A 144,179-nucleotide genomic window follows, 5' to 3' on the forward strand; every position below is an offset into this window, starting at 1 on the left:
GATTATTGACCCCTGAACGTCACGACCAAGCATTGGACACTTTGCGGGAGCAATTCCGTGGGTTGTCTTCTAGGCAGCCTACCATGATGGTAACCTCCCAGCCCCTTAGTAACCCGGCTGGTAGCAGCCCCGTCACATCGGTTTCCCGGGAACCCCGCTTACCTCCCCCGGAGCGCTTCGATGGAGAGTCGGGCACATGTCAGGCGTTTCTCGCTCAGTGTTCCCTCTTCATGGAGCTGCGGCCTTCCACCTTTCCCTCGTACCGCTCTAAGATAGCATACCTCATCACACTGATGTCCGGGAGGGCCCTCGCCTGGGCTACGGCTGTTTGGAAACAACAGTCGGCCGTATGCTTCAGTCTGGAGGGATTCGTGGCGGAGGTGACAAAAGTTTTTGAGGCTCCGGTGTCCGGGAGAGAGGCTGCCCAGAAGTTACTCCAGCTTCGGCAGGACTCCCTCAGTGTAGCGGACTATGAGCCCAGAAGTTACTCCAGCTTTGGCAGGACTCCCTTGGTGTAATGGACTATGCGGTGGATTTCTGCACGCTAGCAGTGGATGTTGCCTGGAACCCAGAAGTTCTGTTCGACTCGTTCCTGCACGGATTATTGGAGGACGTAAAGGACGAGCTTGCAGCCCGGGAACTACCGACGGATTTCGACTCACTTATCTCTTTAACTATCCAGATCAATGGTCAGCTATGGGAACGTAAGAGGGAGAAGAGGTCTGATTGCGGTCCCAATCGCTCACTCAAGGATCCCACCTTGCATCTGATGAACTCCAGAAGTCCCCGGCATCTACGTCCCTGAGAGGATTCGAGCTTACCCAAGTTCCTCCAAGAGCCTTCGAAGATTGCCGATTCACCTCTTCCCGAGCCGATGCAGCTTGGCAGGGCTAGGCTGTTTCCAGCCGAATGTGTACGCAGACTTGACACCCAGAATTGTCTGTATTGCGGTACTGCCGGTCATTTTGTGTCTACCTGTCCCTTCAAGAGACCTAGCTCATTCGTTGGAGTGAGTACTCTGGTGGTTCTTAAAGATAATTGTTCTTCTCCCCTTACTCGCCCCCCTCTCCATGCTATCCTGTTGTGGGGCGACCAGTCCAAGTCTCTCCAGGTACTCATCGACTTGCGGGCTGATGTGAGTCTTATGGACGTTACCCTGGTATCCGAGCTGGGCATCCCCACTCAATCCCTCCCCATTCCCATGGATGTTAGAGCGCTGGACAGGCACTCTATAGGCCGGGTCACTCCAACTAAATCAGTGATCAGTGGAGTGAGGTTGGCCACCTCTGGTATTGCCTTTTTTTGTGTTCACCTATAATAATGCTTTAGTAATAATAGCCTAGCCACTTGTTACTAAAATGTCAAAAATGTACATATGAGTTACCATACACTTTGAAATTATATGAAATAAAGTGTTGATTCTTCGAAGTGAAGTGTTTAAACTTGGACAAAGTAGTAGAAGTAGAAACTGATGCTGCTGCAGCATTGTTCATCTTCACAGTGGGAATCCAGTCAACATGGGTGTCTTGATAGAGGTCAGCTGGTGAATGAACATACAGTACATAAACAAGTGAAAATCACACCTAATGTTAAAATATCACTCCTTCAGGACACCTATACCATCAGGGCTCTTGAATGTTTGGTTGTGTTTAATTCATTCAGGTGTTTTAGTGTCATATAAAGACTATATCTATTGTTGGGCTGGAACAACCAATAGTCAACACTGCTGGTGTTCTATCCCATTGAGGCCTTTGTCCTATGCTGTAATGTCCATAAATGTTCCCCCCTTTTATGAATAAAGTTCTCAACAAATTATCATTGGGTCAGTGCCACTGGAGAGTTTTTTTGGACAATAATGTCCTCCACCAAGGACATTATTGTGTCTCCCCTTTCGTGGAGCTAAAGTAGATGGTTGGATTCAAGATGAGGTTGTTTTTATTGAACTGTTTGTCAGTGACAACAGAGTAGACCTAGGCTACCCTGTGATTTGTTGCATAAAAAAAATATTCTGGTATTGTCTCCTGTCATATAAAGTGTAGTAGAATTGCATGACGTGTTTATCAAAAGCCACATTTTCTCCCGTGCAAAGGAAAGAGAAGGAACATCTCTGATGTGGCCTATAGGCCTATGCCACTACACGCTCAGCCATGCACAATGATTATATTGAGCTATATTAATAGCCTAAATTATGATTATCCATTCTACTCATCACATTAGGTATGGTAGGCTTACATTAGTCTGCAAATGCCATGATCCATGCATTCAATGCTTTATTTTAAAAGTGCATTTTTTATGGTGAAAAAAAGAGCTTTCCCAAAATGTGAAACTTGTGTGTGCGTGTGTGTGCCTGTTAAACTGTGTTGGCTAATGTTTCTTTGGCCTTTTCACACTCATTTTGGAGACACACAGATGGCATTGTTGATGCTGTCATGTTATTACCATGGTTTCAACTTCAACTGCAGTTTTTATGTGGCTACTCTTGCTTGGAATAAGATGAAATCGACTGTGCAAAACATTAGATAACTTGACTGTACAAATGGACGTTATAGTTTATTATTGTATTGTGCATACTTTTCTTTGCAATTCTACGCACCATTTGCTGTCGGGTGTGAAGACCTTTAAAGTGTTTCCCTTCTCGATGTAAAATCACATCTCCTGTGACATCAACACCTAACATTTCTTTCCTTTTCCTGAGTTCGGAAACGTCATAGCTGTCACCATGACGGCAATGATTCATCACCTAGAGTGCATCTATGATGTGAGTGTGTGTGTGTGTGTGTGTGTGTGTGAGTGTGAGTGTGTGTGTGTGTGTGTGTGTGTGTGTGTGTGCGTGTGCGTGTGTGTGTGTGTGTGTGTGTTTAAGAGTTTAAGGGTTTCAATTGTGTCGTGGCCTTTTCTCATACTAGTCCATCAAATTGGTTTCCATGATGAACAGTGAACTATGTCACACCTGAATAAACTGCATTCAGACAAGAGCCCTTGCTCCCAACCATGCCTTTCTGTTATGAATCATCCCTATGGTTACCATAATGATTCAGGGAATTGGCAGGGGGTGTGGTTTAAAGGTGAGTGCTTCGTGAAAAGGAAATGGGTCAGAGTCAGTCAGAGACCAATAATGGAAGGCTCTCCTGCATTCCATTCACAGCCATTAAAGATGTTGGCTATTCAGCCATTAACTCTGGGACACAGCAACAATCCGCCTGGATAGCAGTAATGAGGTCAACAAAGGGTCAAAGGTCAAAAGTAATGTGCTGAAAATATAAGACAATAAGAACAATTGAATGACAACCGGAGGCTACTTGGCCATATAGGCTCTCCATTTGCCTGGAGCAATGGAACAGTGCATTCAATGGGGAATAAATCAATATTATAGTGATAAGATAGGCATTTCATAAAATCATTATGTACATTTCAGCCGTATTAACAGTACATCGATCAGAAAAGCTATGAGGGGCTATTTCAAACTGGACTCGGTCTTAGTGCTTTGGCTGTTTGAGGTAATCATGCTCTGTTGTAATCTGTCCTCTCCCTCTCCTGAAGAGCAGTGTGTGTGACAGGTGAGGAGAAATGACCGCACCTGTCTGTCAATAAGGAGTGTGGTTCAGGAGCGGCGGTGTCCTTTCAAGGTGATACACACATCACACACAGTCCGTTCAGAATATGGATCACTTGGTTGTTGTTTGTCGGACTCCTTCCTCCCCCAAAGCCCATTCGTTTGCTCTGTAGTTATGCGTGTGAAAGGGCAAAAAGGATGGAACTTTGTGAGGTCAATTTCTCACACCCACGGCAGCCATGTTGTTGTTCTGGTAGCTTCTGGTCATTTGCAGCGCAGTTCCCTCTACTTAACACCATCACAAGTGCGAGCAAAGCGCCTATGTCATTATGGCATCCATACAAAACAAAATATAAGACTTGCAGAGACCATTCTCTAACCATAGACACTCACTGATTCTGAACACATGTTTTTTATGTATATGGATTCATACGTTTTTTTCTGATCCTCTTAGTTTGGGGATGTCTACAGCCCATGTTCAGTAGTGGGAAGGGGGGTATTGCGTAAAAGCCACAATATAATCGTGACAGGCTCCAGATAGATCTTGCGTTTCCAGAGTCTTTGACCTCCGTCTGAAGCAGGTTGTGTAACAAGCATCAGTTGGACGGGCTTTAGGAAAAAATAGTTGAACTGGTAGATAGAAAAACAACTGACGTTTTTCACTTTCAGAGATTTGATACACAAATTCATGTAATGCTGTTGTCGTGAAACGTACATATTGTGATTATATACTGTAGATACCGCAATTATCTCTGACAAAAACTGCAACAGAATATATTCAGAGCCATAGATAAAGCCAACTGAATAGAACAATAAGAGAAACACCAATAAACTGTCTGTCTCTGCACTCTGTCATAAATGCAGTGTGTTAAAATATGATGTGTGTGTATCTGAGCCTCACAAAGTTCTCGCCTCAGCGAGGCCAGGTGTCTGTGACCCTGAGAAGGTAAAGAAAGCAGGAGGAAGATTGCCATGAAAATACCTATTGTATCTACAGTTCACAGTCTATTCACATAAAGGAAACAGACATCATATAATACATTCCTGGCAGTCTGAAGAACTGCTCATCCCAGTAGTTGACCTTTACTATACAGTACCACTATCACCATGGTTACGTACCCTGAGAAAACTATTGCCTACATGAAAGAAAGTATGTCAGCAACTGAAATCATATTTTCAGGACAACACCAAAATATGTTGAAACCTTTGTGTAAGGATTGTGTATAAATTAATGTGTTTGGCAATATCCGATAGTATATTTACATTGACAACTAATATTTCTGCACTCATATGTTACAGTAACAATGGTATTATTTAGATATCATTGGCAGCTGGTTAGCCAGGCAGGTTAAATGTGAATTGACCTCAGGCTCTTGGTACAATTTCCGCGTGACACTTCAGTCTAGATCTGTACTACAGTGATCACCCGAGCCTGACGTTTCACACCCCCACAATCCCATTTCGTGTCACAATGGACCTGCCATGACCCCAAGTTAATATGGTCTGAGCTACTCAAATAAATAGCCATGGCTGTGTGGTCAGGGAATCCTCAGGGAATGTATTTTCCAAATGAATAAACAAGACCACTGATTGTTTGGTTATTAAAGACAAAACCACACAATAATAGAGTTTTAAGCAAGGTTAACTTTAGTAGGAATCAGACCTAACTAGCACTTCACCTTGGGCAATGCAAGTCAATCTCTTCCCAATCAGACCTATGGAGGATGGGTTTCTTTGGAGTCAGACTAGTCTCTCCTCTAATGTTAACCAGTGCTTCAGCAATCAGAACAGAGGTAGTGTCACGACTTCTACCGAAGTCAATGCCTCTCCTTGTTCGGGCGGTGCTCGGCGGTCGACGTCACCGGTCTTCTAGCCATCATTGATCCATGTTTCATTTTCCATTGGTTTTGTCTCGTCTTCCTACACACCTGGTTCCAATCCCATTCATTTATTGTTGTGTATTTAACCCTCTGTTTCCCCTCATGTCCTTGTCAGAGATTGTTTATTCTTATGCTCGTGTTTTATTTTATTATTTGGTTTTGGTTTTGGAGTTTTGTTTTACGTTATTAAACTACTCCATTATAACAAGTTTGATTTTCCTGCGCCTGACTTCCCTGCCACCTACACACACGTCATGACAGGAAGCTAGACATGAGGTACCTACTGCAGAGCTGAGAGAACAGGCAAAGAGCTGACAGAGACATGCTGAGCAATGTCAGAGTGCAGTTTTCTCTGGGCTATTCAAAATCAACTCAAATCAAATTGTATTTGTCACTTGCGCCGAATACAACAGTAATATGCTTACTTACAAACCCTTAACCAACAATGCAAAAAAAGAGAAGACAATAGAAGAGCATCAATAAAATAACAGTATCAAACCTATATACAGGGGGGACCGGTACAGAGTAAATGTGCGGGGGCAGAGGTTAGTCAAGGCAATTGAGGTAATATGTGAGTAGAGTTAAAGTGACTATGCATAGATAATAAACAGAGAGTAGCAGCAGCGTAAAAATGTGGAGGGGACAACAATACAAATAGTCAGGTTAGCCATTTGATTAGCTGTTCAGGAGTCTTTTGGCTTGAGGGTAAAATAATTTAAGAAGCCTTTTGGACCTAGACTTGGCGCTCCGGTATCGCTTGCTGTGCAGTATTAGAGAGAACAGTCTATGATTAGGGTGGCTGGAGTCTTTGGCAATTTGTAGGGCCTTCCTCTAACACCGCCTGTTATAGAAGTCCTGGATGGCAGGAAGCTTGGCCCCAGTGATGTACTGGGCCGTATGCACTACCCTCTCTAGGCTGAGCAGTTGCCATACCAGGCGGGGATGGTGCTCTTGGTGGTGCAGCTGTATAACTTTTTGAGGATCTGAGGACCCATGCCAAATCTTTCAGTCTCCTGAGGGGGAATAGGCTTTAGAGTGTGTTGTGTGTGTGTTTGTTTGTGTGTGGATTTGTGTGTGTATGTGCACATGTTTTTCTACATTATCAGGACCCCAATGTCCTAACATTTCCCCTTAATGTCCTGGAAAGGTAAGAAAACAATAACTTTCTTGAAAAGTCAAGTCCTGAATTTGTTCAAATGCAATTTTAAGCTTAAGGTTTAGGGTTTTGGGGTTAGGGTTAGGTTTAGGGTTATGTTTAGGGTTTTTGGGGTTAGGGATAGGTTAACGGTTAGGGTTAGAGTTAGGGTTAGGTGTAGGGTTAGGGGTTAGGGAATATAGGATTTGTAATGGGGGAAAAAATACTCTCCAAAAAGTCCTGACATTTCACGAAAACACAGCTGTGTATGTGTGAGAGAGAGAAAGAGAGAGAGAGAGAGTGAGTGAGAGAGATAAATAGAGTTGAAATGGGATGCTCATCACCAGGTTTTTCTTCAGGTTCGAGATGCTGTTCAAGTCAAGATGCAGTGCACTGAGAAGCTAAACGATCAGAATATTTCAAAGACTCCACCAGGCAGTCCTTCTCACATGAAGCACCAATACATTGACATCTCACTTACTTTTTTCTAAAGAGTGATAATTATCCATGAATATGCATGATAGCATTGACACTTTCCCCAATCATTAGTTGGCAGATTCCCTAGCGTGTGGACTCTCCCATCCCGCTGAATCTAAACCGTCCCCTCATACGTGACATGAGTCTGAATGTCAAGAGATAGGGCTGTTAGACATGACTGTCTCATTGCGAGTGGAGCGGGGAAGGCTATGGTAGCTTCGGTTTTACCCTTTATCCTTGCCATAGCTCCTCTTCAAATCGATTTACAGATTACCGGGGAGACAGGAGAGCAGAAAGAAATAGTTCATAATTTCCATCCATTTAGCCGTGGGGATGTGGCATGTTTCCATCAGAAATCGGCCCTGTCACTCCAGTGGTATTTTGGCTCCTTTTTGGCAATGGTGGTTTTGCAGCACTCTGTACATGTATTGGCTCAGTGTAGGCCTAGTGTTTGTCATGACAACCAATTATCCACTGCAAGAGCAGTAAGGCTAAGTAAGGCAATTAAGTGGTGAAACAAAAGTGTATGTGAAAGGAAGGTAGACTAGCAGTTAAGAGCATTGTGCCAGTAACCAAAAGGTCGCTGGATCAAAACCCTGAGCTGACTAGGTGAAAGATCTGTTGATATGCCCTTGAGCAAGGCACTTAACCCTAATTGCTCCTGCAAGTCGCTCTGGATAAAACATAAATATATAGTGGGTGTGTAGCTGTGACTGATATTTAATTTACCAGCCTACTTGTAGAGGCAGTGATACAGAGTGAATGATCCAGTGGAACGGATGAGAGAGCCAAGCCAGTGTACTGTAACCCCTACTGGGAGACAGAACCGGGTGTCAGTGTATCATAATGTAGCCTGCATGGTCAGTATTGTGCACCCTAATTTACCTACATATTACATAATGCACTTTATCGTTCATTACCACTGTTGTGCTTTGTTGCAATGGATATTTCAATTGTAAAAATTTACATGTATATGGAAAAAGTCAAAACTGAGTTCATTGTCATTTAAACATTGTTGCATCCTTCATGTTTTTCTCTATACAATCCATAATTAGATTAGCTGGGACATAATTCCTACTCCTCTGAATCATGGAAAATGATGTATAGGTGTTCAAAAACTATTAAGATATCTTTACAGAGGCCAGAATTGTTCAATTTAAGTCAAAACCATGAATAAGTTCCATTAGCTCCATATCCTTGTCCAGCAGTGAGATTGTTGCCAGGCTCCCACTCAGAGGTGTCATGCACCAATTATTTATCAGGAGGCACAAAGTATGTGAGGATGGAGGTGGGGTGGTGGGGAATATAGTACTTTTCAAACCCCTGAAACATATTTTGCCTGCAGTCTACAGCCATGATCATTATGCCTAATTCTATGTAAAAATATGTATATTTTTCTGCATAAATTATCTAGGCATACCTCTTTACCTGTTCAATTGTCATTTTTATGAGTCATTCTGACTGTTGTAAATCACATATCTCAATTTACTGCACTAACATGCCACGGATATTACATCTACATTACAACACAGTACATGGGATCACACCACACGTTATCAACACAGGCACATATCATGGCATCATAATTAACCCATTACAGTCACCAGCAAAGCACTCCCACACCATCACACCTCCTCCTCCATGCTTCACGGTGGGAACCACACATGGGGAGATCATCCGTTCACCTACTCTGTGTTTCACAAAAACACAGCGATTGGAACCAAACATCTCAAATTTGGACTCATCAGACCAAAGGATCGATTTCCACCGGTGCAATGTCCATTGCTCGTGTTTCTTGGCCCAAGCAAGTCTCTTCTTATTATTGGTGTCCTTTAGTAGTGGTTTCTTTGCAGCAATTCGACCATGAAGGCCTGATTCACAGTCTCCTCTGAACAGTTGATGTTGAGATGTGTCTGTTACTTGAACTCAGTGAAGAATTTATTTTGGCTGCCATTTCTGAGGCTGGTAGCTCTAATGAACGTATCCTCTGCAGCAGAGGTAACTCTGGGTCTTCCTTTCCTGTGGCCGTCCTCATGAGAGCCAGTTTCATCATTGCACTTGATGTTTTTTTTGCGACTGCACTTGAAGAAAGTTTCAAAGTTCTTGAAATGTTTTCTATTGACTGCCAATGTCTTAAAGTAATGATGGACTGTCGTTTCCCTTTGCTTATGTAACAATTGCTTAACACTATGGGCTACTGTATGTTTAAGTTTAAACTCTATGAACCAGTTAGGTTTGCTACTGGAGCAGTAGGGAGAAATGAAAACCACAGAACTGAATAATTTAGGAAAAGAATGCCGGCTTGTATTTTGTAAATAAAAAAACGTACAAAAAATGTATCACCTTGAGTAAATATTGATATGTGAAATGTGTACAATGAGCTCAATATGAATGAAATACATCAATAGTACAATAGACTTAGATATTGGCCATATACCCTGCCTATAGTTTACTAGGGTGCACCCAACTTTATATTAATCTGAGGGTCTCTCAGATTTCAATGTTCAAAGTTCAATAACAATACAAAACATGAATCCACAGAAAAACACAAACCAATTGTTGTTGTGTGTAGATTGATAAGAATTTATTTTTTAAATAACAAAATGGGGAAAAAGTCAACAGGTCCGAATGCACTGTATATCTAGCTTAAACCGTCAGATTTTAATGGGGATTTTTGTATTATGCTAATTTGATGTATGCGGGGGCGCAGACATGGACCAAACATGCTGACCAGACCGGACACGTCGTGTGTGCGAGCATCGCAAAATAAATTTAGAGATCCATGTTATTCAATTATTGCACCCATACTGCTCGCACGTGCTAACGAGCGTCTGCGTTGCCAAGGGTTAAAATAGAAGTCATTCCTATTTCTGGCGCAGATCGCGCTGCAAGTCCTGCCTCTCCCATCTCCCCATTTTATAGAAGTAGCTTTAGAGAAGCAGGTACCCACGTGCCATCTCCTCATTGGTTACACCCACGTGGGTAAGTGAAAGATTAAATGTTTTGCCGGTTGTCGTGGTAATACTATGAAAGTGTAGATGCCAATCAACATATACGTTCCAAGATGAAAAAGCCTGGAAGGAGGAGAGATGACTAGAAATGATTCGGTTGGCCGTTTTATGTGTGGATAAATTATCGGAGTAGAGGATCTTGTGCATTTCAGGTAAAATAACAACTCAATGTTTATATCCCAGGACAAATTAGCTAGCAACAGCAAGCTAGCTAAGTGGGACAAATGAGCTAGCAAGTGCAAGCTAACTAGCTAAATTGCCATACATGTTTAATGCTTTTCAACCTGTCCCCAAATTAATGTCATTGGTTCAGAGTATGTTTTGATATTTTAACCTGCGTGTCGTGATCGCGTTTGATGTAGGGGGACAAAATTCATTTGTCCCAAATGGGACAAATGGGATGTATCAATCATTGCCCCCTAGCAACAGATGTGGGATGGACACACACACACACACACACACACACACACACACACACACACACACACACACATACAACCCCTTTTACCCACAAACAACCATAAGCTCAGATGCTCAACAGTTGTTTTGTCCCTGAGGCCAACTCAAGAAAGCACTTTGTTACAAACGCATATACTGTACAGTTGCAGCTGTTTGAGAAGGCATGCAAAATGGGGAGATTTGATTAACCATTGTCAAGTCCTAGGTGAGATCAGATACACCCATATCCCCTGAAACACACACACGCTGGTCCCACCTTGTGACCATTTCCCAAAGCATCTGTGTGCAGTCAGACCTTTGATTATTTTGTGAAACCAGGGCCACAATAATATGCTCCCTCTCTAATTGTCCAATTGTGACCCCCTCCCCATGGGTCACTGCAGCTAGTGTTGCCAGCACTAGCTGCAGCAATACCATCACCAAACCCCTAATGTTCCAACTGTATGAGTAACCCAGGATCCTACCTGTGTGTCCCTGGGTATTCTGTTGCTCATTTACAGTCTTCTGCATGGCAGTTTATGGATGAGCTGGGTTTAAGCCTAATGGTCCTTGTATTGATTGGTTTGTGTATCCTTCCCCATCGCAGCCAGGGATTGAGCAATGGGATTCTTATTCAACATATCCAGACACAATCCAGACTCTAGTTTTATTGGCCTCCTCGTAATGGATAATGTAGGGTTTGTTTGGAGTGCCATTATATCCCTCTGTGTTTGTGTGTCCGTTTAACAAGGGGACGATGAATCTTAAATGGTCTATTGGATAGATTATCTCCATGCTCTAACAAATATTAGACAGAATATACCAAATAGAATTTTCCAAATAGAGTTCATTGTTGGTTTATTTTCTCTGTTGCTTGTTTTTCTGAACATTGCAGAGTCTATTATATTAAATGAACATTACAAAAGGCTTATAAATTGCAGCCTGGGAGATTGGTATTACATTCTCCACACAGAAATGTAAGACTATAAGTAATTTGAAAACCATGGCCAAAATACCTATAGTCGATAGGTTAAACCTTTACAGTGATATCAGTTCAATAGCACTAAATAAAGTGCATTCGGAAATTTTCAGACCCGTTGACTTTTTTCAAATTTTTCCTCATCAATCTACACACAATACCCCATAATGGCAAGGCAAAAACAGGTTTTTAGAAAATGTTGCTAATTTATATATGTTTTTAATATCACATTTACATTCAGACCCTTTACTCAGCACTTTGTTAATGCACCTTTGGCAGCAAACACAGCCTCGAGTCTTGGGTATGACGCTACAAGCTTGGCACACCTGTAATTAGGGAGTTTCTCCCATTGTTCTCTGCAGATCCTCTCAAGCTCTGTCAGGTTAGATGGGGAGCGTCGCTGCACAACTATTTTCAGGTCTCTCCAGAGGGGTTCGATCGGGTCCAGATTCTGTCCAGATTCTGTCTGGGCCACTCAAGGACATTCAGAGACTTGTCCCAAAGCCACTCCTGCATTGCTCTTGGCTGTGTGCTTAGGGTCGTTGTCCGGTTGGAAAGTGAACCTTCGCCCTAGTCTGAGGTCCTGAGCCCTCTGGAGCACGTTTTCATCAAGGAAAACGTTTTTGCTCCGTTCATCTTGCCCTCGATCCTGACTAGTCTCCCAGTCCCTGCCACTGAAAAACATCCCCACAACATGATGCTGCCACCACCATGCTTCACCGTAGGGATGGTGCCAGGTTTCTTCCAGATGTGACGCTTGGCATTCAGGCCAAGAAGTTCAATTTAGCAGACCAGAAAATCTTGTTTCTAATGGTTTGAAAGTCCTTTCGGTGCCTTTTTCTTTCACTGAGGAGTGGCTTATGTCTGACCTCTCTACCGTAAAGGCCTGATTGGTGGAATGGTGCAGAGATGGTTGTCCTTCTGGAAGGTTCTACCATCTCCACAGAGGAACTCTGGAGCGCTGTCAGTAACCATCGGGTTTTTGGTCACCTCCCTGACCAAGGCCCTTCTCCCCAAATTGCTCAGTTTGGCCAGGTGGCTAGCGCTAGGAAGAGTCTTGGTGGCTCCAAACTTCTTCCATTTAAGAAATATGGAAGAAGCGATCTTCAATTCTGCAGAAATGTTTTGGTACCCTTCCCCAGATCTGTGCCTGGGCACAATCCTGTCTCGGAGCTCTACGGACAATTCCTTCGACCTCATGGCTTGGTTTTTGCTCTGACATGCACTGTCATATGTGGGACTTTATATAGACAGGTGTGTGCCTTTCCAAATCATGTCCAATCAATTTAATTTACCACAGATGGACTCCAATCAAGTTGTAGAAACATCTCAAGGATGATCAATTGAAAGAGGATGCAACTGAGCTCAATTTCGAATCTCATAGAAAAGGGTCTGAATACTTATGTAAATAAGTTATTTCTGTTTATTTTCAAAAAATGTTTTGTCATTATAGGTTATTGTGTGTAGATTGATGAGGAAAAAAATGTAATGTAATCATTTTTAGAATAAGACTAATGTAAACAAATATGGAAAAGGTGAATGTGTCTGAATACTTCCCGAAGGCACTGTATATGACTGAAATTAAGAGAAAAGGTCATATATAAAGCCACTATATACGTTGGAGAGCTTCTTGTGTTTTCCACCATCCAATGCAGGCAGGCCCTGAGTCACAGAGAGACAGTGACCAGCAGTAATCCAGAGGGGATCAGTGTGTATGTTCTCACCTCTCTGCTAAGAGCCTCTCCTGTTAGTGCACCTTCTGTCTCTCATTTCCATCAGACCCATGGACAGATGGACAGAGGGTGGTGACTGGAGGCTAAACCCACAATGGGACCATGAGGAATCAGAGAAAGCCAGGGGACACCATGCCATGGAAAAACACACAGTTGCACACACACACACACTTACACACACAAACACACACACTCACACACCTACAGCAACGCAAGATCTTTCAAGGCGTGTATAAAATCAAACTGGTGACAGCTCCTCAGATGTCGCTACGTGAGGCACAATGTTTGACTGGTGGCACATACATTATCACATTGTATTATAATTTTTCTCACAGCTGAAATGCAAACCGGATGTTATTTACCTTGCTCACATCTTTGTTGCCTTTGTCCTCTGTCCACTTTCTAACTTTCCATTTCCATTTTCTATTCCTTCCATCCACATGTTTATCAGTGGTGTTAAAAGCCTGTCTTATCATCATACTTACAGCACCATCACAGACTGTATCCCAGGAGTCTGGTTTAGCCATGTTGACCCTCGATTCTTACCTATGAAAAATACCTGCTGTTTACTTTCCTAATGGACTGTGCTCTGTGGCTGCCTGGCTACAATTGATGTGGCGGTACTGGAGAGAAGATGGAAAGCTTGGAGATACCATTACCGTTAGGTCTAATGTCTTTTTAAAAGGGAAAGACCATCAGGGCCCACACACACATGCTGCTCTGCGTGCTGCTTTGTGGCGATTGCGTGATGCGGTACTATCGTCATCTCCTTTTGTACAAGGTCAGCTGTCCTCCCGGTTCCTACCTTCGTCAGAGCTCTCTCACATGAGCAATTAGCCACTTGGCAGAATGTACATTGTGCACTGTATATAAGCTTATGATGAGGCGTTGGGTAATGTAAATAGAACATTCCAGACCAAGTGTTTATTTGCCCTTTTTTAGCTGTGTAATCATTCTATTAGCCCACTGAATAATTTGTCTTTGTGGACTAAGTAAAAGCAGGTGTCGCTTGCTTTGTGGCTTAGGCTGAAAAGCATACATACACACACACATATAAATATATATATATATATATATATATGCACACAAACACCCCTAACTGTCAGGTCTTGACAGGCGGTCTTCAGCTGGTCTTGTGGCATGAGTGGAAAAGCTCACCCCCATCTGGGAGAGACAGACAGATGTAGCAGTAGACTCCCCAATCTGCCATTGAAATACAGATATAGTGGGTATCATAAGTATTCACCACCTTGGATTTTTTTGAAATTCTGTTGAAATAGATTCAATTGTGATTTTTTTGTTGTTGTTGTCTTTGTCCTACACAAAATACGAATAAAATTGAGTAACTAAAATACAGTTCTTGCATAAAATATTCAATCACCCCCTTTGTTTAGGAAAGCATAAATTAGTTCAGGAGTAAAATGTGGCTTAACAAATGGCATAAATGACATATGGATTCCCTCTATGTTAAATAATAGGGGTTGACATGATTTTTTAAATGACTACCCCTTCCTCTGTCCCTTATATATAAAACATCTGAAAGGTCAAGTGGTGAGTTTCACGCACAGATTCAACTACAAAGACCAGGACGCCTAATAAAGAAGAGCAGTGATTGGTAGATGGGTAACAATAACAAATCAGACAATGAATATCTCTTTAAACATGGTCAAGTTAATAATTATGCGGTGGATGATCTATTAAACCACCCAGACACATCAAAGATACAGTCGTCCTTCTTAACTGAGCTGCAGGACAGGAAGGAAGCTGCTCAGGGATGTCACCATGAGGCCATTGGTGATTTTCAACAGCTACAGAGTTCAATGGCTGTGATGGGAGAGAACAGAGGATGGATCAACAACTATGTAGTGACCTAAAAACAAAGCACTAAAGTAATACTGGGGGAAAAAAACACAGCAAAAGAATACACTTTTTTGGCCTAAATGCAAAATGTTATGTTGGCACCAATCTCTGCCTCCTTATTGTCAAGGATGGTGGTGGCTTCATCATGCTATGGGTATGCTTGACATCGGCAAAAACTGGGGAGTTTTTATAAGGATAAAAGGAAATGGGATGGGAAATTCCTAGAGGAAACCTGTTTCAGTCTATTTTACACCAGACACTGGGAGAGGAATTCACCTTTCAGTAGAATAATAACAAACAACACAAGGCCAGATCTACACTGGAGTTACTTACCAAGAAGCCAGTGGATGTTCCTGAGTGGCCAAGTTCATCCCCAACACTTTGAGAGCTTGAAGAATTTAAAACATAATAATTGACAAATATGACATAATCCAGGTTTGCAAAGCCCTTACAGTAAGGTTCACATTGACAGTTTGAAGTGACTCAAATCCTATTTGTTTGCATATCTGATTCAAATTGTTTTCCTGCATTCTGAACAGCCAATAAACACATATAATCAGATACTTCCAGCCTCATTTCATACAAATCTGATTTATTTGTCTTCAAGTGGTTTTTAGATTGTTATTAGGCATATCTTGTTGCTTCCAATCTGCTGTGTTGACAGTTTGACATTCACACGTGGTTAGTAACTATTTTGTTAAATGTTTACAAACAAATTCATGAATGTGCTAGAAAGCTAACAGCTAGCTAGTTGACTGCTGTGGCTAGCCATTAAGGTCTCGTTTTGAAAGTTGGGTCATCTTACCCTTTGAGGCTTTAAAGGTGTTCTATGATTTTTAATATTCAAACAACTAGGAAACATCCGGAGCAGGCATTGTTGTCCCTTTAGCTTGCTACTTAACTTCTGAGTGCTAGGAAGCACGATCACCACCACCAATCAGCCTACACCACTGCGCACGCACCCGACATTACTACGACAACTAGCATAGCCATGTCAGAAAATGACTGCTGTTTGAACACACACATTTGATTTGGTCACATTTTATTTGCTGTTTTGACAGTCAGTATTCAAAAACTGATTTAAAGCAACAAAACTGATCTGAGCATTACGGCCTGCAGTGTGAACAACGCTTTATAGACTTACGCAAGCAAACTCACAGCTGTAATCACTGTCAAAGGTGTTTCTAACACATATTGACTCAGGGGGGTGAGTAGATTTATCTAATCAAGGTATGGTAGTGTTTTATTTTCATGAATCTTTTTACATTTATAATTGTTCTTTGACTTTGACATTACAGAGTATTCACTGTAGATCGATGGCAAAAAAAGGACAAATAAATCCATTTTAATCGCACTTTGTAACAATAAAATGTGAAGATATCCAAGCGGGGTGAATACTTATGATAGGCACTGTCGAAGAAAATGTAACATACCTCTCTAACTGACAGTAAATGCTGATTTTAAACAAATATATATATTTTATATATGTATACATTATTTTTATATTTTGACAGGTAAATGAAAGTAATATCTACATTTACTGTCATAATCATGATTCTACATTTTGTGCATGGCTCACACCAGAGACCCTACAGTCATAGGTCAAGTGCACTCTTTCCTGTGCCTGTCAAGACATCCCTCACGTACCATTAAAGCCACATACATACAGGAAGGCTACACATTATGACACCTTTCAGCTCGTCTGGTAATTGGCCAGAAGGGCTAGGATAGGTATGGTTGACCTATGCGTTAACTAGGCAGGTGCTGGAATGGGTGCGTTGGCATGAGAGTGCCTATTTCAGTATCAGAGGACCTCATCTAGCTCATAGAGTAAATCAGAAAAATATTTGCCTAATTAGAGCTGGGCCTGGTACTCAGACTCTGAGGAGCTTGGCAAGCAGGGGCACTCAGTATTCTCCACCGGTAATGGCAATTAAAACAGACCAGTAATAACCCAGACGAACTCCCTGTCTGATGACAATGGGTAGCAACACCTTCCACGGTCATTTTACAATGCTTAAATAGTGATTGAATAATATGATAGACATTGATTATACATCAATTCCAAGGATATAGAGCATTACTGCCCAAACAAGGTTGGTGACAAGGGATGCCCTGTCAAACATTGTAGGCTATATGGATGCCTCTCCACACAGGTTCAATACATCATCTGTCTGGCAATATGAGGTTACATGAGGCTTCCTCTTGAAGGTACACTCAAGTCACAGTGAATCAGCCAAAGTTAATCAAATCTGACGATGAACTGTCTTTAATTGTGAAGCTATAGTAATTTAATTTTATCTTTACTGTCATTCTTCCCATTTCTCTCTCTTCTTTATCGCTGCCTTCTCTGCCTCTCTGTTTCTCTTCTTTATCTCTGCCTACTGTCTTTCTCCCACGGTCTCTTCTTTATCGCTCTGTGTCTAATCTCTCTCTCTCTCCAGATCCCACTGGGCACAGACGTCAATTCAATGTCTATTCCACGTCATTTCACTGACGTGGAAACAACTTTGATTCAACCAGTGTGTGTGCCCAGTGGGATGACTGATTCATTCCCTCTCTTGATTTGCATGTCAAGGTTTTTTCAGAGGAAGTTAATTCATTAAGGGACACAACGTATTCACCTCTCCCGCATGTTTCCCCCTTTCCAATTATCCTCCATTCGCACTGAGAATGTGTGTGGAATAACAATGGCAGGATTATATCTCTGTCTCTGTCTTTTTTTGCCACCACCTGTCTTCTTCCTAACTTCCTCTATGTATCTTTTCTCTCCCTCCTCCACACTCTCTCCTGTGTCTATCTCCTTTCTTCCTACTCAAACCTCTCCATTTCACCCTCTCCTTCTCTCTCACTTGTATTTCTTTGTCTACCTCTCTATATCTCTTACTCTCTCTCTCTCTTTCTCTCTCTCTCTCTTTGCCTCTATCTCTCTGGAACTCTCTCAGTCTTTGTCTCCCCCCGACAGAGATAGAGGTTAGGTGAGAACAGCACTGCTGCTGGGATGCGTTGGCGGTTGTTTGCTGGAGATCATTAATAATGGAAATTGTTTGTGAGACTGAGGTTTTTGTTCCAGACGTAGGGCTATATTGATGCTAAGCCTTGGCATGGCAAGAGCCAGTTTACGTTTCATTTACACTGATTTATAGGAAGGAAGGATAGAATGAAGAAACCAATGCGGTGGAGTTTTTTCACTCCCAGAAAGGAAAACAGAAGTCATAGAGTTGACCTTAGGAACATTAGGAACACATCCCAAATATTGAGTTCTACCCCCTCGTTTGCCCTTAAAATAGTCTCAATTTGTCAGGGCATGGACTCTACAAGGTGTCAAAAGCATTCCACAGGGATACTTGCCCATGTTGACTCCATTGCTTCCCACAGTTGTGTAAAATGGATGGATGTCCTATGGGTGGTGGACCATTCTTGATACACACGGGAAAATGTTACGCATGAAAATTCCAGTACCGTTGCAGTTCTTTACACACTCAAACCATTGCGCGTTGCACCTTCCACCATACCCCATTCAAAGGCACTTAAATATTTTGTTTCACACATACACAATCCATGTCTCAATTGTCTCAAGGCTTAAAAATCCTTAGTTAACCTGTCTCCTCCCCTTAATATACACTGTTTGAAGTGGATTTAACAGGTGACATCAATGAGGGATCATAGCTTTCAGCTGGATTCACCTGGTCAGTCAATGTCATGGAAAGAGCAATTATTCTTAATGTTTTGTACACTCAGTGTATATAAAGCCCATTTACACAGTATTGTACTCCTTTGGTATCACAATTACATTCAACACCCATTATTAATATAACTGTAAAAACAGCCAAATATTAGTATTTTTGTTGCAAAAATATACTTGTTTAGAAGTTTATGGGAAATAGTACATGCTATATTGAACAAATAATTCACAAACAGATTTGGTGACAAAGGGTTTTAGACCGACATGGACTAGATTGCTGCTTTATGGTAAGAGTCATTGGTCTTCAGCAGAATGATCTTCATTGTGAATACAGTAACAAGACATGTCTGTTCAATCCTCACACGAAGGCAATGAAAACATCACAGCAGAGGTGAACATCACAAATTAAGTCCCAGCGGGCTATGACAACAAACCAGCGAATCACCCGCTGGACAAAGGAATCTCCCGGCCCTCAGTCTGTCTCTGACCTGCAGTGAGGAATATGAATAGCACTTACATGATAGCACAACAATTACGTTTTCGAATAAGGGAGAGAGAGAGGTGGAAAGAGAGAATAAGAAGAATTAAGATAAAAAGAGAGAGTGGGAAAAAGAAGAGGGGAAGAACAAAGAGAGAAACAGTCAAAGTGATGGGTTCAACGTATTCTTGTTCAGTGCCTAACTGGGTTCCATTTTAAAGCACAGCAAAGTTAAAATGGTAGTACAATGTCATATATTGTTTTTATTTATAAAACAGTCTAATGTGTTTTCAATGGGTGGTGCTGAGGAGTATTTCTGTCTGTAGTAAAGCCCTTTTGTGGAGAAAAACTAATTCTGATTGGTCGGGACTTGCTTCCAAGTGGATGGGCCTAGTCATGGCTGCACACCTGCCCAGTCATGTGAAATCCATAGATTAGGAGCTAATTAAGTTATTTTAATTGACTGATTTCCTAATATGAACTGTAACTCAGTAAAATATTTGAAATTGTTGCATGGTGCGTTTCCATTTTTGTTCAGTATACTGTACATGGTCTAATTGATCAATGCTGTTCGAGATTCTGCACAGATTATTACAACAGTTGTGACCTGTGATGACCTATGCATGCTATCTTGAACATGCATGCTTTATATGAGTACATAATAACAAATGTATAGTTACAGTAACTTAAAAATATGGCCATGAATGTGTTGATCATTGATCAAACATTAGTTTGTAAGATAGGCTTAACTTCAGGTTATTTACTGTATTAAAAAAGTAATATTGAATTGTGTTTGGTTGACAACACAGCCAAATATCAAAATTTTAAAGGTTAGGTCGCAACAAAGTATCCTTCACTCATGCTGCCAAACATACCCTCGTAAAACTGACCTTCCTACCGATCCTCGACTTTGGCGATGTCATTCACAAAATAGCCTTCTACTCAACAAATTGGATGCAGTCTATCACAGTGCCATCCGTTTTGTCACCAAAGCCCCATATACTACCCACCACTGCGACCTGTACGCTCTCGTTGGCTGGCTCTCGCTTCATACTCACCACCAAACCCACTGGCTCCAGGTCATCTACAGGTCTCTGCCAGGTAAAGCCCCGCCTTATCTCAGCTCCCTGGTCACCATAGCAGTACCCACCCGTAGCACGCGCTCCAACAGGTATATCTCACTGGTCAACCCCAAAGCCAATCTTCCTTTGGCCGCCTTTCCTTCCAGTTCTCTGCTGGCAATAACTGGAACGAACTGCAAAAATCACTGAAGCTGGAGACTTATATCTCCTTCACCAGCTGTCAGAGCAGCTCACAGATCACTGAACCTGTACATAGCCCATCTGTAAATAGCTCATCCAACTACCTCATCCCCATACTGTATTTATTCCTTCGTACCCCAGTATGTCTACTTGCACATTCATCTTCTGCATGTCTACCATTCCAGTGTGACATTGCTATTTTGTAATTACTTCGACACCATGGCCTATTTATTGCCTTACCTCCCTTATCCTTCCTCATTTGCACACACCGTATACAGACTTCTTCTACTGTATTATTGACTGTATGTTTGTTTATTCCATGTGTAACTCTGTGTTGTTGTATGTGTCAAACTGCTTTGCTTTATCTTGGCCAGGTCACAGTTGTAAATGAGAACTTGTTCTGAACTAGCCTACCTGGTTAAATAAAGGTGAAAAACATATACAGTATACACTTCAAATATATATATATGTATAAATGGTATCTACTGCTTATCTACTGCTTAGATAGTTCTGTCTGAGCCAATGGTTTTATCCCATTATTTAACTTTTATTTTTGATTGAGTTGGAGACGTGACAAGTTAATATGCTATATATTGTATTTCAACAGTGATATTGAATTGTGTTTGGTTTTCAATATCAATCAACAATAACAATCCAAGCAGAAGATACTCCTTCAAGTGTTGATATTAACATTTAAATCAATCAGAGGTTGAAACACTAGGCCTATCTTTGCCTATTTTTAGTTGAATTCAGGGTTGAAGTGAAACAATAGCTGTTGATGACTTTGCAAATGCTATGTAGGCCTAAATAACCATCATTGATTATATATGAGTGACAAAGTATGGTCACATTTCTTTATTTTTGATAAGATGATTATTATTTGTTTTTTTACAACACATAACATACAAACGACAACATCACACAAACATTAACATCACACCTGCCCAGACCCACATACTCACATCTCTAGTTCCCGCATTACTCTCTGCCACATGGCCTCAAACTGCTCCATGTTGTTTCTCTCCGTCGCCCGTGCACTTTCAACTCATTGACCTTTCCATTGTGTTAACGACAGAGGATTGGTTGATTTCCCGTTTTTAAGTATACCTTTTTTCAAGATGATTGACGAGAAGAGCATCGTCCAACCCATCAGATATCTCACTTCACCCTTATATGCCATGTCTTGAAATATACAGACAGATGGGATTAAAATAAAATTTACATTGTAATACTTTTTAACTCCGCCCATAACTTTTGGACTTTATATAATTCCCAGAAGGCATGGATTATTGAGTCATTGTTCGTTTTACACTTAAGACATGACTCTGGCGTTGTGCTGTAGAATTTGTGAATTGTGTCTCTTGTATTATACATTATATCCGTTATATTATTTAAGCATACATTTTAGTTAACTGTCATTGTATTATTTATGTTCCAACATTCCCTCCATCTTGTGTCAAAATCAGTTATTTTGAATTCTTGGTTCCAAAAGTTTGAAACAAATGTTTCTAAGAGATAGTCAGTTGAATATGCTCTCTGCAAGATGTTGTATAGCTTACCTATCATATTAATATCCCTTTCTGACTCAAATAGGATTCCTTGAAGATTGCTCTGATGTCCGAAAGATTTCAAATCGACATTATATCGACATCGATATAGCATTTTTATGTTTTATGTTTAACCCTATGGTTGCTGACTAAATACTTTTTTTGCCCCACTGTATTATACAAGGTTTGTCGATGTTGAAATTTGGTTACCATGATGGCATAATTCTGTGGTTGAAATGTCACCCTCTCAACAAACGTTTTTTCAAATAAAATGTATTTTCCATTTAGATCCATTTAGATCCATTTAGATTAAAATGTTGACAAATTACATTCAAACAACGTTTATTCAAGTGGGAATAAATTCTCTGTGATTAGCCAACCCACTGTTTTTAGAGGCAGATAACCCTGACAACAACACAGGTATTCTTGGAATGACAAAATATGTGCTTTAAAAAAAAAACGTTGTTGTGATGCTATCAAACAGTGATGTGTGCACAAAGCACTAAACAGAGGAGAATGTGAACTTTGCCACTGTTGGTGTTCATTGTTGATCATAGAAGGAAATAAACAGTATTTGTCCCCTCATTCAGATTACATCCTCTGACTTTCGGGTTATCTGAAAATGAAATCATCTCCAAAATATTGCTACTTTTAAAACAAGCAATAGAAAGCTGGTTTAGTTTAATCCACCAGAAAAAAATCTGAACAAATATGAGAACAAATATGATGGTTAAACTCAAATATACTAATTGATAACAAAATTGAAAAAAAAAAAGTTGTATAATCTTTCTAAATTATATCATAAATAGGACTGGTGGAGTTATGTCATAAATGCAGTAAAGGACTAAGGACTAAGGACCCAAAAATGGACAGCTCCACCATACAGCCGGAAAAATAGCTGGGATGAGATTTTTGATGTACCGATTTCATGGCACATGGGTTAAGTATGAACTGATACACAAAATGACGCCGGATTCAAAACATAGAGTTTTTTTCAATTTCAGTTATTATACAAAATTCTTGCAACCAATATATATGTACTATGGACTATACAACCATCCCAGCTCAGATTTTGCTGCGAAGAGACAGAATCATTAGACCACTTGTTTTGGTACTGCCCATATGTAGCTTGTTTTTGGTCGCAGGTTCAGAAATGGCTATTAAAATGCAACATTTACTTGGAGCTAACTCTGCAATAGCACTGCTGCGTGATTTGATAAGTCACTGTCAATCGATCAATATTATAATAATACTCTTAGCAACGTTTTTTAATCTTTAATTTACAATCTGTAGAAACTATGAGAATAGAAAGGTTCTGAACTTTTGTGAAACATCACAGCACAGAGGAACAATATATGACAGCTAGACTGTATGGTCTTCAGAGATAGATGGGAGGGATTGAGGGTAGCTGAAGGCTGGGACTAAAAACAAACAAAAGGTAACTAACATAAAATACACTGTCAGTGTGTGTAGTATGTATAAGCTGGAAGTCTAAACCTAAGGGTTGATGTCCGTTTGTTTATTCCAATTAAGGGAGGGGTGGTAGGGTTAGGAGAAAATAATAAAGAAGGAAAATATATAACAAAAATATACGTTAAATAATATATTGACAAAAAAATATAAACAGGGGACTGAAAATTATGCAGACGATTACATCGACAGAAGCCACAATCTATCTATAATATCCACCCATAAAAAAGAAATAAACTAAATAATAAAGAACAGTCTTGGAGAGCTGCAGGCTAGGCAATCAGTTAATCGAGGTCTTTTTGATTTAGTTGAATGAGGTAACCACTGATCTAAAGGCTCCTGTTCTGTTGTTGCTCCAGGATACTGTAGTAGTTAATGACTATGTCATTGTCAGATGCAATCTGAGCGGCTTACCGTCCCACCCTCAAGACGTGTATTGAAATCTCTGACTTTTCCCTATGTCCCAAACCACCACAAACATCAGATATCTAATCTCACAGAGTCTGAGGCAGTGGTTTCCGAGGGAGAGAAAGAGAGAGAGAGACAGAGCGAGAGAGAGTGAGAGAGAGCAAAACACCATCGGAATGTGCAATTCCTGTGGCACTTGTGGCCTAGTAATCAATGCAGGTGTGATACCCATGATCATCCCCTCTACCCTAACGCCCCCTCGTCTGCCTCACTACCCAACAGACACAAAGAGCAGTTCACACAGTGAAAGCTTAGCAACTAGTAGCAACTGAACTCCCATCGTTTTTGTTCATCTTTGCTTATGCCTCCTCTCTAGCTGACAGTCATAATGCACTTTCATCTGGGTACTTTATTTTTGGAGGGTTATTCATGGTTTCTCAGGCAACAGAAATGAAATAGTTTGATTATTTTGACGTCTCTTTGGTGTGTTAGGTTCTTTTCACTATGAGTTCAAACAGCAGTCAGTCATGTCTGTATGAAAAGCAGAGAAGCAGAAAACTCATAATATGGGGTGCAGAAGCTATTGGTAAACTTCCATTTAAAATATATATCCTTTGGTGAAGTCTTAGCGACACCTTGTAGATAGACAGGTAACATTTGAGAGTTATTTGTGATATTGAAACAATATTTTAAGTGTTTGATGGAGTACTGTCTGCTTTTTAAATCACCCATTCAAACTTAATTCTCGATAATCGAGAATTTCAATAAGCATTTCTCTACGGCTGGCCATGCTTTCCACCTGGCTACCCCAACCCCGGCGAAACAGCTCTGCACCCCCTGCAGCAACTGGCCCAAGCACCCCCCGCTTCTCCTTCACCCAAATCCAGACAGCTGGTGTTCTGAAAGAGATGCAAAATCTGGATCCCTACAAATCAGCTGGACTAGACAATCTGGACCCTCTCTTCCTAAAATTATCCGCCGCATTGTTGCAACCCCTATTACTAGTCTGTTCAACCTCTCTTTCATATCGTCTGAGATTCCTAAAGTCTGGAAAGCGGCCACGGTCATACCCCTCTTCAAAGGGGGAAACACTCTAGACTCAAACTGTTACAGACCTATATCCATCCTGCCCTGCCTTTCTCAAGTCTTCGAAAGCCAAGTGAACAAACAGATCACCGACCATTTAGAATCCCACTGTACCTTCTCCGCTATACAATCTGGTTTCCGAGCTGGTCACGGGTGCACCTCAGCCACACTCAAGGTCCTAAACGATATCATAACAGCTATCGACAAAAGACAGTACTGTACAGCCGTCTTCATCGACCTGACCAAGGCTTCAACTCTGTCAATTACCGTATTCTTATCGGCAGACTCAACAGCCTTGGTTTCTCTAATGACTGCCTCGCCTGGTTCACTAACTACTTATCAGATAGAGTTCAGTCTGTCAAATCGGAGGGCCTGTTGTCCGGACCTCTGGCAGTCTCTATGGGGGTGCCACGGGGTTCAATCCTCGGGGGCGACTCGTTTCTCTGTATATATCAATGATCTCATTCTTGCTGTGGGTGATTCTTTGATCCAACTCTACGCAAACAACACCATTCTGTATACATCTGGCCCATCTTTGGACACTGTGTTAACAAACCTCCAAACAAGCTTCAGCGCCATACAACACTCCTTCCCTGGCCTTCAACTGGTCTTAAATCCTCGTAAAACGAAATGCATGCTCTTCAACCGATCGCTGAGATTTGACAAATCAAGCCTGGGAGTTGTTTGGAAGTTCTGACTTAGAATATGTGGACAACTATACATACCCAGGTGTCTGGGCTGGCTACATTGTAAATTTCCTTCCAGACTCACATTAAGCATCTCCAATTTAGAATTGGCTTCCTATTTCGCAACAAAGCCTCCTTCACTCATGCTGCCAAACAGACCCTTGTAAAACTGACTATCCTACCGATGTCATTTACAAAATAGCCTCCAACACTCTACTCAGCAAATTGGATGCAGTCTATCACAGTGCCATCAACTACCCACCACTGCGACCTGTATGCTCTCGTTGGCTGGTCCTCGCTACATATTCGTCGCCAAACCCACTGGCTCCAGGTCATCTATAAGTCTTTGCTAGGTATAGCTCCGCCTTATCTCAGCTCACTGGTCACCATAGGAAAACCCCCGTAGCACGTGCTCCAGCAGGTATATTTCACTCGTCATCCCCAAAGCCAACACCTCCTTTGGATGCCTTTCCTTCCAGTTCTCTGCTGCCAATGACAGGAACGAATTGCAAAATTCACTGAAGTTGGAGACTTATATCTCCCTCACTAATTTTAAGCTGTAAATAGCCCAACCAACCAACTAACTGCTTCATCCCCATATTTTGTTTTAGTTTTTCTGCTCTTTTGCACACCAGTATTTCTACTTGCACATCCTCATCTGCACATATATCACTCCAGTGTAAATTGCTAAATTGTAATTACTTCGCCACTATTGGCCTATTTATTGCCTTACCTCCTTACTTCATTTGCACACACTGTATACAGATTTACCTATTGTGTTTTTGACTGTAGATTTGTTTATCTCATGTGTAACTGTGTTGTTGTTTTTGTCGCACTGCTTTGCTTTATCTTGGCCAGGTCGCAGCTGTAAATGAGAACTTGTTCTGAACTGGCCTACCTGGTTAAATAAAAGTTAAATAAATATATATAAATATAAATAAAAAATGTTTTAAATATATATATATATATTCATTCTATATATATTCATTCTATATATATTCATTCAGTATATATATATATATTTAAAACATTTTTTAAAGTGGCAGTCTGCAGTTTAAACAATTGGCCAACTCACTAGTATATTGCTTAAACACTGAGAGATGGAACTGGAGAAATGTCAAATTCATAGACAAAGATAAATATTTGAGGACTGACCATCCATGAAATAAAAAATATAGTTTCAACTGTGTTTTGAGGCTATATATGGTTTGTTTACAATTGCATTGTTAACAAACAATGGAGTAAAGCTCATATTTTGTGTGCTGATGGGTTACGGCAGTTGAATGGAGGCATTTTTAAGTTATATTCTTCACGAGTCAGTGGGTATATATTGTTATGGTTTTACTAGAGCGTTATGTCATCTAGAGATAGCATCCCATTTAGATGACAACTAATACTCACAGGAGGCGCAATATCACACGACAATGTAGTATACTAACACAAATCTATGTTTTTTTATATACCCTCACTTCTACAGGCAGGTGCTGTAACTCTAGCACAAAGGGACATTATCCACCATCATGCACTGCCATGCGAGCATAATTTCACCTTCATTCAGTCGGATAACAACTCTCCCAGATAGGATACAGTACACAGATAGCAGACATGAACACATGTGACCTATGACTGTAACAATATAATTAATTTAAAAGTAAAAATATGTGTGTACCAATTGTAGATTGCTCCTTTAAAAAAATGACTGTGTGTACCAATTACAGATCGACCCTTTTAAAATTATCTATAGTCTGTCTGAAAGGTCAAAGCTGGAGGGTTCCAGTCTTGAAAACAACAGCAGGGGTTTTGGTGTGTGTGTAGTGTGTTTACTGTGTGTGTGTGTGTGTATGTGTGTGTGTGTGTGTGTGTTTGTGTGTGTGTGTGTGTAGTACAGGTCTGGGGCAGTGCTCTTCCTTACGATCGAAGGCCAGGATTGCCAGGGTGAGACTTCCCCCCCACACACACCACAGACGCACGTACAAACACACACACGCGCGCGCACACACACACACATGCACACATACAGCTCCACCAAATACAGCCATGCCCCAGAGCTAGCATCTGAAGTGTTGTTCTGAGGGATGCCATGCATTTCAATGACCTCATACAAGTTGTATGATCTTTTTGGAATGACTTGGGCCGTGTTGAGGCTACACCCAGTTAATAGGCTAGGGTTATAACCCTGCAATGTTCATACAATGCTCTCTAATGGAACAGTAAAAAGGTGATGACTCAGTCATTAGATAGCATTATATGTTCTGCATTATCTTCTCTATGACGACATCGTTGGTATGTTTTATGCATGCTTCAGTATGCATAAACTGTCTCTTTGAGGTGGTGAGTTTATTCACAGGACTGAGTTCTCTGGGGAAGGCTGCATTAGCCCCCCAGCTCAGCTGGTCTCTGAAAACCTATAGCCTTTTGAGACTTAGGGCCCGATTCAATCCGTAGAGCTGAAGTTCAGTATTATAGTGCGATTGAAATGTAACGGTTGAGCCAAAATATCCAACGTTTACCGCGAACGCATTCTCCGCTGACATGGGAAGCCAGGAACATTGCCTTTCCATTTCTATCGCGCTGTAGTTCAGCGCTTTTTATCGCAATGGATTGAATCAAGCCATTGTAGTATATGTAACCATCACACACAGTAAGAGAAAGCCATTTGTCCTACCTAGAGAAGAGGTCATGGTATACTGACGTCATCCTCAGAAACAAATGTATTTCTAGAGATGGCATGAGAGAGGATTTGAGAAAGATGAGAGAACTAGGCTGTCATGTGTTATGTGACTGAGGCTTTGCATCCATGGGGATGACGTCTTATCTTCACCTTGATTAGACATGAATGAACACCCCCACGCAATGTTAATTGAACACTGTATTGTTGTCATTATAATCAAATAGCTTTTTTAATGAAAGGATTAAGGGATTTCATTCATCGATTCAGTCTTTTAATGAGAAATAGACTGACATTTTGTGAGACAAAAGAGTCAAAGAGTTGCTATTTCAGACCTACAAAACAGAATGTACTGTACTCTCCCTGGCAGGTTTGTCAACACTGTCTTGCAGCTGCCTGGTGTGCCTAGTGTGTGACCAAAAGTACCAGAGGATGTGCCAATCAAAATGGAAGTGAGCATCAATCAATGAGGAAACCAAGCAGGGGGGTTTTGCCGCAGGAAGAAGTAAGGAGGTGTAACGGAGTGCGTACTGGCCGCAGAGAAGTCAGGCGCAGGAGAGCAAAAAATGATTTACAACGGTGTCGTGTAATTAACATAAAAACCACCGTTAACAGAACAATCAATGAATGGGTCAAATAAAACCCGGTATCTACCAGCATAACGTACACAAGCACTACAAGAAACAATTCCGGACAAGGACATGGGGGGAACAGAGGGTTAAATACACAACATGTAATTGATGGGATTGACACCAGGTGTGAGGGAAGACAAGACAAAACCAATGGAAAATGAAAGGTGGATCAGCTGATGGCTAGAAGGCCGGTGACGACGAACGCCTCCCAAACTAGGAGAGGGACCGACTTCGGTGGAAGTCGTGACAGGAGGCTTATCTTGTCTGGCTAAATAAATCATTGTCTCACCAATGTAAAAAGGCAGGGGTGTGGGAGGGAGTCTGTAGGGATGATGGAAACATTGATTAATGGAGAAGATCCTATACTGTATATATATATATGTCTATATATATATGTAGTGCTTGTGTAAAAAAATATATATATATAAAAAATAGTAGGATGTAGTTCTTTCCCTATGATGATATCAGGCCAGTCCCTGTCTAGGACAATACTGCATAGGTATTCCTTTTCATGATCCATCATGCCAACCTTTATGTGATATGTTGCTTTTTAATGGTATCTACTGTAATTGCCACAGCTTTACTTTAGGTGATCGATAGAACACCTGTGTGATGATGTAATAGAAAGTCAAAGAAATAAGATTATAGCAGTCCAAGATGACACATGTCTGGTTTCCTCTGTATTGATTCTCAGATAGCCTACACCTTTGGGATGAGGTCACTGTACCTGAGAGAAATACTGCTACAGATATCACGGAATCATTCAATTGAGAATCATGACACACATTTCGGCTTGTCCTTATTTAAGATTGTGTCTGCGAATTGTAATGAGAGAAGTAATCATCGAGTAAGCTTGCAGAGCATGAAAACCAATCGCCATTCGGCGTGCGCTCAACTCCAAATATCCCCAAACATGCTCAGCAGATAATGCTCTCTCTTTGAGAAAATCGACTTTTCCATGGGCAGTCACATTGTAAGATGTGGCCAATTATAAAGCAGTGTGGGATGTCGCTGATCTACGGCATGTCGTGTACAACACAGCTCTGGAATAATGTGCAAGATATGGTGAAAAGATTGCTTTGTCTGTTTGTTGTGATGTTGCAAGCTCCTTACATTGTCTCCATTCTCTTGTTGATTCCAATGCAAGGCCAAAGGAGCACCATTTTGTCTGCTCTGGGCTATAAAGAGTCAAAGACCTGATATGCTCTATCGACCGACAAGCCTCCTTTCAATGACATGTAATGAAAACAACCACATTTTCATGGCTGGTTTTATATGATTCACATCATCTTGTCATTGCAATGTATTGTCTACATGATATTGTGTTATGGACTCAAAGACCTGTACCCTGGTTTGTTTTGGGTCCAGACCTAGAATCAATGCCCACTTTAGAGAGCTGAATGACCAGTTGTGGTTCATATCACACAGCAGAAGATATAGCCTGGGACCCATCACACAGCAAGCAGAGAGAAAGGGAAATATCATCAGTCTGTATCTGGGAGCCCAATCCCAAACACACATTCCCAAATCTCCTCCACAAGTACTTGCACTGATATCTACAAAGAACTTTGATACCAGATGGGCTATGTATTTCATAAAAACAAATTTGATCATATTTTTTGTTGTTGTATCCTTTTGCCTCTCATTACAGTCTTCTCTTCTCTGTTCCACCATTTTCATTCCTCCTTCTCTGGTGCTCAGCTGCAGGAGAAGCTGCCATGTTCCCTGTTTCTAAGAACCAGCTGCTCACATAGAGACCACAGCCCTTCACCATATTGCAGTAAAATATGTTGTCCATTCAAGTATAGGCTACAGAGTGTTGGGATAGTAGCCTAGCAGTTAAGAGTGTTGGGATAGTAGCCTAGCAGTTAAGAGTGTTGGGATAGCAGCCTAGCAGTTAAGAGTGTTGGGATTGTAACCGAAATGTCACTGATTCAAATCCCAGTGCCAACTAGGAGAAACATTGTCGATGTGCCCTTGAGCAAGGCACTTAACTGTAATTGCAGCTGTAAGTCGCTCTGGATAAGAGCGTCTGCTAAATGACTAAGATGCAGCAAATGTTTATGCCTGGCACTGTACTTGGACACTGGTATAATTTTCTGCACACCAGGGGTCTAATAAAGCAAGGAATAATTCACAAAGTTATTTAAGGAGGACCATGTAGAACTAGTTGCTGTAGGTGTTTCTATTCGGGGATTTCCTACCAGACTTTTCCTACTTAGGTATTCACCACCAAATCTGACCAGAGAAGGAATTCTCCGGTGTCCGGGAAGTGTCCTACTCCTCTCCACTAAGACTCGCTAGAGCTGAGAGAGAGGAAGAGAATAGGGAGACACACCCGCCGGCGCCGATTGGTGGAACGTCACGCGGAGAGGACCTGAACGGAGGAGCTGATAAATGATAGATGAAGAAGGAGAGAGAGCTGAGGATGCAGGTTTGGTCTGAAACACAACCACCCGTCGACTGGTCTCGTAGCATCGCCCACACAGCAAAGAGACGCTAAAACCCGAAGGACGGTCCAACTTCCACTAGCCCTCAGCAGCCGAGGAGATGTATCCCCAAAAGGTCTGATTCAGACATCTCTTCAGAGGAGCATCCCGCCCGAAGAATTCACTCCGACAGGCACCCTGATACATGCCAGACATGATGCTCGGATCTCTCAGATATGGGACAGCAGTTGGATTGATATTACTAAACTCGCTGGTTCTTGCAACACAAGCCACGGAGGAAGGGATATTTACAAATCATCTCTTGGTTCAATTGCATGAAGGCGCACACGATGAAGCGCACCAACTTGCAACGGAGCACGGGTTTCAAAGCTCCCGGAAGGTAAATCGTAACGTTAGGCTATTATGTGCAGAAAATTAGGATTAGGTAGGCTAATTCGATTTTCATTGATGAACATGCCCAGTTTTTGTCGCTAAACTCCACTTGAAAAAAATAATATTCTTATTGTTATTTTTCTTTTCTAAATGGCCTAGAATATTATACATATTATTTGGGCTATTATTTTAGAAACATAAATATTTGTTTTGACTTCAGTTACATGTTTTTAATTTATAGCATATTATTTGAATTATGCCTAGGCCTATTTGTTTTGTTTTTCAGACGACCGTCAATTAAGTTGATCTCGATCATTTATTTGGTTACATAATATATCGGTTTATGTCGCCTAATCTTCATATTCGATACATAAATATGTCTTGAGCCTAAATTGCTGCTGTAATCTAACATTTTCTTCGAATGATATCACTGAAACTGTCAATCAGTTACATTTGTTCCAAAACTGGCACCATATTGCCAGTACATTTCTTGGTCCCCAGTAATTTTGGAAATTATAAATGTGGCCTGAATAGATTATGTGAATTAGGGCAGGCTAATAGCAGCCTAACATCAGTTCCACTGGGATCATCCTTGAGGACTCTGCCCACTCAAGACATCATTGAAAACTAATTTAGTTAGTTGATGACCTGTAGCCTCAGCCTAAAAATATAGTTGTTGTCAGTTCATAAATATAGGTCTCTGTCAAACACTGTAATCAATCGATCAATCAATCAAATGTATTTATAAAGCCATTTTTACATCAGCTGATGTCACAAAGTGCTATACAGAAACCCAGCCTAAAACCCCAAACAGCAAGCAATGCAGATGTAGAAGCACAGTGGCTAGGACAAAACCCATAGAAAGGCAGGAACCTAGGGAGAAACCTAGAGAGGAACCGGGCTCTGAGGGGTGACCAGTCCACTTCTGGCTGTGCCGGGTGGAGATTATAACAGTACATGGCCAAGATGTTCAAACGTTCATAGATGAACAACAGGGTCAAATAATAATCACAGTGGTTGTAGAGGGTGCTACAGGTCAGTTGCATAACTGAATTCATTTAACTGAAATCAAATCAACATCAAATCAAATGTATTTATATAGCCCTTCGTACATCAGCTGATATCTCAAAGTGCTGTACAGAAACCCAGCCTAAAACCCCAAACAGCAAGCAATGTAGGTGTAGAAGCACGGTGGCTATGAAAAACTCCCTAGAAAGGCCAAAACCTAGGAAGAAACCTAGAGAGGAACCAGGCTATGAGGGGTGGCCAGTCCTCTTCTGTCTGTGCCGGGTGGAGATTATAACAGAACATGGCCAAGATGTTCAAATGTTCATAAATGACCAGCATGGTCAAATAATAATAATCACAGTAGTTGTCGAGGGTGCAGCAAGTCAGCACCTCAGGAGTAAATGTCAGTTGGCTTTTCATAGCCGATCATTAAGAGTATCTCTACCACTCCTGCTGTCTCTAGAGAGTTGAAAACAGCAGGTCTGGGACAGGTAGCACGTCCGGTGAACAGGTCAGGATTCCATAGCCGCAGGCAGAACAGTTGAAACTGGAGCAGCAGCACGGCCAGGTGGACTGGGGACAGCAAGGAGTCATCATGCCAGGTAGTCCTGAGGCATGGTCCTAGGGCTCAGATCCTCCGAGAGAAAGAGATAATTAGAGAGAGCATACTTAAATTTACACAAGACACCGAATAAGACAGGAGAAGTACTCCAGATATAACAAACTGACCCTAGCCCCCCGACACATAAACTACTGCAGCATAAATACTGGAGGCTGAGACAGGAGGGGTCAGGAGACACTGTGGCCCCATCCGATGATACCCCCAGACAGAGCCAAACAGGAAGGATATAACCCCACCCACTTTGCCAAAGCACAGCCCCCACACCACTAGAGGGATATCTTCAACCACCAACCATCCTGAGACAAGGCCGAGTATAGGGGGGGGGGGCGCAATCCCAGACAGGAAGATCACGTCAGTGACTCAACCCATTCAAGTGACGCATCCCTCCCAGGGACGGCATGTGTGTCTTCCGCATTTAGACCACCCCAATCTGAATCAGAGAGGTGCGGGGTGCTGCCTTAATTGACGTCATCGGCACCCAGGGAGCAGTTGTTGGAGGTTAACTGCCTTGTTCAAGGTCAGAAAGTCAGATTTATCCACCTTTTTGGCTCCGGGATTCTAACCAGCAACCTTTTGGCCCAACACTCTAGGCTTCTTGAGCTGACACACACCCAAAAGATTTTGTAGAGTTACTGACTAACGGAGGGTAACTATAAAAAGAAAGGAAGAAAGTTTCACGCTCTGAATATGCTCTCAACAATTTAATGGGTACACCTAACCAACGTATCGGCACAGAGTGCCTTCTTCAGGGTTGAATAAACATATGGATATTATCCAAGGAATAAACATAAGGATTCTGATGAGGTCACTATGTTTTCACACATGCACACCTGCTAACAGAATATGTAACACTTTTTGGGGATAGTCCATCTGTAGATGCTCTACAGACCATCAGTAACATTTCAACTAACTATCTACTAACCCTAACCGTAACCCTCATCCTAACCCTAAACTTAACCCTTACCCTAACCCGAACCTTAGCCTTTAACCTTATTCTAAACCTAACCCTAACCGTATCATTTGTTGACCGTATCACCATCTGTAGAGCATCTACGTATGGAAAGACTATCCAAATAACATGTGACCACAGAAGATCCTTTCACTTGCTATGTGAAAGCCTGAGTATGTTCTTATCCTTGAGCCCATTCATTGAGTGTATATTGTATATTGAATTCTCAATGTAGAAAACAATTTGATCAGAAACCAGCAGAAAACTTTGTCTTCAGACATGGCAGTTTATACTTATCATTTTAGTAATTTAGCAGACACTCTTATCCAGAGCGACTTACAGGAGCAATTAGGGTCTTGCACAAGGGCACATTTTACACCTAGTTGGCTCAGGGATTCAAACCAGCGACCTTTCGGTTACTGGCCCAATGCTCTTAAACAGCCCAGTGAATGCAGGCCCTGTCATCACACATCAAACACCTTAAGCAGCCATTGATGTCTCAACAGGAAAAATGATCCCCCTGACTGAACTGCCTTGTCAGATGTCAGAATAAGAGCGTGGGTGCAATTGGCTGGGGAGCAAGGCATTGAGGCGAAGCATAAAAATCGAGGTTACTGTGGTTTTGTGAATTACAATTCTCACTTCGGCATTCAAAATAATGCCATTTCCCTCTTGGCTACTGAAGATTTGATGTGTAGTTTGACAGGGATGATTAGATACTGAATGTGTGTTGTTTTGACTGAGGTTTAATGGCAGAATCTCTAACTGGTTTCTGAAAGTGTCTGCTTGCTAGTCTTTCTCCTTGTAGACACTTCCAGACACTTCCAGGCTATCCCCCTCCATCCACTCTTTCACTGCTTCACACATACACCTTCTCTAGATTATGTAACATCCAGCTATGTTTGTCTCCATAGCACACACACCATTAAACAATATCTGTGCAGTGACACACACACATTAAGCCAATTCCCTAATGTTTACTTTGAATCACCAGCATTTACTGTACATAACATCCTGTGAAAAGGGAAGCCAGGATTTACTCTTGAACATCCTCTCACATCGGCTATTTACTGCAAGTCTTACTGTATTGTACGATGGTGCAGTGGACCCTGGTAATCATACATTACCATAGCTGCATAAACATACTGATTCACATAGATCAGACAGGCACATTAGACTGTGTTTCATTGAAAACTGTGACCTGGCATCCCAGCCTTTATTACAGCGTATGGAGGTCTTTAATCTTACTAGGGAGCCTTAGGCACTGCTCGTACCATGCATCTCATTTCTTCCCTCTGTGATTTATGGTAGTTCATTCCAGCAGTGCACACTTTCTTAAAATAGACCCTGTGATTCCACAGAATGGAGTGATGCTCTCTCTCTCTCTCTCTCTCTCTCTCTCTCTCCCCCTCTTTCCATTCTGCCATTCTGCCATTCACTCCATTACTTTCTATATATATATTTCGGTCCATTGCTTAATCTTTCCTCTCTCACCTGTCTCCTTCCTCCATCATTCTCTGTGCCTCCATCAACCGCTCTCTCTCATTCCCCCATTTTTCTTTCCATAACTTCATCTCTTTCTTATCCCACTCTCTACCTTCCTTCTCTCTCCAACACTTTCTCACTCAATCCTTCCCTCTCTCTTTCTTTCCTTGTCTCACGCAATTATTCTCTCTCTTTTCCAGCTTCCCTTTGGAGAGGGCCTTTTTCACTTCTACCCCCAGGACACCCCTCAGAGGAGGAGCAAACGCAGCCTTCGGCACAGACAGCGTCTGGAGAAAGACCACAGGGTAAGTAAAACACACACACACGCACGCACACACACGCACCCATGCACACACACACACACACACAGACACCCAGGTTGCCATGGAAACGGGCCTAGTTCCAACGCCACCCCGAAAAAATGATTACAATTTGAGGCTGGCTCCTCAAGGGACATACTAGCCCCTAACACGTTTATCTATCAAAGTTATTATCTTGTCTTTGCATACAGTGTTATTTTTTTTAAATCACTCATTCTTTTGCAGTATGCATATGATGATCAGGAGAGGCTTGAGCTGTAACAAGCTATGATTAAAACTGATGTTAGTCATGCCACTTGTATGTTTAGTGCTGAAGTCCATGTGATTTCTTATAGTAGCCTACATAATCACTTCAGAAAGCTACACAGCATTATTCCATCCAGTGCGTACCACGAGGAAAGTATTAATTCAGTTCTTAAATGAAATATAACACTTAAACATAAATCACTTCTTTTTAATCTCATGTTTCATGTCAAACTGAGAAATTGGTTTTGCACCTTTCTTTCAATCTAGCCACATTTATTCACATAGATATAAAGGTGAAAAAGGCATAGACAGCCCCTGGTTACTGACTTGGATATACTGTATAATGCCTACAGAAAATAGGCACCAAAAGTAGGTTATACCAAGCATATGGTAATGATCTCAAAACTACTGCAGATTTCATTCAGAAATGTAAAAGAAGAGCAGAATATCAATACTTCTTCATGAATGGGATGCTTTTATCAGGAAGATAGAATGACAATTTTCCATCTTTATATCGCATGAAATTTCTATGTTTATGGGTGAAAGCAATTTTGTTGAAGATGACCCAAATCTAACCACAGAGTTTCTAAACCCAGAGGCGCAACCTCGCAAGACTTCCGGGATTGCTTGAGAAACAAACCAAGCAGCTTCGGACACTTGTGGGGGTCGTAGATAGTCTCATCTTTCCATAATAGTTGTGGGGATGTCTTATGGTCTGACAAACACCACTCTAGCTCTGTCATCTTTCACCCCAGATGCGGAAGTGCAACCTCACAAGGATCCCCCCATTTCCCCCCCTATTTTTTTCCCACCTAAAATGACAACCAAATCTAACTGCCTGTAGCTCAGGACCTGAAGCAAGTATATGCATATTATTGACACCATTTGAAAGGAAACACTTTGAAGTTTGTGGAAATGTGACATTAATGTAGGAGAATATAACACATTGAATCTGGTAAAAGATGATACAAAGAAAAAAACATGCGTTTTTGTTGTTGTACCATCATCTTTGAAATGCAAGAGAAAGGCCATATTGTATTATTTTGTCCACTAGATGGCAGCAGTATATGTGCAAAGTTTTAGACTGATCCAATGAACCATTGCATATCTTTTCAAAATGTTGTATCAAGATTGCTCAAATGTACATAATTGGTTTATTAATACATTTTCAAGTTCATAATTGTGCACTCTACTCAAACAATTGTATGGTATTATTTCACTGTAATAGCTACTGTAAATTGGACAGTGCAGTTAAATTAAGAATTTAATCTTTCTGCCCATATCAGATATGGCTATGTCCTGGGAAATGTTCATGATACTTACAACCTCATGCTAATCACATTAGCCTACGTTAGCTTAACCGTTCCATGGGGGACACACCGATCCTATAGAGGTTAAACTGACAGATGTATATGGGATTTTTTTTATTATGTTAATTAGATTCCCGCAGGGCGGAAATATAGTGTAAACCCCGTAAGCTCTACAGCTGGGATGCTCTCTGCTCAACATGCTCATATTTTCAGCTTTCTGTGGTTCTGAAATAGTGGGAGAGGTTAGCTGCACATTGTTGCTGCCTCTGTCTCTTTTAAAGTATTACTAGCTTGTTCTCCTGTTGTGCTTTGAGTGTTTCTCCTAGAACAATGGGTTGTATTGTGGAGGATGACCCAGATAGAATCCCCTTCGATTACTTTGAAAGCAATTTTCTATAACTTTCCTTTTTGCCACTCTTGTGCTAGGGAAGCCCACATAAAATTCTTCTAGGTTCTAGTTATTATTCTGAATTATAAAAAATGGATAGCTAAGAAGGTGCAATTTTGTTTAATTTATGGAGCCTTTTCAAATACATTTACGACGACATAAGGAGTAATCATGATCTTACAGGTTCCTTAGAAAACCAACAGATTGTCTAGTGGCCCTATTGACTGAAGTAGAGTATTGATTCGATTCTGTTTATGTCCTCGGGTAAAAAGTGGAGGTTGGTTTATACACACAGCTCTGTTATCTCTGAGTTTTCCCTAACCACTGACACAGGATCAGATATCTTTCATCCCTCTAATAGAAACGATTAGCATTGGGGGTAGGACGATGTTAACCTAGATCTGTGGTTAAGGGCTACTCCTTCCTCAAGCCAACTACAGATAGATCTGTGACACATGTCTGCTTGTGTCTTCATTTTGACATTATCCCTGTTCCCTATTCATTTATGTCTTGGTATAAACCTCACATTTGTTCCACCTGGGGAACATGACCTTTGAGTTATAATCCATAGGGCTACATTTCTGACCATGAATATAAAATGTGCTCTATCTTTGTAGTTTATCCTCTTAAATGTAAAGGACCCTATTTGATTAAAAAAAATTAAATTCAGTCTGGTATGAGAACGATCTGCAACAGCAGGGTGTCTGCGGAAAGCGGAGTATCTTGGCTATTGATTTGTGCCTTAAAATCTTTGGTATGACTTACTATACTGTATATGAATGTATAAGAGCAGGCCGAGCCGATGACCTCATTTCAAAATGGCTGCTACCTACATTCCGGTTTGCATGGTGAAGCATACATCAAATCAAATCAAATTGTATTGGTCACATACATATATTTAGTAGATGTGTAGCAAAATGCTTGTTTTCCTAGCTCCAACAGTGCAGTAGTATTTAACAGTAAAGTAGTATCTAAAAATGATTCACAACAATACACACAAACCTAAAAGTAAAATAATGGAATTAAGAAAGATATAAACATTAGATCGAGCAATGTCGATGTACAGTAGATTAGAATACAGTATATACATACAGTACCATTCAAAAGTTTGGACACGCACTCATTCAAGGATTTAAAAAAAATGTTTTATTTTTTATTTTTTAAACTATTTTCTACATTGTAGAATAATAGTGAAGACATCAAAACTATGAAATAACACATATGGAATCAGGTAGTAGCCAAAAAAATGTTGAACAAATCAAAATATATTTTATATTTGAGATTTTTAAAAGTATCCACCCTTTGCCTTGATGACAGCTTTGAACACTCTTGGCATTCTCTCAACCAGCTTCACCTGGAATTCTTTTCCAACAGTCTTGAAGCAGTTCCCAATTATGCTGAGTAGTTGTTGGCTGCTTTTCCTTCACTCTTTTTATTTTATTTATTTCACCTTTATTTAACCAGGTAGGCTAGTTGAGAACAAGTTAACATTTGTAACTGCGACCTGGCCAAGATAAAGCATAGCAGTGTGAACAGACAACACAGAGTTACACATGGAGAAAACAATTAACAAGTCAATAACACAGTAGGAAAAAAAGAGAGTCTATATACATTGTGTGCAAAAGGCATGAGGAGGTAGGCGAATAATTACAATTTTGCAGATTAACACTGGAGTGATAAATGATCAGATGGTCATGTACAGGTAGAGATACTGGTGTGCAAAAGAGCAGAAAAGTAAATAAATATAAACAGTATGGGGATGAGGTAGGTAAAATTGGGTGGGCTATTTACCGGTAGACTATGTACAGCTGCAGCGATCGGTTAGCTGCTCAGATAGCAGATGTCTGCGGTCGAACTCATCCCAAACCATCTCATTTGAGTTGAGGTCGGGTGATTGTGGAGGCCAGGTCATCTGATGCAGCACTCCATCCCTCTCCTTCTTGGCCAAATTGCCCTTACACAGCCTGGAAGTGTGTTGGGTCATTGTCCTGTTGAAAACAAATGATAGTCCCACTAAGCGCAAACCAGATGGGATGGCGTATTGCTGCAGAATTCTGTGGTAGCCATGCTGGTGAATTGTGCCATGAATTCTAAATAAATCACTGACAGTATCACCAGAAAAGCATCCCCACACCATCACACCTCATCCCCCATGCTTCACGGTGGGAACCACACATGCAGAGATCATCTGTTCACCTACTCTGCGTCTCACAAAGACACAGCGATTGGAACCAAAAATCTCAAATTTGGACTTATCAGAACAAAGGACAGATTTCCACCGGTCTAATGTCCATTGCTTGTGTTTCTTGGCCCAAGCAAGTCTCTTCTTCTTATTGGTGTCCTTTAGTAGTGGTTTATTAGCAATAATTCACACAGTCTCCTCTGAACAGTTGATGCTGAGATGTTTCTGTTACCTGAACTCTTTGAAGCATCATGAGAGCCATTTTCATCATAGCGCTTGATTGTTTTGGCGATGTCACACAAGTTCTTCAAATTTTCTGTATTGACTGACCTTCATGTCTTAAATTAATGATGGACTGTCATTTCTCTTTGCTTATTTGAGCTGTTCTTGCCATAATATGGACATGGTCTTTAGGGATATCTTCTGTATACCATCCCTACCTTGTCACAACACAACTGATTGGCTCAAATGCATTAAGAAGAAAAGACATTCCACAAATGTACTTTTAACAAGGCTGTTAATTGAAATGCAATTCCAGGTGACTACCTCATGGAGCTAGTTGAGAAAAGGCCAAGATTGTGCAAAGCTGTCATCAAGGCAAAGGGTGGCTACTTTTAAGAATCTCAAATATTAATTTGTTTAACACGTATTTGGTTACTACATGATTCTATATGTGTTATTTCATAGTTTTGATGTCTTTACTATTATTCTACAACATAGAAAATAGTAAAAGTAAAGAAAAACCGTGGAATGACTTGGTGTGTCCAAAATCTGGACTGGTATTCTATATACATATAAGATGAATAAAGCATTATGTAAACATTATAAAAACATTAAACTAAATAAACACGGAATAAGTTGATTCACACCGAAAGCCTGGACTCCACAGATCATGTGGATGTCTTCTTTGTCTGCCTGTGACCTACCGTTATTCATCACCAGCCCAGAGAGTCAAAATGTTTATTTTACACAACGTTTTCACCAAACAGCATACATCTTACAAGATAATTTTTGATTTGGTCTGTGTTTGAGCTATAGCTATATGGGGGGTATGAAATTAATCCTTAGGTTGGCAATGGCAACATTGAATGTCCACCGAGTGACTATATCTTTGCGCATGAAAAATATGATGAAAACACTTGGATATCCCCTGTATGTCCTCCGACACCACCACAGTGTTTGAGAGAGGTTGGTGTTGTGGGAATTTAGTTTTTATAGTTAACAATAACTTTTTGGCACATCCAGTGTGCAAAACAGTGTAATTACCACATTCGGACACTTTGGAGAGGTTGTGTCATGTCGTGTATGTAGGTGGCAGTGAAGTCAGGAGCAGGAGATTTGGTATAATGGAGTAGTTTAATAACGTAAAACAAAACTCCAAAACCAAAATAAACATGGGTACAAGATCCCGTCGCGCACCAATCCATAAAACACGAGCATAACAATAAACAATATCTGACAAGGGCATGAGGGGAAACAGAGGGTTAAATACACAACAATAAATGAATGGGATTGGAACCAGTTGTGTAGGAAGACAAGACAAAACCAATGGAAAATGAAACATGGATCAATGATGGCTAGAAGACCGGTGACGTCGACCGCCGAACAAGGAGAGGCAGTGACTTCGGTAGAAGTCGTGACAGGTTGAAAGGACACTTGAATGTACCCTGGATACCCCATAACACCACCACTATTTGAGTGAGGTTGATATGGTAGAAATTGTGTTTTTATACTTAACAAATAGCATTTAGGGATTACAAATATGTAATAGCACTGGAATTATCTAATTTAATATGCCACTTTGGAGAGGTTTAGGGATACCTGGAATAGTCCCGTGACCACACCTGACACCACTTACTAAAACATCTTCCCATTTCTAGTTGTTAGGTCTATCAATCCCATTTTTTCTGATGTTATTCACATGTTGTTCATGCAGTTCTGGAGATCAGTAATTCACTTACAGCTTGTCAATGAAAGATTACTTTCAAAATAAAAATATAAAAACACAGTTATTTTGTGTGTGCTTGATCTTGTGTATTCTGAACTATGTAACGCCTACCTATCGTCTGATAATTTCCTCATAATCTCCCAGATGTGTTCTTTCCAGATATACCATGTTTTGGCATGTCGGAATCATGTAATTACATATGAATAGCAGTTACTTTTGGGTATATCTATTTAGGTGGAAATCAAAATTTTGCCATTACATCTAAAAATCCACTTTGTTGTTAAGACAGTACCATGTTGGAAGGGAATTAATCCATCTAAATGTTCTGTATCTTGGTGCTCTGAAATAGAGATGATTTAGAGAGGGAGGGAGAGAAAGATAGAGAAAGATGGAGGACAGCTCAGCCCTTTGAAATGAGGTGGCGTTTGAAGCCTTGCTTGGTGGTGCTTCTAGTTGGCAGGCAGGAACAGGGAACAGGCAGAGAGCAGGTGGGGAGCAGAGCGCGGGGAGGGTGATTGTGCACGGGCTCCTTCTGATGATGTGAGTGGGCGACATGAGACACTGGGTCGAGGGCTGTCTCGAGGGGAAACACCAGTGCTAGTCATATAATGGAGGGTACGGATGGAGGGGTATGGAGGGAGGAAAGAGGAAGGAAGAGGGAGGGAGGGAGATAGGCGATGGAAGGAGAGAGGGAGAGAGATGAAGGAAGATGGATGGTTATTTTACGTTCCCTTTTACGTCACCAGGTTGAGATGTGCAATGTGGCTCCATTAAATGGCTATATAGTGCACATTAGTCCATTTTCCATCTATGTTGGACAGTTTAGCAAAATGAAAAGGTATACAGGATAGAAAACACAATGCTCTGAGTCTGAAAATTGTTTTGTGACAAAATGCAAAACGCTTTGCTCGCATCTATCTGTAACATAGGATCGTCAGGGGTCCACACTGACTGCTATATCTGTCGCAGGTACTTAGGCAGTGAAAGAAGAGATGTGTTTTATGGGCTTGGTCTCTTTTAAAGCCAACAATAAGTGTCCTCTAGCCTTGTAAAGAGCATGCTTAACGGTGGATCCCTTATCTACGGTGGTAAAACACATCGGACAATGCCTAGTCCGCTCTCCATCATGTGTGTTTACACATGTAAGCTCAGGAAGGACTTTCTTTCATTGCATATCTGACTCTATTCAACAAGCATGCAGTTGAAAATAAAATATTGACTCAATATTAGGAACTTAACATCAATGTGATAAGTAACCTAGCTGTGGTTGAATTGCTATTTGGCCAAATTGAGCCACTAGCTGCAAGTTGTTATATTTTTAAGTCTGTAAAGGGAGTTGAAAGATTTTGGAATTCAATAGTAGTGCCTTGATGGAAACTTACCTTGACATTATGCAAAATAATGTAAATTCCATCTGAGGATGAGCTATTAGCTGGAGAGAGGTACATTTATAGAGCTCATCTTAAGACAGCACCGTGTACTTTACCAGTCATACTGAGCAAGGAGTTCCAACTAAATTAGTGTCCTTGAGCAGCTAGTGACAAGTAGAGCAAGGTCCTTTACTCTTCCTAATAACTTCCAGATAGAGAGACCTACTCCAGTCTGAAAATGAGGCTGTAGCCCAGGCTGTAGAGAGAATATAAAGCATTACTGTACAGGCACTTGATTTGGCTCTGGTCACTGTCTGAGTCATCTTTCATTGATATATACCTTTATCTTAGTTTAACTGCCTCAGAGTCGCTGAGAATGACAGGGAGAGTGAGAGGATTCAAGGCTTTGATCCGTTAGATGATGTCTAATATAATATTCAGCCAGGTCACAATTTCATGTAGCAATATTGGTTATGATATTTTCAGACTCGATTTTATTAACTTGAGCTTTATATTATATTGTGCATTTTGCTGTACAGTAAATGATAGACAAAGCATGTAGATTTTAATACATTTGCCAATGTGGAGATACCTGCTTTTTATGCTTGACTGTTCAATTATTTCCTAATGGGATTTTTGGACTTAAAGCTAGAATCCTTAGTTGCTACATCAAGTTTTGGATGTATAAATTTATTTAGTATACCATTGGTTCTTGAAGAATATAACTTCTAAATGCCTCATGAGCTTAGTTCAACTGTCATACCCATCAGAACGCAACGCTTGCTTTAATGCAATATTTGTAAACAATGTAAATCTGAACAAAGTCTGTATAGCCTCAAAACATGGTTAAAACTATAATTTTGATACCATGGATGGTCGGTCATTGAATCCATTGCTCTGTCTATGAACTTGAGTGGTTACACTTCTCCAGGCCCATCCCTCAGCTTCTTACCAAAACAGGCGAGATGGCCTTTTGTTACTGTTTCAATTCTACTTGAATTCAACTCCAGCTTTTCTACTAAATAGGCTTAAGTTACATTGCCTCTAGCGAAGCACACTGCCCCCTCACTAGACCATTAATGTCTCCCTTTCATCTTGAATACCGTTTGTGTCCACAGTTAGTTTATCTTGATTAGATCAGACCATATAACCCAGATATTAACAAACCACTCCTTTAGAAACACCATTGTAAATCTTTATGAAATCATGAGAAAAAAACAGGATCAACAGGATCAACCTGTTGTTGATCCTGTTTTTGCAAAAGTGTCCCTGTTGCAGCAGTAAATAAGCTCTTTAGTCAAAGTGTCTTTGATGATGGGAACAAACACAAGGACTTTGTCAGGCTAATTGGGGAGTTCTTTTGTCTGCCAGGGCACCCTCTGAAACAGTCTCTTTCAAATTCCCCTGTGTGTGTGTGTGTGTGTGTGTGTGTGGTACTGTAGGGACCCAGCTGCATGGCATGTATGATTCAGATGATTCAGACTGAGACAAATAGAATTAGCCTGTTGATTTATGTGACACCCCCCTCCATCCCTACACTAGAGACACAGGTGGACGGGGTAGGGCATTATGAATGTACAGTGCCTTCAGAAAGTATTCACACCCCTTGACTTATTCCACACTTAGTTCTGTTACAGCCTGAAATCAAAATGGATTAAACAAAAATATATCCCATACTGACAAAGTGAAAACATGTTTTTAGAAAATGTTGCTAATCTATTGAAAATGAAACACTGAAATATCTAATTTAAGTAAGTATTCACATCAATACATGTCAGATCACCTTTAGTAGTGGTTACAGCTGTGAGTCTTTATGGGTAAGCCTCTAAGAGCTTTTCAGACCTGGATTGTACAATATTTGTACATTATTCTTTTAACAATTCCAATTCTTCAAGCTCTGTGAAGTTGGTTATTGATCATTGCTAGACGGCCATTTTCAAGTCTTGCCATAGATTTTCAAGACGATTTAAGTCAAAACTCTAACTAGGCCACTCAGGAACATTCAATGTCGTCTTGGTAAGCAACTCCAGTGTATATTTGGCCTTGTGTTTTAGGGTATTGTCCTGCTGAAAGGTGGACTTGTCTCCCAGTGTCTGTTGGAAAGCAGACTGAACCAGGTTTTACTCCAAGGATTTTGCCTGTGCTTAGATATATTCCGTTTCTTTTTATCTTAAAAACCTCCCTAGTCCTTGCCGAAGATAAGCATACCCATAACATGATAAAACCACCACTATGCTTGAAAATATGAAGAGTGGTACTCAGTGATGTGTTGTGTTGGATTTGCACCAAACACAACGCTTTGTATTCAGGACATGCTGTAACATTCATTTCGTTACCACATTCTTTGCAGTTATACTTTCTATCTATTCTCAGTTTTCTCCTATCACAGCCATTAAACTCTGTAGCTGTTTTACAGTTACCATTGGCCTCATTGTGAAATCCCTGAGTGGTTTCCTCCTCTCCGGCAACTGAATTAGGAAGGACACCTGCATCTTTGTAGAAACGGGTGTGAACTGATACAGCATTCCAACGTCTATTTATTAACTTTGTCTTGCTCAAAGGGATATTCAATGTCAGGTTATTATTATTATTATACATTTTTTTATACATATTTTTTTGTCTCCCAATAGGTGCCCTTCTTTGCCAGGCAATGGAAAACCTCCCTGGTCTTTGTGGTTTACAGATAATTGTATGTGTGGGGTACAGAGATGAGGTAGTCATTCAAAAATCATGTTAACCCCCGAGAGTCGATTGCTGCACCGGTGTGTCAATCTTTGTTACATAATTAAAAAATCAAGCTTGTTTTGTACCTACCCCAAAAAAGGGGTTCATTAAATATGTGTAAAAAAATATGCTGTATATCTCTTGGATTTAGGACAGGCACTTCAAAACCTTGTTCCTTATGATGTATTTTTTGACTGTCCTTTTTGCCATTTATGAATGTATTATTCAATGCGTTTCTATGGGCTTTAGTAGTAAAGGCCAAAATCTATATTTGATCCCCAAAAAATTATATACAGTACCAGTCAAAGGTTTGGACCCACCTACTCATTCCAGGTTTTAATTAAATTTTTTACAACTATTTTTTGCATTGTAGAATAATAGTGAAGACATTAAAACTATGAAATAACATATATGGAATCATGTAGCAACCAGAAAAGTGTAAAACAAATTAATATTTGAGATTCTTCAAAGTATCCACCCTTTGCCTTGATGACAGCTTTACACACTCTTGGCATTCTCTCAACCAGCTTCATGAGGTAGTCACCTGGAATGCATTTCAATTAACAGATGGCCTTGATAAAAGTTCATTTGTGGAATTTCTTTCCTTCTTAATGCATTTGAGCAAATCAGATAGCCCTATTTGGTAAAAGACCAAGTCCATATTATGGCAAGAACAGCTCAAATAATCAAAGAGAAACGACAGTCCATCATTACTTTAAGACATGAACGTCAGTCAATCTGGAGCATTTCAAGAACTTTTATAGTTTCTTCAAGTGCAGTTGCAAAAACCATCAATGCTATGATGAAACTGGCTCTCATGAGGACCACAACAAGAAAGGAAGATCCAGAGATACCTCTGCTGCAGAGGATAGGTTCATTAGAGTTACCTGCCTCAGAAATTGAGCCCAAATAAATGCTTAACAGAGTTCAAGTAACAGACACATCTCAACATCAACTGTTCAGAGGAGACTGCATGAATCAGGCCTTCATGATCGAATTGCTGCAAAGAAACCACTACTAAAGGACACCAAAAAGAAGGAGAGACTTGCTTGCAACAAGAACCATGAGCAATGAACATGACCAATCTGTCATTTGGTCTGATGAGTACAAATTTGAGATGTTTGGTTCCAATTGCTTTGTCTTTGTGAGACGCAGAGTAGGTGAACGGATGATTTCCAGATGTCAGGTTCCCACCGTGAAGCATGGAGGAGGAGGTGTGATGGTGTGGGGTTGCTTTGCTGGTGACACTGTCATTCATTTACTTAGAATTCAAGGCACACTTAACCAGCATGGCTACCACAGTATTCTGCAGCGATACGCCATCCCATCTGGTTTGCGCTTAGTCGGACTATCATTTGTTTTTCAACAGGACAATGAACCAACACTTCTCCAGGCTGTGTAAGGGCTATTTGTTCAAGAAGGAGAGTGATGGATTGCTGCATCAGATGACCTGGCCTCCACAATCACCCGACCTCAACCCAATTGAGATGGTTTATGATTAGTTGGACTGCAGAGTGAAGGAAAAGCAGCCAACAACTGCTCAGCATATGTGGGATCTCCTTCAAGACTGTTGGAAAAGCATTCCAGGTGAAGCTGGTTGAGATAATGCCAAGAGTGTGCAAAGCTGTCATCAAGGCAAAGGGTGGATACTTTAAAGAATCTAAAATCTAAAACATATTTTGATTTGTTTAACAATGATTTGTTTCCTCAATGATTCCATATGATTCCATATGTGTTCTTTCATCGTTGTGATGTCTTCAATATTATTTTAGAATGTAGAAATTTGTAAAAAAAATAAAGCAAAGCCCTTGAATGAGTATGTGTGTCCAAACTTTTGATACCTAAAGGGGTCCTAAAATTCAAAATCATATAGCTAAATAATCTATAGTATTACCATCTCAAACAATTTCATATGTCAGCTAATATTCCCTTTGAATGGATGTTCAGTTCAAACAAATTAAAAGTAGTTCCCTCCAATGTACACTTTGCACAGTTATGCAAATTACTTATAGGTAAAGTGTTTATGAGTGGGTTTCTTGTATAGTCACCATATACACCTGAAGTACATTGTAATGATACATTTTGACTATATTGATTCAGATTACTCTGAATATAAAGGGCTCATGGTGTAATATTTGCATTTCCTTTCTCAGGTAAAGAATGTGTTGGACCAGGAGGGCTTCGGCCGACAGAAGCGAGGCTACAGAAGCATCAATGAAATTGACGTCAAAATTACCGACCCCCTATTCAGCAAACAGTGGTATCTGGTGAGTTGTCATCAACGTCCGTTATACTTGTTTACTCACTGACCACTGATCACAGACATATTCACTGCTGCTCCTCCTATGGAGATGAAGTCTTCTCATTAGGCCAGTCAATATTGCCCACACCATCTCATCTCCCTATTTATGTCAGCCTCCTCCCCCAGTGTTTACCCTAGACTGGCAAGCGTGACTTTCCTTTCCACCAGGGCCAACGTGCCTTCCTTTGTTCCACTTGTCAGATTAAACGCTCCGCAGTAGGATCCCAGCTAAGTGCCATATCTGTGACATTTACCCCCCCCTCCCATCCTCCACACCTCATCTCTTCCTCCCCCCTTCCTTACCCCTATCTTCCTCCATGTTGACTAATTATCTAATGGCCGCTCGGCTGGGTGTCCTGCGTCACGGCCTGTCTCCATATTGTTTGCGTGACTGATTAGATCAACACGGGCCAGGCTGATGGGACCCCTGGACTGGACCTCAATGTGGCTGAGGCTTGGGGACTGGGCTACACCGGGAGAGGCATCACCATAGCCATCATGGACGATGGTAGGTACCAGTATAGACCTTACGGTTGAAGTTGTATCACTATCTTTTTATTTTTTATTTGATTTATTTCACCTTTATTTAACCAGGTAGACCATTTGAGAACAAGTTCTCATTAACAACTGCGACCTGGCCAAGATAAAGCAAAGCAGTGCGACAAAAACAACAACACAGAGTTACACATGGAATAAACAAACGTACAGTCAATAAAACAATAGAAAAAGCTGTATACTGTGTGTGCAAATGAAGTAAGGAGGTAAGGCAATAAATAGGCCAATAGTGGAGGAGTAATTACAATTTAGCAATTAACACTGGAGGGATAGATGTGCAGATGAGGATGTGTAAGTAGAAATACTGGTGTGCAAAATAGCAGAAAAACAAAAACAAATATGGGGATAAGGTAGGTAGTTGGATGGGTTATTTAACAATGGGCTGTGTACAGCTGCAGAGATTGGTAAATTGCTCTGACAGCTGATGCTTCAAGTTAGTGAGGGAGATATAAGTCTCCAACTCCAGTGATTTTTGCAATTCGTTCCAGCAGGAGAGAACTGGAAGGAAAGGCGGCCAAAGGAGGTGCTGGCTTTGGGGATGACCAGTGAAATATACCTGCTGGAGACTGCATCCAATTGGTTGAGTAGAGTGTTGGAGGCTATTTTGTAAATGACATCGCCGAAGTCAAGGATCGGTAGGATAGTCAGTTTTACGAGGGTATGTTTGGCAGGAGGATTTGTTGTGAAATAGGAAGCCGATTCTAGACTTAATTTTGGATTGAGATGCTTAATATGAGTCTGGAAGGAGAGTTTACAGTCGAGCCAGAGACCTAGGTATTTATAGTTGTTCACATATTCTAAGTCAGAACCGTCCAGAATAGTGAGTATTCCAGAGTAGTATCTTAATAGAGGTCATCACTGGGATTGTAGTTCTGGGCTAAAGCCCTATACATTCGGCCTCCACCGAGGTCCAGATGTTCACTCTGAAAATGTGTTATATTTCCTCACCGTCAAAATTTGCAATAAACATAAGGTCAGCTATCCATGTTTTTGTGGGGATTTTTTGATTCTCTCTGACTGTTTAGCTTTTAATCAGGTGACTGTTAGTGAGCTGGACAGAGTGAAGAGACTGTATAATGTAATTTATACACAGTTTTGATTTGGTTTTAATAATTTAAATGCCCAGTAGATTGAGGGCTTTTTTTTGTCATACCACCCACAGGGGCTGTGTGTTTGATAACCCTACTTTATACACTGTAGCCAGTGGTGTTAAGGAACTAAGTAAAAAAAAACTTTAAGTACTACTTGAGTAATTTCTTTCTATCTGTAGTTTATTTGACTATTTATATATTTTTTTAACTTTTACTTTTACTTCACTACGTTCCAAAATAAATTCTGTACTTTTACTACATACAGTGCCTTGCGAAAGTATTCGGCCCCCTTGAACTTTGCGACCTTTTGCCACATTTCAGGCTTCAAACATAAACATATAAAACAGTATTTTTTTGTGAAGAATCAACAACAAGTGGGACACAATCATGAATTGGAACGACATTTATTGGATATTTCAAACTTTTTTAACAAATCAAAAACTGAAAAATTGGGCGTGCAAAATTATTCAGCCCCTTTACTTTCAGTGCAGCAAACTCTCTCCAGAAGTTCAGTGGGGATCTCTGAATGATCCAATGTTGACCTAAATGACTAATGATGATAAATACAATCCACCTGTGTGTAATCAAGTCTCCGTATAAATGCACCTGCACTGTGATAGTCTCAGAGGTCCGTTGAAAGCGCAGAGAGCATCATGAAGAACAAGGAACACACCAGGCAGGTCCGAGATACTGTTGTGAAGAAGTTTAAAGACGGATTTGGATACAAAAAGATTTCCCAAGCTTTAAATATCCCAAGGAGCACTGTGCAAGCGATAATATTGAAATGGAAGGAGTATCAGACCACTGCAAATCTACCAAGACCTGGCCGTCCCTCTAAACTTTCAGCTCATACAAGGAGAAGACTGATCAGAGATGCAGCCAAGAGGCCCATGATCACTCTGGATGAACTGCAGAGATCTACAGCTGAGGTGGGAGACTCTGTCCATAGGACAACAATCAGTCGTATATTGCACAAATCTGGCCTTTATGGAAGAGTGGCAAGAAGAAAGCCATTTCTTAAAGATATCCATAAAAAGTGTCGTTTAAAGTTTGCCACAAGCCACCTGGGAGACACACCAAACATGTGGAAGAAGGTGCTCTGGTCAGATGAAACCAAAATTGAACTTTTTGGCAACAATGCAAAACGTTATGTTTGGCGTAAAAGCAACACAGCTCATCACCCTGAACACACCATCCCCACTGTCAAACATGGTGGTGGCAGCATCATGGTTTGGGCCTGCTTTTCTTCAGCAGGGACAGGGAAGATGGTTAAAATTGATGGGAAGATGGATGGAGCCAAATACAGGACCATTCTGGAAGAAAACCTGATGGAGTCTGCAAAAGACCTGAGACTGGGACGGAGATTTGTCTTCCAACAAGACAATGATCCAAAACATAAAGCAAAATCTACAATGGAATGGTTCAAAAATAAACATATCCAGGTGTTAGAATGGCCAATTCAAAGTCCAGACCTGAATCCAATCGAGAATCTGTGGAAAGAACTGAAAACTGCTGTTCACAAATGCTCTCCATCCAACCTCACTGAGCTCGAGCTGTTTTGCAAGGAGGAATGGGAAAAAATGTCAGTCTCTCGATGTGCAAAACTGATAGAGACATACCCCAAGCGACTTACAGCTGTAATCGCAGCAAAAGGTGGTGCTACAAAGTATTAACTTAAGAGGGCTGAATATTTTGCACGCCCAATTTTTCAGTTTTTTATTTGTTAAAAAAGTTTGAAATATCCAATAAATGTCATTCCACTTCATGATTGTGTCCCACTTGTTGTTGATTCTTCACAAAAAAATACAGTTTTACATCTTTATGTTTGAAGCCTGAAATGTGGCAAAAGGTCGCAAAGTTCAAGGGGGCCGAATACTTTCGCAAGGCACTGTAAATCTCCCTGCCAACAAAAACTACTTCTTACATTTTGCATGCTCAGACAGGACAGCAATATGGTCCAATTCACGCACCTATCAATATAACGAGTTGTCATCCCTACTGCCTCTGATCTGGCGGACTCACTAAACACAAATACTGTGTTTGTAAAGTATGATTATTGGGTACTTTTTCCACCACTACCTGTAGCTATTCAGGACCAGAGTTGGTAGCCATTCATAACAATTGGTGGCCACTACACAGTATGTGTCAATTATAAATACAGATTTAAAGGTATTAGTCATCCACTTATTAATGTGGTTATTTATAGTTCATGACGACAAGGTATCTACACATGGTTAATGAACTAAATACCATTTGAATAAATGACATGTACAAGTACCGACCAGCTCCACATTAGAATGTAATAAGTATAACGTAAAATAAGTGACAATTTATTGGTTGACATCTTCTTATAAAGTTCAAAACCTCCCCTCAAGACCTAAATTAATTTAAGGAAAAATGTATAGCATTATCTCACTAATTTATGTTGAAATTATGTTTCAGGGATCGACTATCTCCACCCAGATCTTGCATCAAACTACGTAAGTGCTTAATCTTTGTTCTCATTTCACAATCCTCTCCGTTAATTCCCTGTGTTGCTGTTTTGACATAAATCAGGCCTTGAAATGGCACTTGTCACAGGTCTGTTGTTGAGTGCCAGTGGCGGTGCCAGTGGCAGGTGTATTCCAAGTTTCCTTCATGGTTGGCAAGTCTCCTTGAATCCTTGGAGGACGGGGAGACAGGCATCCGGCCAGCCAAGCTGTTTAATGTTAATGCGTACAGCACTGTGGCAGGCGGGATGGCAGGCCGATCTGTCACTGGTACAGATAATGCCAGGGTAGCTAGCACCGCATATTGTGATATTCCAACTCCAGAATACTGATAATAACACCTCAAAAGACTGCCAGTGTTGCTGGCCAGAAACAGGAAAAAGACTAAGGAGTAAAAGTAAGGAACTCACATTACAAAATATATTATTTAACTAATAACACTGCAGTACTAGTGTACATATATGGGCTATGTACTCAATAAGCTCAGTGTTCAGTGGTAAACAGAACTGGCCAACTGCTGAAATTCTGAAATGGCTGTTGTTGAAATGGCTGTTGTTTTGACTGATAGTGAGAGTTGTGAATGTTATCGGATCTGACAGAATCGTTTACAGCAGGGTGCCCAATACTGATACAGGAAACCAGTCATGTCTTTTGTAACACAGCACCATCCAGTAATATGTTCTCTCATAGAGACACAGTAATGAACAGTACTGAAAGGCTATGCTGCATCTCTGCTGTGGGATGCAATTAGACACACACAAACACACACACACATACACACAGTGCTGTTCCTCCATCCCTTCATCTCTGCTTCCCCTCCCTTCTCTTTCCTCTCATCTTGGAAAGATTTCAGAGCTTCAGAGAAGGTGAAAGATGAGACGGCAGAAGAGGGAGAGAGTGAGAGTGAGAGTGAGAGTGAGAGTGAGAGTGAGAGTGAGGGAGAGAGTGAGAGTGAGAGTGAGAGTGAGAGTGAGAGTGAGGGAGAGAGAGAGATGATTAAATGTAAACTATTTCCTTTCAGTCTGAGGATATTGGAAAAAGGGGAATTATTTTAAGATAGGCAAGGAAACTTGATACTGTGTGCAGTTCTGTTCAGCTTTTCAGCTTTTTGACATAAGCTCTGTGGTTCCTGTGTGATGCCTGTGTGATGCCTGTGTGTGTGTGTATGTTTCTTGCCTGTTAACTGGGATGAGTCTTACCCCAAAAATAGCCTGTCGTGAACGTGGCAGTCAGGATGATGCAGGACATGCATGCTCTACTGGGCTGATGGATCACGCTGTGTAACGATCTAAAACTGACTTAGTGCTATACACTTCCTGTGGGTTTGTGTGTGTGTGTCTTTATGTGTGTGTGTGTGTGTGTGTGTGTGTGTGTAGGAGGCTGATCATCTCATTTAGTGCATCTTCACTCTCTTCCAGGGCCGAAGCTGTTGTTGGTTTATGTATTCCTATTTTTTAGAAGACTACAAACACTGCAATCAGCCACTATTGATTGGTCTGCATTAGTATGTGCAAGAGCGCACGATTACACAGTGCATTTGGAAAGTATTCAGACCAATTCCCTTTTTCACATTTTGTTATGTTACAGCCTTATTCTAAAATGTATCAAATATTGTTTCACCCTCATCAATCTACACACTGCCCCATAATGATGAAGCACAAACAGTTTTTTATTTTTTTTTGCACATTTATCAAAATTTAAAACAGAAATAAGAAATTACGTTGCCGTAGTCATCATTATAATATGATGCCATTATCAAAGGGCAGCAGATGTCAGGTAAAGCCGGGACAATCTTGTTTAGCGCCTCTTACGCATCGTTCCGACAGACATCCTACTCTTGATAATGTAACTAACTTAAAGCAGTTATCAATGTTATCATCTGAAGGACTTTTGACAATGTGATTTTTTTTCTCCTATCTGGTCTTTGGGATGTCTCTAGCAAGCTGGAGGTTTGTCAGTGCCCATATCTGCACTGGGATGTTGCATTGGGATGTTGTTACTGCAGTATTATTGGATGTTGTGTCTTTATATTGTTCAAGGATTACTTTCTTTCCTCCAAGGGAAATTACCATGCCAACGCCCGGTGATGTCACATAATCACAAGGGTTCATCTCGTACAGTGTGTGTTTTAGTGTGCGTGTGCCTGTATTTTATTAGGTTGTTAAGGGATTCTGAGTCTCTTGTATTGGCAAGTACTGCATGACGAAGATGGTGTGGTAAAGATAATCATGAGGTATGAGTTTAATAAGGAACCAGAGAGAACTCTTTTTTATTCACACTTAGAATATCAATTAGTAGGCTATTGATGTAAATTAGTCTACAACAAATTTCACAGTATGTGTTTCCAAACTGGTATATGGAGGACACTCGATATTCAAAAGCTTTGGGCCAAGCTTTGGAATATTTATACTTTTTTAATATCAAACGACCTTCCTTTGTTCATAATGAGAATATCATAAGTGGTACTCTGAGAGAGGCATGAGAGCATTTCTAGTGCATAGTTAATTTGAGGATGTGGTAATATTCAATACAGCAGGGGATTGAAAATCTAAGCAGGGCTTTGACCTTATATAATATAAGGGGTCTATAGCAACGAACATTAGCCAGTGTACTAACACAAGGTAATCTCTCGCTAAACCATCAATACGTGGAAAAATCACCCACACAGCTGATCTCAGTTGCACTACTTTTTGGCGTTGCCTATTCTTATTATAATTTTATGTAATCCATTAATTACATATTGTTTTAAAAATTAAGTTATTGTTGAATAGTATGGTCGTTACTTATCAAGCTTGGGGAAAACTATCCCGGACCGTCCATATTTGAAATGTGTATTGAATCAAGTCAATCATGATGAGTTAGGTCTATATTATCTATTTTATTCCAAATAAAAGGCTGTCTAATAAAGTTATTTCAAACAGCACACATATTATTTTGTCATTTAAGGTGAAACATTTAAATGAAATATAGGCCTACTCCTTCTATATTCTTATACTCAAATAAGTATACTTTTTTTTACAGTTTAAAATACTCCTGATAGGTTGATATTTCATTGTGGGTGGGAGTAGAGAACCTAGACGCAGCTGTCTAGTATCATAATCACTTGACACGGTAACAGCGAGAGATCAACTTTATTATTGTGGGTGGTTGCAATCAAGTTTTGGTTGCAATCAAGTTTTAATAACACACACATGTAATCTCCCGTGTGTCACGTTTTAAGTAATCCAGCGGAAGCCTGCACGAGCACATTAAGTTCTGCCTGTCCTAAGTTGGACTTTTTGTGAGTGGTTTGAATACAACCACCAAGTATTTGTATTATGTTGAATGATCTGTACATTTTGTGCTGACGTATACTCAAAAGGAACACCTATGTGAGAATGATGTTCATTGACTACATCTCAGCATTCAACACCATAGTGCCCACGAAGCTCATCACTAAGCTAAGGACTGGGACTAAACACCTCCCTCTGCAACTGGACTTCCTGGCGGGCCGCCCCCAGATGGTAAGAGTTGGCAACAACTTTTCTGTCATGCTGATCCTTAACACTGGGGCCCCTCAGGGGTGTGTACTTAGTCCCCTCCTGTACTCCCTGTTCACCCATGACTGTGTGGCCAAGCATGACTCCAACACCATCATTAAGTTTGCTGACGACACAACAGTGGTAGTGTCACGGCGTCCTCCTCTTCATCTGAAGAGGAGAGGAGAGAAGGATCGGAGGACCAAAATGCGGCGTGATATGTGTTCATCATGAATTTTAATAAAGAAAACACTGAACACTGAAACCCTATACAAAAACAGTAACCAAAATAACAACAGTGAAGCTAATGCGAGCTGTGCTGAAACAAGCCATCAACATAGACAATCACCCACAAACAAACAGTGCAACCCAGGCTACCTAATTATGATTCTCAATCAGAGACAACTAATGACACCTGCCTCTGATTGAGAACCATACTAGGCCGAAACATAGAAATAACCAAATCATAGAAAAACAAACATAGACTGCCCACCCCAACTCACGCCCTGACCATACTAAATAATGACAAAACAAAGGAAATAAAGGTCAGAACGTGACAGGTAGGCCTGATCACCGACAACGATGAGACGGACTATAGGGAGGAGGTCAGAGAACTCAGTGTGGTGCCAGGACAACAACCTCTCCCTCAATGTGAGCAAGACAAAGGAGAAGATCGTGGACAACAGGAAAAGGCGAGCCGAACAGGCCCCCATTAACATTGACTGGGCTGTAGTGGGGCAGGTCGAGAGTTTCAAGTTCTATGGTGTCCACATCACCAATGAACTAACATGATCCAAACATACCAAGACAGTCATGAAGAGGGCACGGCAAAACCTTTTCCCCCTAAGGAGACTGAAATTTGTTCCCAGATCCTCAAAAGGTTCTACAGCTGCACCATCGAGAGCATCCTGACCGGTTGCATCACCGCCTGGTATGGCAACTGCTTGGCATCTGACTGTAAGGCGCTACAGAGGGTAGTGTGAATGGCCCTGTACATCAATGAGGCCAAGCTTCCTGCCATCCAGGACCTATATAATAGGCGGTGTCAGAGGAAAGCCCATACAATTGACAGAGACTCCAGTCACAGTATAGACTGTTTTCTCTGCTACCGCATGGCAATCGGTACTGGAGCACCAAGTCTAGGACCAAAAGGCTCCTCAACAGCTTCTACCCCCAAGCCATAAGACTGCTGAACAATTAATAAAATCGACCACCACCCCTCCCTTTTGTACACTGCTGCTACTTGCTGTTTATTATCTATGCATAGTCACTTCACCCCTACCTACATGTACAAATTACCTCAACTAACCTGTACCCCCGCACACTGACTCTGTACCGGTGCCCCCTGTATATAGCCTCGTTATTGTTATTCTTATTGTGTTACTTTTAATTATTATTTTTTACTTGAGTCTACTTGGTAAATATTTTCTTAACTCTTCTTGAACTGCACTGTTGGTTAATTAAGAGCTTGTAAGTAAGCATTTCACGGTAAGGTCTACACTTGTTGTATTCGGCGCATGTGACAAATAAATTAACACCAGTAACTTTTTGTCCTAACACCAACCTTCAGCCTCAACCCTCTCTGTATACAGAGCAGAGGAGGCTGATTACAGGAAGCTATAGGAGGACAGGCTCATTGTAATGGCTGGGATGGAATAAATGGAACGGTATCAAACACATCAAACATATGGAAACCAAACGTTTCCATTTATTCCATTCCAGCTATTACAATGAGACCTTCCTCCTATAGCGCCTCCCACCAGCCTCCACTGATACAGAGGTATCAACCCCTCCAGACAATCTTACTCACACTACAGCCACGGTGCTGGAAGTCATTCTCTTCACCTTGTTAATACCTGGTTTCCTGCTCCACTCGGCTGATACAGCAGAGCAGCAAAGCAGAGCAGCAGAGCAGCAGGGTGCAGTGTTTTGGCATCTCATTGTCCCTCACTGAGTCATCCCTATATCCTCTCTGGGAAACTTCAGCTGGTATCTTGCTAAGGTCTGACCTGGCCAGTCCACCTGGTAAAATTTGATGGGTTTAGCTCTATACTTCTAATGATCACCACCACACTTTCACCGCCATCTCCCTCTTGTCTCTGGTGTCTGGGCACACTGCTCTGTAAAAACTCCACGAGTCATAAATGCCATTCAGACAGACAAGCTACAAATAGAGAAATGACGGGGAATTGTGATTAGAACAACAGGGGATTTTGAATGTGACTGAGCTGAAGGAGAGAGGAAGATGAGAGAGACAGCAGTGGAGAGTTAGAGAGAGAGAGACTGTCTAACATAAAAACAGGGGAAACACAGTGACAACCCACTGGGCACAGACATAATTTCAACATTTAGTTTTGATTTGATTGAGTTGTCACCTAATGTGAATTCAATGGGAAATCAACCAAATCTGTCACCATGGATTTAGGTTAAAAGTCGGATGAAAAATAGATGAAATTCCCTAACATTGATGACCTAGTTTTCCATGTTGATTCAACATAATCAATCTCTCCTTGTCCCAGTCTGTAATCCCAACATGTTTCAAGCTGACCACAATTGTCCCTGTTCCCAAGAACTCCAAGGTAAGGTAACCTGCCTAAATTACTATAGCCCTGTAGCACGCACATCTGTAATTAAGAAGTGCTTTAAAAAGCTGGTCAAGAAACATATCAACACCATCCTCCTAGACACCCTGGACTCACTCCAATTTGCATACCGTCCCCACAGATCCACAGATGACACAGGCAACTGCGCATCACACTGCCCTCTCCCACCTGGACAAGAGGGGAAATAACTATGTGAGAATGGTGTTCATAGACCACAGCTCAGCGTTCAACACCGTAGTCCCCTCTAAGCTCACCACCAAGCTAGATACCCTGGGACTGAACACCTCTCTCTGCAACTGGATCCTGGACTTCCTGACGGGCGGGCCCCAGGTGGGGAGGGGAGGCCACTTTCAGGGGTGCGGTGGGGCCTTTCGATTGGTCGAGTTAAGTGGAGCCTTTCGAGCTGTTTTGGTTCCTGACTCAAAGGGAATAATACCCTGCCATCTCTCTCAGAACATTGAAACGTATTGTATCCTTCACCAGCTCATATCTGTGTGAAGCTGGAATCAGCACTGCTCTTGTCTGCATTAAAACCAAATATCAAACCAGGTTGGATGTGACAGCAGAGATGAGATGCACACTGTTGATCACAGCCCCTGACTTTGAGAAGCTCTGACGTGACATGCATCAAGCATACCCATCTCATTAGTGGTGGTGAGATAATGATGCTTTCAAGACAACTGGAAACTCAGAAAAACACTAGGTCAAATCATGACATCAGTGATCTTCAGGTCGGAAAGTCTGAGCTTTAGAAAGAGGCCCGATTTCCCGACTTGGAGTTGGATGACTGTTCAAAGCAACAACAAAAAATTCTCCCAAGTTCCAGTTGTCTTGAACGCACTGAAGTCGGAAGTTAGAGATTTATGAGTTCCCAGTTTCCATTTGTTTTGAACGCGAAAGAGACATTATGTCAGACACATTTGAAATTGACCATCATAGCCCCACATTAAAGAAGTAAACATTGGTTGTTAATTACATAATGGTTTTCACATGGTTGGGGTCGCTAGAATTTTGAGATATCAAAATGAGGTCGTGGACAAAAAAATGTTGGGAACCCCTTGCCTACAGGGTGGATGTCAAAGACTTGGCAATGTGGTGCCATGACAACAACCTCAACGTCAGTAAGACCAAGGAGCTAATCGTGGACTACAGGAGAAAGAGGGGCGAGAACGCCCCCATCCACATCGATGGGGCTGTAGTCGAACAGGCCAAGAGCTTCAAGTTCCTTGGCGTCCACATCACTACGGACTTAACATGGTCCACACACACCCGCACAGTTGTAAAGAGCAACACCTCTTCCCACCCAGGAGGCTGAAATTGGCCCTTGGATCCTCAGAAGGTTCTACAGCTGCACCATGATAAGAATCTTGACTGGATGCATCACTGATTGGTATGGCAAATGCACCGCCTTCGACCTCAAAGCGTTACCCAGGGCATCACTGGGGCCAAGCTCCCTGCCATCCAGGACCTCTATCACGCGGTGTCAGAGGAAGAATTGCCAAAGAATTCAGCCACCCAAGCCTAGACAGTTGAATCTGCTGCCGTCCGCCAAAGCATCAGATCTCAGACTAACAGGCTTCCGAAACAGCTTCTACCCCAAGCCATAAGACTGCTAAATAGTTCATTAAATGGTTACACGGACTATCTGCATTGACAATATCTTGCACTGACTCTATATACACTCACACGACTATAAGCTCATAAGCAAGCATTTCATGGTAAAGTCGACACCAGTTGTATTCGGGGCACGTGACACATTTGTCTATTTGATTTTGATCAGCTTACATTTTGTTGTTGAAGAAAATGATGTGAAAACAACATTGATTCAACCAGTTGTTGCCCAGTGGGAAGAGACTTGAAGGTGACTAGTTGACTGTTTTGGGTTGAGAAAAGTGGAAAAATAGGAAGAGGAAAATGAAAAACAGAGTGGCTTCCAGACAACAAAGTTTGAGAGAGACGTCCTTTCAAGATGGCTTCTGAAATGACAATCTCAAAGGGAAGCAAGTGTTACAGAAAAGAGGGAGGGGTGTACAGAGAGAGAGAGAGAGAGAGAGAGAGAGAGAGAGAGAGAGATTAAATCAGGGATTGAGATTCCTGTAATGGTTGGTGGATTTGTAGATTTGTTTGTGTGTGCGTGCCTATGTGAGTGAGTGTGGCTGCAGGGCAGGCCATTTGCTGATTACGCAGCATGGATTGATGACTCTCCGACAGATGTGCTTCTAATGCATCTGTTTTCTCCTGCTTTTCCGCTGTTAATTCCGCTTCTATTACTTTTGGCCACGTGGAATTAAATGTCGGGAATAATTGGTGTGTCAGTGTCTCAGCCGCTGTTCCCTGCTGTGACCATGCATTACCATCATATTAGTACTGTGTGTGTGTATGTTTGTGCGAGTGAGCGTTTTGGATATTTTCTTCATATTAATCTGTTCCACGTGACATGCTTCCATCAGACTGAAAGGTCTTCATTATAGCATGTTTTTGCACGAGGACATTCTACAAGAAAATTCTCGATGCAATCAACCTTTTAATTATTCTGCCAGGTTAAGAACAATTGGACTCAGTGTTGTCCAGAAAAGTGTTTTACTCACACATGTTGCGTAACTGAGAGGAAAATGAATAGAAGAATCTGAAACGTCACAACACAGTGAACCACACCCAATATACAGAGGCTGCAACAACAAGAACATCAGTTGAGTCGTTTAGTAAAGCGACACATGACAGCGGTCTAGGTTGGGTCTGGACAAGACAAGACTAGAGAAGGTCACTGCACCTCTATTGGATGCTCTGTAGTTTTGTGTTACCGTTACCTTCTTGTCTCTCACTCTCTCTTCTTCCTGTTTTGTCTTGTAGCCTGTCTGATTAAACTGTTTGTGTTCGGTCTTTTCAGAACGCCGAGGCCAGCTATGACTTCAGCAGCAATGACCCATACCCATACCCCCGCTACACTGACGACTGGTTTAACAGGTAAAAACCAGCTGCCCCTCACCCCTCTAAAGTAATCTGCCTCATAAGAATTAATCACACAGTTATAGTTTTATTTCTGTTTTTCCATTTCAGTATGTGTTTGTGTGTGTGTGTGTGTGTGTGTGTGTGTGTGTGTGTGTGTGTGTGTGTGTGTGTGTGTGTGTGTGTGCGCGCGCTACATGTTAGTGTACTCAATTATATGTGTGTTAATGTGTATACTTGTGTGGGCATGTGTGTGCTACCTGTCAGTGTATTCAAACATGTGTGTGTGTGTGTGTGTGTGTGCGCGCGCTACATGTTAGTGTATTCAATTATATATGTGTCAATGTGTATACTTGTGTGGGCATGTGTGTGCAACCTGTCAGTGTATTCAATTGTGTGTGTGTGTGTGTGTGTGTGTGTGTGTATACGTGTGTGGGCATGCATGAATGTGAGGCAGAGGAGTGAGTTTGAGCTTTGTGTCTGATAAACTCTGTTCTCCTTGGCTTGGCCAGGGTGTAGCAAGTCCCCTTGTCTGTATTGATTTTGTGCTGCCTTTAACCAGCACAAAAACACCCTGTGGCGAACTGCACTAGCATCGAATGGTCCCCGCAATATGCAACTTTTCAGGGAAGTCAGGAACCAATACACACAGTCAGTTAGGAAAGCAAAGGCTAGCTTTTTCAAACAGAAATTTGCATCCTGCAGCACTAATTCCAAAAGGTTTTGGGACACTGTAAAGTCCATGGAGAATAAGAGTACCTCCTCCCAGCTGCCCACTGCACTGAGACTAGGAAGCACTGTCACCACTGATAAATCCATGATAATCAAGAACTAGCATCACTACTCTGGACGGTTCTGACTTAGAATATGTGGACAACTACAAATATCTAGGTGTCTGGTTAGACTGTAAACTCTCCTTCCAGACTCACATTTAAGCATCTCCAATCCAAAATTACATCTGGAATCGGCTAACCTATTTCGCAACAAAGCCTCCTTTACTCATGCTGCCAAACTTATCCTCGTAAAACTGTCTATCCTACTGATCCTTGACTTCAGCGATGTCATTTACAAAATAGCCTCCAACACTCTACTCAGCAAATTGGATGCAGTCTATCACAGTGCCATCCGTTTTGTCACCAAAGCCCTATATACTACCCACCACTGCGACCTGTATGCTCTCGTTGGCTGGTCCTCACTACATATTCATCGCCAAACCCACTGGCTCCAGGTCATCTATAAGTCTTTGCTAGGTATAGCTCCGCCTTATCTCAGCTCACTGGTCACCATAGCAACACCCACCCGTAGCACGCGCTCCAGCAGGTATATTCCACTCATCATCCTTAAAGCCAACACCTCACTAGCTTTAAGTGTCAGCTGTCAGAGCAGCTTACTGATCGCTGCAGCTGTACATAGCTCCTCTGTCAATAGCCCATCCAACCAACTACCCACCTCATCCCCATATTTGTTTTTGTTTTTCTGCTCTTTTGCACAACAGTATTTCTACTTGCTCATCCTCATCTCCACATCTATCACTCCAGTGTAATTTGTAATACATTGTAATTCATTCGCCTCTATTGGCCTATTTATCGCCTTACCTCCTTACTTCATTTGCACACACTCTATACAGATATTTATATTGTGTTATTGACTGTTTGTTTATTCCATGTGTAACTATGTGTTGTTGTTTTTGTCACACTGCTTTGCTTTATCTTGGCCAGGTCGCAGTTGTTAATGAGAACTTTTTCTCAACTGGCCTACCTCGTTAAATAAAGGTGAAATACAAAATATATATAAAAGAATCTCGCCACGTAGATCTAGTCATTAATATCTTTGGGCACTCATAGCTGCTGCAGTACTGCAGTCCACAACATATACTGCCCAGACTAGTTATTAAGGAGATATATCATGCGAGGTAGGTACTGTGAGTTAGAAGATATTGTGTGTTGCAATTTATTCCTGCGTATCTGTATGAGTGGAAGTGAAGATTGGCTGATAAATTATGGATTCATTTAGTTTGATAGCTTGTCATCTGTAGAGTATTTAGACACAGTTTAAATGTACTCTTTATTTGGATGAGTAGGCAACCTTGCTTTACATTCCAGTGATGTAAATCTACCTAGACAATGCACTCTGTGAGATCTTCTACAGGTATGAGAGATACACAGTGATACGGTGGCTAGATTGGCATTTGTCCACTCGCTCCTGTCTGCAGTGCTCACAGGGGCGACCTTATGTCCGATAGCGTCGTATCTTTCTCCCATCGCCAACTCAGACTTCATGACCCACTGCTGCCGAGGGCACCTCAAGGACTAGACGATTAAACATAGAGAACACCATCTACCCTCACTGCTCTCCACCACACGTGTGTGTGTGTGTGTGTGTGTGTGTGTGTGTGTGTGTGTGTGTGTGTGTGTGTGTGTGTGTGTGTGTGTGTGTGTGTGTGTGTGTGTGTGTGTGGTGTAGCGTCGCCGCTGCTGGATTAGTGCAGTGCAGGACTCGGTGGCTAATTAGCTGTTTGTTTATAAATAGCAGACTTTCTGTGGCAAGGCATGCTGGGAAAGCCGAGAGGGCTAACTGCAGCTACCCTGTGGGAAGCCCACACACACACAAACACACAGGCACATAGGCATGTGCACACACACACAATGCAATTTTGCCTTCGTATGACCTTTTAAAATGCCATTTCCTCAACCAACCATCGGATTTGAATGCAAATCGGAGATTCTACCAATTTCTTAATCTTCTTTCAAATGAATGTGGTAGGAATTGTTGAAGCTAATGTTATCCAGGTGGCGCAATGGGCTGATTCCTCATTCTAATTCTTATTGATTTGTGCCCCAACCGGTAATTTGTGTCTTCCAACCGGTAATCCTATTCCTGATAGACATAATAGGTTTAAACAGAAGTCACAAAGTCTACAATAGGTGGTTAAAGACCTGGTACATTGACCTAATACATCGATTCCCAATATGTTTTCCAACCTTAGCCCGTTCCCCAATCTATCTGTGTGTTTCTGTGTGTAGTCATGGAACAAGGTGTGCTGGTGAGGTGTCTGCAGCAGCCAACAACAACATCTGCGGAGTGGGAGTGGCCTACAACTCTAAGGTGGCAGGTATGTAGACTACTCTAATACTGTGGTAAATAATAGCTGGCTTGGATGTAAAAGTACTAGTGATCACAGTCATCTTTGAAAACTTGTAAAAGTGGCAGTCATAATAACCTATCCAATGCTTTTTAACTTTAGTAGTAGATGTAGGAAGAATCAAGTTGGCTACATAGTAGCCAATTCTTCCACCCTTGTAGCTAGTGATAGCTGGTGACAGTGATCAAAGATTATCTACACGGAGGATACCAAACACTAGGAACACCTTCCTAATATTGAGTTGCACCTTCCCCTTTTGCTCTCAGAACAGCCTCAATTCATCGGGGCATGGACTCTACAAGGTGTCGAAAGCGTTGCACAGGGATGCTGGCCCCTGTTGACTTCAATGCTTCCCACAGTTGTGTCAAGCCTTGCACCTACTACAATACCACCTTCTGAATGGCACACATACACAATCAATGTCTCAATTTAACCTGTCACTTCACCGTCATCTATACTGATTGAAGTGGATTTAACAAGTGATGACTTCCGGAGGACGTCCGCGAACCTATCAGAACTGACATGTTGTCCACTCAATCAAAGGATCAGATAATTAAACTAGTACTGAAAGCATAAGCTACAGCTAGCTAGCACTGCAGTGCATACAATGTGGTGAGTAGTTGACTCAAAGAGAGGGAAAGACAATAGTTGGTCTTTTTTGAACAAATGTATTTATTTTTAAAAAATGTAGGAGAAGCCGCAGAGAGAGAGAGACAGAGACCGAGAGAGAGCTATATTTCATTGTATTTTTTTTTCACTTTCACTTACTTAGCTAGCTAATGCAGCGAGCTTACTTATCCTACTCAAACATCTGGCTCAAACAGAGAGGAATGCTATTTATGTGTCACGGATGACTAGGAGTGGAAGGTAGGATTCAGGTGCAGAGAGCAGAGGGTTTAAGGACAAATGGCAATTTATTCCGGCACAAAATGATCATGCCCAAACACCGGGCGAAAATAACACCTCCAACTCAAAACGTGAACACAAAATAATCACGCACAAACAAGAGCGGGCTTCACAAGCTTAAATAGGCGAGCCAATCAAGAAAACATAAATAGGAACAGGTGCAACTAATAAGACGAAACTAACAGAAAAGGAAAAAGGATCGGTGGCGGCTATTAGGCCGGTGACGACGACCGCCGAGCCCTGCCAGAACAGGCAGGGGAGCCAACTGTCGGCGGGAGTCGTGACATTATGTTAGCTATGTTAGTTATTATAATTATGATAGTCAAGCCATAAAGAAAATTCCCAGCTATCACATAACTTCCTGAGAACCATATGTTTCTTAGAGCTTGATGAAAGTGTGGTTTTCTTATGGTTATATTGCATACAACCTTCCAACAACTTTGTGGGAATGGTGCAGGATAGTTGCTTGGCATTTTTGGAACCTGACAAAAAAACATTATTTTCTTGGTATTTCATTACGTTTCCTAAAAGTAAAAAAATGCTTACATTTCATTTCAATGTTGATAACCTATAATTTCCATTCTCAGAGTGTTAATAAAACCTCCCAGGAAGACTTTCAAGGAACCATAATAAACGTTCTCAGAACCTCCCTGCAAACTAAAAATAAACATTCTCAGAACGTTTAAAAAACATTCAGATTTATCAGTCAGTGTATGTATGGTTTGTTCCCACAACCAATTTGAAACCAAAAACAGGAACCAAATGTGCTAGCTGGGGATATTCAGTCAACAGTGGCTTAGAATTGTAATAGTGTGTACCTTACACTCTCTGTCTCTCCACACCTGCCTACTGTTCTCCCCCCCCCCCCAGGTATCCGCATGCTAGACCAACCCTTCATGACGGACATCATCGAGGCATCGTCCATCAGCCACATGCCCCAGGTCATTGACATCTACAGTGCCAGTTGGGGGCCCACCGATGACGGCAAGACAGTAGACGGACCCCGAGAGCTCACTCTGCAGGCCATGGCTGACGGAGTCAACAAGGTACTCACACACGCACATGCACACACACACTAACACAAAAACACTGGTCTAACTGTGGATAGCAGGGTTGTAGAGTACTTGTCTTACTCAGATAACTGGGTTCTTTGAATAGGCACACAGTATATAAGACTCGAGTCACAAAATTGGAAAAAGAACAGCTTTACACAAGAACAGCCTTGCTGTTAGACACTTTCAGAGACACCCTGGAACACACAGTTATTTAGCATACTGCCTGTGCCAGTGACAATTAGCTGCTTGATTAATCATAATACCACATGCAGAGGGGTAGTCTGGTCTGCTCTGACCAGATCTCAAGCAGCATTACTGAATAGGTGCAAAATGTGTTCTAAGCCTGGCTAAGATAAGCACAACTAATCAAGCAGTATTTCACTCAGCCTTCTAATATATATATATGTACATATATATATATATATACAATATGTACACCATTACGTAGGTTAGGCAGGATGCACATTGTAAAACAACAACCCAAGATGAGAATCATTCAATTAGCATTTTTTCCATTGAACAGCCATGCATGTTTCCTCAATTTTCTTCAACAGTTAGGGAACACTTGTCACCCCCACCCTGGTCCAATCACTTCACTCTAAACGAGTCACTTAGTTTGCATCTTGAGCGAGGCGGCTTCGTTTTGCAAATTGACGTGGATAATGGAAACAAATCACACGGAATGTTCCGGGACGGCGCTAGATATATGAGAGTGCTTGTTGGAGCGCCGGAGACAGAAGCCATGCACATAGGTGATCTCACCATATTTCAAACAGCACTTTGCAATGTAAATGGAAAGGGAGGTATAGATGTGGAGAGAGGGACACGTACGTAACTCTGGTGAACCTAGATCCTCCACAAATAAACAGAAGGGATTTGAGATGCAGACACCTCTCGTGCTAAATCTTCAACTGGAGTGGGATACTAAGTATTTCATATCACTCAACTGGGCACAAACTGGTTGAATCAACATTGTTTCAACGTCATTTGTCAACATATTGTGATGTGGAATCTAAGTGGAAAATACTGTACATTGGATTTGAAAAAGGTAATCACCGTAAACTGTTGTTCCGAGGATGACATTTAAACCACAGGATTATGTCATTATGGTAACCAAATGTCAACATAGACAAACCTTTTACAACATTTGTTGAATTAGTACCTTGAAACCAGATTTTCTAAATTATATCTCATTCAGAAAATAAACTATAGGCTTGGCAGCACCTCCTACTGGATCTATCAACATCTACCCTTTGGTCTCCCACCCAAGGTTTTAACCAAGCCCAACCTTGCTTAGCTATGATATTTGTTACTGACTATTACCAATGTACTATCGTGAGAATGATTGTTGAGCTTTCGAAGCCATTCCAAAGGGTAGGTTTAACAGAGCCAATTAAATGTGCTATTTAGTCCTCTAGCATTTGTAAAGTCATCAACAGCAATCACTTCAATTCAACCCAGAATTCAACTAAAAATAGACAATACAATAGGTCTAAGGTTTCAAGCTCTTTAAAATGTGAAACTATTTGGTGATGTTGAATTGTGTGTCGTTGTCAACGCAACCAAATATAAACATTTGAAGGATCTGTATCTTCTGCTTGGAAAATTCCATCTCTGCCAATAATTAGCCTGGCTTTAATTCCAGTTTGTCCCCAAATTCTCTCAACCAAAAATCCAAGTTAAAGAGTAGGACTAAATTAAATCTTTATTTAAAAAGGAATTTGAAGTTTGATTTAATTTGATTTAGTCCTATTCTTTTGAGGACTAAGTCAGTGGTTACTGTAACTCTACATTTCTTTTTATGTAATCATATAAAGTGTGCATGTTCAGGATAGCATACAAATGACGTCACAGGTCTTTGGATCTTCACAATTTGCTGCAATAATCTGTGCAGAATCTTGAACGTCATTGGTCATTTGAACCATGTACTATTAATGTAATCTCAACTGCAATCCAGGTCATTTGGTTCTGCTATTAGATGAAGCACAGTGACATTTTCATCTGTTGTACAAATAAACAAAATATCTGGAATTTGTTTGTGCATTCAGATGGCTGAAAGCATAGTGATACACATTGGAAATTCAACTAACTTTGGCTGTCTTTTTGAGTGGGTGAGTCTAAGCTGTAATCTCTGTGATAAACATCTCAACCAAATATGACCCAATGATCCATGTTGAAATGACATAGTGTGCCCAGTGAGAGCCCATTTCTCATCCCCAAACTGCTTTATGATATGGATATGTTGTTTGCTCTTTTCAATTCACATGGTGTATCTGTTTCATATCTGATTGTTATGGTCGAGAAGAGAGTCGCTGTAATAGAGAGAGAGAAAAAATAAGAAGGTTTGGAATATAATACAATGCAATACCTTGTTCAGAGAACAGAGAATGCCCTCTTGGAACACTTAGTCCCCTTTTCTTAGCCCCTTTCTCAACCCGTTACTGAAATGACCAACCAGTATGCTAATTTGGATTAGATTGGGATTGGGTTCAACAGGGCTCAATCAGATTTGTAATTTTACATCCATGGACAGATTCCATATTCAATTGCATTAACCGGAAATGGAACTGACCCTGGCCTTGATGCTGAGGGTCAAGCTCAGTGGCTTTTCCACCACATTACCTCTCTGTATCCACTCCTATGAGCTCAGTGGCCATACATGTAAGGAGAGGAGAAAATGAAAGCAATCAAGAAAACTAATAGCATCTGACTGGGCACACCACATAATTTCAACCTGGATAATTGGGTAATATTTGATTGAGATGTTGATCAATGAGATTAAATCAAATCAAATTTTCGTGGTCACATACAGTACACATATTTAGCAGATGTTATTGTGGTTGTAGCGAAATGCTTGTGTTCCTAGCTCAGTGCAGTAGTATCTAACAATTCACAACAATACACACAAATCTAAAAGTAAAAGAATGGAATTAAGAAATATACAGAAAAATATTAGGACCAGCAATGTCGGCCTGGCATTGACTAAAATACAGTAGAATACAGTATATACATATGAAATGTATAAAACAGTATGTAGACATTATTAAAGTGTCTCGTGTTCTATTATTAAAGTGACCAGTGATTCCATGTCTATGTACATAGGTCAGCAGACTCTATGGTGCAAGGATGAGTGACCGGGTGGTAGCCGGCTAGTGATGGCTATTTAACAGTCTGATGGGCTTGAGATGCTGTTTTTCAGCCTCTCGGTCCCAGCTTTGATGCACCTGTACTGACCTCGCCTTCTGGATAATAGTGGGGTGAACAGGCCGTGGCTCTGGTGGTTGATGTCCTTGATGATCTTTTTGGCCTTCCTGTGACATTGGGTTCTGTAGGTGTCCTGGAGGGCAGACAGTGTGCCCCCGTTGATGCGTTGGGCAGACCGCATTACCCTCTGGAGAGCCCTGTGACTGCGGAAGGTGTAGTTGCCGTACCAGGCATTGATACTGCCCAACAGGATGCTCTTAATTGTGCATCTGTTTGGCCTTCTTCGCCACACTGTCTGTGTTGTGGAGAATTTCAGATTATCAGTGATATGTACGCAGAGGAACTTGAAGCTTTTCACCTTTTCCAATGCAGTCCCGTCGATGTGGATAAGGGCTTGCTCCCTCTGCTGTCTGCTCAAGTCCATTATCAGCTCCTTTGTTTTGTTGACTTTGAGGGAGATGTTATTTTCCTGGCACCACTCTGCCAGTGCCCTCACCTCCTCCCTGTAGGCTGTCTCCTCATTGTTGGTAATCAGGCCTACTACTGTTCTGTCGTCTGCAAACTTGATGATTGAGTTGGAGGCGTGCTTGGTCACGCACTCATGGGTGAACAGGGAGTACAGGGGGGCTGAGCACCACCCTTGTGGGGCCCCTGTGTTAAGGATCAGCATAGTGGTGCTGTTTTCTACCGTCACCACCTGGGGGCGGCCCGTCTGGAAGTCCAGGACCCAGTTGCACAGAGCATGGTTCAGACCCAGGGCCCCAAGCTTAATGATTAGCTTGGAGGGTACTATGGTGTTTAAGGCTGAGCTATAGTCAATGAACAGCATTCTTACATATGTATTCCTCTTGTCCAGATGGGAGAGAGCAGTGTGCAATGCGATGACGATTGCATCGTCTTTGGATCTATTGGGGCGGTAAGTAAATTGAAATGGGTCTAGGGTTTCAGGTAAGGTGGAGGTGATATGATCCTTAACTAGCCTTTCAAAGCACTTCATGATGACAGAAGTGAGTGCTACAGGGAAATGGTAATTTAGTTCAGTTACCTTTGCTTTCTTGGCCACAGGAACTATGGTGGACATCTTGAAGCAAGTGGGGACAGCAGACTGGGATAGGTAGAGTATGTCTGTGATAAATCCAGCCAGCTGGTCTGCGCATGCTCCGAGAACATGGCTAGGGATTCCGACTGAGATGAGAGAGGCCTGTAATTTTCATCATAGGTACACTTCAACTATGACAGACAAAATTAGGAAATAAAATCCAGAATATCACATTGTAGGATTTTTATGAATTTATTAGCAAATTGTGGTGGAAAATAAGTATTTGGTCAATAACAAAAGTTTATCTCAATACTTTGTTATATGCCCTTTGTTGGCAATGACAGAGGTCAAACGTTTTCTGTAAGTCTTCACAAGGTTTTCACACACTGTTGCTGGTATTTTGGCCCATTCCTCCATGCAGATCTCCTCTAGAGCAGTGATGAAATTTACAAATGCCTGAAGGTACGTTCATCTATACAAAAAATAGTACGCAAGTATAAACACCATGGGACCACTCAGCCTTCATACCGCTCAAAAAGGAGATGCGTTCTGTCTCCTAATGATGAACGTACTTTGATGTGAAGGGTGCAAATCAATCCCAGAACAACAGCAAAGGACCTTGTGAACATGCTGGAGGAAACAGGTACAAAAATATCTACATTTTTGGAGGAAGGAGAATTATGTGGATATATTGAAGAAACATCTCAAGACATCAGTTAAAGCTTGATCAAAAATGGGTCTTCCAAAGGGACAATGACCCCAATCATACTTCCATAGTTGTTGCGAAATGGCTTAAGGACAACAAAGTCAAGGTATTGGAGTGGCCATCACAAAACCCTGACCTCAATCCCATAGGACATTTGTGGGAAAACTGAAAAAGCGTGTGCGAGCAAGGAGGCCTACAAACCTGACTCCGTTACACCAGCTCTGTCAGGAGGAATGGGCAAAAAAAAATTGTGGGAAGCATGTGGAAGGCTACCCTAAATGTTTGACCCAAGTTAAACAATTTAAAGGCAATGCTACCAAATACTAATTGAGTGTATGTAAACTTCTGTCCCACTGGGAATGTGATGAAAGAAATAAAAGCTGAAATAAATCATTCTCTCTACTATTATTCTGACATTTCACATTCTTATAATGAGGTGGTGATCCTAACTGACCTAAGACAGGGCATTCTTAAATGTCAGGAATTGTGAAACTGAGTTGAAATGTATTTGGCTAAGGTGTATGTAAACTTCCAACTTCAACTGTATTGTTTTTTTTCTTCTTTTCTGATAGTGGATATAACATTGAAGATCTGACGTTGTTTTAAGGAACAAATTCAACATATTTTATATAAGGTTTGTGTATGTTGACATTTGGTTACCATAATGACATAATCCAGTGGTAGAAATGTTACATTTTTTTCAAATCCAATGTATTTTCAACATAAATTCCACGTCACAATACGTTGACAATTTAAGCAATGTTGATTCAACCAGTTTGTGCCCAGTGGGATACAGCTCTGGTATGTTTGTACAACCAGGAATGGCTCCCTCCCACATCTTTTCACATTATTAGCTCAACAGCTAGAGCTAATGAGTAAACAATTATGGTGCTTTGACTAAACCTGAGATTTGTTTTGGTTGGTTCGTGACACTAGCACTAAAATACACTATCTGTACTGTTGCTGGAGTGAATAAAAGACGGTCTTTCTCTCCCTCTCCAAAATGCATTTTTTCCCCTCTAACATCTTTCCTCTGCACGACTCTTCAAACTCCCACCTCTTTCTCGCGTTCTTTATGTAACTGATTGTCAGCAACAGAGGATGAGAGCTATCATAGCACAAATATGTGTCAGGTATTAGAGATTGAGGAAAATAAACTACAAACTAAAAGCTTGACACTGGTGATTCTCTACATGATACCGTTATGGATATCTCTCTGACAAGGTAGCTACAGGTCTTGGTATAAAAACCATAAAATATGATCATCCAGAGGCGGAAATAACTTAACCCAACTATGGAAGCTGTCAGAGAGCAAGAGAACATTGCTTACATCTGCTATGACAGGCTCATTGTCTACCTTCCCTCCCAAAATGCCTGGGAGGAATGAGAGAGCCTCAGGGTCGGTAGTTTCAGCCTTACATCAGACATACACATTTATGTTGTCTCCAATTTATATCTATCGCTGATAAACTACCAAGGAAAGGGCTAATAATAGCCCATATTAATATATGTTGCCTTAGAAATGATGTTAATGAAATCATTAACTTGTTAACATCAGATAACATTAATAAACTTGCCATCTCTGAAAGTCACTTAAATCATTCCCTTGATGACACAGCAGTAGCAATACAAGGATATAACATATACAGAAAGGAATGCCTTTAGGGGAGGTGTTGCTGTACATATTCAGAGCCTTATTCCTGTGAACTTAGAGAAGATCTCCTGTCAAATGTCGTTGAAGTGTTGTGGTTGCAAGTTTACATCTAATGCCTCTTTTTTGGGGTGCTGCTATAGGCCACCAAATGCTAACTGTCAGTATTTGAATAAAACTGTATGTGTGCAATGCTTGAAAATGTGTGTGATGTTAACAGAGACGTCTATTTCCTGGGTGACCTGAATACTGCCTGGTTAGCAACTAGCTGTCCTCTCAAGAGGAAGCTTGTAACTGTGACCCAAGAGGAAGCTGCAATATGACCCAGGTTATCACTCAACCAATTAGAGAGCATGCCAATAGTGTTGCATCTGTGACATCCACTTGTATTGATCATATCTTCACTAATGCTGCAGAGCTTTTCTCCAAAGCAAAATACATTTCCATTGGCTGAAGTGACCATAACATTGTGGAAATAACAAGAAAAGCCAAAGAGTTGTGCCAAAGGTGGGGCCTAAAGTAATTTATAAGAGATCATACAAAATGTTTACTCAGGATAATTTTGATGAAAATGTAAAGTTTGTTGGTCTGATGTGTATGAGAAAGTGAATATTAATATAGCACTGGAAGTATTTGTAAAATGATTCATACCAATTGTTGACAAGCATGCACCTGTTCAAAAACGAACTGTGAGAACTGCTTTAAAGAAAAATGCGAAAGAGGTGGAAAACAATTCAGGCTGCTCAACATACTGTAAATTGAGAAATGTTGTGACTGAACTTAACAAAACTTTGAATCAATAATATTACCAAACAAAGAGAAATGACATAAAACACAATGAAAAAATACTTTGGATTACTTTAAATTATATCAGCTGCAGAAAACCCAGTTCATCTATATCATTTGTTGAAGTTGATGGGTTATTTATGTTGCCAATCATTTCAATCACTATTTCACTAATCAAGTGGAAAAACTCAGAAGTGAGATGACAACATTGATCATTTAACAATCATATTTTTGTATAAAAGATTTACTAATGAAAGAGAAGGATTCCTGTTTTGAATATGGTCAAGTTAGTATGGAAGAGGTGGAAAAACTATTGTTATCCATCAATAATGATAAGCCACCAGGTATAGACAACCTTGATAGGAAACTATTTAGAATGGTAGCAGACTGTCTTGCCACCACTATTTGCAATTTATTTAACTGAAGCCTAAAGGAGTGTGTGTGTCCACAGGCGTGGAAGGAAGCTAAAGTAAATCCACTGCCGAAAAATAGGAAAGCACCCTTTGCTGGTTCTAAAAGCCACCCAATCAGTTTGCTGTCAGTTCTTTGTAAACTGAAGGGGATTGTGTTTGGCAAAATACAATGCTATTTTCACATAAAATGTTAACTACTGACTTTCAGCATGCATACAGAGAAGGTCAACTTGTACTGCACTGACTTAGATGACTGATGATTGCTTAAAATAAATGCATAATAAGATGATAGTTTTAGCTGTACTGTTAGATTTCAGTGCAGCCTTTGATATTATTGATCATGAATTGTTATTAAAAAACTCACTTGCTATGGCTTTACATCACCTGCCATCACATGGTTGGAAAGTTATTTATCCAATAGGACGCAGAGAATGTTTTTCAATGGAAGTTTCTCTAACATCACATATGTACAGTGAGGTGTCCCTCAGGGCAGTTCCTTGGGCCATTACTCTTCTCTATTTTTTTTAATATATTTTTTTACAAATGACTTACACAAAGCTAGAATGACACACTCTACAAGTCAGCACCCAAAGCCTGTGAACTCACTGAAATTCAAAATAAGGAGATACAGTCAGTATCAGAATGGGTGATTAATAATAAACTGGTCTTAAATACATTTAAAACATTCTCTTAAGATCTAAAGCTCAACTGGAGTTGTACATAAAGTGTGTGCCCATTGAGCAAGTTGAGGAAGCTAAACTCCTAGGTATAACATTGGATGGTCAATTATCATGGGCAAGTGATATTGACAACGTTGTTGTGAAGATGGGGAGCGATACTGTCATAAAAAGATATTCCGAATTTTTCACACAAAAATCAACTACTAGTTGTACGTCCCATCTGAGTTTTTTTGTAAATCGCTTTGGTACTGTTTTCACAAGTATGTGATACATTTTCACAACTCTTAGTACAAAATTTCAAACTGGCCATATTTGTAATGCAGCCAGTCTTTCATTCAAAACCTGTCATTGTGCATTCATTTGGATTGTAAACATCTCTCCCCAGACAACCATTGATTCAAAATATGCATTTATTGTGAAATGTAATGAGAAAATTGTCTTAATCATCTAAATGCAACATAATGATATCTTTTCAATTTAGTTGTTTTAATGACCATTTAATCAAATAGCAAACAATGCAAGATACACATTTCAAATTGCCCTTAGAAGTGTTGAAAGTAATATGCTACAGAACTGTAAATTTGACCATTTTCACATTAGGCAATACACTTACATTACCCAACAAAATTGACAGAAAATATATAATTTCCATAAAATCTATACAATGGGAAATCAAAGGTGTGGTCATTGAAGACATCCTCGACAATTATTCATTTTATATATATTTTTCAGATAGAATTGAAACGTAGGTGTGCTGTCTGAAATCAAATGTAAGAAATTAAATGAATGAAAGTAAAACACAACGTTTAGTACGCATTCATTTGTATCAAATAAGTTCCTATTCATTTTTAAACAACACCATACTAATGTTTTAAGAAATCAATATTTGGTGGAATAACCCTGATTTTCAAACACAACTTTCATGCGTCTTGGCATGCCACCCACTAGTCTTTCACATTGATGTTGTGTGACTTTATACCACTCCTGGTGCAAAAATTCAAGCAGCTCGGCTTTGTTCGATGGCTTGTGACCATCCATCTTCCTCTTGATCACGTTCCAGAGGTTTTCAATGGGGTTCAGGTCTGGAGATTGGGCTGGCCATGACAGGGTCTTGATCTGGTGGTCCTCCATTCACACCTTGATTGACCTGGCTGTGTGGCATGGAGCATTGTCCTGCTGGAAAACCCAATCCTCAGAGTTGGGTAACATTGTCAGAGCAGAAGGAAGCAAGTTTTCTTCCAGGACAACCTTGTACGTGGCTTGATTCATGCGTCCTTTACAAAGACAAATCTGCCCCCATTCCAGCCACGCTGAAGCACCCCCCCAGATCATCACCGATCCTCCACCACATTTCACAGTGGCTGTGAGACACTGTGTCTTGTAGGCCTCTCTAGGTCTCGCACCCACTGTGGAATTTGGTGGAGGATCGGTGATGATCCTCCACCAGACAACCATTGATTCAAAAATGTCCACGGGGCCCATGCCCACCTCTTTCACCTCTTTGATGGGGCCCATGCCCACCTGTTTGATGGGCCACTTGTCCACGATCTTTTTGATTTATTCCTTCTATCCTGCTCCATGTTGAAAGACATTGCAAGTGTTCACACACACCCTTTTATATGATGACCCATTGTGCTTAGCAAGTCAATTAGCAATAACAAGTAGTCATTATGTATGGTAATCATCTATCATACATGTAATTTAGATGTTTATACTTTACAAACACACATTTTATTTCTATAGTTCTCAATTTCCATTTATAGTAGACACAGCAGTTTAAAATCTATAGGTTTACCAAACAGTTAATTGATTAACCAACCATTAGGCACAGTTGGATTAAGTGACAGTCAAATGTATTTAAACAAATGAGAAGCGAATCATATGAAAAGTATTGTGAGCATTGCATTGTGAAAGGCAATTACTTTGTATGAAAGTTATTTCTAGATGAAACACTGATTAGGTTTGCTGAAAAAGTTACTGTAGGATGTTGTGTGCTGTGCTTAACGTTTAGAAAAAAAACAGAATTTTGATGATCTGTTTTGAGTTTTGTACTAATTGTTGTGAAATTTTACCACATACTTGTGAAAATAGTACCAAAGCGAGAGAAAAAAAACTATGAATTACTGTCCGGTAATATGGCCAAGTACAGCAAAGAAAGACATAGCAAAGCTGCAACTGTCTCAAAACAGAGCAGCACACCTTTCCCTTAACTGCTGTCGTGGAAATGACCACCAGGGACACCTGAAGTCAATATTAAATGAATCATTCTTTATTGACAGTAATCTGGAGAGGTTCCAACAAACTTAATGCACCATATTACACGTTGGTCGGGAGCTCCGTCGGGGCAGTCCCATTAGTTCTCTTATAAACTGCTTACGCAGACAAGTTATATTTGCATGATTTACAGTATTCATTCTTCATTCAAAATGAACTTTTGGATCATGCATGTGACCGACCAATACCTAACGAGGCTTCTTCTCTCAAAGCTGAGACCTTAAAACTGAGATATCCCGTTCCGTTCTCAAAACAATGTTCTGGACGTACTGCCAAATTGCTTGTACTGATAGTGAGGATTCCTCCCAGGCACGATCAATCAGTCACTTGCATGAACCCAGTCGAATTGGTTATTGGAAAGCACAAACATAAAATGTTCATTCACACTGCACATACAGAACTAACATCAACAACATGCATGCCAGTCTTTTTTGGTTGAAGGTTGACAAGAGATGAACTTCTCTTTGAGTTTTTATGAGAAATAATACTGTGATGAAATTTCCAGATTGTCGGCATAATCAAATAACATTCAGCCCAGACACCCATACATACAGGACACGACAAGACATGCCACCAGGGGTTCCATCCCCAATTACTCAAGCAAACAGCAAAATAACCTTTAAGAAACGGATTAAAAAACAACTCATGGAATGGAGGGGACTGTGAGGGGGGGTCACAAACACACGCACACACAGACACACTCTAACACACACACTATGATTTAGTTGTATTGTTTGTATACTTTTTTGGTTTCATTGTTTGTATATTGTTTTATTTTAAATTTGTGTGACTTTTCTTGTCTATCAGTGTATCAGTGTTTTGTTACTTGTCATGTATTGTGATTTTTGTGGACAACAGGAAGAGTAGCTCTGCTTGTTTAAAAGCTAATGGGATCCAAATAAACAAATAAGCAATTGCACATTTTTTGCTGTATTATTTGATAATAGTAGCAGTGGTAATAGTCATAGTAGCAGTTGTAGGGATAGTCAGTGTTTAATTATACTGAGCAAAAATATAAACGCAACATGTAAAGTGTTGGTCCCATGTTTCATGAGCAGAAATAAAATATATATTTTTTTGCCATATGCACGAAAAGGTTATTTCTCTCAAATTTTGGGCACAAATGTATTTACATCCCTGTTAGTGAGCATTTCTCCTTTGCCAAGATAATCTATCCACCTGACAGGTGTCGCATATCAAGAAGCTGATTAAACAGCATGATCATTTCACAGGTGCACCTTGTGCTGGGGACAATAAAAGGCCACTCTAAAATGTGCAGTTTTGTCACACAACCCAATGCCACAGTTTTGAGGGAGCGTGCAATTGGCATGCTGACTGCAGGAATGTCCAACAGAGCTGTTGCCAGATAATTTAATGTTAATTTCTCTACCATGTCAGTTTTAGAGAATTTGGCAGTACGTCCAACCGGCCTCACAACCACAGACCACGTGGGGCTGAGAAGTTTTTCTGTCTGTAATTTAAGCCCTTTGAGAAAAACTCATTCTGATTGGCTGGGGCTGGCTCCCAAGTGGGTGGGCCTATGTCCTCCCAGGCCAACCCATGGCTGCACCCCTGCCCAGCGATGTGAAATCCATAGATTATGGACTCATTTATTTATTTCTATTGACTGATATCCTTCTAGGAATTGTAACTCAGTAAAATCTTTGAAATTGTTGCATGTTGCGTTTATATCTTTTTTCAGTATAGCATGATTGTAGTCATCATTATTAGCAGTTTTTATGATCATTGTTGGAACATTGTACAATAATGTGACTAGTTTTACTACTACAGCACTACTGCTAATGTACTGCTTCCACTACCACTACCACTGTTTCTACCACTATCACACATGCTGAAGTCAGTTGATGTGTTGTCTCGTAGGGCCGAGGAGGGAAAGGCAGTATCTACGTGTGGGCATCTGGAGATGGCGGTAGCTATGACGACTGTAACTGTGACGGTTACGCCTCCAGCATGTGGACCATCTCCATCAACTCAGCAATCAACGATGGTCGTACGGCTCTGTACGACGAGAGCTGCTCCTCCACCCTCGCATCCACCTTCAGCAATGGGCGCAAGAGGAACCCTGAAGCTGGCGTGGTGAGTGTGTGTGAAAGAGTGTGAATGACAGATAAAGAGAGAAAAAGAAAAAGAGAGCATGTGTGTGTGGTTGACCAAGTTCATCTCATTGTTATCCTCAGTCTGAGTACATTGAGTACACTGAGTGCTCAGATTTGTATGATTTCTATCCCTGAATCCAACCCTACAAAGACAAGGTTGCATAATGACGTGGTCTTTTCAGCCAACTTTCCATTGTTCTGTGTCGTTACGAGACATTAACTATTCACTGAAGACTGAATACCTATCCCTAGTTGTATGCACTCTTTCTCTGTGATTGATTGAGGGATTGTTCTATTCTCTTTCATTTGAACAATCCCCAGAGATGGAAACACGGCACTCAATCTATTCCTTATTTCAACGTATGTCAGCCCATTCAGCAGAAGAAAAGCTCTGGGATGAGACAGGGGAGGTTATAAGCCTGTGGTTTCACTGGGGGTGTGACATATCAGGTGGAGATTGAGGGGGCAGATGTGTGATTAGTTATACATCCCACTTTCTAACACAGTGTAACAAAGAACATCTGGGGTCCTCGAAGTATCAGGCAATGAGATAGACAGCTCACAATCTAGTGGTCCCCGATTTAATGTCTCCTCATGGTCTAGTTTTCATGGATAATGAAAGAAGATAGAAAAGAGGACTGGAAGGAGGGAGATTGTTAAACCCTTTTCATCTCTGCTTACTGTCAAACAGGACATACAAGGATAAAATAGGATTTTACTATAAGGAAGATGTAGACAAGACACAGTATATTTTACTATTGTTCCCCATTTGTAGATTGTATGTGGTCTGGGATTTGTTCAGGTTATTGTTCATTTTTGAATACATAGAATATATATCGAGAACAAACTCTGTCCCTGAAATGATCTGTGGGTCTAGAAGACAAGCCAGTTGCTCAACAACCCTGTGACTGTTTCATATCTGTCATCAGAGTAGAGGATTGGGACAATAACTTAGCAGAGACACATGGGCTACAACTGTCTGCTTTGTTGTTATTTCACTATTTATCTGGGGAATTGTGTCACCGGGCAGTTATCACAAGACAATGTGTGAATCATCTGTGCCTTAGATAAATGCTCTGCGAGAAAGAGAAAGAGAAAGAGAAAGAGAAAGAGAAAGAGAAAGAGAAAGAGAGAGAGAGAGAGAGAGAGAGAGAGAGAGAGAGAGAGAGAGAGAGAGAGAGAGAGAGAGAGAGAGAGAGAGAGAGAGAGAGAGAGAGAGAGAGAAAATACCATCTGACCTTGATGGTCATACTACAGTCATTCTGGTCATACTAATCTGTTTCACTCACTCTTTTGAGTTTTCTCTTGCCACTTTGCCCCACGGTAGCTTGTTCTTCCGTTGTTTTGTTGTTCTGTAATTCGTAGGCAACTTTTTAAGAAAGCACTATATAAATACAATTTCATTTGATTGTGTTCAGTCAAGGCTATTCAATCATAGAGAATATTCTGACAAATAAATCCCCCTCTCAGTGTATTGATTTTCAAGAGATGTCTTTCTCCAATATGAGAACTGTATTTGGTATTTTGACTTTCACCAGGAAGCCAATGACGGTTGGGAGAGACAGGAATTCCCTCGTGTGCTTCTCTCTCTCTCTCTGACTAATTGTATATTATCTCTCATTATCTGTAATTAAATTACACATTATGAATCACATGTTTACTGAATCATTTGCATTTCTGAATTCTTCTCTTCTCCACTTTCCACTCCACTCCTCTCATTGAATGTTGTTATTCCACTGATATGATTACAGTCTTCCATGGTTGTGTTATACCAGGCCACCACGGACCTGTATGGAAACTGCACCCTGCGCCACTCTGGAACATCAGCAGCAGCTCCTGAAGCAGCCGGAGTGTTTGCCTTGGCATTGGAGGCTAAGTATGCACACACACACACACGCACACACACACACGCACACACACACATACACACATTACTGGTCAGTGCCTGAAGGTCTTACAATCAGAGGAGAATATGGCTGTTCTAACTCTGTTAACATGGACAAGATGTGTTTCATAACTTCAGCTCCACACTGACTGAAACCTTGGCTGTCTCATTACATACGACCTATTCCCTTCACTGTCTTTCTCTCCCATATTCTCTCTCACTCTCCCCCCTCCGTTTCTATCCTTCTCTCCAGAACACTTCATATCTTCCCTCTTCACAGAATCATTTATTAAACAAAGCTACCATTAGGCCAACAGACCTACTCCATGAATAAAAGGGAGTTGTTTGTTGTCTTGCCCAGTTATTACTAAGTCTCTGTGTTCGTGCCAGGGATACAAATCATATTTGGCCCGGCGTGTGTTCTTTATACCTCGTTACATGGCTGAAACACAAGGTTTCTATTGTAGATTTGGCCCAAAGTGCACGTTCATGTTTTATGAATTACCAAATGGCCCATATACATGAACCAGAGCAACTCAGCGCTAGCTGGTGATGTAAGATGATGGTGAAGTGTTCTCTCAGCATAGCCAGCCGGGACGCGTATGTCACGATGTTGCCCAGTGAACCGTACAAATACCTCAGCCCATTTAGACGATGATAAAATCCATAATTAATAATGCAACGTTTTGTTTTGGGGTTTTATTATGTTCAACAAAGATTACACTGTGGCAACAGCAACATTTACAAGTCTTTCATTTCATACATCATGAATTCACTGCTGATGTGAAAACTTAATCTTAATTTGGTCCTTATGGTCTCGAAAATGTAAAACATATGCTAATGAAGTCAAATGGCACATTTGATCTGAATAATATAATAAATTTGACTTCATAGTTACTTTAGATAGTATGGGAGCATGTAAAGTGAAGTCCTGCCTCAGACCAGAGCTAGGCCAGGCTCCAGCTGCTCCCGGAAGACCCAAAAACTATATAAAAGTAGTATATTCTGAACATTCTATCTCACGTACAAGATGCAAGTACAAGGGTTTCTAGACAGGTTTCACCCACTGTCCCCAATCGTTTTCAATCCTTTTAACTCAGACAGCCCTTTTGCCATATAAAGGGCTGGTGTTTTTGTTCTCTATGCCATTAGCCAATGGCACAGACCAGGACTGTGTAAAGAGAAGCTGTTTGCTTAATACACAATAATGATGTTAGTGTCAGGGGCAGCGGATGCTAGCACTGGCTAGAGGTATAAAGCTGGTGTGTGTTAGTGAGTGCCGAGACCCTTTTTACTGGCCAAACACACTTGGACTGTGTGGTGTCAGGATTCAGTGAGTCAGCACAGAATAAAGCTGTTGTTCCACAGTAGAGATAAGCAGTAGAGACGTGCGGCCAGCCGTCTCAAAGCAGACCCTTTAATGTTCACACATCTGAGGCGTTATCATCAAAGTGTATCAAGAGATCAGACCTTCATTCCATTCATCACTTTTATGACAAAATGCACCAGAATCCATTCAGTCTCTTCTATTGGATGTGTTGATCATTTCCCTTACTTTGTGACTTAGAAGGAGATCTAGCACATGATTTGCTGGATTTTATCTTTATTTAACTAGGCAAATCAATTAAGAACAAATTCTTATTTTCAATGACGGCCTAGGAACAGTGGGTTAACTGCCTTGTTAAGGGGCAGAATGACAGATTTTTACCTTGTCAGCTCGGGGATTCGATCTTGCATCCTTTCAGTAACTAGTCTAGCGCGCTAACCACTAGGCTACCCTGCCGCTCCACTCCATCTGATACTTTCCTGTACTGTGCTGTGCTGTGCTGTGCTGTAGATGGGTGGTTTTGATAGCTTGCTTGTCAAGGTGAATAGAATAGATTCATTAACATGTTATCATCTACTGTCCCTGTCTGTGAAGTACTGTAGTGTTGAGCACGTATATTATAACCATGATCCCTGATCAGACACCTGTGTCCACCTGGTACACACATCTAACTCTCCCCTCCTCACCCCACAGCCCCAACCTGACATGGAGGGACATGCAGCATCTGTCTGTGCTGACCTCCAAGAGGAACCAGCTTCATGATGAGGTGCACCAGTGGCGGAGGAACGGCGTGGGCCTGGAGTTCAACCACCTGTTTGGTTACGGTGTGCTGGACGCTGGCGGCATGGTCAAGATGGCCAAGGAGTGGAAGACCGTCCCTGAGCGTTTTCACTGCGTGGCTGGATCATTGCAGGATGTTCAGTAAGTGACTGGGTTCTCTTCAGACTTAGCAAATTACCGACCAGGCTGAAACTAGAATTAGTACTAAGATGTTAGTTTGTTTTGATAGGTTTGTTTGTATTTAGCTAAGTCTGCTCCAATACCTGACTGTGGGTTCATCTGCAGTTAGACTCAAATTGTTACCTCTATCTGTCTGTAGAATAGGCCTGTGTGTTACAAAGTGCTTTGATGCTGATTACAGTGGGTTTATCTGGTCTGTGCTGTGGGGTGATAGCCTCAGTGATATGATCCATACCTACCTGTTACAACTGCATGTCTGCCCTTGGTCTCCCCTTACCTCCCTCTCTCACTCCCCCTCACTTTCTCATTCACTGTACCCTCTGCATCAGCCTGTTTCCAGAGCTTTGGACTTATGTCCTCCAGTGTCTCCCTGCGTGAGGCTCACAAGCACCCACACACACACACACTATAATTAGACCCCAACACATCGCTTGGCACAGCTTGCCCTAGCAACCCTGTCAATAAGACCGAGTAACAGGCGTGGAGGGACGTCATGACTGTCTGTGGGTGTGAAGGTGGATTCTATGTGTGTGTCTGGGGGCGAGGTCAGTGTGTGTGTGTGTCTGTGTGTGTGCATACATGTGTGTGTGTGACTGCCCACATCTTCCTATGCTGACCTTTCAATAGATATCACCCCTCTCATTTTCCTTCCTAATCTGTGGTCCACAGTTGGGACGGCCATGGCAACACAGCAGAATGGCAACCAGAGTGTGTGTGTGTGTGTGTGTCTCAGAGGAGCCCAGTCATGGCAGAGTCAGTCGCTGGTGTGTGTGTGAAGATAAGGTGTGTATCTAAGCTCCTGTAATGACAGCCTTTAAGTCCAGTGTAGAGGAGGCTGCTTTTACACAGCAGGCCTGAAGTAGGACATACCCAAATCTAAATGCCAGTAGCTCAGGACCTGAAGCAAGGATATGCATATTCTTGGTACTATTTGAAAGGAAACACTTAAGTTTGTGAAAATGTGAAATTAATGTAGGAGTATATAGCACATTAGATCTGGTAAACTTGTTTTTTGTTAGTTTTTTTGCATCATCTTTGAAATGCAAAAGAAAGGCCATACATTGACCTAGGAATCTACTTTAGATGTTGTCCACAAGAGGGTGGCATTGTGTGTGCAAAGTTTCAGACTGATACATTCAAGAATGACTGCTCTACATAATATTTTGTATCAAGTCTCCCAGGTGTCCCTCATGAGTTTGCCCAAATGTACCCAAGTGGCCGAATTGGTCAACTGATACATTCCCAAGTACATAACTATAGAGAATATACAAAAAATATTATGGTAATAAAACATTTAACTTTACATACTCCCAGGAATGTGATACATGATGGATCATTAGCTTCGCTACAAAAAAGGTACTCATACCTCTAGATGGCCGGGTGGGGTGGGTGTGGAGCTAGAGAGAGCAGAGGGGTCAGACTGGAGAAGACAGTTCCTCCATTTGAATGAGTGGGGGATGGACTTGAATGTGGTGTTGGAAGTTGGCTCCCACAAGTCATCTTACTCCCTACCACTATTGAACAATTCTGTTAGAACACAAGTTTTCTATTACTTATTTTATTTAACCTTTATTTTTTTATTTTAGCAGGGGGTGAGCACTGCATCAATACATCAAATACACAACACATATCTATAAACATATATTATATAGAGTATGGGGAACACAATCACTATAATGAAATATGTGGATCAATAGGCAATAAGATGCATAGACTATTCTAATATATTGTATGCCTCAGGTCTATATATTATATAAACATATATAGAAATCAAATACAAATATCTTACATAAATATGAAACCATTTTTAAAAAATGGATTAGCACGAGAAGCAAAAACTTATTTTACTTACCGATATAAAAAAGTAAGGTTACCTTCTCCTTCCAATCTTTCTTGCGCGCAGGACTCCTCATGTCGCTCTCCCGGTCAATTTCTACAATAATCTCATCCAAATGTGTATACTTGAAGTTCGATTCAGCGTTTATACTCTTAGTAGCAATGTTGTACTTTTTAAGTTTTGAGAAAACTTTGTAGAAGAAAGCGTGTGCTGCGCAACGTGAACTGAATTAATCGCATTGCGCGCAGCCATAAGTCAATGGCCGTTAGTCCTACAAAGGGACATCACATACCCATGTAAAGCCCCGCTCATTGGCTATCTAGCTAGCTATGTTTCAAAATGATAGGTGGTCATTGAACCAAGAGACTGTCAATCAAGTGACCACCGCCCGTCTCATTGGTGCGTAATGATGTCTGTCCTTCGTGAGCTAATAGACGTGTTGTGTAGCCAATACGTAATGTGGAATGATGAAACAAAGTTTGGTTGCCTTCTAGAGTGTCTGAGGATTACACAGAAACTGAACTTGACTGGGTGAAACAAAGTTTAGCCATTTAGATTTCATAGATTGTTTTGTTGCATGTTGAAAGAGTCGGAATTCATAGGAAACGCTCTATACAACATGGATCGTGTTACGGTATAAAAATGGATTTTATTAAACAAAGCTACGCTACATTGTATCTCTGGGAACCCCAGGATGACAAATCAGAGCAACATTACTGAATGTACTGTCAGAGGTGAATGTATCAAACCAGTTGCCTTGATAAAAGTGGCTTGTTGTTGTGCACTATCCTCAAACAATTGCATGGTGTTTTTGTTGCTGTAATAGCTACTGTAAATTAGACTCTGCAGTTGAGAGAACACACCACTGACCATTTTACTCTCACTAGCAGAGCTAGTTAGGCAGTTTTCATGTTATCCAGAGCATTGGTGGCTGTAACTGTGCTGCTGGCAACAATTTAATTACGTTTTTTTTGCCGACACCGGCCATATTCAACGGGTGTTGTGCGCTTGTAAATTCATCAGTTATTCTGCACTCTGGCACACTCAGACAAGAGTGCTCAACACCCCGAGATGGCAAGACTGAATTTACATATGCACCCGTTACTTGCATAGTGGAGTCTTTTGTTAAATAAGCACAGAGAGATGACACAAAGAGAGTCTGCCCTCACACATGTAGACACACACACATGCACGCACGCACACATACACACATCATTCATATGTGGGTTGTTTGAGTCAAGTACAGTGGCATGGCCATCGTTTGAAATGCAGAGGGTCTTTGATAAGAACGTTATTTTGGGCTGATATGAGGTAGAGGGAAAGGGGGGTACCTAGTCAGTTGTACAACTGAATGCATTCAACTGAAATGTGTCTTCCGCATTTAACCCAACCCCTCTGAATCAGCACTGCAGCGCAGTACAACCAGGACTCCATCTAGTACCAGTGCTACATCAAAGTGCAGCAGTCCCCATTGTGACAGTGAATGAATTATAATACAGAGCATCAGGACTGGATAGCCCCTATGATAATGGAGAATGTCACATCACACACACAGATGCTTGCACGCACGCAAGCACACACACAGACACACACACACCACTACTTAACATCACTGACTGCTGTGTGCGTTTTGGTCCGGCTATCTGGGTCAGAACTTCTGATTATCAGTCCTGCTGTTGTAGTGTCCTCGGCTCAGCTGGGTTTGGGTTTTACAATCTCGCCTGGTGTCTCATTTCAGATACCTCTTCTCTCCTCTATTCTCCTCTCCCCTCTGTGTATTTGAATTTGTATTTATTATGGATCCCCATTAGCTGCTGCCAAAATTAAGGAAGTTATATAATTTAAAAAACATTACAACAAATTTCACAACATATTAAGTGTGTGCCCTCAGGCCCCTACTCTACTACCACATATCTAAAACACAAAATCCATGTGTACGTGTGTGTATAATTCGTAGGTTATAGTGTGTTTGTTTTGCTTCACAGTCCCCACTGTTCCAGAAGGTGTATTTGTATCTGTTTATATTAATCTAATTTTAATGCTTGCATGTGTTGCTTGATGTGGAATAGAGTTCCATGTAGTCATGGATCTATGTAGTTACTGTGCACCTCCCATAGTCTGTTCTGGGGACTTGGGGACTGAAGAGACCTCTGGTGGCATGTCTTGTGGGGTATGCATGGGTGTATTCAACATGTCGATACCTCTCACAAATACAAGTAAGTAGTGATGGATTCTATCTACTTTGAGGCAGGATGATATTGACATAATATTCATATTATGCATATTATTAATGTTAGCTCTCTGTGTACCTCCAAGGGCCAGCCGTGCTGCCCTGTTCTGAGCCCATTTAAATTTTGCTAAGTCCCTCTTTGTGACACCTGACCACATGACTGAACAGTAGTCCAGGTGAGACAAAACTAGGATGTGTAGGACCTGCCTTGTTGATAGTGCTGTTAAGAATGCAGAGCAGCGCTATATTATAGACATGACTCCTCCCCATCCTAGCTACTGTTGTATCAATATGTTTTGACCATGACAGTTTATAATCCATGGTTACTCCAAGCAGTTTATTCTTCTAAACATGCTCAATTTCCACATTATTCATTACAATATTTAGTTGAAGTTTAGAGTTTAGCGAATGATACAGTGCTTTTAGTTTTAGAAATATTTAACCATTTGATGCGTACAATCACGTATTTGTGATCGTTGTTGAGTGTTCCCTGCAGCGTACGATCTCAAATACGTGATTGGAACAGTAGCAACAGAACGTATGACACAACAAACGCGTCTGAACAACGTTGTTGTCTGAACAGCATCTGAATATTTTTTTGTACTGATGGAAAATAAAGGTCTTAAACTCTATTCCTCAATTTGACCTTTTATTGTAAAAGATAAATGCGAACTTCATTATCCAAGCATCACACAGAACACATCCACAGCCAAACTCATTCCATAAACCAGTCTAAATAACAGGCGGCACTGACAAAAAAACTAAACATAAGTTAGCGACCTAACAGCTAGACTTGTTTACAATGTACCACATCTCTGGTAAGCACAAGATACTAATATAATGTTGTTTAGAAAATAAACATGTGTCAGCTAAGCTAACAGCAGCTAAATTCTTTATGATGGCACCCATGTTTGTTTACATTTGACAAGCGAAAACTCCCTAATCCCAGAATGCCATTCACTATAAGACGTAAATAAACAAAGTCAAAGATGGCTGTGCTCATTGCCTGAAAAATATGAACTTAGTTTAGCCACTTTCAGCATATTACAAATCGTCAATGTACTATAAAATCACAAAGCAAATAAAAGGTTTTCACCTCACAGATCATCACATCAAATACAGGCGTACTGTCTACCCTAAGCAATGCTCGAAACAAAACAGGGATGAAACCATTTTAGGGCGGTTTGTGGTGGGGGTTAATTTAATTTGGTGTGGGGGTTTCAAGTCCTTGGGGGGTAGAAATGGGGGAAGATATCGTGGGGGGATATGATGCAGGAAATATTACTATGATTGGGGATTTATCAATAAATGGGGGGCAAACAGTATAAGTTTATACGCTAAATAAAAATAAACGTCTGAGCTGGCAACCCTGAGGTACCAAAGTTACAACTGGCAACCCTGAGGTACCAAAGTTACAACTGGCAACCCTGAGGTACCAAAGTTACAACTGGCAACCCTGAGGTACCAAAGTTACAACTGGCAACCCTGAGGTACCAAAGTTACAACTGGCAACCCTGAGGTACCAAAGTTACAACTGGCAACCCTGAGGTACCAAAGTTACAACTGGCAACCCTGAGGTACCAAAGTTACAACTGGCAACCCTGAGGTACCAAAGTTACAACTGGCAACCCTGAGGTACCAAAGTTACAACTGGCAACCCTGAGGTACCAAAGTTACAACTGGCAACCCTGAGGTACCAAAGTTACAACTGGCAACCCTGAGGTACCAAAGTTACAACTGGCAACCCTGAGGTACCAAAGTTACAACTGGCAACCCTGAGGTACCAAAGTTACAACTGGGAACCCTGAGGTACCAAAGTTACAACTGGCAACCCTGAGGTACCAAAGTTACAACTGGCAACCCTGAGGTACCAAAGTTACAACTGGCAACCCTGAGGTACCAAAGTTACAACTGGGAACTCTGGAAAAAACGAGCTCCGACTGGGAAAAATCGTTTTGAATGGTCATCCAACTTGGAATTCAAACTGGGGAGCTCGGGCCTCTTTCTAAAGCTCCGAATTTTCGAATTGAAGATCATTGACGTCATGATTTTACCTCGTATTTTTCCCATTTCACAGTTGTCTTGAAAGCACCATAAGTCAGTCAAGTGAACTATCCCTTGTTATAACATCTTTGGTCTGACGGACACTTATATGACAAAGAGAATGCATTGTATGATGTCAAGAAACATGGCACCACAAATAGCCGGCAAATAGCTTAGCATTAGCTCATCATAATCAGTACAGCATTCAAGTATTTTACAAACATCATATGTGTCCATTACAATCTATTCAAGAATCGGAATGCATGATTTGTCACCAGTACTTGAAAATGTTAATAAAACAGTAAATCAATTATGATCCATACATACATACGGTGTACTACAGCAGAAATGACAACACGCTATACTGAAAATAAGCCACTTACTTTGGTAGGAACGCACACATGTCCAAAGTCCAATTTGTAAGACAAACAACCATGAAGGCAATGCGGGCTCCAGTCAGAAAATGTGCTGGGGGAAAACGTTTTTGCAAGGCCTGTTCTGACTAGAGATCTGCAATTTCTTCATACTTGATCTGGGGAAACACTGGGGAAGTGCTTGGACTCATATTGAAGAGAGAAGTTTGTCTGGCTCAGTAGTGCCTCAAACATAAATTGTCCGCAAGAGTGAAATGGCCAACGTCTTATGCGAATTAACGAGGAGGCGGAACACACCTCAATTCAAACTGTTGTTCTAAAATAAAACTTGTTAGAAAATAATTTGAAATTGACTAATTGAAACATAGCCTATTGATAATTAGCAGGCAGCGTGCCTTGGTTTGAGGGCAGCACGGGTAACTGTCCTATTGCGTAACGATCACATTTTGGAACAGTGAGAGCATTCTAACATCACACGCATGAAAAAACTCAAGCAAGAGCTACGGTTAGAGATATTTCGAACCCACACTGAAAGGTTAAGACTAACTCATTCCTTGCCACCCAGTCTGAAAGTAACTGCAGCTCTTCGTTAAGTGTTGCAGTAATTTCAGTCGACTGTAGTAGCTGACGTGTATAGTGTTGAATCATCCGCATACATAGACACACAGGCTTTACTCAAAGATTAGTATAGACTGAAAAAAGTAAGGGGCCTAGAGAGGGAATTCCTGATTCTACCGAGATTTTGTTGGAGAGGATTTCCTTAAAGAACACCCTCCGTGTTCTGTTAGACAGTTAACATAGCAGGGGGTATAAAGCTTGATCAAATATGTTTTTCCAGCAACAGACTATGATCGATAATGTCAAAAGCCACTCTGAAGTCTAACTGAACAGCCCCCACAATCCATTTATCATCAATTTCTCTCAGCCAATCATCAGTCATTTGTGTAAGTGCTGTGCTTGTTGAATGTCCTTCCCTGTAAACATTCTGAAAGTTTGTTGTCAACTTGTTTACTGCAAAATAGCATTGTTTCTGGTCAAACACAATTTTTTCCAAAAGTTTACTAAGGGTTGTCTATTGGTTGTCTATTTGAGCCATTAAAGGGGGATTTACTATCTGTAGGTACGGATATAACTTTTACTTCCCTCCAGGCCTGAGAGCACACACTTTCTAGTAGACTTAAATTGAAGATATAGCAAATAGTAATGGCAATATCGTCCGCTATTATTTTCAGTAATTTTCCATCCAAATTGTCAGACCCCAGTGGCTTTTCATTGGTGATAGACAACAATCATTTTTTCACTTCTTCCACACTTACTTTTAAAATTACAATGCTTGTCTTTCATAATTTGGTCAGATAGCAGACTGGGATAGGAATTGATTGAATATGTCCATACACACACCAGCCAGCTGGTCTGCGCACGCTCTGAGGACGCGGCTAGGGATGCCGTCTGAGCCGACAGCCTTGCGGGGTTAACACGTTTAACCTCTTTCAGCTAGGGGCACTATTTTTATGTTTGGAAAAATAATGTTCCTAAAGTAAACAGCCGATTTCTCAGGCCCATAAACTAGAATATGCATATAATCGACAGATTAGGATAGAAACACTCTAAAGTTTCCAAAACTGTCAAAATATTGTCTGTGAGTATAACAGACAAAAACCTGAGGAAAATCAAACCAAGAAGTGCCTTCTATTTTGAAAGCTCCATGTTCCATAGCCTGCCTTCGCTCCATTTAAAGGGATATCAACCAGATTCCTTTTCCTATCACTTCCTCAAGGTGTAAACAGTCTTTAGACATAGTTTCAGGCTTTTATTTGGAAAAATGAGCGAGAAAGATAACATCGCGTAGTGTATAGCCTGGTGTTCGTATGAGTTTTGCTTGCGCAACACAGTGGGGCAGCCATTGACTCTCCCTCTCCTACTGAAAAAGAGACAGTGCCGGTTGATATACACTGCTCAAAAAAATAAAGGGAACACTAAAATAACACATCCTAGATCTGAATGAATGAAATATTCTTATTACATACTTTTTTCTTTACATAGTTGAATGTGCTGACAACAAAATCACACAAAAATGATCAATGGAAATCAAATGTATCAACCCATGGAGGTCTGGATTTGGAGTCACACTCAAAATTAAAGTTGAAAACCACATTACAGGCTGATCCAACTTTGATGTAATGTCCTTAAAACATTTTGTGACTAGGGGGCAGTATTTTCATTTTTGGAAAAATAACGTTCCCGTAGTAAACGGGATATTTTGTCAGGACAAGATGCTAGAATATGCATGTAATTGACAGCTTAGGATAGAAAACACTCTAAAGTTTCCAAAACTGTAAAACTGTAAAAATATTGTCTGTGAAGTATAACAGAACTGATATTGCAGGCGAAAGCCTGAGAAAAACCCAATCCGGAAGTGCCTCATGTTTTTAAAGCGCTGAGATGACAGGGTGATTAACAAAAGGCTAAGCTGTGTCTCAATATATTTCACTTGTGATTTTAATGAATAGGAATATTTTCTAGGAATATTTACGTCCGTTGCGTTATGCTAATTAGTGTCAGTCGATGATTACGCTCCCTCATGCGGGATGGGGAGTCATTAGAGGTTAAAACAAGTCACACCATGACTGACCCACCTCCAAACCGGTCATGCTGGAGGATGTTGCAGGCAGCAGAACGTTCTCCACGGCATCTCCAGACTCTGTCACGTCTGTCATGTGCTCAGTGTGAACCTGCTTTCATCTGTGAAGAACAGTGCGCCAGTGGCGAATTTGCCAATCTTGGTGTTCTCTGGCAAATGCCAAACATCCTGCACGGTGTTGGGCTGTAAGCACAACCCACACCTGTGGACGTCGGGCCCTCATACCACCCTCATGGAGTCTGTTTCTGACCGTTTGAGCAGACACATGCACATTTGTGGCCTGCTGGAGGTCATTTTGCAGGGCTCTGGCAGTGCTCCTCCTGGTCCTCCTTGCACAAAGGCGGAGGTAGCGATCCTGCTGCTGGGTTGTTGCCCTCCTACGGCCTCCTCCACGTCTCCTGATGTGCTGGCCTGTCTCCTGGTAGTGCCTCCATGCTCTGGACACTACGCTGACAGACACAGCAAACACAGCAAGAGCTGCACTACCTGAGCCACTTGTGTGGGTTGTAGACTCCGTCTCATGCTACCACTAGAGTGAAAGCACCGCCAGCATTCAAAAGTGACCAAAACATCAGCCAGGAAGCATAGGAACTGAGAAGTGGTCTGTGGTCACCACCTGCAGAACCACTCCTTTATTGGGGGTGTCTTGCTAATTGCCTATAATTTCCACCTGTTGTCTATTTCATTTGCACAACAGCATGTGACATTTATTGTCAATCAGTGTTGCTTCCTAAGTGGACAGTTTGATTTCACAGAAGTGTGATTGACTTGGAGTTACATTGTGTTGCTTAAGTGTTCCCTTAATTTTTTTGAGCAGTGTTTTATCAATTATATATTTTAAAAATAACCTGAGGATTGATTATAAAAAACATTTGAAATTTTTCTGTGGACATTACGGATACTATTTGGAATTTTCGTCTGCGTTGTCGTGACCGCAGATTTCTGAACACAACGCGCCAAAAAGCTCTCGTGAGTGAAAACATCCGAAGATCATGAAAGGTAAGCGATTCATATTATTGCTTTTCTGATTTTCGTGACCAAGCTACTTTAATGCTAGGTGTTCATAATGTTTTGTCGAGTGATCGATAAATTTACACAAACGCTTGGATTACTTTCGCTGTAAAGCATATTTTCAAAATCTGACACGACAGGTGGATTAACAAAAAGCTAAGCTGTGTTTTGTTATATTGCACTTGTGATTTCATGAATCTAAAATATTTTTAGTAATATTATTTGAATGTGGTGCTCTGCAATTCAGTGGTTGTTGACAATTATCCCGCTAATGGGTTGCGTCAAGAAGTTAAGTATTTTACTCAGGTCGGCCACAGAGGAGAGCCCACAGCCTTTGGTAGCGGGCCGTGTCGGTGGAACTGTATTGTCCTCAAAATGCACAACGACGTTGTTTAATTTGTCTGGGAGCAAGACGTCGAAGTCCGCAACGGGGCTGATTTTCTTTTTGTAATCCATGATTGTCTGTAGACTCTGACACATACGTCTCATGTTTGAGCCGTTGATTTGCAACTCCACTTTGTCTCTATACTGACGCTTTCCTTGCTTGATTGCCTTCCGGAGGGAATAACTACAATGTTTGTATTCGTTCATGTTTCCAGTCGCCTTGACATGATTAAATGCAGTGGTACGTGCTTTCAGTTTTGCGCAAATGCTGCCATCAATCCACATTTTCTGGTTAGAGAAGGTTTTAATAGTCACAGTGGGTACAACACCTCCTATACACTTCCTTATAAACTCGCTCACAGAGTCAGCGTATATGTCTATGTTATTGTCTGAGGCTAACTGGAACATATCCCAGTCCACGTGATCAAAGCAATCTTGAAGGGTGGAATCCGAATGGTCAGACCAGCATTGGATATACCTAAGTACGGGCACTTCCTGTTTTGGTTTCTGCCTATAGGAGGGGAGCAACAAGAAGGAGTCATGGTCAGATTTGCCAAAAGGAGGGCAGGGAAGGGCCTTGTATGCATCGCGGAATTTGGAGTAGCAGTGGTCGAGTGTGTTACTCGCTCATGTACTGCAATCAATATGCTGATAGAATTTAGGTAGCCTTGTTCTCATATTAGTTTTGTTAATAAAATCCCCAGCTACAATAAATGCAGCCTTAGGATATATGGTTTCCAGTTTGCATAAAGTCCAGTGAAGTTACTTGATGGCCGTCTTGGCATCCGCTTGCGGGGGGATATACACGGCTGTGACGATAACCGAGGAGAGTTCCCTTGGGAGATAATACTGTCAGCATTTGATTGTGAGGAATTCCAGGTGAACAAAGGACTTGAGTTATTGTATGTCGCTACAATTACACCATGAGTCATTAATCATGAAACATACACCCCCACCCTTCTTCTTACCAGAGAGATGTTTGTTCCTGTTGGCACGATGCACTGAAAATCCCGTTGGCTGAACGGACTCTGACAGCATGTTCTCCGTGAAACAGAGTATGTTACAATCTCGGGTATGTCTTTGGAAAGCAACTCTTGCCCTAATTTTGTTGACTTTGTTAACTAGGGACTGGACATTAGCGTGTAATATACTCGGAAGCTGTGCGTGGTGTACGCTCATCCGCTCATCCTCTCCTCCTTCGACGGCGTTGTTTTGGGTCGGCCTCTGGAATCAGTTCAAATGCCCTGGGAGGTGCAGGCAAAGGATCCGCTTTGGGAAAGTCGTATTCATGGTTGTAGTACTGGTTGTGCTGGCAAAGTTGACATCTCTCTGATATCCAATAATTATTCCCGGCTGTATGTAATAACACTTAAGGTTTTATGGGCTAACAATGTAAGAAATAATACATACAAAAAACAAAATGCTGCACAGTTTCCTAAGGACTTGAAGCAAAGCTACCATCTCTATCGGCGTCATCTTGTTGGTGTCAAGGAGTCGCCCAATCAGTTATTTTAAATCCATCTTCAGCTGTTCAGAGCTGCCCTTCATAATGTCATTCAAGCACACATGAACCATGACAGTATCAGTCCCGGGTGACTGACGCACAGTCTCGGGAAGCAACCTGGTGATATCCTGAACTTTTCCCCCAGGAAAACACCAAGTATTTGCCCCAGGTACAGATATATGCCTCACAATTAAACTCCTATCACAATCGCCAGAATGATCCGGCCTCTAACGTGTCTCAAAGCAGATTGCGAGGCCAGAGTAACAGAACTCCCCTGAGAAGAGAGCTGCTGAGACGCCAGCTGCGTGCAGGCCACAACAGCCAAAGGCATCAAGAGAGCACAACCTAGCGGAGGGGGGCCAAGGTGGACCAGGCTGTGCCCAGACAATTGATTGACTAGGACAGGGGGAGGTTGCTGGAGGGGCATCCACAGCCATGAAGCATCTAAGTCCACGGCAGAAGACAGCTGGTACAGGGGCTCTAAGCGATTTGAAAGTCTTAAGTCCGGATGCTGGGTAAGAAGGCAGGCACGCCGAGAACGATTATTCTATTTCTTTCTGGTTTCGACACGCATCCATTTACGCTCACCTGGAGTCGAACAATGAGCAGTCATTTTCTGGTTCAAGTTAGTAGAGGGGTGCAGTGTGGGAAATTGATCATAATCTAGGATGGTCCCATTATGATCCTCTTGGATGTTTTGATTGGAAGCATTTAAAGATGCCGATAGTCTCATAGAATCCTTATTCAGTTCAAGGTGCTTGGTTAAAGGTTTTATTTTTTCATGAAGAGTAATAATCCTTTCTTTAGCTGCATCAAGTTCAATACATTTTACCCGTGACAACTACGAACATGTCGCAGATTATACACATAATAGCACATGGGTCCCCAGCAGATTCAAAGGAGTTTTCACTGCTGAACGGCAACAATCAAAGGGAAGAAACATTTCCCGGCTTCGCTATAATACCTGTCTCGTACCAACGCTTCATTGTGCCTCGCACAACTATGTTGTTGTCGGTTTCTCGTTGAATGTGAAGAGCGAGAGAGAAGCGCAGGGGGCCAGGTGATGCTACGTCGGTTGTCAGTGGCAGGACGCCGGCTGTTCCTTGCTACGCACCGGTCCGGCTGCGTGGTAGCGTTTGGTGTAGCCTCTCACAGCCGTGTTGGGCGTGTCCCCAGTGTCTATAGTCGTGGGGAACACAAAACATACAATTACAGCATGTCCTGGCCAACAACTGTAGTCACATTCACATGCTGGAAATAGTTCTATAGAGAGCGTTATATGATTGGAGCTCTTGGTTGCCTGGTTTGATTGTTGGTATCCAGGTACTAAAGTGTTCGGGTGAAAAAGTTGAATGAAAAAAGTGAAGCGAGGAAAAAACAAAAAGTTTGGATTAAACGTTTATAAAAAAATGTAAAAAATGAAAAGTTTGCAGGTAACCAAGACGCATCAAACAGCACAGCAGCATGGAGACAACGAGGAAGTGAGGAAGTGTGACGTTGCTGTGATGAGGTGTGGGAAGCACTAGTGGTGGGGTTTATGACCATAGGGGAGTCATTATTCTCATACATTATCTGATGAGATTGCTGCACCTGCTGTTCAGGAAAATCATTTTGGCGACAAATTGATTTCTGCACACATTCATGAGCCCAGACACACACAGAGCAACACATATTATGTACTCGTGCACACACATGCACAGACAGACACACACACATACACACATTCTGCTTTTCAATGATAGATACTGTCATATCAGTGCAGAATGCAATATCCCTCCTGTCTCAGGATGTGATGTGATCCGGTGACATTTTGGTGGCGGACAGAGGCCACCAATGAGGTTCACAGTTCGACTCATTAACTTCCCAGCTGGGCCACCTGGCTGAAATGTATTCTGGGTTATGGATCTACAGGATACAGTTACATCAAAGCATCTACATATTACATAGTGGCCTTAAACATTAACTTTCAATTCATTTGTATTTCTATTGTAAAGGTACTGTATATTGGAATACAAAACATGTATGAATCTACACATATAATGTATTTATTATTATCTATGATAACATCTTTGAAAAACAGTTTTGAAGGTATTGTTGATAATCTATCATATGAATTATCAGAAAACAAGAAAAGCTCTCAACTAATTCACTGTTAAAACTCATTAACTTCTCTGGGATATGTGGGACGGTAGCATCCCACCTCGCCAACAGCCAGTGGAATTGCAGGGCGACAAATTCAAAACAACAGAAATCACATAATTAAAATTGCTCAAACATACAAGTATTTTACACCATTTTAAAGATAAACTTCTTGTAAATCCAGCCACAGTGTCCGATTTCAAATAGCCTTTACAGCAAAAGTACACCAAATGATTATGTTAGTTCACCACCTAGTCACAGAAAACCATACAGCCATTTTCCAGCCAAGGAGAGGGCTCACAAAAATCAGAAATAGCGATTAAATTAATCACTAACCTTTGATGATCTTCATCAGATGGCACTCACAGGACTTCATGTTACACAATAAATGTGTGTTTCGTTCTATAAAGTTAATCTTTATGTCCAAAATCCTCATTTGAATTTGGTGTGTTATGATCAGAAATGCATTGACTCAAACAAACATCCGGTGAAAGTGCAGAGTGCCATATCAAATTACAGAAATACTCATAATAAACATTGATAAAATATACAAGTGTTATGCATGGAAATATAGACAAACTTCTCCTTAATACAACCGCTGTGTCAGATTTCAAAATGGCTTTACGGCGAAAGCACACCTTGCGATTATGTTAGGTCAGCGCTAGTCACAGAAAAACATCCAGCCATTTTCCAAAGGAGAGGTGTCAGAAAAGTCAGAAATAGCGTTGTAAATATTCACTTACATTTGATGATCTTGATCGGAATGCACTCCCAGGAATCCCAGTTCCACAATACATTTTTGTTTTGTTCGATAAAGTCCATAATTTATGTCCAAATACCTCCTTTTTGTTCACGCATGTAGCGCAGTAATCCAAATGCATAATGCGTGATCACTTGTTCAGACGAAATGTCCAAAAAGTTATATTACAGTTCATAGAAACATGTCAGACGATGTATAGAATCAATCTTTAGGATGTTTTTAACATAAATTTTCAATAATGTTCCAACCGGAGAAGTCTTTAGAAATGCAATGGAACACAGCTACCTCTCACGGGCACGCGCGTGATCAGCTCATGGCCTTCTGCCAGACACCTGGTTGAAACAGCTCGCTTTCTCTCCTCCTTCATAGTAGAAGCCTTAAACAAGGTTCTAAAGACAAGACTGTTGACATCTAGTGGAAGCATTAGGAAGTGCAATATGACCCCATAGACACTGTATATTCGATAGGCAATGACTTGAAAAACTACAAACCTCAGATTTCCCACTTCCGGGTTGGAGTTTTTTGCCTGCCATATGAGTTCTGTTATACTCACAGACATCATTCAAACAGGTTTAGAAACTTCAGAGTGTTTTCTATCCAAATCCTAATTATATGCATATTCTAGCTTTTGGGCCTGAGTAGCAGGCAGATTACTCTGGGCACCTTTTTATCCAAGCTACTCAATACTGCTCCCCAGTCCCAAAGAAGTTAACTGTAGGTCAGAGCCGTAACAGACTACATCTGGTTTTCAATGAAACCACATGACAGTGTATTGTACTGAATCCCATTGACCCACTAAATTACCACTAATTTAACCACCTCACCATCAGACCTCAGCACACCTCTCTGCTCAGGATAATATTCTAACCAATGTGCTTCCCAGAACATACCTCTCCTTCTTTCTTTCTCTTCCCCCCCCCCCCCCCCCTCTCTCTCTCTCTCTCTCTCTGTCCTTCTCTCTTGTGTGCTGTGCTAATCTGAGAGAGCTGTAATGGGCCCCTGACTCTAATAATGCCATTAGGTCCACTTTACCCCCATCGTCCTCTCCTCAGCTCAGCTTCCCCATCTTTCTAGCTACCCAGTGGTCCACCCCTGCCCGAGTGAGCTCTTAACACCCTCACCGTCTCACCACAAAGCAAGGAGTCAGCAGGGTTCCTGTGTGTGCCAGCAGGGTTCTCTGTGCCAGAGAATAGCAACAGAACATCCCTGCTCCAAGGCTTTGGCTTGGGACCCTCAATCTGGACAAGGCAATCTCCCTGCACCAGCTCTCTGCCATGAGTTGAATAGGAAGGAAGATAATATAATTCTTAGGTGGTCCAATATGACTTTGGGTTGCTATAGTGGTTCCTCCTTTAAAAGTTGCGTCATACTGTGGCAGACTTTGCGTGCTGCCGCAGCATTCTGTGGCCCGTCATGTGATTTTCAGCCATTTTTTCTGTTACTGCTAGTTTGACCACCAGAGGGCATCTTTGAGAAGCATTTCATAGTATTCCGTATTGGCATTACCAGAGAATTTAAAACCTTTTGTTGTACTAACATAGTACATGGGATTGATTTTAAGAAATTTGGCTTAATTCATTTGATTAATATTATGGTGTTTCTATTCAGAGAAAAACGAAAAATGAAACCCTCAGGGTTTCCGTTAGGATGGAATGGAAAATATGGCGCTGTACAATGTGAAGGTCGGGAGTAGGCTACAGGATTGGAGGATTCTAAATGGTTTTCCGTCATTAGACAGCTTTGTTCCAATATTTCTGCAATTCAGTGATATTTATTCCCATAGTAATTTGTTATGGATCCATAACTAAATCAACATCTGTATTTTGAAAGAGTATTTGTTTATCATTATTTATTAACAAAATGTGCTTATTTGTTTATTAGGCTACTGTACAGTCTACAATACATACTGTGGTAAACATGGGAAAGGGCCTAATTCCTTACATAAGGGAGAGCAGGCCATGTCTGTACTACAGAATGCGGGGCACGCGGGAGACCGGTGTTATTTCATAGTTGTGATGTCTTCACTATTATTCTACAATGTAGAAAATAGTAAAAATATAGACAAATCCTGGAATGAGTAGGTATGTCCAAACGTTTGACTGGTACTTACTTAATTTGATTAATATTATGGTGTTTCTATTCCATGAAGAGGGAATAGAAATATGGCGCACTCATAAATTCAGTGTTGTCAGATTGTCCGTCGTTTCGCTCTCGGAGCGCACACTGGACGTTCGGGCCGAGGAGTAGGGTTGATTTGAGCGTTCTGGCCTTACAACGGCAGCCAAGCACCCAAGCTAACATTGGCTAGTTTGCTAGCTACTGTAGGCCCTTGTAATCCTGGAGTGAACAGTGAAATGCTGTGGGCGTGATTGTGTAGTAGAGCCTGTTGCTTTGGGCAAGATGGAGAAAAAAACTGTTGAATAGAGTGACATTTAGTTTATGTAAATGTTATTCTGTCCTTTTCTTGTTATAATCAATGTTCCTTTTGAAATACAAGTTCAATAGTAGGATGCAAGTTCAATATTTGAAAGGAAAATAAACCACAAGTCTTGTTTAATCCTAAACATTACATAGCATAGTAAGAATAAATGGCATGAGCTTTCATGACATGACATATTATTCTGAATTACATATCATGAAGATGATTGGCAGATTTCTGAAATGGACCTAGATTGTTTATCCATCCATTTATTAATATCTGTTAGAACTACATGGTAGGCAATAGGAGACAGGCTCTGTCATAGTATTGTTCTTTCTAGGGTGGTCCTAGTGCCTGTGGCTGGCCTCAGGGCGACTCCATGGAGTTCTACTGTGCTACACACTTTCTCATTCTCCTCCATTCAATATTCAACACTAGTCATTAATATTTTTAAACAGTTCTTGCTTATTCAAAAAGGGCTAGAATATTGGTGTATTTTTCAGCCGGTCTCTCTGGGCAAGGCTAATGGTGTTTTCGATGGTATTTTATTGGACACAAACAGTGATGTGTCCTTGAGACAAACATCCTCAAAGCATTTTGAAATGCATGAGTTATTTCAGGTACTAGCCATAGTATTTAAATTCATACAATTACATCAAAATTACGTATAAATGCTTTATTTTGATGTATCAAGTGAATCTCAATCTGTAATAACGATTGGCAGCTAAGATAGTGGTCGCAGGAAGGTAAGATATGAGTCTAAGTCTAACCAAAAAACCTGCACGCTTCGGTTTATTCTAATAATTGAATGGCAAAGAAAACGCTGTTTCTGTCTTTGTTGTGTTGCCGTGCGGGATCAGGATTTGAGGCACCACCAGTGCTGTATCAGGGTCTACTGGGTCCATGCTAAGTAGGTCAGGTAATAGCAGGATATTTGAGGGTGGAGGCGTAGACAGAACTAGACCGACTGGGCTATGGTAAATATTCTGCACCCCCAGGCTAAATCTCAGATTGAATTAGATACAGGGACACCAGCTTTCTCAAGGAGCTGACCAGAATACTGATAATGTTGCTATTTTTCTCTCTCTCTCCTCTCTCTTCCTTAATACATCTTTATATTAGCCTCTTTTTTTGCTACCTCCATCTTCCTTTTTATTTATTTCTGTCCTGTTTTTCCTTTCTCCATTTTCCGGTGTTTCTCTCATTCTCTGACCCTCCCTTTCCGAACTTTCGTCTTCTGTCACCCTTTCACGAGTCTTGTTAATCCCTCGTTCCATCTCTCTTTCTGTCATCCCTTATCATTGTCCTACTTTTATCACTTTCTTATTTCCCTTTGGGTCTCTCTTGACTCTTCTTCTGCCTTCACCTTCCTAATCTTTCTCTCTCCTTTCTCCTCCAACCCTCTCTCCCTGCAGTAAGATCCAGTCGGGTGACAAGCTGATCCTGGCCATCTCCACTGACTCCTGCCAGGGGAAGGACAACTTTGTCCGCTACCTGGAGCATGTTCAGGCCGTGATCACCGTCAATGGCAGTCGCCGTGGTGACCTCAACATCAACATGACCTCCCCCATGGGCACCAAGTCCATCCTACTAAGCCGCCGGCCCCGGGACGACGATTCCAAGGTGGGCTTCGACAAGTGGCCCTTCATGACTACCCAAACCTGGGGAGAGGACCCCCGCGGGACCTGGGTCCTGGAGGTGGGCTTCCAGGGAAACGAGCCACAGAGGGGTGTCCTGAAGGAGTGGACCCTCATGCTGCACGGAACACAAAGTGCTCCTTACATAGACCAGATAGTGCGTGACTACCAGTCCAAATTAGCCATGTCCAAAAAGGAGGAGTTGGAGGAAGAGCTAGACGAGGCGGTGGAGAGGAGCCTGAAGACCCTGCTGAGTAAAAACTAGCTGACGTAGCTAACTAAACACCGTCTGGTCAGGTCAGCATGCCGGGCCACTCTCTCTCTCTATTTCTTTCTCTCACTCCCCCTCTCTCATCTCTCCTATCTTTCTCTCACCCCCTCTCTCTTCTCTCCTATCTTTCTCTCACTTTCCCTTTCTCTCACCAAATAACTTTCTCTCCCTCTCTTGCCCTCTCTCACACTTTCTCTCCTCCCTCCTTTCTCTCCTCTCTCATTGACTTTCTCTCCTTCTCTCCCCTCCCCCCTTTCCTCTGCTGTTTGTTTTTCTGTGTTTATATTAGCCCTCCACTTTCGATAGATGTTTCTTGTAATCCGATTATGATAAAAGTGTAACCTTCAAATAATCTGTTCTATAGAGAAAACTAAAAGATCCCATCTTGCTTTCTGTCTATGTTTTTTACACTTTACTAAAATGTATATAAACAGAATATATCCACTATATGGTGTTATTGCATTTCCCCGCTCCTCCACCTCTGGTAAAACAACTATTGTACAGTTTGTGACTGTAAACGATTTTCTGTGTCATTCTTAAAGTTGAATATCTTGCAATCAGAGCAGTGATACTTCTTTCTGTTTATATTTTTGTGACAAGCAACTGTTTCTATATAAACAAGACAAGGAACGTGTGATTAATATTGACGCCTGTGCACCTAAAAAAGTATACCATAATAAATCTATTCAGCTGTTTGTTAAAGTGATTTGCCTCACTCGGCAATGCACATTCAGGTAGCAGACATGTCTTCAGTCCTTTGTCATTTGAATAGGGATGAGAAATAAGACCAGCAGAGAGATAGAGGTCAGAACCTGCGTACGTGCCTCTGTATTCCAATTCCACTTTTTAAGGTAAGTCATTTTGCCTTACAATGTTCATTGCCAGTCAACTGAAGCCTATGCGGCAATGGGAAGCCCTTATCTGTTAACTCGAGAGCACAAAGCACAGGGACATTTAGATCACACACTGTGTAAAGAGACTATATCGTATAAAACACTATTAGCTTTTCTTTCTCTCCCCTTTTTGTCTTACTTTTGTCTCTCTGTCACACGCACACACACACATGCTCTCTCTCGTTCTCTTTTTCTCTCTCGTCTGTCCCTCTAAGGGAGAGTGGATTATGCAGAGTTCAGAGGTCACTGTCTGCTCCTCCAGATCACCCCAATGAAACATTCATGTCTTTCCTTCAGTAGCTGCAGAGTTCAAGGTAACACCTTTCACTCTGGGCTGGGAGACTCCCGATGTTTACTAAACACTGCACTAGCTTACTTAGTGTAGTGTCCTCACTTTGGTGCAATTAATATTCCTCTAGTATCTAAGTAAAACAGGGTGATCAGATAAAAATGAGGCATCCATCGCCTCTACCCTTCAATCATCTTTATAAAGCAGGTAAAGAGTGCTTAAACTGCATACAGTACATAGAAAGTACAAATATGAAACATCAGCTGTTATTATTCAAAGAATATAATATGAATCGTTTAATCTTTTTTGGAACTACAAGAGATGATGAGAAGGACTGGGGGCGGGGCGTTTGTTTGTAAAGCAACCGTGTGTCATAACAGCGGTCTTAACATTAAAACACAAAAACAGGAGAGCTTTATGCTTGTGAAACGTGATTATTTTTTATTATTAAAACAGTTTTATACACAGCAAGACTGTGTTGAGGGAGGTCAATGGCATTCAATTGAGCAAATTAAGTCTTGGGTGGAGGTTTGGGTTAAGGTTTGATTTGGAAGGGTGGCAAACATCCATGAGGGCAGTAGCATGTAATCCATTTTTTTCCACACATCAAAGTCATGTTTTTATTCACTTTATTTTTTTTGGGGGGGGGGCGAGAGGGCTTGTTCTGTTGTTTCGATGCTGGTACTTTGAGTTTTCAGACAGTAAAGGCATAAGGTATTGGCGTAGGTAGAAACAACAACAGCAGCATTATGGAACCAGCTAACTCTTGCTGAACACAAAGCCAGAGAGCTTTTTAAACGGAGGAGCAGTATCATGAATGTGGAAGGAGTCTTTAGCAGTTTCCTATGTGAGGACCGGCTCATAGCAGTTGGTCTCATCCACGGTTGAACAGTGTTTTTAGAATGTCTTTAGCAGAGTCTCATATTGGTCTCATTGTTTGTTCTTGCTGGCATAAGGTGAGGTGGAACTTGTGAGGAGTCTGTCCAGCTCTTTTGTTCGAGGTCAATCTCCTCAGACTCAGTGCTTCTTCTTGCTGGTCTTCTCAATCATGGTCTCCACCACCATGGCCGTCTCCTCATAGCCCTTGGTCTTGCGGTTGTTGGAGAACCTTTCCACTGACTCCACCATCTCCACCTTCTCGTAGCTCATGGAGTCAGAGGGCATGCTGCTAGCGCCACGGGGGGAGGGCATGGGAGGAAGGCCCCTACGGCGACTGTCATCTTTACCCCCCTTGGGTCCGGAGGGATTGCTGGGGCATTTGGGGTCTTTGGGGTCAGGGCCTGGAGCTGGGGCAGGGTTGGGCTGTGGGGGGGGAGTAGGATCTACGTCCCTTGATTTCCCCTTCCCACCACCTTTTCCGCCCTTATCGTCACCCTTGCCACCCTCTCCGTCGGAAGGTGGGGTGGGAATACAGGGGCAAGGGGGTGGCATGGGCTGTGGATGAGGGGGGTCAGGGGAGGGGGTGTATGGGCTGAAGGGGTCATAAGGGGAGACCATGCCGTCGCAGATCGTGACAAAGACGTGTCCAGCGGAGGGGCTGGAGGTGTAGAAATGGGGGTGGGGGTAGCTGCCGTCACCCGTCACCAACACATAGCGCCCCTTAGTATAGAAGTCAGCAATTGGCTCTGGCTTCTTGTACTTCCTCATGCGGTCTCTGACGATGTTACAGAGCGTGTCGAAGGCCTTGCTGATCTGAGCTCCGTCTGGGACGTCCTGGGGGGACACACCAGTGTACAGCGAACTCTGCTTCTCCCTATTCACCTCATCCTCCTCCTCCTCCATCCCTCGCTTCTCATCCTCCATGTGTTCAGCTCCACCGACTCTTTCGTCCTGGCCACTGTCCATCACGTCTTTGGGACTGATCTCCTTCTTCATGACCTTCTTGGCCAGGTTCTTCTGGCGAGGCTTGACACTGCTGATGTCCTGGATGGCTTGGGTGATGTCTGGCAGATAAACAAAATAAACATCTTATATGAGAAAAAACACTAAAAATTCAAAAAAATATTATTGAAGGGGGAAAGGACTTCCGCGGGACCTGTATAATCCTAACCTGGATCATGAATAGAAACCTTTATATAAGACAAAACACACTTTAAAAATTCAAAACACATTATCGAAGGAGGAAAGGACTCCTGCAGAACCTGGATCCTCCTAACCACGGTCACCATTATCCATGTATAGACCTCAGGAGGATCCATTGTTTGTTGTTTTAACTGGGTGGGAATCACATCACTGTGTGGCTGTATTCATTAGGGCTCTAGCTAGTGTGGTTATAGCCTATGATGACGATGGGTTGTTACGTGTCTGCTCTGTATGTATGGAAACTATCAGTGTGAAGAAGCTGTGGAATGAGACGTGGCCATGTCCTCACCTCTGCCCCTGCTCGACACGGTGGGTGTGTGGGTAAAGCGGTAATTGGTGGTGAACAAGGTAATGGGAGTCCCAATTATCGCTGAATTCAACCTGTGGAAGAGAATGAGGAAGAAACATCAGTTAGGACACCACCACAGAAGCAGCATGTGATAGTGTATTTGTATGTGTTAGTACTAAACATTATATTAGTAATTCTAAGAGGAATATTCCTTTGTCCTTTTTCTAATTACTTTCCCATTTTTGTATTGTGAGGCTGTAAAGAAAAGATGTATTGATAAAGTAAACAAAAGAAGGATTAGGCCATATTAAAGGGGATTAAATATTACATTAAAAATAAATAACCTTCCTGAAGAGATATTCAACCATGATTGAACAAATCTGAGGTGGAAAACACACAAATATAATATCCAACACTGCCACCATGTGGCTGATATTCTACTACAAGATTTCGCAGAGTCAACACATTGAAGTGCTTCCTAATATCCAGTAGCAGGACACTGGTCACTGTGTGTTGTGGTTAGTAATTACCTGTTGTCCTCATTCTCAATGATCCTCTTGTACCTCTCCAGCTCATTCTCCAGGGAGATCTGGTACATGGCCAGGTGGCGGCACTCGTTGGTGTATTTCTCCAGGGACCTCTCGGCCTCCTCAATGTCCTTCCTCAGAGACTCAATTTGCTCGTTGTACAGCTGGATCTCATCGTCATAGCTCTCCTGGGTGCTCTTGATGGAATTCTCCAACACTGAGGTCTGACACAGAGAGAGAGAGCGAGAGAGCGAGAGAGCGAGAGAGCGAGAGAGAGAGAGAGAGAAATCTGATTATCATTTCAATATAGAGGTGGGAAACATTTTATCATATGGTATGCTACTGTACACTGCTTATTAAAAAATAAAATAAAAAACAGAATAGATGTCATATAGAAAAGTTCAACTTAATTTGTATTATTTAAGCGATCGTTGTCATTCCTGCTTGGTCATCGAACTATACTAACGTGCCAGCTGTCTGACTTTAAAAAGACAGAATAAATCAGAACATCATGACTACTGTATTCTCTGAGGATGTTGTGGTGACAACTGTAGTACTACACAGGTGTTCAACCCACGTACATATTCAACCTTCATGGCAACCTGTCTCCGATTGAAAATTGAGCCTTTAGAATTTTTAGAGATATGATAATTATTTCATGAAAATATTCAGATTTCTTGCAATTATAGGTCACAAAATTTAAAAAAGTCTGAGTTATAGAATGCCATTTGAAAATGTTTTGCTAGGAAACACAAACAGTCATGAGGTACAGGGTACAGAAAATGAACAAAGTGAAAAGCATAATTTGGGAAAAAAGCAGAGGTAGGGACCAAACAACTAAAATGAAGGGATGCACATTTAAGAAATGATTCAATAGATTCACAACTTTTGGAGAAAATAAACATGGACTTATGCATCAGTTTGAGGTAGACATTGAGAGTTGTTTTTTTGTCCTTCTATGTCTTTTAGTTTTTACTAGTATTTTTCTAAGAGATACACCTGTATTTCCCCGCTTCTCTGTTGCTTGTATCATCTTTACTCACTAATCTAAAGGTGATGACTGACACCTACTGGCGCCCCTGTGCAACTACAACCAATTTATGTCCTGTCCTCCATGGGTACATGTAAACTGTCTAACTCAATTCAAGTGGCTACCTCATCTCCCTTCCTCACTAATATGCATAGAGAGTAGGGCCTAAGGGTTGATTTGGAATGTGACACTTTCAAACACTTGAGCATGAGATGTTCGCTAAGTTATCATAGTAATGGATAGGAACCTACCTCGGTCTGCAGATGCAGCTTCTGTGCCTGGAGCTGGCAGAGGGCGCTCTTGTACTCCTCCAGCTGGCTTTGCAGGGCTGGAACTCTCCTCTGGGCCAGCTGCTTTTCCTGCTCCTTCACACAGAGACAGTTATAATACACAATGATCACACAGAGACAAGACAGGCCAGTTATAACACATAGAGATCACACAAAGGGACCACAGGCCAGTTATAACACATAGCGATCACACAAAGGGATCATAGGCCTGTTATAACACATAGAGATCACACAAAAGGGACCACAGGCCAGTTATAACACATAGCGATCACACAAAGGGATCATAGGCCTGTTATAACACATAGAGATCACACAAAGGGACCACAGGCCAGTTATAACACATAGCGATCACACAAAGGGATCATAGGCCTGTTATAACACATAGAGATCACACAAAGGGACCACAGGCCAGTTATAACACATAGAGATCACACAAAGGGACCACAGGCCAGTTATAACACATAGAGATCACACAAAGGGATCACAGGCCAGTGATAACACATAGAGATCACACAAAGGGACCACAGGTCAGTTATAACACATAGAGATCACACAAAGGGATCACAGGCCAGTGATAACACATAGAGATCACACAAAGGGACCACAGGTCAGTTATAACACATAGAGATCACACAAAGGGATCACAGGCCAGTGATAACACATAGAGATCACACAAAGGGACCACAGGTCAGTTATAACACATAGAGATCACACAAAGGGACCACAGGCCAGTTATAACACAGAGATCACACAAAGGGACCACAGGCCAGTTATAATACACACTGAACAACTAGACAGGCATTCAACATGTACATTGAGTATACGAAACATTAGGAACTTCCTAATATTGAGTTGCAATTGTCTCTAGGCTTATAAATACATCTTTAAGCTATCTCCTTCCCTTTATCTACACTGATTAACGTGGATTTAACAAGTGACATCAATACAGGATCATAGCTTTTACCTAGATTCACCTGGTCAGTCTGTCATGGAAAGAGCATGTTTTGTACACTCAGTGTACATTAGATTACAGTGCTTTAGTTGCAACTTCATAGACAGACAAGCCAACAGCTTACAGACTGACAGCATCAACATATTTTCTATAAAGGGACAACATGACACACAGAGCTGGGATTAACTGTCATAATAATAAACACAAGTATATTATTTCACAGAAATGTCAGTACACATTAACACATTGGAACACATCACAACACATTTTCCATTCAAAGACACAAAGTTCAGCTCACATAGCTGATTCCACTGGTGGTCCTTGGGGCTTTATTGTTATCTGGTCTGACACCCCTGGTCTGACTCAGCTGTTTCCCCTGGACACAGAAAGATGCCTGGTGACCTTACCTCAGAGATGCCCACGGCCACGTTGGGCACCAGGGATATTGTCTGGTTGATCTGGTGCAGGATGTTCACGTAGGTCTGGATCTCTGCCAGGTTCTACAGGGAGAGGGTGGTGGGGTGAGAGGAATAGAGGAGGAGAGGGGATGAGTTAACATTATATTTTACTTGAAATTATCTTGTATACATACTGCTGCTGTATCAAATGAAAAATTAACTTTGCCTTTAATAAAACACAAACATAAAATTTAAGACGTTCCCCAATACAATATTAGATCCTGGACTATAAAAAATAAATGGGACTGTCATACAGGGTGGGTGTATTTAATATGGTTGGGATTAGAGTAAAGTACACAACGTCTATGTACTCTAATCCTAACTTTATTAAATATACCCACCCTGTATGTCATCCCTTTATTTTCCTCAGTATTACATGTGCGTGCACTGTGTATTTTGAATCCAGGGTCTTGTAGAGTACACAATATCCATAACCAACTCAGTGTCCGTGTGGTTAGGGTCCGCCCTGATATCGAAAGGTTAGGAGCAGGATCGGTCCTTGCCATTCTGCCGCCCTAGGTGAGACCAAAAAAAGTCACCCCTACAAAACTAGAATAGTGTATTGTATGTATTTTCATGATGTTGAAATCAGGGAAATTTTGGGTTCTGAATGAAAGTTGAAAATAAGTCATTTATAGACGTCTATGTTTGGGCAAAATCAAGGATGGCCCAGACCGGACAAAATCCGGACCAAACACATACACATCTATGATTGGTTCAGATTTGGTCCGGATCAAAAACCAATGTCCGTGGATGTGGAAATCAAGGCCTGTCAAGACTGCACCAAAAAAAGACGTCCAAAAGGCATCAGCGTCGGTGCGTGTTTACTGAGCTGTACCCTACAGGGTTGCCTGAAAATGAATTTTATGAATGCCCATCTATGTGGTAAGCCTACCATTTGTAAAACACCCCCCAAAAAATGTCCAAGACGCCGGCTCGTGCTTAAAGCATTCTGCAGCGATACGCCATCCCATCTAGTTTGCGCTTAGTGGACTATAATTTGTTTTTCAACAGGACAATGACCTAACACACCTCCAGGCTGTGTAAGGGCTATTTGAACAAGAAGGAGATGGATGGAGTGCTGCATCAGATGATCTGGCCTCCACAATCACCCGACCTAAACCCACTTGAGATGGTTTGGGATGAGTTGGACCGCAGAGTGAAGGAAAAGCATCCAACAAGTGCTCAGCATATGTGTGAACTCCTTCAAGACTGTTGGAAAAGCATTACAGGTGAAGCTTGTTGAGAGAATGCCAAGAGTGTGCAAAGCTGTCATCAAGGCAAATGGTTGCTACTTAAAATAATCTAAAATATAAATTATATTTTGATTAGTTTAACACTTTTTTGTTATTACATGATTCCAATATGTCTTATTTCATAGTTTCTACAATGTAGAAAATAGTCAAACTAAAGAAAAACCCTGGAATGAGTAGGGGTATCCAAACTTTTGACTGGTACTGTATGTTAGATAATATTTTTGACAGAACGTTGGTGGACGCAGCAGCGATACGTCTCTAGAACAGCACACTGGAGAGGCACGCTGGGAATGGATAAGCAAAATATTTGTGCCCCTGCCTTTGTCAAAGTGGGCACTGCATATCACAGGTCTGCATCAGCACTCACCTAAAAAGCCCATATGCCACAGGATGAGAGAAATTGAAATTGTTTTTGGATAGAATTACGTGAGGCTTTATTTGTACTTGTTGGAGGTGCGTCTTGGTCTGTTTAGCTCAGAAAATGCCGCCCTCGTCAATCTGCCGCCATTGGTGGCAGATTGGTAATATTGTCTATTTACAAGGGGCTGTTAATGACCTAGCCAATACCAACAGCCTCTGTAGCCTCTGTAAATGAGGGCAGTGGTGTGAAGAGTTTGGTAGACCACTGGGCTCATCATCATTACAGCCTTTAAATGTGTCTAAATTGTTTGACTCTCTGAGGTGTTCTGCCTGACCTGCATCAGTACAGGCCTAACCTGATTAAGAATTTAAGAGTAAATATGTGTGCAATTACACATTTAATAGCCTCGTTAAGTATGTTTCCTAAGCAAATAAAATGTGTTTGCAGGGTAAACACCAACGCACTGAGGTGGGTTGTTAAATTCACTAGTCATTGATTTAGTTTCAGTATTTATTAATTGGATTTATATGGTCCATCTGGTGGATGTAAACAAAGCATTACAGATGTGGCATCTTAATTTGATCACAGAAAAATCCAATAATCCTTGTGATTTACCTAAATTCACTGAAAACCTCCAGTTCTCTTTCTCTCTTGCTCGCTCAAAAGCTAAAGCAGCAGACAGAATAAAAATCCTACTACTGTACATCCTACTACTGCCACATTCGAATGTAAAAATGTTTACCTGAAATGCCAGCCTGGTCTCATAGACTAGACTTAACATAGTAACTGTAAACGCGGGACACTTAAAATAGTATGACACAGTATGTTACGTTTGGTATTGTTACATATGACAGAAGGTTACTTAAGGCAAAACAAAAGTACAGTTGTTGGTCGGGGTGCAGAGGTGGCGAACGTCTAGCATCCCAAATGTTGCATATTTGAATTTCATCACGGACAACTTTAGCAAATTTGCAACTACTTACTACTTTTTTCTACTTTGCTACTTGGCATGTTAGCTAACCCCTCACCTAACCTTAACCTTTTAACCTTTTAACCTAACTCCTAACCTTAAACCCTAACCCCTAGCCTAGCTAACGTTAGCAACCACAAAATTGGGATTCATAAAATATCATGCATTTTGAACATTCGTAACATGCATATCGACAACCGTTGTTTTATATAGCTTAGTAACACAAGACAGATACACTCCTTTCCATATATATGTGATCGACCGGCTCGATTCTGTCTTATGTAGCAAAATTTGAAATTGTAGAGACTCAGAGACTCAGAGATAGAAAATGGTATATCATACACTACAGTTGAGGAAAAATGGGAAAGTAATTCTGCTTTGAAAGTTGATAAACTTGTAACCTCACATTTGAGAAAATGGTATTTGAGTGTTTTAGTACACCTACTGGAGAGCTCTTCTTTGTCTATACCCATTCAGCATCATTCACACCCTGTTAATTTTTAGCCTCACCCATCTCTTTAAGGATTCACATGTGAATACTAAACAACAAAAGATTTTAATACTAAAGGCTGGTTTATAATATGGGTTTGTAAATTTAATCTGGAGTGCCAGAGTGTGCTCTGGGCATTCGTAAACTCAGAGCGTTTTCAGATTGTCCTTTTGTAAATTCAGAGCGTTTTGGTCTTTGATCACACTGGACGCTGTGGCCAAGGAGTAGGGTTGATCCGAGCATTCTGACCTAACAACAGCAGTCAAGCACCCAAGTTAACTGGCTAACGTTGGCTAGCTTGTTAGCTACTTCCAGACACAACTGAGACAACAGCTCACTCTGACCATTTTACTCACCCTAGCAGAGCTGGTTAGGCTGCTTTTATGTCATCCTGAGTGTTGGTGACTGCAACTGTGCTGCTGGCAACAATTTAATTACGCTTTTTTGCCAACATTTACTGACACAACGCATGTTGAGCGTTCGTAAATTCTTCAGTTATTATTCTGCGCTCTGCTACACTCAGACGAGAGTGCACTGAAAACAGAGTAGATAGCCAGAGAGAATTTACCAGCTATGTCTATAGACAGTTGTCACAGTGATATCATGAACATTCTATTGAAATGGTTACTTGCATAGTGGAGTCTTTTGTTTAGACATGTAGCTAACTAGCTAAACAATAAACCATAATACCAACTCATAACGTTACTACCCTGCATGAATTTGCAGGTAGCTAGCTAACATTAGGCTACAACTAGCAATGCAAATGGCTCTGAGAAACAAATAATATTACTACACAGATCATACATGTAAGGTTAGCTAGCAAGCCAGCCAGCTAACGTTAGATAAATGTAGCTAGCTAGATTCTCTTAGCCGTATAAATGGATGGACGCTTCTCCCTCTCTGTCATGGATGCCATGGTTGCCCTTACTTTGAAGATGTAATCCGGAAACAGGTGTTTTATACAACAGCCTTCTGTGTGTTCTCTTTTCGACTCTGTCTGCATATTTGCAATCAAACACCAGAATTTCCTCCATCTCCTTAGCTATCATACTCTAATTCCACTGATTTCAAAACTCGGTCCTCCAGAAAGTGGAGAGCAACAGTTGTGCAGTTCTACTATGTGATATCTTTCAAAAAAGCTGGGTTGGAAAGGATTACCTACACATACTGACAGCTCATGTAACAGCTCATGTTATAGACAGAAGCCTGCTACACGACAGACCAATCCGAACTCATCTCTCGGCATGTCCAGCCCACTCATTGTCTCAGTTGACTTTTTCCGTGGCTAAACCAACTAGGCTTATCATTTAACAATTGTATTTGTATTTACAGATATTTTATTCGTATTTACAGCAGACAAGTTTGTTTTTAAGGCACATGAAAGTTCACATGTTCCAGAAGGCTCTCCTGTGAAGTTGTGACGTGCGAAAAATCACATGTCACATATTGACAGTGAGGCTAAAATGTTTAATTTGGCTCTATACACCAGCATTTTGGATTTTTACTTTGTGATAAAGTCACAGAGGGATAAATATCATAACCCCCAAAAATGCTAATCTCCCCTGTTATTGGTAATGGTGAGAGGCTAGCATAGTTTGACAGAATGATCTTTGTACCTCTGTAACTTTCTCATTCATCATTATTCACAATTCATTCATGATTATCTGAAATCATGTTAGCATCCACATGAATGTAGAAGTGTTCAGAAACATATTCTATTCTTATTTACAATAAAAGTGAGTCCAAAATGACAAAATACACTATTTACCATTAATATATTTTTGGCACAACATAATCCAAAACCCAACCAAATCTAACTGCAAATGCACCCAACAAGTTTGTAGAGTCGCAAGCTTGATGTAGTCATTACATGCTAGGATTATGGGACCAAATACTACACTTTTGACTACTTTAATACACTATAAGTGAATTTGTCCAAATACTTATGACACCTTCAAATGGGGGGACTAAATACATAAAGTGATCTCAAATCTAAAAATGCTGGAGTATAGTCAAATTAAAAGTTGTAGCTTCACTGTCTAAATAAATACAGAAGGGAGTGTATTGGTCTCCAGTACGACATGCAAGTGTATACAGAAATGCAGCGCTAGGCTACACCTAATAGCCTACTGTGGCCTATGAAAACAAATATTTTTTATAATCAAATCCTCTTCCTGCAGGATTATGTTACTCCTGTTGCGAGACTGGTCAATTTATGATCTACATCTGCAGGTTGAAAGACGATATGCTATGCACACTGTACCGGTTTCCTTTCCAATAAGTATTTTTTTAATGATTAGTACACTCCACTGACCTAAAATACTTCCCCCAGGGCTAATTGTATGATTGTACAATATAAAGGCAGAATGAGTTGTAATAGACTGCAGATGATGTTGTAGGTGTATACCTCTTACCTTCCTGTTTCTGTCTTTGGTGGAGTTGAGGGTCGTCCTGAAGGGAACTGCGGACTGGATCTGCAAACTCCAGGTTCCCCAACAGGGCCATAGTCAGCCTCCTAGGAGAGGAGAGAGAGGAGAGGAGAGGAGAGGAGAGGAGAGGAGAGGAGAGAGAGGAGCAGGAGAGGAGAGGAGAGGGAGAGGAGAGGAGGAGAGAGGAGAGAGAGGAAAGGAGAGGAGAGGAGAGGAGAGGAGAGGAGAGGAGAGGAAGCGAGAGGGGAGAGGAGAGGAGAGGAGAGGAGAGGAGAGGAGAGGAGAGGAGAGGAGAGGAGAGGAGAGGAAGGAGAGGAGAGGAGAGGAGAGGAGAGGAGAGGAGAGGAGAGGAGAGGAGAGGAGAGGAGAGAGAGGAGAGGAGAGGAGAGGAGAGGAGAGGACGAGCGAGAAGGAGAGAGGAGAGGGAGGAGAGGAGAGGAGAGGAGGAGGAGAGGAGAGGAGAGGAGAGGAGATGGAGAGGAGAGGAAGAGGAGAGGAGAGGAGAGAGAGGAAGGAGGGAGAGGAGAGGGAAGAGGAGAGGAGAGGGAGAGGAGAGGAGAGGAGAGGAGAGGAGAGGAGAAGGAGAGGCGAGGAGAGGAGAGGAGCAGGAGAGGAGAGGAGAGGAGAGGAGAGGAGAAGGAGAGGAGAGGGAGAGGAGAGGAGGAGAGAGGAAGGAGAGGAGAGGAGAGGAGAGGAGAGGAGAGGAGAGGAAGAGGAGAGGAGGAGGAGAGGAGAGGAGAGGAGAGGAGAGGAGAGGAGAGGAGAGGAGAGGAGAGGAGAGGAGAGGAGAGGAGAGGAGAGGAGAGGAGAGGAGAGGAGAGGAGAGGAGAGGAGAGGAGAGGAGAGGAGAGGAGAGGAGAGGAGAGGAGAGGAGAGGAGAGGAGAGGAGAGGAGAGGAGAGGAGAGGGAGAGGAGAGGAGAGGAAGAGGAGAGGGAGGAGAGGAGAGGAGAGGAGAGGAGAGGAGAGAGGGAGAGGAGAGGAGAGAGGAGAGGAAGAGGAAGAGGAGAGGAGAGGAGAGGAAGGAGAGGAGAGGAGAGGAGAGGAGAGGAGAGGAGAGGAGAGGAGAGGAGAGGAGAGGAGAGGAGAGGAGAGGAGAGGAGAGGAGAGGAGAGGAGAGGAGAGGAGAGGAGAGGAGAGGAGAGGAGAGGAGAGGAGAGATGGGGGCAAAAGAGAAGAGAGAGAGAGGCAAGTCGATAGGTAGATATCCACTCCTCATAAAGCCTCACACAGTATTACACTGCGGTTATTATTCATCTGAACACCACACAAAGCCTTTCTTCACTAGTACATTCCTCCATTATGTCTAAAGCCTCTGATATCACTAACCCAGAAAGACAGCGATATGATAAGACATTTAATTCAGTTCCATGAGCTCACTGTATTGTCCTGACCTCTTAAGCTTTGTCTCTCAGCCCCAAAGTCCTATCAGGATTGCAGTTACACAATATAATTATGATTCTAATTATAATCTACAAAGCTTGTAGATTATTAACCAGACAAAAAATATATTTGATCTTTTTGTTGTTCCACATTGCAAAGCCGCTTTCATGCACAGGGCTTATGCAGAAAACTTTGCTCACAAGTTGTGTTTTATGGTTAGGGCGCTAATAATGCAGCAGGACAGTTTAGCAGTTGTATTACAGTTTAACATTTTTGGAGGTTTCCCGCAAACAGATTAGGCCTAGTCCTGGTCTAAAAAGCAAGCCCAATGGAGAATGTCTATCAAATTATTTTTTGTCTGGATTTAATTGAGTTTTTTTACATTAAATTAAACAGGTGAAATTGTCATAGGACTCACACACATACCTTGTTGAGTTGTTCCAGTGTACCCCGCAGCTGTTCTTGATACTCACATTCATTTCTGTATCTTTGGAGTACAAAACATAATCACAAAACATAAATTCAAGACTTTTGTGTGACCTACCTTGTATTGCTCTGTCATTTACATGAGTTTGTGTATTGAGCACATTGAGAGGATCGACGTTTCTCTATCTGGCTTTTCTGACTTTACAATGTCTGTAAAACAACACATTTCACTACACCTATCTGTGTGACAATAAAACATAGTTTTTTTCGTTTTTATTAACTCTTCATTTTCCTTAATCAACCTGACTCCCCTTGAAAGCACTTAAAAGGGATGTTTGTTATCTTTTTTCAACACACAACCACTTGAGCAGTATTTATTCTTCTTAGTACTGTCTTGGTGTTAGAAGATAGAAATCCATGACACTTACCATGACTGAACTCACAGCACCTGCCATTTCCATGTCAATAAACCCCTTTATTGAAGACAGACTTTCAACAGGTGGACAATGTATCACAATGTATCACAGTCAGATTATCTGGGAAACTAAGCATTCACCAGCATACAAACAGTTTACTCTGCATCTGGTCTAGAGAAGGGCACCTCACCCCAGCACGGGTTACTCACAGGCGGTGGCCCATCCACACTTTCCTTCTCTCTGACCCACACATCAGTTTAAAAAACACACTACCCTTACTGACGCACGCACACAAATACAAGCACGCACACCTTCAAACTCACGGACATCACTTACTTGTTGGTGAATTCGTCCAGCATGCGGCATGAGTCCTTCAGCTCTCGCTCAAGCTTGGCACGGTCAGCGGAGAGCTCGCGGATGCGCTGCTGATTCAGACCGATCTGTTCCGTAAAGGCCTCCTCGAGCCCGCTAGCCTCCTCCATCCGCTGCAGCGTCTCTAGCTGCTTCCGGAACACGGCATTGCGCTGCTCCAGCACGCGTGCCCGGTTGATGTAGCGGGCGAAACGGCTGTTGAGTTCCTGCAGGCTCTCCCAGCCCTGGATGGCCGAGGCGCCCGCCGACGCGTCAGGGCCGTAGGGCTCCTCGAAGACATCGGAGCGCTCATACTTCTCCTTGCGCACCTCGTGCGTGTAACTGGTCTGGTGCATGGTGGTGGTTGTCGCTCTCCCGCTGTCTCGGTTGGTGTTATCCCCGGAGTGCGTTCTCCCCTTCGCACCTTTAGTGTGTGAAAACTCGGGTGCTCACCCTTGGCTGTCTCATGCTAGACTAAAGGCTGCTCGGCCCCTGCCGGCTGCGAAATAGACCCCCACAAATCTCCTGCTGGCCTGATCCCACGCAAGGCACGCGCATAGGGCCTTCCAGAGTTTGTTAGCCTTTGTGGCTGACATTACAAAAGCTCTGCCATTGATGATCGAGCAAAAAGACAAAAACAAACGGCAGACAGGCGAGAGAGAATATTGCTGTGTCAAATGGACCATTATCAGAAGCCTCATTGTTTCCAATCAACTGTTTTTCTAGATCTCGGTTTGATTTATGGGGAATTTTGGACTATGGCCTAGGTTTACCACATGACCAAGTGGAAATAGCATGCTGTGCAGGTTTTTGTTACAGGCCATAGCCAATTACTAATGTGCCAAAAGTACCCTAGTAACCCCTAAAGCAGATTTTAGCTATTTTGTTCTCCTACTGATTATTATACAAACGGTTACAAATTGGCAAGCCCTGTCACATTATTCATCACACAAGTGAATTGAATATTAATAGGTCCGCAAACATTAAATTATTACACACAATAACCCACAGCATTGGCCAAGATCCAGCTCAAATAAGGAAAATGGTTAGTCATACATTATACAAACCGTTCCAATTGCATAGAGATTATACGAAATTACAATCCCACTGATGGGAGTCACAACAATTGAATAACTGTCCCATGGGTAAAAAAAAAACAGTTTTATCAACTGCATGAGAAAAATACATATGGGACCAAAGGGCTTGGTCTTATGTAAACTGCAGACGATCTTGGAATGTTTGGTTTAGCTCTCCACTTGTCTACTGAATATTCTGAATGGATTGACTGTACACAAATCGACAGCCTGCTTCTTTTTCACATATGGGGATTGATGTTACTGTAAAATGTGTATTCCTCTGTGGAATTAGCCAATTCAAGGCCAAGAGCAGCCACCCTCACCTCACAACAACACACCAAAAGCCAAAGAGCTCTCCCTCTCTCACCTAAGTTTACATGCGGATGGTGTTGCTGCTCCCTTAAGGAAAGCTCTCAACCTGAAATACCTCAGAAATTCACTGAATGTTTACATAAACTGTAAAAATGTCAAATAGAGCCCAGACAACAGCTTTTTTTCAGGGAGGCTCTCTGGACACTGATAAATGCTTGTGCCTCAAGCAATGCTATTTAAACTGTGTCTGGTGGGTGGTGTGTGTGTGCATGTGTGACCTCACTTCACATTGCAGCAGACCAGTGTTGGTTGAGTAGCACAGGTTGAGTGCATAAATTACTCATCTTGTTCCAGGGCGATAGCAGTGCTCTGCTATGTACGTTTACATGACTTCATGACCTCTAACACAACTGTGTCAGTTCGTGTGTTGACATATATTGTATTTATATATTGTATGTGTATTTTGTTCAAATGGTGTGTATGTGCATTAGGGCATTGTCCTGTGTGGTGGGTGGTCACACTCGACAGATCTAGAGGGGCTGTCTGCCCGTATAAGGCTGAATGGAGCACATGCCAAAATGTATTACATCAGCACTCCTGACCCTAGAAAAGCCAGGGGTTCAGAGAAAAAAGGCATAGGCTCTGAGTTCTGTTAAAGATATGTTATTATTAGTATTACTGAACAAAAATATAAACACAACATTCAACAATTTCAAAGATTTTGAGTTACAGTTCATAGAAGAAAATCTGTAAATTGAAATAAATTCATTTGGCCCTAATCTATGTATTTCACATGACTGGACAGAGGCTAAGACATGGGTGCCCCCCCCCCCCCCCCCCCCCCCCCCCCCCAGGTGCACCTTGGCATTGTGTTGTGACAAAACTGCAAGGACAGTAACTTTCATAGAGCCATATCGATGGATTTTGGCACTGAGAATTCTTACCTTCATCTGCTACAAGCAGAATGAGCACCCTGCTTGTCAAAGCACTTCCAAAGGCAGCCTTGAGAGAACATTTACTGTGTGATAATGTCTTGTTTCCAATATGGCATTTTGTCCCAAGCACAAGGTGCACCTTTGTAATGATCATGCTGTTTAATCAGCTTGTTGATATGCCACAACTGTCAGGTGGATGGATTATCTTGGCAAAGGAGAAATGCTCAGGGATGTAAACAAATTTGTGCACAAAATTTGAGAGAAATACGCTTTTTGTGCATATTTATTTAAACTCATGAAAAATGGAAAGAACATGTTGCGTTCACATTTTGTTCAGTATATATTAATTTGTTATTTATAGATTTTCAAGTTCAGTCCACTGTAGGCCCCTATTGATTTACCTTACAATAACACTGTCACACTGTATAATGATAGGAGTGCAGGAATACGTAATAGTTTTTTTTATTTTCTCCACCCAAACAAAAGAGTGAGGTGTAAACCTCTAAATAATACAAAGGAAGAGCCCTGTAAAACAAGTGCACAATAACACATAGCATGGAAGCCTATACAACACAGGTACTCACAAGACTAATGGACACGATAACAATAACTGACAAGGACAATGGGAAAAAGAGGGCACATATACACTAATCAGGGGGAATGGGAACCCGATGTGCGTAATGAGACAAGACAGTCCGGGGTTGATGGTATTTTTTTATTTATTTCACCTTTATTTAACCAGGTAGGCCAGTTGCGAACAAGTTCTCATTTACAACTGCGACCTGGCCAAGATAAAAAACAAAGCAGTGCGACACAAACACAGAGTTACACATGGAATAAACAAACGTACAGTCAATAACACAATAGAAACATCTATATACAGTGTGTGCAAATGTAGTAAGGTTAGGGAGGTAAGGCAATAAATAGTCCATAGTGGAGAAATAATTACAATTTTCCATTAACACTGGAGTGATAGATGTACAGGAGATGTGCAAGTAGAGATACTGGGGTGTAAAGGAGCAAACAAAAATTAAAATAACATGGGGATGAGATAGTTGGGTGGGCTATTTACAGATGGGCTGTGTATGCTGCAATGATCAGTAAGCTGCTCTGACAGCTGATGGTTAAAGTTAGTGAGGGAGATGTAAGTCTCCAGCTTCAGTGGTTTTAGCAATTCGTTCCAGTCACTGGCAGTAGAAAACTGGAAGGAAAGGCGGCCAAAGGAGGAGTTGGCTTTGGGGATGACCAGAGAAATATACAGTTGAAGTCGGAAGTTTACATATACTTAGGTTGGAGTCATTGAAACATGTTTTTTTTAAATTCTCCACAGCCAAATGCAACCTCCAAAGAAAACTGCTGGCAACAGATAATGTATATAGTGTGTATTGTCCTTTTAATTATGGCATATTTTGCCATGTTAGCTGTCAGTCAAACTGTGCAAAAGTTCAAATGAAACATAAGTTTAGGCATACATTCCTACTAGTGAAGGTTAGCTTTAACCCCTTAGCTTGTCGCGAGTCTACTAAATGGTAACAGGCACTTTCAACAAACTAAATATGGCTGGACTGCACATAATCCACTGGAGTTTGGGCTGCTTCAGTTTCATTCTCCTCTGTTCAACATTGGATCTTCAGCCTGTCAGAGCACTCAGAAGGAAATGCTCACTTACATTATACCTCTTACCTGCAGAGAGAGAGAGATGATAGGTGAGAGATGATAGGTGTTCAGTTCATCCAGGTAACTGCTTTCAGCCACTAAATAGGACTTCACAGAGAAGGACACTCACACACAATCCAATACAGTCTTTAAATGCGCTATCACTGGTCACTGCAGACACACTCATAGCGCACGCACACACACGCAAACTCTGCATACACTCCCAACATTAACAGAGTGTTGCAAAATCAGCATCCCGGAACAAAACAAAATCCAAGCCAACGGGCTGCACAGAGCCACAGTCTGGCCATTTTTACACTGGATATACTGTATATCTGTGTACACCACTGATCTCTATCCTCAAAGTGGCCATAAATACACCAACTATCCGCAGGATTCATTTCAGAAGGAATTTATGTTGTTTGTATAATGCGTCCACGTGAGAAATGGGATAAGGTGCAGGCTAGGTTCCCGGACACTTGTCCTTCATATATATTAGATAATAGTGGTCGTAAATCCAGAGCCTTGCCTGAGATTAGAAAGCTGTCTGAGGTGGAAATGAGAGCCTTGTGTTTATACTGCCCGTCAGGTTTGCTTGGCTCTAACAACAGACTTGACCTGAGGCTTTGGCTGTGTTAGTGGCGCTGTAAATTTTAAGGGTGTTATAAAGAACAGAAAAACCCAGCGGCTACTTTATTGTGCGTCAGGCCTTAAAAACAGTCTGTCGATACAAGAAGATGACCAAAATAGGTAGATGCACCTAAGCAGGGAATCATATAATGCTTTACTCTATAGTTAAAATGAAACATGAAAGAGACCCATTTATTTTCCCTCCTTGACTCTCAGTTTAAAAAGTCGATATATCCAAAGGAATAAGATTTTTGAAGCCGGCCTGCAGCTCTTGACGTCTGAGAGAGGGATAGAGCATGATGAGCGAAGCGGGGACAGTGACAATGATGATTGATTTTCAAATCCCACAGCTGCCATCTGTCCATCTGTTTATCTGGTCTGTACGATGGATTACTATAGAAACATTTCTGTTAAGGCTTTCTACAGCTTGGTCAATGCTATGCCTCCAGAGAATCAGAAACGTTCCAGCGAAGTCATGCATGGGGTAGTGTAGCTATATCTAGCTAGCACATTATGAACTATTGTAATATTGTAAAATATAAAGTGTATTCTTACTGAAGGACCAACATTGTCCATAACACATGTCATCAAAATAATGCATACAAAAGATATTGCGAAACAACCATATGTTGCTGAGGACATGTTGAGAAAAACTAGAAGGATCATTGTAAACAGGAAACACAACATTATCACACATTAAATGTTCTCTCAAGGCTGCCTTTGGAAGTGCTTTGCCAAGGAGGTTGCTCATTCTGCTTGTAGCAGATGAAGGTAAGAATTCTCAGTGCCAAAATCCATTGCATGGCTCTATGAACGTTACAGTCATTATTCTTTCCAACATAACAGAATGGACAATATCCCCAAACCTAGTGCCATTTGTACAACTGATAATGGAAGCGTTTAGTCACTGCTGTCAATAGGAATCAGAAACATACAGCTTTGCTTAAAAGGGGGACTTGGGGAAGTAATCTATTACTGAACAACAATATAAATGCAACATCTAAAAGTGTTGGTCCCATGTTTCATGAGCTGTTTGATAGAAAAGTTACATATTTAACTGATCTATTTGATATTGATGGATAACAATTCATATTTAACTAATAGAAATACATTTCTGTCCTACTAGTGTCTGTGTTTTCATGGGTTCCACTCTAGTTCCCTGCAGCCAATCTGGGCGTATGGTCACCAGAGATGGCTTGAGCTGACAAGTGAGTTAAAGACTGCATTACATAGACAATAATGTGTTTTACTAGAGATAGTTTAGGAGCAGAACAATCCCTCATTGTCTCAAAATCATCTTTGCATCTGGGAAACTCAGCCAGGGTGGGGATAAGACAACAACCTACGCGCAGATAACGATAGGATGAACCCAGAGTGGCTTATGATGCTCCTTGGTCTGCATGAGGGGGGTTGAACCAACCATGACTGAACATTGTTAGTGTCAGCTATATATAGTACTATGCATTTGTGTAAAGGTTAGGTTACTCGTTCCAACACTCAAGGGTGGGGGGTTGACCAGCCTCATTATTGCAATAATTCATCAATATTAAATAAAGATGATTGTTTGAAGAAATGACCAAGTCTCTCTCAGTACTGAATTTCCACCACCGCTGAAATACAAGATCCCAGAAATGGTCCATACGCACAAAAAGCTTATTTCTCTCAAATTTTTAGCATACATTTTGTGCACATCCCAGCTTGTGAGCATTTCTCCTTTGCCAAGATAATCCATCCACCTGATAGGTGTAGCATATCAAGAAACTGATTAGACAGCATGATTTTTTTCACAGGTGGACCTTGTGCTGGGGACAATAAAACGCCACTCTAAAATGTGCATTTTTTTAAACAACACAATGCCACAGGTGTCTTAAATTGAGGGAGCATGCAATTGGCATACTGACTGCAGGAATGTCCACCAGAGCTGTTGCCAGATAATTGAATTGTAATTTCTCTACCATAAGCCACCTCCAACATAATTTAAGAGAATTTGGCAGTATGTCCACCCTGCCTCACAACCGCACACCAAGTGTAACCAGAACACCAAGTACTAAGACATGCGTTTTTCTGGATTTTTGTTGTTGTTATTATGTCTCTCACTATTCAAATAAACCTACTGTTAAAATTACAGACTGATAATTTCTTTGTCAGTGGGCAAAAGTACAAAATCAGCAGGGGATCAAATACTTTTTTCCCTCACTGTATCTACTACTGTCATGTTCCAGCACAACTTGACCTGATATAATAATGGAAGCATTTCCTCGTCACGTACAGTACTGTACAGGTGTTGTAACTTTTAATGGGTTACAGAGTTCATGTTTACAGTTAATTCATTGAGCTGTGTCTAAATATATTTTCTTTACAGTTATTTACATATGTAATTGTATTAGAATTCATGTGATGGAGATTGAGAGAACTACATAAATATTTATGTTGTATTGGTGTCACGAATATTACCGAAGGTGACTCCCCTTCTTGTTCGGGTGGCGCTCGGCGGTCATCGTCGCCGGTCTACTAGCTATCGCCGATCCGTTGTTCTGTGTTCCTTTGGTTTTGTCTGATTGGTATCACCTGTTTCTTGTTTGGTTGTTAGGGGAGGGTTATATATAGTTTGTTCAGCCCGCTTCTGTTTCGTGCGGGCTTGTTAGTCTGTTTTGTTGTTTGAGTGTTTTTGTTTGTATTTGGGTTTCACGCTGTCTGTTTATATTTCTGATCATTTGTTTTTCTACTTTTGGTTCATGTTTTGTTTCCGGGACATTAAAGCGTGTTTCTTCCCACATCTTTTGCTCCCTACGGCCCTACAGACTGCGGAAGCTCTTTTCACCCATGTCTTCCGGCACTACGGGGTGCCCGAGGATATAGTTTCTGATCGGGGCCCCCAGTTTATCTCCCGTGTTTGGAGGGCATTTATGGATCGTCTGGGGGTCTCGGTCAGCCTGACCTCAGGGTATCACCCGGAGAGTAATGGGCAGGTGGAGAGAGTGAACCAGGAGGTGGGTAGGTTTCTGCGGTCGTATTGCCAGGACCGGCCAGGGGAGTGGGCGAGATATATTCCCTGGGCAGAAATAGCCCAGAACTCACTAAGCCACTCCTCTACCAACATGTCACCATTTGAGTGCGTGTTGGGGTACCAGCCAGTCCTGGCACCGTGGCATCAGAGCCAGACTGAGGCTCCTGCGGTGGAGGAGTGGGTGCAGCGCTCTAAGGAGACCTGGAGGGCTGTCCAAGAGTCATTACGCCAAGCGAGTATAAGGCAGAAGAAGAGCGCTGACCGTCACCGCAGTGAGGCCCCCGTGTTTGCACCTGGGGACAGGGTCTGGCTCTCGACCCGAAACCTGCCCCTCCGCTTGCCCTGCCGGAAGCTGGGTCTGCAGTGTATAGGGCCATTTAAAGTCCTGAGGAGAATAAACGAGGTTTGTTATCGATTATTACTTCCTTCGTATTATCGTATTAACCCCTCGTTTCATGTGCTCTTCTCAGGCCGGTGGTAGCTGGTCCCATGCAGGAAGGTGATGTTCCGGAGGTTCCTCCGCCCCCTCTGGACATCGAGGGGTCCCCGGCGTACAAGATGCGAGCTATTCTGGACTCGAGACGCCGGGTGAGGGGCTTGCAGTACCTCGTTGACTGGGAGGGGTACGGTCCGGAGGAGAGGTGCTGGGTTCCGGTGAGGGATATTCTAGATCCATCTATGTTGAGTGAGTTCCATCGCCTCCGTCCGGATCGCCCAGCGCCTCGGCCCCCGGGTCGTCCCCGAGGCCGGCGTCGGCGCGCTGCGGGAGCTGCGCGTCAGGGGGGGGGTACTGTCACGAATATTACCGAAGGTGACTCCCCTTCTTGTTCGGGTGGCGCTCGGCGGTCGTCGTCGCCGGTCTACTAGCTATCGCCGATCCGTTGTTCTGTGTTCCTTTGGTTTTGTCTGATTGGTATCACCTGTTTCTTGTTTGGTTGTTAGGGGAGGGTTATATATAGTTTGTTCAGCCCGCTTCTGTTTCGTGCGGGCTTGTTAGTCTGTTTTGTTGTTTGAGTGTTTTTGTTTGTATTTGGGTTTCACGCTGTCCGTTTATATTTCTGATCATTTGTTTTTCTACTTTTGGTTCATGTTATGTTTCCGGGACATTAAAGCGTGTTTCTTCCCACATCTTTTGCTCTCTGCGCCTGACTCCACACCTCCTCACTCATTTCTCGTAACAATTGGTTAGTACTGGATTAGGCTATTGACTGCAAGTACCAGAATGCCTTGCGACAGGTAGTAGAAAAGCGAAGAATGCGCCAGTTATGTGACAACTGATTATCCTGTCTTTCCCTAACAACTTTATTTTATTGTTTGTAGAATCGAAAGTTGTTAAATGTAATGTGAACAAGTATTATTACTAAAAGAAGAGTTCACTTCACAACCCGACGTCCAGAGTCATTACTTTGAAGATAGTTATTTTCGGTGCCAAAACCTGGGAAGAATGAGCTGCAACGAAGATCATAGGGATGAAGAGGCTGAAATGGCTGAGGAGGAACGTCGGCATAATGCAGAAAGAATGAGACGAAAGCGGGGTACCAATCGAGGTGCCTCAACACGGATTTTGAATCAGATTGACGTGGAAATAATCCAGTCAAGTCCGGATACCGATCACTTGAGTACATTGTTGGAATTCCTGTCAGCTAAGGAGGACAGCTTGTTTGAACTTGATCATGGAATTGAACAGTTAACGCCATTGGACGGATTGGAGGCGGAGTTTGCATGCAAGGATTACAAAGAGCGTGTTATCATGCTGAAGAGCCGTACACAATGGGTGGTAAAGAAAAAACAGGACCTCAATCCACTATCAGCATGGGTGATTGATGCTAACTCAAACAGATCACAGAGACAATCAGTAAGGCTACCAAAGTTGACTATTGAAAAATTCTATGGAGATGTCAGTATGTGGCAGGAGTTTTGGAGCAAGTATGAGACTGCTATTCACAACAATGATTCACTGTGTAATAAAGAGAAGTTTACCTATCTGAAAACGTATCTCACTGGACCAGCTGCTGAGGCAGTAGCAGGACTGATGTTAACAGACAGAAACTATGATGATGCAATCGCTCTGCTCAAGAGCAGATTTGAAAGGAAAGATCTTGTGATTAGTGCTCACATGGTAAAGCTGCGGAATCTTAATCCTGTGAAAAAATCCTCTGTTCTAAATGCATTGAGGCAGCTATATGATGAATGTGAAATTCAGATTAAGAGCTTGGAGTCACTGGGTGTAGTGTCAGAAACCTATGGAAGCCTACTATGCCCAATCTTACTGTTGATGATTCCAGAGGACATAGCTCTTGACTATAGTCATCATAGGGGAGTAGATGATGGATGGAATCATCAGTTTCCTACAGAAGGAGGTTCAGAGCAGGGGGAGAGCACTACAAATGACAAGATCATGCAACCAACAGAAAGAGAGCAAACCATGGAACAAGTCTTGCTCCTCCAATGAAATTAAAATAAAAAGACCCAAGGTGCCATCTGCTGTGGCACTGCACACAGCCAGCAAGAAGGAACAAAACGGTCTATTCTGTGATAGTGCAGACCACAAACTGCCCTGACCACAATATTGCTACACGCAAGAGGAGTGAGGTGCTGGTAAGAGGAGTGAGGTACTGGTAAGAGGAGTGAGGTGCAACCCCCTACTGTTTCTGCAGATGCTGTTGTTTCCTCAGTTATTCCCCATTCAGTGAAGATGAAACTAGATGGACAGAACAGCTACAAACGACAAAGGTATGGGTAGAAGGCTCATCGGGTAGGAAGATAGCTCATTGCTTACTAGATGGAGGCAATCAGAGAAGCTTCGTACATGAAAACCTTGAGAAGGGCTTGATGATACCAGTAATCAGACAAGAGGCACTCACTCTTCACATGTTTGGCTCCTCTGCTTCAGCAAAGCCCCAACGCAACACAGTGAAAGTCATCTTGGAGAATGTCTGGGACACACAGCAGAGAATAGTAATAGAGGCATTTGAAACCACACAAGTGTGCACAGCTGTGATGAAGGTTCCCGGTGAACAGGTTAAACATGAGCTCAATAGAAAGGGACTGCAGCTCACAGACTTTCCAGGAGATGACAATGATCCTGAACTCTCTGTCCTGATAGGAGCAGATTACTACTGGCAGATGGTATCAGGCAGAGTGGAGCGACTGACGGAGACGCTGGTTGCTTTAGAGAGCACCTTTGGATGGTCGGTGCAGGGACCAGTGTCCATGTCAAGTGACGCCAAGGCAACATGCATGTTCATCCCACTTGATGAAGACACACTATTCCGGGAGCTTGAGTCTCTGGGTATTATAAGCGAGAAAACACAGAACCCAGAAGAAAACAAGGCTCTACAGAGGTTTGAGAAAACAACCACCTTCAAAGAGGGACGATACCACATGGTTTCCATGGAAACGAGACAACGATAGAATCGCCAAGAAACGGTTGAAGGACTGAATAAGAGACTGAAGAAGGATGTGATGCTGTACAGCAGATACAATGAAGTAGTAGAGGACTACTTACAACAGGCAGAGGATGTGCACAAGGACAACGTATCAAGCACAGACAATGTAAAATACTACTTACCTCACCTCACCATCTGAGAAGGTAAGGTTATGACAAAACTGAGAGTGGTGTTTGATGCCTCATCCCATGAAGATGACTGTCCATCCCTCAATGACTGTCTACTCACAGGAACAAACCTGAATCTTGATCTGCTCAGCGTTCTGATAAGGTTCATACTACATGAGATCGCATTCATGGCATACATCAAGAAGGCTTTCCTGCAGATATCCCTAGCAGAGAGGGACAGAGACGCCATGAAATTCCAATGGCTCACAGGCCCACCAAGGGGAGAAAATGAAGAGGAGCTGCGTGTGCGTAGGATAAAAAGAGTGATATATGGAGCTTCCCCAAGTCCATTCTTGCTGGCAGCTACAATCAGGAAGCACCTGAAACAATATGAAACAAAGTAACCAGAAGTTGTAGACATATTAAGAGAGTCACTGTATGTACATGACTTCATTGCAAGTTCACGAGATGTTGAAGAGGCTTACCTTGTGACAACAACTGCAAAGCGAATGCTGTCGATTGCAGGCATGGACCTCTGCAAGTGGATGACCAACTCACCTGAACTGAAAACAAAATGGGAGAGTACGACAACTGACCACCCGTTGGCGCTAGAAACACATGGAGAAGTGCTGACGGTTTTAGGTTTAGTATGGAGACCAGGAACAGATTACTTTGTGTTTGAACCTCAGGCCGCTACTGAGCATTCTAAAGCAAAAGGAAAACACAACGAGAAGTGTTCTGCAGTCGTCTGCACGTATCTTCAACCCTTTTGGTTTCCTGACCCTCTTCACCATCAGGATCAAGTGCATGTTCCAGGAAATATGGGAGAGGGGACTCAGCTGGGTTGAAGAATTACCACCTGATCTAACACGAGAATGGCAACAGTGGTGTTCAGAACTAACCCAGTTACACCACCTCGCCATACCAAGGAGGTACAGAACAGATATGTGGCCACAGAACAGCCACACACTGAAACTACACGTGTTCTGTAGCGCAAGTGAATGGGCTTACGGTGCAGTAGCTTACTTACAAGGTGAATCACAAGACACGGAAACAACGAAGTCTAGGCGCATCCAAGTCCATTCAAGAAAATGAATCTGCCACGCCTGGAGCTCATGGGAGCTGTGATTGGAGTGAGACTAGCAAACAACCGGATGATCACACTGCAAATGGAACAAAAACAGATCTCTCTGCTAGGGATATCTACATTCTCTCTGCTAGGGATATCTACATCCTCTCTGTTAGGGATATCTACATCCTCTCTGCTAGGGATATCTACATTCTCTCTGCTAGGGATATCTACATCCTCTCTGTTAGGGATATCTACATCCTCTCTGCTAGGGATATCTACATCCTCTCTGCTAGGGATATCTACATCCTCTCTGCTAGACACAAGGAGAAAATAACACTCAGATGGAATACAGGCAGAGATTTGTGACCAGCTTCTGGAACAGCTGGCGAAGAGGCTACTTGCTGGATCTAAAGTCAGCACACCACTGTGACACACCACAGCCCACCCCACTGAAAGTGGGTGACGTGGTACTCATCGGAGAAGATAACCCCCCCAGACAAACCTGGAAACTAGGAAAGATTGATGGCCTAGTTAGGTCATATTCAATTCGTACTGCTTCAGGTACTTTGTTGAGAAGACCTATTCAGTTGATATACTGCTTAGAGATTTAGATGAAGACAGTTTTTCATCAGGGGGAGGATGTTGTAACTTTTAATGGGTTACAGTGTTAATGTTTAAAGTTAACCCATTGAGCTGTATATAAAGATATTCTCTTTACAGTTATTTACATATGCAATTGTATTAGAATTTGTGTGATGGAGATTTAGAGCACTACATACATATTTATGTTGTATTGGTTAGTACTGCATTACGCTACTGACTGCAAGTACCAGAATGCCTTGCGACAGGTAGTAGAAAAACGAAGAACACGCCAGTTATGTACAAGTGACAAGTGATTATCCGGACTTTCACTAGCAACTTTCTTTTATTGTTTGTGGCATCTAAAGTTGTTAAATGTAACGTGAACAAGTAGTATTACTAAAAGAAGCTTTCACTTCACAACCCGGCGTCCAGAGTTAATACTTTGAAGATAGTTATTCTCATCACTGGTACAAAGGAAAACTAATACCCTCACTAACTTGCTTTCCAAAAAAGATGCATTCACAAATGAGCTGTGAACATGTGAAACATATTCAGCAAAGAGGACAGTGGAAGTTGACATTCAATAGAATAGAATAAAACTTTATTGTCCATCCAGGATGGACATTTTTCTTTGGCATCACCTTCATTAAAAGAATCACATACACACACATTCTCACATCATACACATTTAAATATGCATATTCATTATCAGATGCATGTTCATTATCAAAACTAATGAGTTAAAATGTATATGCTTCATCTGTATATTTTCACATGTATTCAACCACCAGTGCATGTATTTCCAATGGAAAACAATTGAATTGCTTCCAGGGGTAACATGCAGTCTGGCCATTGACATAACTGATTGCTAAAATGCGTGCTCTAATGCCAAAGTATTAATCTGAAGGACATTTTGTGATTATACAAACTAGCTAATTTGTTAAAATGTCACTTAGAGAATAGAAATGTCACCCATTAGGCCTAGTCTTGAATTTGTCTTTTAGAAACGTATTAAACAGTGTGGCCCCATGAGTGAGCGAACTGTGACCTCTGCAAAGGTACTGGAAAATCTCCCCTTTGAGTAGACTATAACGTTATAACAGGTGCACCACAATTCAATTAGCAAAGCCAGTGATGTCATGTGTGGTGGTTAGTTTCTTTACTATCAAATGAGAGACAAACTTATCACGCAAGTCAGAGTTATACTTAAACTAAATCTTGAATCACTTATTAATAAAGTGAATCGATTGAGTGCTCTACGGTAATGATGGCTGGTCATGGCTGGTCGACGATTCACACTTAGATGATTCGTTGAGAGCCCCTGAGACAAAAGTACAAAGGTCTTTTATAGCCAAGGTACACCCCTTTCAACCTACATGACGAACAGATATATAGAATGGGTCACAAGGTTAAGATTTGTATGAAAGATACCTCTAATACATAGCAGACAGTATCTGCTGTGTCAACAGTTTTCATTGTGTAGAGACCAGTGTCTGGCCCTCTGACTCCAAACTGGAACCATCTCTTCCTGGTACGGTATAGAACAGAAACATTAACTCATGCTCTGGAATGCTCTTTAGGTTTTATCACCCAAAAGACATACATCTCCTGTCAGTGTTATCTCCCAGAGGCCAATTCTCAGTAGAACACACTCAAAATAGTTAAGAATACTCTATTCTGTTGCATAAAACAACCATTTGATGCAATAAAAGTATTATAACATAGTCTTGCAATTTTCCACCATACGTGCTAGCTGTCAATACAGGGAACTGGACAAGATGTATCCAACTAGTGACTGAGTGAGCAATATCACACATACATTACACTCACCCTGCATTCAAGACTTGAGACAGGACACCTTTCTAAAACATCTTCTCAGCTAGAGAGGAAGCCTGTCTGGTAGAAAAGAAGAAACAGTATGTGTCACAGAGAGGGAGAGGAGGAGGAAGCATATTTTTTTATTCTCTAGGAGCACGTTGGTGGAGAGGAGAGAACAGCAGGAAAGACAGGAGCGACAGTGCATTTGGAGGGATGAAGAGGAGAGGACCTGTTGTTTTCTTACAATAGCCTACGGAATGTCATTGCCTGGGGACGTGGGCTAGACTACATGTTAAATACATGAACTGCTCAAGATGAGATTGATCATGCGAAAAGACCACAATTCCTGGGATCTTCTGAAAGCAAGTCAGTATTCTGGATATACTTTCAGTTTCTTATGTATCAAATTGGTGATCTTTTTGAGAGACGAGTTTTAATGTTACTTTCCACAACGGTAAATCTTTGCAAAATGTAATTTACACTGCGTTGTTGAATAATGTACCCACAGTGACGGATTTCTTTGGTTTTCTCTAGCCCACGTCCACTTGCTTATTTCATTCAAAGAGGTTTAATGGGATGGAATCCATTTCACATGTTGAAAACGCATGTAGGAAAATACCTTGTGCGTGCATCGTCGGGTGTCTGTAGCCTATCAGTTGGGATTACTCTTGACAACACAGTGGTGCAGCTTCAGCTCATTAAATATTATATAGGCCAATAACTTTTTTAAAGTTAAAGCTTCAATCTTAAATGTCTGTGTGATGCTTAATTGGACAGTGCATAAGTCCTAATTCATATTGTTATCCATTGGTGTGAGAGAAAGATCGGATGTTTTCTGCACTTGATAATTCGACATAGCCTAACAGTCTAATCACAGATGTAAATTAAGTTAGCTGGAACTCCAAAGGTGACAGGTATGCCATGGTTCATTGTAAAGTAGGGCTAAATGATCTAGTCCCAGTGGTTTGGTTAAATAGAGACGAGCCTGTTTGTATAAGAAACCATTTAATGCAATATACCACCTCCTCACTTTTTCAAGGTGCAATTAGCGAACTCAGTTTGCATTTAATTGCAACATGTGATTATTTAATTTGTTGATTTGCATATGTGTGCATGATTGTTGCTATATTTCCCCAACAGCTTTGAATAGTATTATTTGCGTCTCTTTCTGTCCCTCTCTCGCTATCTCTTTCTTTCTTTCTTTCTATCTTTCTATCTATCTATCTATCTATCTATCTATCTATCTATCTATCTATCTATCTATCTATCTATCTATCTATCTATCTATCTATCTATCTATCTATCTATCTATCTATCTATCTATCTATCTATCTATCTATCTATCTATCTATCTATCTATCTATCTATCTATCTATCTATCTATCTATCTATCTATCTATCTATCTATCTATCTATCTATCTATCTATCTCTCATACAAGTGATATTTCTTCCCCCAACCACTCTGTCACTTGCTTCCTGTCCTCTGCCCTCCACACACACTCTCTCTCCCTTGCCAAGAGTGTTGATGTTGTTTGTGGAGGGCTTGTCTATTGAGTCAGTGTTAAGCCTTTTTTCTGAGTGTTTCATAACACTCTATTGTGTGTCAGATGGTGTCCAGGTTATTACAGCTGGCTCTTATTCCACATTATTATTCTAACAATGAGAGTAAATTGGCTAATTATCTTTCGGCTTTGTCATGGTTATTCTATCTCCTGACCACAAATCACTCTGACGCAATGTCCATTCATGTGGATTGAAGTGAATAATTTTACAACATACTTGCTAGGTACATAACCCAAGGTTGCTCTTCAATAGAGAGCAGACTGGGGGCAAGAATCTGTGTCATTGACCAATAATAAAACTGTTGAACAGAAAATAAATTGTCATAGCGGGTTTCATGATTATTTTACCAACTCTGCAATGTCAACAGCAGCACACACAAGATGCTACATTTATTCATGCTTATTTGATCCGGGGAGCATGTTTGAATCTGAAATCAATGTTTAATGAATTTTCACACATTCTCTGGTCTCTCTGTGAGTCTAAGTTGAGAACAACTGTGTTGCAGGTCAGTCGAAGATGTTCTCTTGGCTGTCTGAGTGACAAGTGGGATCTTCTCTACACTCAAAAAGACCCTCCCTCATCCACCTCCATAGTTCCTGCAAGACACTGACACCATGACCCAAAAACCTTCTGAAATGGTTCCTGGAATACACTGAAATAATTTAGAAAGAAAACACAAATTAAAACAAGAAACCTAAAACTTATTGGGAAGTCACCATGGGAGATCCCAACATCAGCCAGCTGGCTGCAGTGTACGCTGAGACCTCTGGCCACGTGCTGGGAGGAAGCGAGCTGGACCCGTTTACGGATAACTACGACACAGACTATGGTATTCCCGACAATGAGATTCCCGACACTACGCAGGGCACAGCCTTCTTCGTTGCCACCATCGTCATCGCCATGGTGCTCATCTGCATTATGCTCGTCTGCGGTGTTGGCAACTTCCTGTTTATTGCTACTTTGGCCCGGTACAAGAAGCTACGTAACCTCACTAACCTGCTCATAGCTAATCTGGCTATATCAGACTTCATAGTGTCAGTGGTGTGCTGTCCGTTCCTGGTGGATTACTATGTGGTGAAGCAGTTGTCCTGGGACTATGGCCTGGTGCTGTGTGCCTCTGTCAACTACATCAGGACTGTGTCTCTCTACGTGTCCACTAACGCACTGCTGGCTATCGCTGCAGACAGGTGGGTCAGTGCCTTATCCCCTTTTATTAGCATCTTTCAATGACAGGTGTGTGTGTGTGCGTGTGTCCACTAATTGCCTTGCACTTGTCAGGAGTTTTATCTTGTTGAAGGCACCTTGCCCCTTGTTTCAGCCTTGTAGCAATCAATAAGTGACTTAGCTAGCATAGTCTGCCATCAAAGTCAGTGTCAATGTCTCTACATTTTCCCCTGTAAGTGTCTTCCTTCCTTTTTTGCAGCTTCATTAAATAGTACCCACAAAACACCAGTCTCAACGTCAACAGTGAAGAGGCGACTCCGGGATGCTGGCCTTCTAGGCAGAGTTCCTCTGTCCAGTGTATGTGTTCTTTTGCCCATCTTAATATTTTGTTTTTATTGGCCAGTCTGATATATGGCTTTTTCTTTGCAACTCTGCCTAGAAGGCCAACAACCCGGAGTCGCCTCTTCACTGTTGACGTTGAGACTGTTGAGGACTTGTGAGGTATCTGTTTCTCAAACTAGACTCTCTAACGTTCTTGTCCTCATGCTCAGTTGTGCACCGGGGCCTCCCACTCCTCTTTCTATTTTGGTTAGGGACAGTTTGCTCTGTTCTGTGAAAGGAGTAGTACACAGTGTTGTACGAGATCTTCAGTTTCTTGGCAATTTCTGCAATGGAATATTTCTCAGAACAAGAATAGACTGACGAGTTTCAGAAGTTTTTGGCCATTTTGAGCCTGTAATCGAACCCACAAATGCTGATTCTCCAGATACTAAATTAGTGTAAAGAAGTCCATTTTTTTGCTTTTTTAAAATCAGAACAACTGTCGCGTATACTCCCTCTCCGGCCTCTAGGTCATCAGGCTGCTGATTATCCCGCACACCTGTCACCATCGTCAAGCGCACCAGCACCTCATGACACTCACCTGGACTCCATTACCTCATTCATTATCTTCCCTATATATGTTACTCCCCTTGGTTCTTTCTTCAAGTGTTTTTGACTCTGTTTCATGTCAGTGCGTTGTTTGTGTTTCGTGTTTATTGTTTTCTTTACTTATTAAAACACTCACTCCCCGTACTTGCTTCCCGAGTCTCAGCGCGCTCATTACAGAATAACACCTCACCTAAGAGAAGCATCAGGGAGTGTTTTTTTGTGACAGTGTAAATGACTTTGGGTCTGGGAGCCGTTACAGGCTCTCATGCCTCAGCCAGATTGCCAGACTCCCCTGCCTCCACCGGCTTGTCAGGCTCTCATGCCTCAGCCGGATTGCCAGGCTCCCCTGCTACAGCCGGCTCATCGGGCTTTCATGCCTCCGCCAGATCGCCAGGCTCCCCTGCTTCCACCGGCTCGTCAGGCTCCCCTGCCTCCACTGGCTTGTCAGGCTCCCCTGCTACAGCCGGCTCATCGGGCTTTCATGCCTCCGCCAGATCGCCAGGCTCCCCTGCTTCCACCGGCTCGTCAGGCTCTCATGCCTCAGCTGGATCGTCAGGCTCTCATGCCTCAGCTGGATCGTCAGGCTCTCATGCCTCAGCCGGATCGCCAGGCTCCCCTGCCTCAGCTGGTCTGGCAGGTTACCGCGCCCCAGCCGGCTCGACAGGTTCCCATGCCTCAGCCGGTGTGGCAGGGTCCCGCGCTTCAGCAGGGGTGACCGGTCCGCTCCTGATCCCTGGGTTCGTCCCCTTTGTCAGCGTCCTGCGGCAAGAGCTGCGTGTCGGGGAGGGGGTACTGTCACCTATACACTCTCCGGCCTCAAGGTCATCAGGCTACTGATTACCCCGCACACCTGTCACCGTCGTCAAGCACACCAGCGCCTCATGACACTCACCTGGACTCCATCACCTCCTTGATTATCTTCCCTATATCTGTCCCTCCTCTTGGTTCTTTCCTCAGGTGTTATTGACTCTGTTTCATGTTGGTGCGTTTGTGTTTCATGTTTATTTATTAAAACACTCACTCCCTGTACTTGCTTCCCGACTCTCAGGGCACTCAACAACAGTTTTCAGCTGTGCTAACATAATTGCAAAAGGGTTTGCTAATGATCATTTAACCTTTTCAAATTATAAACTTGGATTAGCTAACACAACGTGCCATTGGAAAACAGGAGTGATGGTTGCAGAAAATGTAGATGCACCTATGTAGATATTCCATTAAAAATCTGCCGTTTCCAGCTTCAGTAGTCATTTACAACATTTAACAATGTCTACACTGTATTTCTGATCAATTTGATGTTATTTTAATGGACAAACAATGTGCCTTTCTGTCACGACTTCTGCCGAAGTCGTTGCCTCTCCTTGTTCGGGCGGTGCTCAGCGTTCGACGTCACCGTTCTTCTAGCCATCATTGATCCATTTTTAATTTTCCATTGGTTTTGTCTTGTCTTCCCACACACCTGTTTTCAAATCCCATTCATTACCTGTTGTGTATTTAACCCTCTGTTTCCCCTCATGTCTTTGTCAGAGATTGTTTTATTGTCAGTGTTGTTATTTTTTTGTTGGTGCGCGACGGGTCCTCGTACCCATGTTTTTTCATGTCTGTACTTTTAGTGTTATGGAGCATGTTCTGTTGACATTTATTAAAAGACTCCATTTACACTCCATTTTGACTCTCCTGCGCCTGACTTCCCTGCCATCTATACACACGACGCTGACACTTTCTTTAAAAAAATTAAAAAAATTCTAAGTGACCCCAAACTTTTGAACGGTAGTGTACAAACTTTCCACAAACCCACAGGTTGGTTTGATGGAGTTTCTTACATACAGTTTCCACCTTTCAAATATTTTCTAAACAAACTAAAAGAGAGAGGAGGAAGTTAAGCTATTGGGGCACATCTTTAATAAAAGATCAGCCTGCTGTACAGGAAATAATCGACTACCCTCAAGCGGCATTTAGCTGCTTTATTTGTTCCTCATCAAAAAGACCAGTCTCATGTTTTCTTTGCTTGAACACCATACTTTAAATCCAAAACTGTATCAAAACGCAATTATGAAAGAAGAATGTTGTATAAAATGTTGTTAATGTCAATGGCTTGTGTCTATATTAGCCACAGAATTAGCCACAGCAGCAACCATTGCAAATTCAATTTTAGCCATTTTCTTTACCCCCCTCAATGTACTTTGAACATTTCATGACTCTAGGACCAAATGTCTTAAAAGAAAGCTTCTGAAGTTTCATAATTGGCCCTGCAAAGAAGGGCATCTATAGGTAGATGGGAAAAACAAAGCAGACATTTTGATCATGGTGAAGTTATGAACTACACTTTGGATGATGTATCAATATACCCAGTCACTACAAAGATACAGGCATCCTTCCTAACTCAGTTGCTGGAGAGGAAGGAAACCGCTAAGCGATTTCACCATGAGGCCAATGGTGACTTTAAAACAGTTACAGAGTTTAATTGTAGTTACTCCACAATACTAACCTAATTGAAATAGTGAAAAAATTAAGCCTGTACAGAGTACAAATATTCCAAAACATGCATCCTGTTTGCAACAAGACACTAAAGTAATACTGCAAAAAAGATGACAAAGCAATTGTCTTTTTTGTCCTGAATACAAAGTGTTATGTTTGGGGCAAGTCCAATGTAACACATTACTGAGTACGACACTCCATATTTTAAAGCATAGTGGTGGCTGCATCAGTTAGGTTATGCATGTAATCGTTAAGGGCTGGGGAGTTTTTCAGGATAAAAAATACAAGGACTGGAGCTAAGCACAGGTAAAATCGTAAAGGAAAACCTGGTTCAGTCTGCTTTCCACCAGACACTGGGAGATTAAGGAAAAGTATATATTTAATTCCATGTATAACACTTGTATTTTCATCAACATTTATGATGAGTATTTCTGTAAACTGATGTACCTCTCTGCAAAAATCACTGGATGTTTTGGAAGCAAAACATTACTGAACATAACGCGCCAATGTAAACTGAGATTTTTGGATATAAATATGAACTTTATCGAACGAAACATAAATGTATTGTGTAACATGAAGTCCTATGAGTGTCATCTGATGAAGATCATCAAAAGTTAGTGATACATTTTCTCTATTTCTGCTTTTTGTGACTCCTCTCTTCGGCTGGAAAAATGGCTGTGTTTTTCTGTGACTAGGTGCTGACCTAACATAATCACATGGTATGCTTTCGTCGTAAAGCCTTTTTGAAATCGGACACTGTGGTGAGATTAACAACAAGTTATCTTTAAAAAGGTGTATAATAATTGTGCGTTTGAGGAATTTTAATTATGAGATTTCTGTTGTTTGAATTTGGCGCCCTGCACTTTCACTGGCTGTTGTCAAATCGATCCCTTTAACAGGATTTCAGCCGTAAGAAGTTAACAGCACGATTGGCCAAGGCAGGATACTCACAATCTGTATACGGTATACTATGCAACTAGACAGGTTCAGAATTTATGTCAAACATCATAGCACAGCAGAAAAATATATGGCACATGGAAATCATAAGAGGGTGGTTTACAAAGAGAGATGGGAGGGAGAATAGATGAGAGGTGGGTTTAAAAGCTCAGTTTGACCAAAAACACGATTTATAGTATAAGTATAGATAGTATAAGTACTATCTATCTAAAAAAATCCAGGAAATCACATTGTATGATTTTTAAGTAATGAATTTGCATTTTATTGCATCACATAAGTATTTGATCACCTACCAACCAGTAAGAATTCCGGCTCTCACAGACCTGTTAGTTTTTCTTTAAGAAGCCCTCCTGTTCTCCACTCATTACCTGTATTAACTGCACCTGTTTGAACTTGTTACCTGTATAAAAGACACCTGTCCACACACTCAAACAGACTCCAACCTCTCCACAATGGCCAAGACCGGAGAGCTGTATAAGGACATCCGGGTTAAAATTGTAGACCTGCACAAGGCTGGGATGGGCTACAGGACAATAGGCAAGCAGCTTGGTGAGAAGGCAACAACTGTTGGCGCAATTATTAGAAAATGGAAGAAGTTCAAGATGACAGTCAATCCCCTTTGGCTGCGGCTCCATGCAAGATCTCACCTCGTGGGGCATCAATGATCATGAGGAAGGTGAGGGATCAGCCCAGACCTACACGGCAGGACCTGGTCAATCACCTGAAGAGAGCTGGGACCACAGTCTCAAAGAAAACCATTAGTAACACACTACGCCATCATGGATTAAAATCCTGCAGCGCAGGCAAGGTCCCCCTACTCAAGCAAGCGCATGTCCAGGCCCATCTGAAGTTTGACCATCTGGATGATCCAGAGGAGGAATGAGAGAAGGTCCTGTGATCTGATGAGACAAAAATAGAGCTTTTTGGTCTAAACTCCACTCGCCATGTTTGGAGGAAGAAGAAGGATGAGTACAACCCCAAGAACACCATCCCAAATGTGAAGCATGGAGGTGGAAACATCATTCTTTGGGGATGTTTTTCTGCAAAGAGGACAGGACGACTGCACCGTATTGAGGGGAGGATGGATGGGGCAATGTATCGCGAGATCTTGGCCAACAACCTCCTTCCCTCAGTAAGAGCATTGAAGATGGGTCGTGGCTGGGTCTTCCAGCATGACAACGACCCAAAATACACAGCCAGGGCACCTAAGGAGTGGCTCCGTAAGAAGCATCTCAAGGTCCTGGAGTGGCTTAGCCAGTCTCCAGACCTGAACCCAATAGAAAATCTTTGGAGGGAGCTGAAAGTCCATATTGCCCAGCGACAGCCCTGAAATCTGAAGGATCTAGAGACGGTCTGTATGGAGGAGTGGGCCAAAATCCCTGCTGCAGTGTGTGCAAACCTGGTCAAGAACTACAGGAAAGGTATGATCTCTGTAATTGAAAACAAAGGTTTATGTATCAAATATTAAGTTCTGCTTTTCTGATGTATCAAATACTTATGTCATGCAATAAAATGCAAATGAATTACTTAAAAATCATACAATGTGATTTTCTGGATTTTTGTTTAAGATTCTGTCTCTCACAGTTGAAGTGTACCTACGATAAAAATGACAGACCTCTACATGCTTTGTAAGTAGGAAATCCTGCAAAATCGGCAGTGTATCAAATAATTGTTCTCCCCACTTTATACCGCTACCCCAGTATACATGTAACAGCAAAGTTTACGGTACCGGAGTGCCAAGTCTAGGACAAAAAGGCTTCCCAACAGTTTTTACCCCCAAGCCATAAGACTCCTGAACAGGTAATCAAATGGCTACCCGGACTATTTGCATTGTATGCCCCCTCCATGTACATACTACCTCAGTTGGCCCAACCAACCAGTGCTCCCGCACATTTGCTAACCGGGCTATTTGCTAATTTGTATGTACCTTAATACACCCTCTCCTCTGTCCTCAGGTACATGGCCATCGTCCATCCTTTGAGGCCTCGTATGAAGTACCAGACGGCCTACTGTCTGATCACTGGTGTCTGGGTTGTACCAATCCTCATCTCCATCCCTTCTGCCTACTTTGCCTCCGAGACCATGTACCCTCATGGCGGTGCCAGCACCTCTCAGAACACCCACAAGACCTTCTGTGCCCAGATCTGGCCTGTGGACCAGCAGGCCTACTACCGCTCCTACTTCCTGTTTATATTTGCCCTGGAGTTCCTTTGGCCCGTTTTTGTCATGGCGATATGTTACGCACGGATCTCCCGTGAGCTCTGGTTCAAGAGTGTCCCGGGCTTCCAGACGGAGCAGATCCGGAAGAGATTGCGTTGTCGGCGGAAGACAGTCATGGTCCTGATCGGGATCCTGACAGCATACATTCTGTGCTGGGCACCATATTACGGCTTCACCATCCTACGAGACTTCCACCCGACGATCATCTCCCGCCAGAGGAACTCCCTGGTGGCCTTCTACATTATTGAGTGCATCGCCATGAGCAACAGCATGATAAACACCTTCTGCTTTGTCAGTGTCAAGAACAACACGGTCAAGTACCTGAAAAGGATTGTGCTGCTGCGCTGGAGGTCCACCTACGCTCCCAGTAAGACTGTGGACGAGACAGATATCCGGACGTCCTCCATGCCGTTGACCGAGGAGGTTGAATGCATTCGCCTGAGATAAACGAGGAGACGCCATTTTGAAACATTCAGATCTTGTGATGTTGTCAGGTAGATGTCTTTGTTGGTGTTTTGGCACAACAGAAACCTTTACAGAAACGACAGAAACTAATGTTAATATTGTTTTATGACATCCTCACACCATCTCAGTGATCACATACACAATACTGTTGAAAAGGGATATTTCAATTCCTGTTTTGGCAGCATTCAGTGAACACACGAGTCGGCCAGCTGCTCTTAACAAACATTTATTCAATTTCAAATGTAAGAAAAAAAATGGTATTCTCCTTTATTCTGCTCAAAATTGCAGCAATTAATCTACTGATCAAATAGCCTACAAGCCATCAGTGCATTTCCTGAAAATGAATAACACACTTCAGGGTTGATTTTCTCTAAACAGCCGATCAGTGACACTTCCGTTTGAACAAGCTCTGCTGCACTATATTCTGAGATTGGTTGCACACGTTGGATATTGTTCTAAAGCTCAGAATCTCATCTTCTCAACAATATACTGAGTCCAATATACATTACTAGTAAAACGTTAAGACATACCTACTTATTCACAGGTTCTTCTTTATTTTGACTATTTTCTACATTGTAGAATAATAGTAAAGACATAAAAACGATGAAATAACACATATGGAATCATGTAGTAATCAAAAAAGTGTTAAACAAATCAAAATATGTTTTATATTTGATGTTCCTAAAAGTAGTCACCCTTTGCCTTGATGAGAGCTTTGCACACTTCTGGTATTCTCTCAACCAGCTTCATGAGGTAGTCACCTGGAATGTATTTCAATTAAAAGGTGTGCCCTGTTAAATGTTAATTTGTGGAATTTATTTCCTTCTTAATGCGTTGAGCCAATCAGTTGTGTTGTGACAAGTTAGGGGTGGTTTACAGAAGATAGCCCTATTTGCCATAAGACCAAATCCATATTATGGCAAGAGCAGCTCAAATAAGCAAAGAGAAATGACTTACCATCATTATTTTAAGACACGAAGGTCAGTCAATCTGGAAAATATCAAGAACTTATAAAGTTTCTTTGAGTGCAGTCACAAAAACCATCAAGCGCTATGATTAAACTGGCAATCATAAAGACCGGCACAGGACAGGAAGAAGCAGAGTTACCTCTGCTACAGAGGATAAGTTCCTTAGAGTAACCAGCCTCAGAAATCTGCAATTAATTGCACCTCAGATTGCAGCCCAAATAAGTAACAGACATGTCAACATCAATTGTTCAGAGGAGACTGTGTAAATCAGGCCTTCATGGTCGAATTGCTTCAAGGAAATCAATACTAAAGGACACCAATAAGAATAAGAGACCTGCTTGGCCCAAGAAACACGAGCAATGGACATTAGACCGGTGGAAATCTGTCCTTCGGTCTGATGAGTCCAAATTTGAGATTTTTGGTTCCAACCGTTGTGTCTTTGTGAGACGCAGAGTAGGTGAACGGATGATCTCCGCATGTGTGCTTCCCACCGTGAAGCATGGAGGGGATGTGATGGTGTGGGGCTGCTTTGCTGGTGACACTGTCAGTGATTTATTTAGAATTCAAGGCACACTTAACCAGCATTGCTACCACAGCATTCTGCAGAGATATGCCATCCCGTCAGGTTTGCGTATGTGTTA

At 41.7% G+C, this 144,179-nt stretch overlaps 3 protein-coding genes across 3 annotated transcripts; 2 read left to right on the plus strand and 1 right to left on the minus strand.

Moving 5' to 3' along the window:
- The first annotated feature begins 30,858 nt into the window (after nt 1-30,858).
- Nucleotides 30,859-103,963, plus strand: pcsk2 (proprotein convertase subtilisin/kexin type 2). The gene is made up of 12 exons (XM_020481790.2): nt 30,859-31,817; nt 36,075-36,179; nt 48,516-48,629; nt 49,064-49,172; nt 52,753-52,790; nt 61,808-61,884; nt 64,890-64,978; nt 66,785-66,960; nt 79,604-79,819; nt 81,615-81,715; nt 83,745-83,972; nt 102,769-103,963. Exons 1-12 carry the CDS (start codon nt 31,623-31,625, stop codon nt 103,253-103,255), a joined length of 1,935 nt encoding a protein of 644 aa, XP_020337379.1. The 5' UTR covers nt 30,859-31,622; the 3' UTR covers nt 103,256-103,963.
- A 1,092-nt stretch (nt 103,964-105,055) lies between these two features.
- LOC109888976 (filensin) lies at nt 105,056-118,679 on the minus strand. Its single transcript, XM_031823567.1, is given in 8 exon segments — nt 105,056-106,386; nt 106,815-106,906; nt 107,345-107,565; nt 108,623-108,730; nt 110,021-110,113; nt 115,563-115,629; nt 117,341-117,445; nt 118,137-118,679. Coding segments are annotated over 8 exon segments (1,983 nt in total). The 5' UTR covers nt 118,508-118,679; the 3' UTR covers nt 105,056-105,460.
- Nucleotides 118,680-134,870: 16,191 nt separating this feature from the next.
- Nucleotides 134,871-142,552, plus strand: prokr1b (prokineticin receptor 1b). The gene is made up of 2 exons (XM_020480124.2): nt 134,871-135,546; nt 141,841-142,552. Exons 1-2 carry the CDS (start codon nt 135,077-135,079, stop codon nt 142,550-142,552), a joined length of 1,182 nt encoding a protein of 393 aa, XP_020335713.1. The 5' UTR covers nt 134,871-135,076.
- Nucleotides 142,553-144,179: the final 1,627 nt, after the last annotated feature.

Source organism: Oncorhynchus kisutch, linkage group LG4 (genome assembly GCF_002021735.2).
Source record: "Oncorhynchus kisutch isolate 150728-3 linkage group LG4, Okis_V2, whole genome shotgun sequence".
Taxonomy (NCBI): domain Eukaryota; kingdom Metazoa; phylum Chordata; class Actinopteri; order Salmoniformes; family Salmonidae; genus Oncorhynchus; species Oncorhynchus kisutch.

Excerpts from the sequence above, each read along its gene's own strand:
- pcsk2 (XM_020481790.2), top strand. The coding sequence starts at position 31,623 with ATGCCAGACATGATGCTCGGATCTCTCAGATATGGGACAGCAGTTGGA. Across the intron at positions 31,818-36,074 it reads GGTTTCAAAGCTCCCGGAAG|CTTCCCTTTGGAGAGGGCCT; the intron begins GTAAATCGTAAC and ends TCTCTTTTCCAG. Across the intron at positions 61,885-64,889 it reads ACTGACGACTGGTTTAACAG|TCATGGAACAAGGTGTGCTG; the intron begins GTAAAAACCAGC and ends TTCTGTGTGTAG.
- prokr1b (XM_020480124.2), top strand. The coding sequence starts at position 135,077 with ATGGGAGATCCCAACATCAGCCAGCTGGCTGCAGTGTACGCTGAGACC. Across the intron at positions 135,547-141,840 it reads CTGGCTATCGCTGCAGACAG|GTACATGGCCATCGTCCATC; the intron begins GTGGGTCAGTGC and ends CTCTGTCCTCAG.